The sequence below is a fragment of the Oncorhynchus masou genome, chromosome 5 (assembly GCF_036934945.1).
Source record: "Oncorhynchus masou masou isolate Uvic2021 chromosome 5, UVic_Omas_1.1, whole genome shotgun sequence".
NCBI lineage: Eukaryota > Metazoa > Chordata > Actinopteri > Salmoniformes > Salmonidae > Oncorhynchus > Oncorhynchus masou.
In genome coordinates, this window is record NC_088216.1 from 40,650,438 (window position 1) to 40,794,616 (window position 144,179).

Consider the following 144,179-nt stretch of genomic DNA (forward strand, 5'->3'; position numbering starts at 1 on the left):
CTAAGAGGGGTGCGTCACTTGAGTGGGTTGATGTGTCGGGGGGCTAGGGCCAGTCTGTTATATCTGGAATATTTCTCCTGTCTTATCCGGTCATGTGTGAATTTAAGAATGCTCTCTAACTCTCTCTCTCTTTCTTTCTTTCTCTCTCTCGGACCATGCCCTAGGACCATGCCTCAGGACTATCTGGCCTGATGACTCCTTGCTGTCCCCAGTCCACCTGGCCGTGCTGCTACTCCAGTTTCAACTGTTCTGCCTGCGGCTATGGAATCCTGACCTGTTCACTGGACGTGCTACCTGTCCCAGGTCTGCTGTTTTCAACTCTCTAGAAACAGCAGGAGCGGTAGAGATACTCTCAATGATCGGCTATGAAAGGCCAACTGACATTTACTCCTGAGGTGCTGACCTGTTGCACCCTTGACATCCACTGTGATTATTATTGCTTGACCCTACTGGTCACCTATGAACATTTGAACATATTGGCCATGTTATGTTAATCTCCACCCGGCACAGCCAGAAGAGGACTGGCCACCCCTCATAGCCTGGTTCCTCTCTAGGTGTCTTCCTAGGTTCTGGCCTTTCTAGGGAGTTTTTCCTAGCCACCGTGCTTCTACACCTGCATTGCTGGGTTTCTGTACAGCACTTTGAGATATCAGCTGATGTACACAGGGCTATATAAATACGATTGATTGATTGATAATGACAAAGCAAAAACAGGTTTTAGACATTTTTGCTAATTTACAAAAAATCTAAAACAGAAATACCTTATTTAAATAAGTATTCAGACCCTTTTCTATGAGACTCAAAATTGAACTCAGCTGCATCCTGTTTCCATTGTTCATCCTTGAGATATTTCTACAACTTAATTGGAATCCAACTGTGGTAAATTCAATTGATTGGACATGATTTGGAAAGGCACACACCTGTCTATATAAGGTCCCACAGTTGACAGTGCATGTCAGAGCAAAAACCAAGCCATGGGGTCAAAGGAATTGTCCATAGAGCTCTGAGACAGGATTGTGTCGAGCCACAGATTTGGGGATGGGTACCAAAAAATGTCTGCAGCATTGAAGGTCCCCAAGAACACAGTGGTGTGGCAGAATAATCAGAATTTGCTCAGTAACATAGATAATTAAGATATCTTATCTGCATAATATGCTTATATGATTGAACTGTTGAATTCTTGTTATTAGAATGTATCCATTTGGACTCTGTTGTTGGCAGTTGCACTTCCTCCCTCAGATGGGCTTCAGTCACCTGGGGCCCAGAAATGGGAGAAGTCAGGCTTCTCTATCACATGTCCCTGTTGCTATACATAATATCAGAAAGAGAAGAGGACAGAAGGATACATTGTCTTCATATGTGGATATGTATCTTTACCTATTACAAACCATGTAAAGGGATGGCGTGATTAATAGGGAACCAATTACTTGTCTCCACAATGTCTGTGCCCAGTCACTCCCTCCTTCGGCTTTGGGGGAGATACGTTCTGAGACAGGATGTGTGGGGTAGTGTCTGGAACCATTGTACATCATCTCTGATGTTGCACCTATCCTGGGATTGTGTATGACTTAGATGCTCACTCTCATCTGTGAGCTCATCTAGGCGTGTGGTCAAGGACATGGGTTTTACTTGAGATAGGGGTATCTGGAGTTGACAATTGATTTATGCCATATAATGAGTTGGTGTTTATGTACTATGAAGTACCAGGGATGTGATCTGAGCCTTGGGCCAAACTCTGTACAATAAGAACAGTCTTCATAGCAAATGCTTTCTGACTGGGGGATACTCCTTTCTCAATTATCAAGTCTCACCTTGTGACCCATTCCACACACCTGTTGTTTGCTATGTAGACTAAGGGGGTGTATCTTTGCTATAAAAAAGGTCTTTGTATCCTTTGTGTCGGGGCTCTCAACGAATCATCTGAGTGTGGTTCGTCGACCAGCCATCGCTATTGCAGAGCTCTCACTAATAAAGATTCAGTTTAAGTATAACTCTGACTTGTGTAATAAGTTTGTCTCTCCTCATTTGATAACACAGAAATTAACCACTGCAGTGGCCTCCATCATTCTTAAATGGAAGAAGTTTGGAACCACCAAGAGGCTTCCTAGAACTGGCCGCCTGGCCAAATTGAGCAATCGGGGCAGAAGTGACTTGGTCAGGGAGGTGACCAAGTGTCACGTTCTGACCTTTATTTCCTTTGTTTTGTCCTTATTTAGTATGGTCAGGGCGTGAGCTGGGGTGGGCAGTCTATGTTTGTTTTTCTATGATTTTGGGATTTCTATGTTTCGGCTTAGCATGGTTATCAATCAGAGGCAGGTGTCATTAGTTGTCTCTGAATGAGAATCATAGTTAGGTAGCCTGGGTTTCACTGTTTGTTTGTGGGTGTTTGTTTCCGTGTCTGTGTTTGTTCACCACACGGTTTCGGTTATTCACGTTACGTTTACTGTTTTTGTATTTTAGTGTTCAGTTTGTCTTTAAAATAAACATCATGAACACTTACCACGCCGCATCTTGGTCCTCCGATCCTTCTCGCTTCTCCTCCTCAGACGAAGAGGAGGAGGAAAACCGTTACACCAAGAACCTGATGGTCACTCTTACAGAGCTCCAGAGTTTGTCTGTGGAGATGGGAGAACATTCCAGAAGGACAACCATCTCTGCAGCACTCCACCAAGCGTGGTGGTGGCAGCATCATGCTGTGGGGATGTTTTTAAGCGGCAGGGACTGGGATACAGGATCGAGAGCAAGATGAATGGAACAAAGTACAGAGGGATCCTTGATGAAAACCTTCTCCAGAGCGCTCAGCTCAGACTGGCGCGAAGGTTCAGACAGCTAAGACAATGCAGGAGTGGCTTCAGGACAAGAGTCTGAATGTCCTTGACTAGCCCAGCCAGAGCCCGGACTTGAACCCGATCAAACATCGCTGGAGAGACCTGAAAATAGCTGTGCTGCGATGCTCCCCATCCAACCTGATAGAGATTGAGAGGATCCGTAGAGAAGAATGGGAGAAACTCCCCAAATACAGGTGTGCCAAGCTTGTAGCGTCATACCCAAGTAGATTTGTGCTGTAATCGCTGCCAAAGGTGCTTTAACAAAGTACTGAGTACTTACAGTACCAATCAAAAGTTTGGAAACACTTACTCATATTTTATACAATGTAAAATAATAGCGAAGACATCAAAACTATGAAATAACACATTTGGAATCATGTAGTAACCAAAAAAGTGTTAAAAAATATATAGATTTTAGATTTTAGATTCTTCAAAGTGGCCACCCATTGCCTTGATGACAGCTTTGCACACTCTATTTAGACCCCTTGGGCTCTGAATACTTTCCGAATGCATGAGCATAGGATGAAAAATATTTCTTATGTGGAATTTTCGACACAATTTGTTTACATAGTTCTGATGATTATGTTGAAATTTGACTGGCGTAACAACCTGTGAGTCAGGTTAAGTCGTTGTATTTAAGTTTAAGTTTTACTCTAATTTTAATGTTTACAATGCTGGTTGAAATAAAATGAAAATAGTACTTGGTTGATTACGTTTTACTAATCCAAATGTATTTTCTATGTAGAGTCCACGTCACAATAGGTTGACAAATGACATTGAAACAATGTTGATTCAACCAGTGTGTTCCCAGTGTGAATAGGCTATTAAGGCATGAATGTGAGAATTTAAATATTTAATTGATGATGTTTTAATTATTAACCATACCAATCTACAAGACAGTAATTCAGGTGTCTTTATCCTCATTGTAACGTAGCGTAATAACAATATTACTGAAAAAATAATTTGACTAATAACATAATACTTACAGTTCATAGAAATGATGACTGACAGCTAAGCTTTGCGCATGAAGGTAACTTGGAGTTGACACCAACCTACTTTTACTTACAGTAACTTCCTACTGTACATTCAGTTCCATATTTACTTTGAGGTAACCGAAACGGCCGCTATAGGCCTCCACCTCCATCCACCACCATGCATCACTCAATCAACTAGTCACTCATCCTCTCTCTCTCTCTCACTCTTTTTCTCTCTCTCGTTCTCTCTCTCTGTCTCTCTCTCTCACACACAGACACATTTTCTAAGAATCTTGATGATGGAGGTATTAATTTAAATTAAATGGCCCTAATCAATATTCAAAATCAAATAGAGGATGAAATTCAATCAAACCTGCACTGCGGAAATTGTTAACACTGTTATTACACATATTCTAAGCAATGCAAAGCAGTTGACTATATTTACTGGGTTAAACTAATGGTGCTTTTTCAACAGCGCAGGAACCATGTGTTTTTTCCCACAGTGCAAGTTTGATTGAATCCTACCCTACTCTTCGATTCCTATTCGTGTGTCATTGTCCAGTATCTTCACTGACAGGGCCTGCCCATCTCTGGCTATGGGGCTATTTCACTCTCCACGGTCCTATACTCTAAAGCCAGGGAATGGCTCTCCTGTAGGCTGTGAATGGGGACTGGGGACAATTGTAGTGGTGGCAGGAGCAGGACTCAATCATCATCACCTGCTGGTGGATCATCCTGCCCTGGGGGCAGCGGAAGGCCATGTTGACAGTCCTGGTGTGGTAGGGGCTGCAGCAGCGGCCTTCCAGACAATGCAGGCCACAGAACCGGAACCTGTAGGCCCACGTGCTCAAACAGCCCTGGTGCTCCAGATGAATGGGCACGGGAGACCTGAAGCTACTATCGCAGGCACCAGTTCCCTGCAATACACATAACAGTGGACTTCAATTTAAAACATTGAATGATTTTAAATGATCTCTTACTTCAACTTTTAGTTGATCAACATGGACTTTGAAATATTAGGACATTTTGACAACTCTCCATACAATTCTTCATGATGCAGTTCTTCTGATGGCACACATGTATGGTCAATTTATGGTCAATGCTGTATCTAAGTAAAGGTACAATGTAAATTATATCAGTAATTCATCCCATTTGCCAAAAAGTGAGGTACAACAATGAAAGCAAAACATTTCTAATGGCCAAACTGTCCACCCACCTCAAGTGGCAATCCATTCTACCTCATCTAACCACGAAAACAAAATGGCCAGACAGCAGTAAGAGTATTTGCAAAGTGTTTGAGAGTGTTTGAGGTGAAGAAAGGCGGAGACCGCTGCTCCCACTCACCACATGCGACCTGCTGCGAGGCACGGCAGTGGCCTGGCATGGCCTGACTTGGCACAGTCTGGTTTGGGTCTGCAGGCGGCAGGCCCGGTTCTTGTTTGAGCTGCGGGTGGAGACACCTGGGCCACAGCTGCTGGAGCAGGGGCTCCAGTCTGTGCTCTGCTCAATGCAGTTGGAGTTCAGGCCCTGGCCCTGAGACTGAGCCCCACCACCATCACCACGAAATCCGTGACGCACCCTCTCCCTCTCTGGTGGTTTCTCCACTGGGTAGTGTTGAAAGACAAGGGCAATGTGCTGCTGTTAGTCCATTTGTATACTCATTGGGTTTGTTATGTTAGGATATTGATATGGCTATGCTATTACACACAAAGGAAATGTTATGTGCAGTTCTTGTCCATTGAATATGAATATTGTGGTTTTAAATGCTTAAATATACGTGACTTCTGGATTCAATACAAACTGCCTATTTGTATGATGTAACTACTCCTTGCACACACATGTCTTCAGTTGAAGCATCAACCGGTTAGCTACAAAAAAGGGTAACACTTTACTTGAAGAGGGTATCCGTACATAAGGCATTCATAAAACATTAATGAAACCATTCATAACATGTGTTAAGAACGTTGTTATTAAGAACGTTTTTTAATGATACTGTAACATTCATAAAGCTGGTATTTCATGAAGGTATAATGAGTGTATCAATTAAAGGGTTACTCCAAAACGATAGTCTACCTGTTATTAATAGTATTAAAAACGATTCCATGATGTTATTTTGCCCTCTGAATTGACCTGTGTAAACACTGCCATGCAGGTTCAATTAAACTGCACCCTTTTGTCAAAAAGGCAATAGTGGAACAAATAAACTGCACACTGCTCTTGATAGTATCACTGGTCTTCGTCGTAGCTCTGACGAAGGCTGTGAGGCCGATACATAAAGCTTATTAAAGATCAGTGATACATCCAAATTCCTCTGTGTTGTGCCTTAAAGATGTTTTATCCTGGCAAACAAGCAGTAAATTGCACTGCAGCACCTAAGTTACTTCAAGACTTTAACGTCACACCAAATTGTTGCTACATATTTTCCACATTTTGACCAAGGGATCCAAGGGATTCTCTATTTTGTTACTGTGATGTGTAACTCAAAATTATCCATTTGTAGTTAAAGGAATTCTTTGGGACTTTGGCAATTATGCCATTTATCCACTTTCCCAGAGTCAGATGAATTTGTAGATACCATTTTTATGTGTCCAGTATGAAGGAAGTTAAAAGTAGTTTCAAGAGACAATGCTAACTAGCATTAGCGCAATGACTGGCATGCTAGCAGATACCAATAGACTTACAGTCATAGACTTCCAGCGCTAATGCTAGTTTGCATTGGATCGTGAAACTACCATACTGGACACATCAACTTAAAAATGGTATCCATGAGTTCATCTCTCTGGGGAAGTAGATAAAAGGCATCATTGCCAGAATCCCAAAGTAACCCTTTAAGTATTTAAAAGAAAAGTAAAAGAAAATGAAAGAAAAATACATCTTTATTTTGGGACCACTTTATTTTAAATGTCTCCTGCAGATTAGCTGTAGATGCAAAAAAACATTACACTTTGACAACCTGTAAAGTTTTTTAAAATATTGTTCTTGTAAACCAAATGGACAGACAATGGAAAGTTCAGCTTGATTGCCAACTTTAGTTCTCCTTTCAAAATGTTTGCACAAGGTAGTTACAGTATTCAGTTGGGAGGCGTTGTGGAATTTGTCCATGCGAGGCGAGCAGGGTTGAAGAAGAGTTGCTTGCAAGGGTGTGAGGCATTCCCGTGTGAGGCATTCAAAATGTTATGCCTCGACTTAACCCTCAAGGTTGTTGTGTACTAATTTTAAATGTAATTTAATTTAATTTAATTGTTGTGTCCTAATTTAACCGAATCATGATTTATAGGACACCACAATGTCAAGGGAATGTCGCAATTGTCACGAGTGAATGACCCCAGCATCTTGGAAATTGATTGCACATATTGGCAACCCAATCTCACAGTGTAAGACATTTCGCGTCTTTAGGACAAATTTCATATATACAGTGCCTTCAGAAAGTTTTCTGACCCCTTGACTTTTTACACATTTTGTTACGTTACAGTCTTGTTCTGAAATTGATCAAATCCTTTTTTCTCTCATCAACACACAATATCCCATAATGACAAAGCTAAAACAGGTTTTTAGAAATTTTTGCTAATTTATAAAAAAAAATAATAATGAAATATCACATTTACATAAGTATTCAGACCCTTTACTCTGTACTTTGTCAAAGTACCTTTGGCAGCGATTACAGCCTCGAGCCTTCTTGGGTATGGAGTTACAAGCCTGGCACTCCTGTATTTGGGGAGTTTTCTCATTCTTCTCTGTAGACCCTCTCAAGCTCCGTCAGGTTGGATGGGGAGCATTGCTGCACAGCAATTTTCAGGTCTCTCCAGAGATATTAGATCGGGTTCAAGTCAGGGCTCTGCCTGGGCCACTCAAGGACATTCAGAGACTTGTCCCGAAACCACTCCTGCATTGTCTTGGCTGTGTGCTAAGTCCCGTTGTCCTGTTGGAAGGGGAACCTTCACCCCAGTCTGAGGTCCTGAGCGCTCTGTATATTGCTCCATTCATCTTTCACTCAATCCTGATTAGTCTCCCAGTCCCTCCTGCTGAAAAACATCCCCACAGCATGATGCTGCCACCACCATGCTTCACCATAGGGATGGTGCCAGGTGTCCACCTGGGGTGAAGCTTGGCATTCAGGCCAAAGAGTTCCATCTTAGTTTCATCAGACCAGAGAATCTTGTTTCTCATGGTCTGATAGTCCTTTAGGTGCCTTTTGGCAAAATACAACCAGGCTGTCATGCTTTTTACTGAGGATTGGCTTCCATCTGGCCCCTCTACCATAAAGGCCAGATTGGTGGAGTGCTGCAGAGATGGTTGTCCTTCTGGAAGGTTCTCCCATCTCGAGGAACTCTGGAGCTCTGTCAGAGTGACCATTGGGTTCTTGGTCACCTCCCTGACCAAAAAGTGCTTCAACAATGTACTGAGTAAAGGGTCTGAATACTTACAGTGCCTTGCGAAAGTATTCGGCCCCCTTGAACTTTGCGACCTTTTGCCACATTTCAGGCTTCAAACATATGGAAGAGTGGCAAGAAGAAAGCCATTTCTTAAAGATATCCATAAAAAGTGTTGTTTAAAGTTTGCCACACGCCACCTGGGAGACACACCAAACATGTGGAAGAAGGTGCTTTGGTCAGATGAAACCAAAATTGAACTTTTTGGCAACAATGCAAAACGTTATGTTTGGCGTAAAAGCAACACAGCTCATCACCCTGAACACACCATCTCCACTGTCAAACATGATGGTGGCAGCATCATGGTTTGGGCCTGCTTTTCTTCAGCAGGGACAGGGAAGATGGTTAAAATTGATGGGAAGATGGATGGAGCCAAATACAGGACCATTCTGGAAGAAAATCTGATGGAGTCTGCAAAAGACCTGAGACTGGGACGGAGATTTGTCTTCCAACGAGACAATGATCCAAAACATAAAGCAAAATCTACAATGGAATGGTTCAAAAATAAACATATCCAGGTCTTAGAATGGCCAAGTCAAAGTCCAGACCTGAATCCAATCGAGAATCTGTGGAAAGAACTGAAAACTGCTGTTCACAAATGCTCTCCATTCAACCTCACTGAGCTCGAGCTGTTTTGCAAGGAGAAATGGGAAAAAAAATTCAGTTTCTCGATGTGCAAAACTGATAGAGACATACCCTAAGCGACTTACAGCTGTAATCACAGCAAAAGGTGGCGCTACAAAGTATTAATTTAAGGGGGCTGAATAAATTTGCACGCCCAATTTTTCAGTTTTTGATTTGTTAAAAAAGTTTGAAATATCCAATAAATGTCGTTCCACTTCATGATTGTGTCCCACTTGTTGTTGATTCTTCACAAAAAAATACAGTTTTATATCTTTATGTTTGAAGCCTGAAATGTGGCAAAAGGTCGCAAAGTTCAAGGGGGCCGAATACTTTCGCAAGGCACTGTATGTAAATGTGATATTTCCGGGGGATGTTTTTTGTTTGTTTTTGCTTTGTCATTATGGGGAATTGTGATTGAACTGATGAGGGGAAAAAAAGTAAAGGGGTCTGAATACTTTCCAAATGATATTATTTTTAGTTTTTTTTACTATTTCTCCATTTTATCTTTTTATTTTATTCACTTTGAGATTATTCTTGTAAAATGAAAAAAAATTTTTTTTACTATTAATCATTCCTAATCAGTATTTTTTCATATTTTTGCCTATCGAGTACTGTACCTGCAGCCATAGTGTCTGGGTAAATGTTGTTGTCCAGGCTTTCACAGACCCACTCCCTGCAGCACCTCCCAGGCTGGCGCACTAGCTGAGGGTTGGGGCAGTAGGCTGCGGCAGGAACCTGTAGGTCATCGCTGCACAGTGGCACACAGGTCACCCCGCCACCCAGGCAGTGGCACAGCTGTGCACACGACTGCTGGAATGTCTGGCCCTCCTCGAAGCGCATGCCGTTCAGTTCACATCCCAGCATGTTCTGGCCTGGTCACAGAGAGAGGAATAGATGGGTAGACAGATGGGGAAGTGAGAGAGTGAACTTTTTTAAAGTAAACTCAAAAAAAGAAACGTCCTCTCACTGTCTTGTCTCTCTGTAGCACTGTCTTAGGCATCTCACAGTACGGACATTACATTACATCTGCAGTCCTCATGCCTCCTTGCAGCATGCCTAAGGCACGTTCACGCAGATGAGCAGGGACCCTGGTCATCTTTCTTTTGATGTTTTTCAGAGTGAGTAGAAAGGCCTCTTTAGTGTCCTAAGTTTTCATAACTGTGACCTTAATTGCCTACCGTCTGAAAGCTGTTAGTGTCTCTAACGACCGTTCCACAGGTGCATGTTCATTCATTGTTTCTGGTTCATTGAACAAGCATGGGAAACAGTGTTTAAACCCTTAACAATGAAGATCTGTGAAGTTATTTGGATTTTTACAAATTATCTTAGAAAGACAGGGTCCTGAAAAAGGGATGTTTCTTTTTTTGCTGAGTTTTAGGTGAAGCGGATCAAAACAAAATCAAATCACATTGCATTACTCGTAATGCGCTGAATACAACAGGTTTAGACCTTACAGTGAAATGCTAATGTACAAGCCCCTAACCAACAATGCAGTTTAAAAAATATGAATAAGAATAAGAAATAAAAGTAACTAAAAGTAATAGTACTGAAAGATCAGCAGTAAAATAACAATAGCGAGACTATATACAAGGGGTACCGGTACCGAGACAATGTGCGGGGGAACCAGTTAGTCGAGGTTATTGAAGTAATATGTACTTATAGGTAGAGTTATTAAAGTGATTATACATAGATAATAACAGAGAGTAGCAGTGGCGTAAAATGGGGGGGATGCAAATAGTCTGGGTAGCCATTTGATTAGATGTTCAGGAGTCTTATGGCTTGGGGCAGAAGCTGTTTAGAAGCTTCTTGGACCTAGACTTGGCGCGCCGGTACCGCTTGCCGTGCGGTAGCAGAGAGAACAGTCTATGACTAGGGTGGCTGGAGAATATGACAATTTATTTGGGCCTTCCTCTGACACCGCCTGGTATAGAGGTCATGGATGGAAGGAAGCTTGTCCCCAGTGATGTATTGGGCGGTACGCACTACCCTCTGTAGTGCCATGCGGTCAGAGGCCGAGCAGTTGCCATATCAGGCAGTGATGCAACCCGTCAGGATGCTCTTGATGGTGCAGCTGTAGAACCTTTTGAGGACCGAGTACCCATGCCAAATTTTTCAGTCTCCTGAGGAGAATAGGTATAGGTTTTGTTGTGCCCTCTTCACAACTGTCTTGGTGTGCTTGGACCATGTTAGTTTGTTGGTGATGTGGACACCAAGGAACTTAAAGCTCTCAATCTTCGACCACTACAACCCCGTCGATGAGAACGGGGGCGTGCTTGGTCCTCCTGACTCAGGAGTCAGCTAACCCGGAGTCCAATCAATGAGACGGAGATTGGAGATGTTGGTTAGAGCTCCATTGCCCTATAAAAAATAATCACAACATTTGAGTTTGCTATTTCTAAGAAGCATTGCCTTATGTGAACCATGCCTCGAACAAAAGAGCTAAGATTAAGACTTGTTGACTTGCATTAAGCTGGAAAGGGTTAAAAAAGTATCTCTAAAGGCCTTGATGTTCATCAGTCCAATGTAAGACAAATTGTCTATAAATGGAGAAAGTTTAGCACTGTTGATACTCTCCCTAGGAGAAAGCTCAATGACGTTAAGAAGAATCCTAGAGTGTCAGCTAAAGACTTACAGAAATCTCTGGAACATGCTAACAACTCTGTTGACAAGTCTACGATACGTAAAACACTAAACAAGAATGGTATTCACGTTTCAGTCAGAGTCCTGATTTCAACCCGATTGTGATGCTGTGGCATGACCTCAAGAGAGCAGTTCACACCAGACATCCCGAGAATATTGCTGAACTGAAACCTTTTTGTAAATAGGAATGGTCCAAAATTCTTCCTGACTATTGTGCAGGTCTTATCCTCAACTCCAGAAAACGTTGAGGTTGAGGTTATTGCTGCCAATGGAGGCTCAACCAGTTATTAACTCCAAGGGTTCACATACTTTTCCCACCCTGCACTGTGAATGTTTACACAGTGTGTTCAATTTAGACATGAAAACGTATAATTGTTTGTGTGTTATTAATTTAAACACACTATGTTTGTCTGTTCTTGTGACCTGGATGAAGCTCAGATCAAATGTTATGACCAATTTATGCAGAAATCCGGGTATTTCCAAAGGGTCCACATACTTTTTCTTGCCACTGTATGTGGTGTCAAATCTAGGGTGAAGACATGTGTACTAAAATAACATTTGAGTCATTTAGCAGACACTTATCCAGAGTGCATATATTTTTTTACTTTTTGAACACTTCTAATGGCTTCCTTTAACATCAATGTTGCAATACTTGTTGTATCCAACTGGATGTTGTGGGATTATTACCCATGGCTGCCATTCCCAATCCTAAATAACTTAAGTTCTTGGCTATTTTCCTATTATTTATGGCCATGAAATAGAACATTCAACATACATCTTAGTCAAAGATTTGCTGTGCATGAAAACTGGGATACACTCTTACATCTCACTCCATTTGAGTTCTTATTATCATTACCATGATCACATAATGGAAATGTTTTGAGGCTTTGTACAGTATTTGTACCCTGCAAAGTTGTCGCCTGGTCCCAGATCTGTTTGCGCTGTCTTGCCAACCGTCTTGTAGTTGGATCTTACAGTTGGCAAGATACCACAAACAGATATATCTCACAGTTGGCAAGACAGCACAAACAGACCTGGGACCGGTTTAACAGGGTAGCGCTGTACTCACTGACACACTCTCCAGGACCACCGGGGTAGCTGGCGCTGTAGTCACACTGCAGGCCCTGCTGGCTGTCACACACAAACCTCTCCGTGCAGTCTTCGCCCTCCTGTCTGGCGCACACCTGGCAGCAGCGGCACCCATCCAGCACCGTGGACACCCCCAAAGGGCAGCGTGGTGCGGGCCAGGGGCAGTTGTGACACGGGCCCCCGCATAGCTGGCAGCACACCTAACACATGTGGGTTGACAGTAGGATGATTAACTGCAGTAGCGTTTGTGAATCAAATGTGTGTGAGACTGCAGTTTTCACCGGTAGCCTTTTGTTGACTCTAGGGGTTAAGGCTTTTTTGTCTATGACTGTACTATAAATGTTACTGTACTTTGTGTGTATTTGTTTGTGTAACCTGTAGGGTTCAAATCCTTACAGCTTCCCCAAATCTCAATTGGAGGTATTCCGGAATCAGCAGGGAATAAACTGCAAGGGAATCGTCTAACCTGGGATTTTTTAACCATGAACATCATACAGGATATATTGCACACATATAATGCACAAAATAACGTATGCCGGACATTCATAGCATCACTTAAATGTTTGTTGAATCTTAATTTGATCACTTTTTTTCACTGCAGGAAATGCAGATAAGCTTTGTGATTTAAATACACTCACTGAAACCCAGCACTATTAACAGTATTGCACTTTTTTCATGTAGCCTAATTGTTGTTCAGCTAATAGCCTAGCTAATAGCCTAACCACCAATCAAGCAACACTATGGACTAAACATTCACATCCTGTTGATGCAGGATTATTTTGCTGCGACAATTCTGGTAAAATACTGCCCTCTTGCAGTGCAAACGCATTGCACTCTTTACAGTGCAAACGCAAAGCCCTCCTGCATAAACTCCCGCCTTACCTTACCTTATTGTTGGCAAATCAACGTGCATCGATGTATTTATTGGTGTATAATTGATGTGTATCAGTGGTGTTAGGTGCCGTTTAAGATGAGGGAGAACACTTATTTTTTATGAGCATGGCCTTAATTCTATTACAGCATATTGGATGAATGTCATTCATATTCCATTCACCCAGCTCAATGTAACATCGACAGGTTTAGGCTACAAATGTACATGACACTTTACCCATCATGAGGTTGCTACAACTTAGCCTACGAATGAAAGTTTACAGCGCAGGTGCACATGTCTACAGAAATGTTTTTGTAATCAAGGTGACAGACAGTGACACATTCAATACCACCTTGTATACTCATTCCTGCATCTAATTTATCTGGGGTGTAATCATTAGTCCAACAGTTGCAAACAAGAGTTTCGATTGGACAAATTCAAGTATGTTTATCCCCGTTTCTTTCTATTTGCTTCCGTTTAAGAAACGTTTTTCAACTGAATAATAATGTATAATTCCTTCTCACATTTACGCGCTGTCTCTCACCTTTTCCATTCACTTGTGGACTTCAGGGCACAACACAACAGCTGTCTGTGACCAGGCAAAGAAACCTTTCCAAGCCAAACATTCATACCATAACCGCAAACCACTCCACACAGCCTACATCATTGTCACCATATTAGCTAACGTCATAGTCAACATAGCTACTAGAACTAAGGCATTAGTAAACCTGCTTCAATCATGCAGTACAGTGTATAGTCAGCAAGCAGTTTAGCAGTTACACCTTCGGGCCCTGGTGGCAATAAATTAATAAAACCAAAAGCTTACCTCGACTTGGAAGAGTTTCAACGTTGAATAGCCATAGCCAGCTAGCTAACATAGCATCCCTTTCTGTTGGAGCTGGATGTTTGAGTAGGCTAAACTAGCTAGCTGCATTCACTAGCTATGTAAGTGAAAGTGAAAAAAATACAACAAAATATAGCTAGCTTTCTATCTCTCTTTCTTGCTTCTGTCGTTCTCTCTCTATGAGTCAACTACTCACCACAATTTATGCACTGCAGTGCTAACTAGCTGTAGCTTATGCGTTCAGTGCTAAATTCATTATCTGATCTTTTGTTTGGGTGGACAACATGTTAGTTCATGCTGCAAGAGCTCTGATAGTTTGGAGGATGTCCTCCGGAAGTTGTCATAATTACTGTGCAAGTCTAAGGTATGGGGTGAGCACCATGTGCCTCCTCGTTTTTGTATTGAAGTCAATGTACCGAGAGGAGGACAGAAACTAGCTGTACCCCGGCAACACCATGGTGCTACCCCAGAGAGTGCTGTTGAGGCTACTGTAGAGCTTAATTGAAAAACTATGTGTTTTAATCAATTATTTGGTGACGTGAATATATTTGGTATAGTTTTATCTAAAAAGGATAACTTTTTAATTGTTTCACTATTTTTATTTTACTGAAATTCACTGAGGAGAATGGTCCTCCCCTTCTTCCTCTGATGAGCCTCCACTGATAGTGTATATGGATGTTTTTTATTAGTATTGATAACGTTTAGCATCAGTTTGTGAACCACCATATTCACTTACCAAAAACAAGTGCATACACTATGCTGCAAACAAGTTCATCATCCCATGACATCCCTCAAACATTAAATTCCATTTCTTATCCAAAATATCACAAGCTTACTTCGGCAAATAAAAGATGTTTGACAACTTGAATTCTTGAGGAAATTCTCGAGCTTGTCAACCCTCACCTGAGTGATGATACACAACAGCAGGGAACCAAGGAGTGTAGCATCTCTTCGGTCCATCTTCAAGGGTTAGCCAGTTCTCTCTCGCTCTCTCTTGTCTCCTCAAGAAAGCCGCAGTGCCATTAATGCTGTGTGTTAGCAAACTGCCTGCCTCTGTCCATTCATTTATAAAGTCTGCCTTCTGATGTCACAGACGGTGGACTGCAATGTAAATAGTTACTGGACAGGAATCAAAAATAGTTGTAATTCCACATTCCTGTTACCCATTTCCTTAGTCTCACGCTCTCTCTCTCTTTCTCTCCAAGCCAAGCACTTTTTCCAAAGACTTTCATGGCTTTTGGGGGCAGTTTAGACTGAAGTCCATATACTGTGTATTGACGTGGTGAATTGTGCTTGTGATTGGTCGTGGCTGAGTTAAATTGTCTGTATTTCTTACCGGGATGATGTTCCTGCTTTGACCTGGTGTTTTGTTGGCACTGTGGAATAGACAGAGGTTCACCAAGGTAACTTCTACTGTATGCCCAAACTTTGGTAAGAGTGACTTTTAGTCCCTTGTGACAGACTTTAACATTTAAATATGAGACGGCGAGATTCTGTTCTGGGTGTCGAGTTTAAGCGACTCTCAACCACTACAAGTACAGCTGAAGTGTTCAAGCATTTCGCTACACTCGCAATAACATCTGCTAACCATGTGTATGTGACCAATAAAATTTGATTTGATTGGAGCTATTTTCACTGTGATGAAACTTGTGGTTGTTCTAAGGCAACAGCTTAGCCCTCAGAAGCCTGTAGATATGTGTCAATAATTAGCACACGCTTGCCTATGTCTATGTATTGCATGTGAAAAATCTGCTATTGTTGTCTCAATGCACCACAGTGTAAAGGCAGGGCAGGTCATAATGAAACATATTTTCAATAAGGAATCAAATGGATTTGACAGATTTCTCTAAGCATACAATAAATTGCCACACAGCATTCCCACACAAGCAATAACAAGCTTGTCCATACATAACTATTTGACTTTAGATGGGCACACTCATATCAATTCAATGTAATCATACAAGACACCTGAAAGATAATGATCATGAATTGCGTTTACATTTTTCCTCCTCACTAGGTTGCAAAGTACTTTACATTGTAGGGGTACAATGCCCCACCAATGTAGCTAAAAATGTTTTATGACCAGTACTGTTCTACACTTACAACTTGTAACAGACTTTGCCACATCTGTCTACCAAAGACAGACCAAAGACTAGACTACTGTTTGCTTCCCTGCTTCCAAAAACAAGCCTTTTCCTCAAAGTTGGATGTAGTTTTGACCACCAATACAGTATGAAGGAACTATAAATGACGCTGTCTGCTGAAACATTCTCAAGCATCTGCCGTTACAATAACATAACGCCACAAAGCAGCTTCTACCCCATGACTTCACAGTTTCTCTCTGGGGGAGGTCATATGATGCATTTCTCTCTCTCTGTGTGTGTGTGTTTCACAGAGTGCGCAAAAACCTACAATTGTGAACACCGTCAATCTAGATTTGAACACCTGCAGGTATGTTGAATCCACACACATCCTTTGGCCCTTCTCTAGGTTTTGTGGTAAAGAAGTGATTTTTTTCTCAGAACTCATTGCAAGATTTGTGTGATTGACAGGGTTAAAGGGATAGTTCACCCAAATCACAAAATTAAATTTTTGTTTGTTTCCTTATGCTGCCAAGCAGTCTACAGACAAGGAGAGACCGCTAGATGGGGGGCTAGATTAAATCCGTATCACCAAAGTATTGCGGAAGAGCCATGTTAAAGTGTAAAGATAATTTCCGACTGAGCCGACATATGCAGCGTTTACCGTTTTTTATTTTTTTTATTTCACCTTTATTTAATCAGGTAGGCCAGTTGAGAACAAGTTCTCATTTACAACTGTAACCTGGCCAAGATAAAGCAAAGCAGTGCGACACAAACAACACAGAGTTACACATGGGAAAAACAAGCATTGAAACACTGGAGTGATAGATGTGCAGAAGATAAATGTGCAAGTAGAGATACTGGGGTGCACAGGAGCAACAACAAAAAACAATAACAATATGAGGATGAGGTAGTTGGGTAGGCTATTTACAGATGGGCTGTGTACAGGTGCAATGTTCTGTAAGCTGCTCTGACAGCTGATGCTTAAAGTTAGTGAGGGAGATAAAAGACTCCAGCTACAGGGATTTTTGCAATTCATTCCAGTCATTGGCAGCAGAGAACTGGAAGGAAAGGTGGTCAAAGGAGGAGTTGGCTTTGAGGATGACCAGTGAAATATACCTGCTGGAGTAGTAGTTGGTGAACCAGGCAAGGCAGTCATCTGAGAAACCAAGGCTGTTGAGTCTGCCGATAAGAATGCAGTGATTGACAGAGTCGAAAGCTTTAGCCAGGTCGATGAAGACGGCTGCACAGTATTGTCTTTTATTGATTGCGGTTATGATATAGTTTAGGACCTTGAGCGTGCCTGAGCTGCACTCATGTCTTGCTCAGAAACCAGATTGCATAGCGAGAAGGTACGGTGGAATTCGAAATGGTCGGTGATCTGTTTGTTAACTTGGCTTTCGAAGACTTTAGAAAGGCAGGGTAGGATAGATATAGGTCTGTGACAGTTTGGGTATAGAATGTCTTCCCCTTTGAAGAGGTGGATGACCGCAGCAGCTTTCCAATCTTTAGGGATCTCAGACGATATGAAAGAGAGGTTGAACAGGCTAGTAATGCAACAATTGCGGCAGATAATTTTAGAAAGAGAGGGTCCAGATTGTCTAGCCCAGCTGATTTGTAGGGGTCCAGATTTTGCAACTCTCAGAACATCAGCTATCTGGATTTGGGTGAAGGAGAAATGGGGGAGGCATGGGCAAGTTTCTGTGGGGGGTGCAGTGCTGTTCACCAGGGTAGGGTTAGCCAGGTAAAAAAAAATGGACAGCCATAGAAAAATTATTATTGAAATTATTGTAGATTTATCGGTGGTGACAGTGTTTCCTAGCCTCAGTGCAGTGGGCACCTGGGAAGAGGTGCTCTTATTTTCCATGGACTTTACAGTGTCCCGGAACTTTTTGCAGTTTTTGCTACAAGATGCAAATTTCTGTTTGAAAAAGCTAGCCTTTGCTTTCATATCTGCCTGTGTATACTGGTTCCTAACTTCCCTGAAAAGTTGCATATCGTGGAGGCTATTCGATGCTATTGCAGTACGCCACAGGATGTTTTTGTGCTGGTCAAGGGCAGTCAAGTCTGGAGTGAATCAAGGGCTATATCTGTTCTTAGTTCTAGATTTTTTTGAATGGGTCATGCTTCTTGAAGATGGTGAGGAAAGCACTTTTAAAGAATAACCAGGCATAACCAGGAATAACCGTGAATGTAGTCTCTGCGACAGCGGGAACATTGCCTTTAATCACGCTATGGAATTAATAGAGCCCTTGGTTTTGGTTACCTACCTAGCCATAGTAATAAAGTTGTCCTCCAAACAGAGGGGATGGAGGTGACTGAACAAATAAATTGCAGTCACTTCTCTTGAATATCTCTGCAAAAAAACAATTTCAATATATTAGCCCTTTCATGTGTGAGTTCCAAATACCTCTAACAGTCGCCCCCAGCGTGAGTTTTTTTTATGCACGTGTTGTTAGAACGTTCTCTCCAATCCAGAATGTGAGTGTTACGCAACAGTACATTTAATCCGTGCTGCCCTCAAACCAAGGCATGCTGCCTGTTTTTATTTATAGGTTGTTTTCAACTTGTCAATCTCAAATTATTTTCTAACAAGTTTTTTATTTTCTAAGAACAGTTTGAATTGAGGTGTGTTCCGCCTCATTCATTCACACGAAGGAGTCATTTTTACTTTTGCTGACCAATTAAATTAAATTTCTGCCGGTCAAAATTCCCCAAAAACTTCCCAATTGTTTGTGCAGTTCAAGTCTGCAGACATTTGCTTATCTCCCGTTCTGCACACACGGTTTCATAACCTTTATGGTGTTATATTAAATCGTGCTTATGTAGCTAGCTACATTCTTCTATTAGCTCTGTAAAACAATGCTAATTGCGTCAGAGAAGTATTGGCTTGTTGTATTTTTGAAGCTACCCTGGAAAAATGTGAAAATATCTTCTTATATCACTTGGTCATTATCCACTTTCCCCTATTTTATCCACTTTCCCCTATTTTGAAGTTATAGTCAAGCACGCAGTCTGGTGTGATTTCTCTCTCCCGTCAGGTGGTCCACCTTCCCTGTGGCCGACATGGTTGCTGTATGGACACTAGAGAGGACATGGACGTCTCGTTTGTCATGCAACTTTACTGCCAGCTATTGACTTTTCATATTTTGTATAACGGGTCATTCAGGATGGCAGTAGCATTGTTGATGAAATGCAGTCATCGCAGCAGAACTAGGAAGCGATCTTGGAAAAAGAGGGAGGCAAAGAAGGGGGTTGCAACCATAGGATCTGTGCAAACAGTAGGGCAAAGAGGGGTGAAATGGATGGCAGCCTTCCAGCTACCACATAACTCCTGTACTTCATCCTCTGTTGGTCTGCCTCCATCACCACCAGCATCTTCAAAGGGAACAGGGACTTTGTCAGTGGACAAGGGGTCCTTAGATTCAAGGTTCTCAATGGCTGGGGGGCAGCTCCTCACTGTCACTGTCAGGATCTGATTCCTGACTTTCAGACTCATTGTCAGAATTTTTTTTTAAATCTCCAGAATTTCCGCATTTGTGAGTTGTCTCCTTTTGATAGACATTGCTAATGCTACAGCTTAGCTCATTAGCTACATACTTAAACAACAACACCGAATGCCTCAGAGTGGGAGTGAGAGGTTACCATGATTGACTGCCTGCACGCGCCATTTGTATCAATAAATCACTATCAGAAAATGTTTTGTGTGGTAATTATTGATATATTTACTGTTTATTCACATGTTTTTCAAGTTCCAATTTTAAATCATGCATTCCGATATTATGTGTGTAAAATACTTTTTTGAAGGTTGTACTGATTATGACGAGCTAAGCTAATTCCAGCTATGTGTGGAGCCATGTTTGTTGGCATACAATGCATTCTGGTTTTCAAGTAATCGTCTGTCGGACTAAAGATGCTATAACAAAATGAGGTGAGTAAGGGTTGACAAATTTTTTGAGAACTTCAGGAAGTGAATGGTGGGATGTGAATGATGGTAGATGACACACCCCTTCAGCATGCATACTATAAACAGACCAAACTCATCTTGTCTTCTCTTTTTATCTTTGGTTTCTGTGAAGGAAAAAAGCATGAAACGAATCATCATCATATTCTAGAAACTGTTTTACTTTTAACTAATTCCTGGGATTTTCTCCTTTCATGTTTATTTTGATCCTGACGAACTCCCCAGTTCCTGCTGATGACAAGCATACCCATAACTTTCACAAACTGGTTACTGACCTCTGCCTGCCGTTGACCTGCCATTTTGCCAGCCCTCTGTTCAAGTAATAATCCTTTGTTACTTCGACACTGTCTGCATCTGGGTTTCTCCTGAAACGTGATAGTAAGAACTGGCCATGACTGACCCAGCAGACTTGGACCAGCTCCACAATACCATCTCCCCCCAAGGAGCTACCATTGGAAAGCACAAGGAGTTGCTTCATGGTCTTATGGAAGGGTTGCAGACCTTTGCTGAATGCCATGACTGAGCTTTGAACACATTGCTAGATCAATTTCATGGGTTGTCTGTTAGGCCTACCACAAAGGTAACTTCACAGCCTCCCTGGCCACCCCAATTTCCCGGGAACCCCACTTACCTCCCCCAGAACGCTTCGATGGAGAGTCGGGTACCTGTCGGACGTTTCTCGCTCAGTGTTTCCTCATCATCGATGAGCTAGTGGCAGACTCCACTAAGCTGGCAGGCTGGCAAACAGCCTGCTGCCTAGCCTGCACCCTATTTCATTGTGGAGCTAGAGGAGTTAGTGCCCTGTCTATGTTGGTAGATAAGATGAGAGCACCCCTCCAGCTAGGATGGAGTCCGTCACTCCTCAGCAGGCCAGGCTTGGTCCTGTTTGTGGGTGAGTCCCAGAAAGAGGGCCAATTATCTACAAATTCTATCTTTTGGGAGGGGCAGAAAACAGTTTTCAACCAGCGATTGAGTTGTGAGACTGCTGTAAAGCTCATCACTCCCCCTAACTGGGAGGGGGAGATGGTGCTGACACATCTTTCTAGCTGATTTACACGCTGAAGCTATGTTGCACTTGGTGACCTCTGACTGTTTCATCCTAACATCGTTGGTGCCGACGTGGATAACAATATCTCTATACACTCGCCAGTTTTAGCTTTAGCCAGCACCATCTTCAGATTAGCCTTAACGTCGGTAGTCCTGCCCCCTGGTAAACAGTGTATGATCGCTGGAGGATTCGTTTTAAGTCTAATACTGAGGGTAATGGAGTCGCCAATGACTAGGGTTTTCAATTTGTCAGAGCTAATGGTGGGAAGCTTCGGTGTCTCAGACCCCGTAACGGGAGGAGTAGAGACAAGAGAAGGCTTGGCCTTGGACTCCGACTCCCTGCTTAATGGGAAAAACCGGTTGAAAGTTTCTGTTGGCTGAATGAGCGACACCGGTTGAGCATTCCTACAGCATTTCCCTCCAGAAACCATGAGAAAGTTGTCTGGCTGCGGGGACCGTGCGAGGGGATTTATACTAACGTTACTATCTGTACTTACTGGTGGCACAGATGCTGTTTCATCCTTTCCTACACTGAAATTACCCTTGCCTAACGATTGTGTCTGAAGCTGGGCTTGCAACACAGCTATCTTCTCCGTAAGGCGATCGTTCTCCTGTATATTATGAGTACAGTGACTGAAATTAGAAGGCATCATGTTAATGTTACTTCTTAGCTTCGGCTGTTGGAGGTTCTGACGAACCACGTCCAGATAAAGCGTCTGGAGTGAAAAAGTTGAATGGAAAAAACAGAAATATAAACGGTAATTAAAAAGTAGAAACCGTAAAGTTGTCAGGTAGCAAAGTAAGGTTGGCAACAAAACGCACAAAACGCACAGAAACACGTAAACAAGTCTGCAAGTTGTGACCGGAAATGGCGTCAACAATGCAACAAGCAAAAATGCTTAGGGTATAGCCTGCAAATTGGTATACCACGTAGTTGTATACTATTGTTTGTTTCTGAACTGGCCAAATGGCATAGCTATCATTCAGCTGTCCTTCAGCACCACAAGTTGGTTCATCTTCTTTAACATCATTGCGTGATCCTGTCGCTGTCATTTCAGTACCACGAAGGGCTCCCATCGTTTAAAATAACACTCATCAAGATCTGTTGCCTACGCCTAATAGTCCTCCTCATCACTTATTATTGTTATTGCCAGTGGAAGAGTATCACTTCTCACAATGGTGGTTGTTTGGCAAAGTTAGATCGAAGCTGAGTCAATGCTTGATTCAATGCTTGCAAGATCACATAATGATTCATTCATATTTTACATAAGAGAACAAATATAATAGTATGGTAGAGTAGGGCCTAATAACGTTACTGTTACACCAAAAAACACCTCCTAATTTCTAACGAGATTTTAAGATGGTTAGCAGTTAGCCGAAGCTGAATAGTCTCAATTTTCTTCTCATGCGCCAAAACTCAGCAGAGCGTATGGTATTTCATTAAAACAAAATACAAGATCACTAAGAGTTTGTTAACACCATCTGCTCTAATTCGCTCACAAAGCAGTAATTCAAGATATAAATGCATATTCCCATGAAACTGATTGAGATCAATCAAATGATTGGCATGCCGATGCAGTTTCACCAGTAAAACGTGAAGAATTATTGTTCAGGATTGACAACTATATATACAGAAGTATGTGGACACCCTTTCAAATTAGCTTCCCCGGTCAACTGTAAGTGCTGTTATTGTGAAGTGGAAACGTCTAGGAGCAACAGCAGCTCAGCCACTGCAAGCTCACTGAACAGGACCGCCTAGTGCTGAAGCGTGTATCCTCGGTTGCAACATTCACTACAGAGTTCCAAACTGCCTCTGGAAGCAACATCAGCACAAAAACTGTTTGTCAGGAGCTTCATGGAATGGGTTTCCATGGCCGAGCAGCCGCACACAAGCGTGAGATCACCATGCACAATGTCAAGCGTCGGCTGTAGTGGTGTAAAGCTCACCGCCATTGGACTCTGGAGCTCTAGAAACGCGTTCTCGGGAGTGATGAATCACGCTTCACCATCTGGCAGCCCGATGGATACCAGAAGAACGCTACCTGCCCCAATGCTTAGTGCCACCTTTAAAGGTTGGAGTAGGAATAATAGGAGGAGGAATAATGGCCTGGAGCTGTTTTTCATGGTTTGTGCTATGCCCCTTAGTTTCAGTGAAGAGAAATCTTAACGCTACAGCATGCAATTACATTCTAGATGATTCTGTGCCTCCAACTTTGTGGCAACAGTTTGGGAAGGCCCTTTCCTGATTCAGCATGACAATGACCCCGTCCATACAGAAATAGTTGGTCAAGATCAGTGTGGAAGAAGTTGACTGGCTTGAAGATTGGAGGCTGTTATAGCAGCAAAGGGGGGGGGGGGCAACTCCATATTAATGCCCATGATTTTGGAAAGAGATGTTCGAGGAGCAGGTGTCCACATTTTTGTTATGTTGTGATCACCAGTTTTATCTTGTGATCTCAACAAAACAACCTTTGGTATGTAGTGATCATGAGATAAATCAGTCATGATCTCAACATAATGAGGAAACCATTTTTTAAAATTAATATATGTCCTCTATGGACTTTTAATGCATTTTCTCAAATAAATTATCTAAGGTACATTTTTGTAAATGTATCAATCATTGCCTTTGAATTATATATACACTAACAGTCAAAAGTTTGGACACACCTGCTCATTCAAGGGTTTTTCTTTATTTTTTTACTATTTTCTACACTGTAGAATAATTGTAGAATAATAGAGAAGACATCAAATCTATGAAATAACAACCAAAAAAGTGTTAAACAAATCAAAATATATTTGAGATTCTTCAAAGTAGCCACCCTTTGCCTTGATGACAGCTTTACATGCTCTTGGCATTCTCTCAACCAGGTTCATGAGGTAGTCACCTGGAATGCATTTCAATTAACAGGTGTGCTTTGTTAAAAGTTTATTTGTGGAATTTCTTTCCTTCTTAATGCGTTTGAGCCAATCAGTTGCGTTGTGACAAAATAGGGGTGGTATACGGAAGATAGCCCTATTTGGTAAATGACTGTCACATATACTCCCTCTCCGGCCTCTAGGTCATCAGGCTGCTGATTATCCCGCACACCTGTCACCATCGTCAAGAGCACCAGTGCCTCACTCACCTGGACTCCATCATATCCTTGATTATCTTCCCTATATCTGTCACTCCACTTGGACTCTGTTCTATGTCGGTGCGTTGTTTGTGTTTCGTGTTTATTGGTTTGTTTTGTTTATTCATTAAAAAACTCACTCCCTGTACTTGCTTCCCGACTCTCAGCGCACTCGTTACAAAGACAAAGTCCACACATTTGCAAGAACAGCTCAAATAAACAAAGAGAAATGACAGTCCATCATTACTTTAAAAGACATGAAGGTTAGTCAATCCAGAAAATGTCAAGAACTATGAAAGTTTCTTCAAGTGCTGTCGCAAAAACCATCAAGCACTATGATGAAACTGGCTCTCGTGGGGACCGCCACAGGAAAGGAAGACCTAGAGTTACTTCTGCTGCAGAGGATAAGTTCATTTGAGTTTTCTGCACCTCAGATATTGCATCACAAATAAATGCTTCACGGAGTTCAAGTAACAGACACATCTCAACATCAACTGTTCAGCGGAGATTGCATGAATCAGGCACACTTAACCAGCATGGCTACCACCGCATTCTGTAGTTTCATGACCTTGTGCTACACTTGTTCTTAGAGCTTACTTTCTTACAACAACAAAGGAAATTACAAAAAATGTATGGATGTAATATGTGGCACAAATTGAAATCAAATGAAACTCCCGCTGTTTGTTAGTGGAGAATCCTGAATTATCAAATAAAAACATCATAACCTTGAAGATGAGTTTATTTTTCAAATCTTTTCCATTTTAGAACTGGTCAATAACACTATATTATATTCCCTCTAGATGGCGCAATTGTAACACTTTTAATCAAGTTTCTCCTGATAATAATAATTCCTTTGGAATTTATTTAAAAAAATGTATATAGGCATATTCAATTTCTAAAACAAAATATAAACAAATCATATTCAAAACAGTTCAAAAAGAACTACAACCAAAAAGTAAGTGTACATTATATTCACTTTCATGGAATCACGTGACTTTAACCACTCAAGTAAGGCTCTGTTAACTGTAACTAGGCAGTTACACTTCAGATGGTGAGTTAGGCCCCAATTCCGACCCGAGTTAAACTCGCCTACAATGACAAGACAGCCTATGGGGAGGAAGTCAGGGCCCTGGGAGAGTGGTGCAGGAAAATAACCTCTCACTCAACGTCAACAAAACAAAGGAACTGATCGTGGACTTCAGGAAACAGCAGGGGGAGCACGCCCCTATCCACATCAATGGGACCGCAGTGGAGAAGGTGGGAAGCTTCAAGCTCCTCGGCTTACACATCACTGACAATCTGAAATGGTCCACCCACACAGACAGTTTGGTGAAGATGGTGAAACAGCGCCTCTTCATTTGGAGAATGACCGGACCAAGGTGCAGCGTGGTAGGCGTACATTACCTTTATTAATATTTCACCAAAAACCAATAAACAACACAACGAACGTATAACTTAGTAAACCTGCAACAAACAAATACAAAAAAAGAAAGCGCACAGTTCTGTAAGGCTAAGAAACTATACAGAAAACAAGATCCCACAAAACCCAAAAGGAAAATTACAACTTATATGTGATCCCCAATCAGAGACAATGATAGACAGCTGCTTCTGATTGGGAAACACACACATGGCCAAAAACAAAGAAATAGAAAACATAGACTTTCCCACCCGAGTCACACCCTGACCTAACCAAACATAGAAAATAATAAGGAACTCTAAGGTCAGAGCGTGACAACAGATGCACAATTGAGAGCATCCTGTCGGGCTGTATCACCGCCTGGTACTGCAACTGCACCGCCTGCAACCGCAGGGTTCTCCAGAGGGTGGTGCGGTCTGCCCAACGCATCACCGGGGACAAACTACCTGCCCTCCAGGACACCTACAGCATCCAATGTCACAGGAAGTCCAAAAAGATCATCAAGGACATCAACCACCCGAGCCAAACATGTTCACCCCGCTATCATCCAGAAGGCAAGGTCAGTACAGGTGCATCAAAGCTGAGACCGAGAGACTGAAAAACAACTTCTATTTTAAGACCATCAGACTGTTAAATAGCCATCACTAGGCGGACTCCACCTGGTTATGCAACCCTGCACTTTAGAGGCTGCTGCCCTATATACCTAGACTTGGAATCACTGGCTACTTTAATAATGGAACACTAGTCACTTTAATAATGTTTAAATAATGTTTCCATACTGCTTTAATCATCTCATATGTATATACTGTATTTTAGTCAATGCCACACCGACATTGCTCAATCTAATATTTATATATTTCTTCATTTCTTATACTTTTAGATTTGGGTGTATTGTTGTGAATCGTTTTTAGATACTACTGCTGTCATGTCTTGTTATGTCTGTTCCTGTCCTTTCTCTTCACTCTGTCTCTCTCTGCTGGTCTTTTTAGGTTACCTTCTCTGTCTCTCATTCTTCAGCTGTTCTACATCTCCCTTAACTAGCTTATTCACTCTTTCCCACCTGTTCTCTCTTCCCCCTCTGATTAGGTCTCTATTTCTCTCTCTGTTCCTGCTACTTTCAGTGTCTGATTCTTGTTTGTGTTTTGATGCCAGAAGCAAGCTGTCGTCCCGTTTGCTTCCACCTTGTCCTATCCTGTCGGAGTCTGCCTGGCAGGTGCATCCTGCATTATACTAACGTTCTTTTTGTTCCATTGACTACGTTGGAAGAGGATTTATGCCATTCCTGTTTTTCATTAAAGAACTCTGTTTTCTGTTAAAACCGCTTTTGGGTCTTCACTCAAGTACATAACAACTGCACTGTTAGATACTACTGCACTGTTGGAGCTAGGAACACAAGGATTTTGCTACACCCACAATAACATCTGCTGAAAATGTGTATGTGACAAATACAATTTGATCTGATTTGGTAAGGACTCACTCCATAGTGCTGAAAAGAAAGCTCTGCTGTTGGGACAGCTTTATGTAGGCCCTAGCAGTTTGTGGGCACCATTTGTCACAATATTAGTGCAATTAATGTATTGTTTAGAGTTGTGTAGTGGCTTTGGACCATTGCCACTGGACCAATGTAATGGTTGCCGACATTACTTTTCTTTCAGTAAAGGTGGCCGTTTTGGTAGGATGAGAAATAGGATGAGAAGTATCTGTTTTGTTAATGACTCTTCTCTCTTTAGGTTTTCAAGGATTGTGGTGCTCAGCTGGTCAAAGGTGTTGTGAATGTGGTCACACCAGGGAGCTGTTGACCAGGAGACTGAGCTGTCTGGCCCTATTACAGAGGCATCGCTGTTGATTCTGCAAAGGGGTAGAACCAGAACCAAAACCAAGCCATGAGTTTGAATGAACTGTCTGTAGAGCTCCGAGACGGCACAGATCTGGGGAAGGTTACCAAAATATTTCTGCAGCATTGAAGGTCCCCAAGAACACAGGGGCCTCATTCATTCTTAAATGGAAGAAGTTTGGTAACACTAGACTAGTCAGGATTGAGGGAAAGATGAATGGAGCAACGTACAGAGAGATCATTGATGAAAACCTGATCCAGAGTGCTCAGGACCTCAGACTGGGACGAATGTTCACCTTCCAACAGGACAATGACCCTAAGCACACAGCAAAGACAATGGCAGGAGTGGCTTTGGGACAAGTCTATGAATGTTCTTGAATGGCCCAGCCAGAGCCCGGACTTGAAGCCGATCAAACATCTCTGGAAATAGCTTTGCAGCGACGCTCCCCGTCGAACCTGACAGAGCTTGAGAGGATCTTCAGAGAAGAATAGGAGAAACTCCCCAAATACAGGTGTGCCCAGCTTGTAGCGTCATACCCAAGAAGTCTCGTGGCTGGAATCACTAAGAAATGTGCTACAACAAAATACTGAGTAAAGGGTCTGAATAGTTATTATGTAAATTGTGATATTTCCATTTTTATTTATACATTTGCAAAAATTTCTAAAAACCTGTTTTTGCTTTGTCATTATGGGGAATTTGATGTAGATTGATGAGGGGGAAAAACTATTTAATCAATTTTAGAATAAGGCTATAACGTCACAAAATGTGTAAAAAGTCAAGGGGTCTGAATAGGTTCCGAATGCACTGTAGCTATGAGTAACACTTTTTATGAACTTAACGTCATAACAGTGTCATAATATTGGCATAAAATTACTTAAGTGGGTAAGTAGTATTGTTTGGTCAACTTATGTAATTACTCCTGTTATAACGATTACAAAATGACACAGCCTTGTCACATAAGATGTCATGACAGGTTTTGACATTTGTTATGTAATGTTTATGACCATGTTATGACGTACAGTTCAAATGAACTGTTACCAATGTATGGTTCGGGTTCATGAAGGCTAACTAAAGGCATCCTAAAGTTGACAACATATGTTTTTTTATGTTGTTGTTGTTTTCTCATGGGATGTTGAATGGAAGCTTTATTAGGTCTACAATATATTTAATCAGGATCGTGTAAATTACATCTGACAATTAGCCTCCACAGAGGAAATCATTCATATTTACATTTAATTAATGACAGATTTGTGTTTGTGTAGGTTACTAATTAAAATGTCGACTGTAGCTTAAACTGTATGTTGAGATTGGAATTCAAACGTTTGATTTTACATCAATAAAAGACAGCATTACGGGATGATTCCGATTGCAACAAGGTTCCCTCTAAAGTAAAATTACATTTGAATCCACAGCCACAGCAACATCGACCTTGCATCGACAGTACTGATGTTAACGTAATGACATCATCCGGTGTTACGCATAGTAAAAAAATATTCACCGCAAAGAAAGCACGCACCTTGCTATGCGGTATCCTTTAGAGGTCCATACTCTGACGTCCCCCCACTGAAGTTGACATCTATAACGGTTAAAGTAAATGTTAAGGTTTGGGTTAGGTAAGGGTTGTTGTTCAGGTTAGGGTTAGGATAATGGTTAAGGTTAGGATTTAGGGTGTGGACGTCCCAAGTATCCCTGTTTGCAGTAACCAAGAAAGCATAGACGATTGCGCGAGTTGAAGAAGTAGGGCTCGCCTGTACGACACGACAACAAAATCGTTTAATTCAAATATTTACAATTTTCAAAAGTTGGTACTCTAATTGTAACTACATTTACAATTCAACCTGGAGGGACATAAACGTAACGGGTGCCGTTACTGGAAGAAAAACGCTATAGATTTAGCCGAAACTGGAATATTATGGGAGCTGTTTTGGCGGCCTTTTCTGTCGCAAGCTGGGTACGTTTCTACTCATATGATATCACGAACATATTTGTGCATAAGAACCAGGTTGACATATGTGACAAACATAAAGAATGGCATAGTATCAATCTTCGACTGAACTCATACAAGGTTGTCAGGATGATGTGACGTAAGCAACAGGTCAGAATCATGAGGAGGCGCAAGCGCCTGCCACTCAATCTTGAAACGAATTACCTGAACTAGCGGACTCGAATGGTGGTAGCCAATGTGATTGACTAGGACTTGGTTATGTATCTGCTTGTGTGAAAAACAAGGTTTTGATTTGCCTCTGCTTTTGCTCTGGCTTGCTCTGGTCTCCACAAATGTGTTCACAGTTATAGGTCTCAATATGTGTTCACAGTTATAGACTAGAATATACATTTTCATAGGGAAAAGGGAAACAAACTATTTTCCTCTCCCAAGTAGCCCACAATACACACATAGTATGGGGCTACTGTAAGTCCTAAAGGGTTAATCTTGCTACCAGTAGTCATCTGCTCTACTCATGATTAATTGGATTAACAGTGCTTGCTGCCTTGTCCTAGTCCAAAAACAAAGACCAAGGTATGCTTAAACTGTTGCCAAAATATGTATGTAGAGCAATATAACCTACATGTAATAATGTACATAATAGTCTATATGTAATAACGTACATATAATAGTCTACGTGGAATAACGTACATATAATAGTCTACATGGAATAACGAACATATAAAAGTCTACATGGAATAACAGACATATAATAGTCTACATGAAATAACGTACATATTATAGTCTACATGTAATAGCGTACATATAATAGTCTACATGGAATAACAAACATATAGTCTACATGGAATAACAGACATATAATAGTCTATGTAATAACGTACATATAATAGTCTACATGGAATAACAGACATATAATAGTCTACATGGAATAACTTACATATAATAGTCTACATGGAATAACATACATATAATATTCTACATGGAATAACGTACATATAATAGTCTACATGGAATAGCGTACATATAATAGTCTACATGTAAAAACAAACATATAATAGTCTACATGGAATAACTTACATATAATAGTCTACATGGAATAACATACATATAATAGTCTACATGTAATAACAAACATATAATAGTCTACATGGAATAACTTACATATAATAGTCTACATGGAATAACATACATATAATAGTCTACATGGAATAACGTACATATAATAGTCTACATGGAATAACGTACATATAATAGTCTACATGGAATAGCGTACATATAATAGTCTACATGTAATAACAAACATATAGTCTACATGGAATAACAGACATATAATAGTCTATGTAATAACGTACATATAATAGTCTACATGGAATAACAGACATATAATAGTCTACATGTAATAACGTACATATAATAGTCTACATGTAATAACAGACATATAATAGTCTACATGGAATAACGTACATATAATAGTCTACATGGAATAACGTACATATAATAGTCTACATGGGATAACGTACATATAATAGTCTACATGTAATAACGGACATATAATAGTCTACATGGAATAACGTACATATAATAGTCTACATGTAATAACAAACATATAGTCTACATGTAATAACGTACATATAATAGTCTACATGTAATAACGTACATATAATAGTCTACATGTAATAACATACATAATAGTCTACATGGAATAACGTCCATATTATAGTCTACATGTAATAACGGATATATAATAGTCTACATGGAATAACAGACATATAATAGTCTACATGTAATAACAAATATATAATAGTCTACATGGAATAACGTACATATAATAATCTACATGTAATAACAGACATATAATAGTATACATGTAATAACAGACATATAATAGTCAAGTCAAATTTATTTGTCACATACACATGGTTAGCAGATGTTAATGCGAGTGTAGCGAAATGTTTGTGCTTCTAGTTCCGACAATGCAGTAATAACCCACAAGTAATCTAGCTAACAATTCCAAAACTACTACCTTATAGACACAAGTGTAAGGGGATAAAGAATATGTACATAAAGATATATGAATGAGTGATGGTACAGAGCGGCATAGGCAAGATACAGTAGATGGTATCGAGTACAGTATATACATATAAGATGAGTATGTAAACAAAGTGGCATAGTTAAAGTGGCTAGTGAATACGCTGATTCGGTGTGCGAGTTCATTAGAACGTGCATTGAAGATGTCGTTCCCATAGCAACGATTAAAACATTCCCAAACCAGAAACTGTGGCTTGATGGCAGCATTCGCGTGAAACTGAAAGCGTGAACCACTGCTTTTAATCAGGGCAAGGTGACCGGAAACATGACCGAATACAAACAGTGTAGCTATTCCCTCCGCAAGGCAATCAAACAAGCTAAGCGTCAGTATAGAGACATAGTAGAATCTCAATTCAACGGCTCAGACACAAGAGGTATGTGGCAGGGTCTACAGTCAATCACGGATTACAAAAAGAAAACCAGCCCCGTCACGGACCAGGATGTCTTGCTCCAAGGCAGACTAAATAACTTTTTGCCCGCTTTGAGGACAATACAGTGCCACTGACACGGCCCGCAACCAAAACATGCGGACTCTCCTTCACTGCAGCCGACGTGAGGAAAACATTTAAACGTGTTAACCCTCGCAAGGCTGCAGGCCCAGACGGCATCCCCAGCCGCGCCCTCAGAGCATGCGCAGACCAGCTGGCTGGTGTGTTTACGGACATATTCAATCAATCCCTATCCCAGTCTGCTGTTCCCTCATGCTTCAAGAGGGCCACCATTGTTCCTGTACCCAAGAAAGCTAAGGTAACTGAGCTAAACGACTACCGCCCCATAGCACTCACTTCTGTCATCATGAAGTGCTTTGAGAGACTAGTCAAGGACCATATCATGGGTCCTGTGTGGCTCAGTCGGTAGAGCATGGCGCTTGCAACGCCAAGCGTCGTGGGTTCTTTTCCCACTGGGGCCACCCATATGCAAAAGTAGTGGCCCCAGCCGACTTGTAAGTCGCTTTGGACAAAAGCGTCTGCTAAATGGGATATATATATATATATATATATATATATATATATATATATATATATATATATATCACCTCCACCCTACCTGACACCCTAGACCCACTCCAATTTGCTTACCGCCCAAATAAGTCCACAGACGATGCAATCTCAACCACACTGCACACTGCACACTGCCCTAACCCATCTGGACAAGAGGAATACCTATGTGAGAATGCTGTTCATCGACTACAGCTCGGCATTTAACACCATAGTACCCTTTAAGATCGAGACCCTGGGTCTCGACCCCGCCCTGTGCAACTGGGTACTGGACTTCCTGACGGGCCGCCCCCAGGTGGTGAGGGTAGGCAACAACATCTCCACCCCGCTGATCCTCAACACTGGGGCCCCACAAGGGTGCGTTCTGAGCCCTTTCCTGTACTCCCAGTTCACCCACGACTGCGTGGCCACGCACGCCTCCAACTCAATCATCAAGTTTGCGGACGACACAACAGTGGTAGGCTTGATTACCAACAACAACAAGACGGCCTACAGGGAGGAGGTGAGGGCCCTCGGAGTGTGGTGTCAGGAAAATAACCTCACACTCAACGTCAACAAAACTAAGGAGATGATTGTGGACTTCAGAAAACAGCAGAGGGAGCACCCCCCTATCCACATCGATGGAATAGTAGTGGAGAGGGTAGTAAGTGTTAAGTTCCTTGGCGTACACATCACAGACAAACTGAATTGGTCCACCCACACAGACAGCATCGTGAAGAAGGCGCAGCAGCGCCTCTTCAACCTCAGGAGACTGAAGAAATTCGGCTTGTCACCAAAATCACTCACAAACTTCTACAGATGCACAATCGAGAGCATCCTGGCGGGCTGTATCACCGCCTGGTACGGCAACTGCTCCGCCCACAACCGTAAGGCTCTCCAGAGGGTAATGAGGTCTGCACAACGCATCACCGGGGGCAAACTACCTGCCCTCCAGGACACCTACACCACCCGATGTTACAGGAAGGCCATAAAGATCATCAAGGACAACAACCACCCGAGCCACTGCCTGTTCACCCCGCTATCATCCAGAAGGCGAGGTCAGTACAGGTGCATCAAAGCTGGGACCGAGAGACTGAAAAACAGCTTATATCTCAAGGCCATCAGACTGTTAAACAGCCACCACTAACATTGAGTGGCTGCTGCCAACACACTGACTCAACTCCAGCCACTTTAATAATGGGAATTGATGGGAAATTATGTAAAATATATCACTAGCCACTTTAAACAATGCTACCTAATATAATGTTTACATACCCTACATCATTCATCTCATATGTATACGTATATACTGTACTCTATCATCTACTGCATCTTTATGTAATACATGTATCACTAGCCACTTTAATAGTCTACATGTAATAACGTACATATAATAGTCTACATGTAATAACGTACATATAATAGTCAACATGGAATAACGTACATATAATAGTCAACATGGAATAACGTACATATAATAGTCTACATGGAATAATGTACATATAATAGTCTACATGGAATAACGTACATATAATAGTCTACATGGAATAAAGTACATATAATAGTCTCCATGGAATAACATACATATAATAGTCTACATGGAATACATGTATCTTTGTCAATCTCATACAGTGTTATCGTCATATTATAGCCTAGACTAGAGACGTCATATTATAGCCTAGACTAGAGACTAGAGCAAAATATGTTATGATGTAACAACAAGAGGACAAAGGGGCATTTGTCCTGCATTGGGCGCAGCTCAGAGATAAGTTATACAGTCGTACTTTATCTCAGACCCAACTAATAAGTGTCGGCCAAGCAACCAAATACACATCCACCACACAACGTTGCCATGAATAGTTTCAAAAACATTAATAGGCCAGGACGTTCAGTAGCTACTCTAGTACATGCCGCTAGACATATGAATTTAGGCTTTGCTGGGGAGTAGTATTGGGATTGAGACAAACGCATACAACAACAAGCCTAATCCAATGCCTTCCGACCTCCATTTTAACTGTCTAGCTATTAGACAGTCAACTTGTGATTCCTGGTTCTTCTCCACGTTGACCCAGCTAAAGCAGGTCAAGTTTATGTTAACCACAGGATGGCCTCATCAAATCCAATCAAATTTATTTATATAGCCCTTCTTACATCAGCTGATATCTCAAAGTGCTGTACAGAAACCCAGCCTAAAACCCAAACATCAAGCAATGCAGGTGTAGAAGCACGGTGGCTAGGAAAAACTCCCTAGAAAGGCCAAAACCTAGGAAGAAACCTAGAGAGGAACCAGGCTATGAGGGGTGGCCAGTCCTCTTCTGGCTGTGCCGGGTGGAGATTATAACAGAACATGGCCAAGATGTTCAAATGTTCATAAATGACCAGCATGGTCAAATAATAATAATCACAGTAGTTGTCGAGTGTGCAGCAAGTCAGCACCTCAGGAGTAAATGTCAGTTGGCTTTTCATAGCCGATCATTGAGTGTATCTCTACTGCTCCTGCTGTTTCTAGAGAGTTGAAAACAGCAGGTCTGGGACAGGTAGCACATCCGGTGAACAGGTAAGGGTTTTCATCAGTCATGTGTAAAAGATTTGTCTTGCCGGCATGCCCATATTCTGGCTACCCATGGCTAAGCTGACCTTGTGTCTGTCTACCTGGGGTATTACGTTGTTTACAAGCTAGTAGGCTACTTAGGGCTGACAGAGTCAGGTGTCTTAAAGGTACAATGCCGTGATGCCTTTGTAATGGTTACTGTAACACTGTTGTATCACTGTTGTGGTGGATTAGACATGTTTGTTGTTTCTCTGTCTTGGTTGAATAAGTAAGTAACAGCAATATCTCAAATTCTCCTAAGTACACTTGATTTTATCCCCACGGTCAAAAAGACAGTTGTTGACTTGTTTTTATTGCGTTTGGATTATGTTCAGGCCTACCACCACATTGCTGCAGTATGTAGTGTTTCAAGTGCCAAGACGAAGGTTAATCAGTCCATTCAGTGTCTGCACTGACTCTGGCTTGTCCCTAGCTGACCTACAATGTTAGGGGAACGTTTCGCAATGATTTTCCCCTCTATCTACAACCGCACAGGAACGTTTGACAATGGTTTTCCCTCCTCTATTTCCCTCTAGGTGCCGTGTCTGTGTAGCAGTGCGACATGCTTGTTGTGCAGATGTTGTCCCCAGAGCAAGAACTCCACGGTAACGCGAGTCATCTACGCCTTCATCCTGTTGCTAGGGACCATTATAGCCTGTATCATGCTGTCACCAGGAGTGGACGAGCAGCTAAAAAAGGTAGGAGACGGGCCAATCAATTGAATTCATACACACACTTCCTGAGTGAGACATGAAGTGTATGTGTGTGTGTGTGTGCGTGTGCGTGTGCGTGTGTGTGGAGGTGTTATGGAGACGATGAATCATGCTGTGTCAGTAGATGTTTGTGTATATGGTGAATGATCATTTGTTACTTTAATAATGCTTGAATACAACGGGAGGCTATTGGTGAAAAGAGTCAAGTCACACATTCCTAAAAAGGTGGGGGCCTACACACAGAGTTGCAACTTCCAATGGAACCTTACTGTATGTTAAGGTTGCATTAACATTGCAACTCTGTCTAAATTGAAACATTGACATATATTCATTCCAAATGGGGATGTTGAATGACTATGGTTGGTTACTTATAAATTGTGACAGTTTTGTGGTACAGTACTGATAGTAGCCAACTTGTTGATTTACAGTACCAAAGCAGAAATGTTATGTTATTGAATTGCAGACTCGCACAGCCAGACTATGGAAATGGACAGTAGATAAGACTTACCTGAATGGTTTGTGCCTATGTCCGTCTGTGCCTGTAGATTCCTGGGTTCTGTGAAGACGGAGCAGGCATCAATGGAAACATCAACTGTACGATCTTAGTGGGCTATAAAGCCGTGTACCGGGTGTGCTTCGGAATGAGCATGTGTTTCCTGGCGTTCGCTCTGATCATGATCAACGTGAAGAACAGTCGAGACCCGCGCTCCGCCATCCACAACGGGTAACCACCCCATAACGCAACGCACCCATCAGAAAAATAAAAAGGGCCCACATGCTACTTATTACCACATGTAATTAAACTTAAATGCCAACTTTGACTTTAAAGTCAGTATTTCGTTGAATACCTTTTATTAGTAACCTTTTACACTTGTGGGAATTGGTCTCTATGGATAGGGCTAAATTGACATGTTTCTTACAGAAGAAATATGGAAAGCCTATGCATAACCATGGTAGCAGTGGAAAGGGAAGAGTTTGAGATTATGGTAAAATTATTAGACCAAAGGTGAGGAGGACACAACAGTTCACCTGACACAAGACTGAATCCAAACATTACACTGTTGATTTTATGTTAAGTTGACATTTACTGTAATTTTCATCACCAGTAACATGTTAAGAATATTCCTGTAAAATGTGTGGTAGGTGCAACATAAGACAAAAAAACATGACAAGGGTTAGAGTGAGAGGACTAACCGGTGTCTCCAAGTAGCCACACACCTCTTCAAAGTGTGCACAGTTCCTAAGTCATTTCATGGCACTTTTATGACACAAAGAAGAATCTTCAACTATGCGTTTTTGTTGTTTTGCTTTCTCCTCCTCCTGCCGTTGAGGAACCAGAGAAAGCGCACTTGTAGTTGTTTTGTTTGTAACACGACCATGTGTCTCCGCTCTCACACAATTACTGATGTTGTTTACACAATCCAAAAAAACGGTCCATTATGAATCGCAATCTGGTTCAGATGGGTATCATTTGAAAGCCTGGTCTATTGCCAACGTGAGTAGCTAAGTTATAAAATATGCGAAATTACACCTTTAGGCTTTCACAGTGTAATTAATGGAAACAGATCTTCATTTTGGTGCCCATAGAAAGGAGTAATGAGTGCATTCAGGTGTGTGTGCCAAGACACACAAAAAATCACAATAGACAAACATAGGCTCATTCTGTTCAGAACAACCAATGGTATAACACCATGTCATCTTGCAACTGTACATCGAGCATAGTGATCATAAACGTTGACACTACAGCATATGACATGAGTTTCATGATACAGTGGGGCAAAAAAGTATTTAGTCAGCCACCAATTGTGCAAGTTCTCCAACTTAAAAAGATGAGAGAGGCCTGTAATTTTCATCATAGGTACACTTCAACTATGACAGACAAAATGAGAGAGAAAAATCAATCCAGAAAATCACATTGTAGGATTTTTAATGAATTTATTTGCAAATTATGGTGGAAAATAAGTATTTGGTGAATAACAAAAGTATATCTCAATACTGGTGTTCTTTGGATGTCAATAATGGTGTTCTTTGGATGCAACTCAGCATTCTTTGTCCTCCAAACACAGCGAGTTGAGTTTTTACCAAAAAGTTATATTTTGGTTTGATCTGACCATATGACATTCTCCCAGTCTTCTTCTGGATCATCCAAATGCTCTCCAGCAAACTTCAGACGGGCCTGGACATGTACTGGCTTAAGCAGGGGGACACGTCTGGCACTGCAGGATTTGAGTCCCTGGCGGCGTAGTGTGTTACTGATGGTAGGCTTTGTTACTTTGGTCCCAGCTCTCTGCAGGTCATTCACTAGGTCCCCCCGTGTGGTTCTGGGATTTTTGCTCACCGTTCTTGTGATCATTTTGACCCCACGGGGTGAGATCTTGCGTGGAGCCGCAGTTCGAGGGAGATTATCAGTGGTCTTGTATGTCTTCCATTTCCTAATAATTGCTCCCACAGTTGATTTCTTCAAACCAAGCTGCTTACCTATTGCAGATTCAGTCTTGCCAGCCCGGTGCAGGTCTACAATTTTGTTTCTGGTGTCATTTGACAGCTCTTTGGTCTTGGCCATAGTGGAGTTTGGAGTGTGTCTGTTTGAGGCTGTGGACATGTGTATTTTATACTGATAACAATTTCAAACAGGTGCCATTAATACAGGTAACGAGTGGAGGATAGAGGAGCCTCTTAAAGAAGAAGTTACAGGTCTGTGAGAGCCAGAAATGTTGCTTGTTTGTAGGTGACCAAATACTTATTTTCCACCATAATTTGCAAAAATCCTACAATGTGATTTTCTGGATTTATTTCCCTCATTTTGTCTGTCATAGTTGAAGTGTACCTATGATGAAAATTACAGGCCTCTCTCATCTTTTTAAGTGGGAGAACTTGCACAATTGGTGGCTGACTAAATACTTTTTTGCCCCACTGTATGTAAATGTGAAGTGCACATTTGGACTTACGGCTGTTTGGCTTGCTTTTATGACATCAAAGCGGTATTTATTATAATCCTCAAAGTCTCATCTTTCAAAATACATTGTCCTCCTTAATTTACAGAATTTCCCAGCATTTACAGACAATAAAGTATGTGCAAGTTTGCCAAACTAGCAGGAGGGATGGGGGCAACTTCTTGTCGCGTGAGATGCTCAAGTTCAGAATGTCTGTCAGTCAAAACCCACACAGCGCTGTGAAGCGCAGAGCCAGGGCTCTTACGTCATGTACAGCATGTTACTGTACAGCCACTGTGTTCCAATTAAGGTGTTTATGGGGCGGCAGGGTAGCCTAGTGGTTAGAGCATTGGCCTAGTAACTGAGATGTTGCAAGATCAAATCCCCGAGCTGACAAGGTAAAAATCTGTCGTTCTGCCCCTGAACAAGGCAGCAAACCCACTGTTCCTAGACCGTCATTGAAAATAAGAATTTGTTCTTAGTTAACTGACTTGCCTAGTTAAATAAAGGTTAAAACTTCTTAGGGGTCAAATCCTTTAAGCGGAAATGATTTGACAACATCCGGTGAAATGGCAGAGCGCCAAATTCAAATTAAATTACTATAAATAATTAACTTTCATGAAATCACAAGTGTAATACATAAAAAATAAAGATTAACTTCTTGTTAATCCAGCCATCATGTCAGATTTCAAAAAGGCTTTACGGCGAAAGCAAACCCTGCGATTATCTGGACAGCGCCCCATAATACAAATGCATGACAAACATTTTTCAACCAGGGAGGTGCGACACAAAAGTCAGAAATAACTATATAAGTCATGCCTTACCTTGAAAGATCTTCTTCTGTTGGCGTTCCAAAATGTCCCAGAAAAAATGTCCCAGAAATATCACAAATGGTCCTTTTGTTCGATAAATTGCTTCTTTATATCCCCAAAATGTCCATTTATTTGCGCGTTTGATTCAGAAAAGCACTGGTTCCAACTCGCCCAACATGACTACAAATTATCTAATAAATAACCTGTAAACTTGGCCCAAACATTTCAAACAACTTTCCTAATCCAACTTTAGGTATCCTAAAACGTAAATAATCGATAAAATTTAAGATGGAATATACTGTGTTCAATAGCGGATAAAATCAACGTGGAGCGCATGGCACCAAACTAAAGTACACTTGGCTTGACATTCAGTCTGAACAGCCGTACTTCTTCATTTCTCAAAGGAAAAACATCAACTAATTTCTAAAGACTGTTGACATCTCGTGGAAGCCAAAAGAACTGCAACCAGGTGCCTCATAAATCTAGTTTTCCATAGAAAACCAATAGAAAACACAGTCACCTCAACAACAACAAGATTTGTCCTCTGGGTTTCGCCTGCCAAATAAGTTACGTTATACTCACAGACATTATTTTAACAGTTTTAGACACTTTAGAGTGTTTTCTATCCAAATCTACCAATTATATGTGTATCCTAGCTTCTGGGCCTGAGTAGCAGGCAGTTTACTTTGGGCACGCTTTTCATCCGGACGTCAAAATACCGCCCCCTATCCCAAATAAGTTTAAAAAAGTGCCCAAATCTGCAATTTTCAACCCGTATACAGGTACGATTGTAATGTGCTACCTCAAAAAAGCATGTACACTGCTTGTAACTTAACGATTCTCATAATGAGGGACTGGTAAGACACCGACAACTTTCAGTCATATGATTATCGCACTGCCGCAACCAAGGGCAATATTAGTGAAATAATCTCATACACAACGGGTCACTCAGCTAACGTGCTTCAGGCCACCGTGCCGAGGAACCCGAGGAGGATAACTGAACTAGAGCTTTCCGTAGCAGCTAGACATCATAAGCCTATTCACGTATATATTTACTAGTTGATAAATTACCTCTCTCTCCCCCCCCCCCAGGTTTTGGTTCTTTAAGGTGGCTGCCATGGTTGCCGTGACAGTCGGTGCCTTTTACATTCCTGAAGGGCCTTTTACTCGCAGTAAGATTGACACAATTTAAATCCTTTCGGTCATAGATTATTTTGTGATAGTTGATATTTGTATATTATTATGATTTATCAATGCAGCCTTTGACCATGCATACCATGCACAATCAGCATACATGAGTGATATACAATTAGTCTTTGATATTAAAATGTAGTGTAATATTAATACTATTAATTATTGATATACACATAGATAATCATGTAATAGTAATATTTTTTGAAACTGCTTGTTGATACATGTAATATAATGATGAGGGCCTCCCGATTGGTATCACTACAGACCCGGGTTCTTTCCCAGGCTTTGTCACAACCGGCCATGACCGGGAGTCCCATAGGGTGGTGAACAATTGGCCAAGCGTTGTCCGGGTTAGGGGAGTGTTTGGCCGTGGGGGTTTTACTTGACTCATCGCGCTCTAGCGACTCCTTCTGGCAGGCCAGGCGCCTGCAGGCTGACTTCGGTCATCAGTTGAGTTGTGTTTCCTCCGAAACATTGGAGCGGCTGGATTCCGGTGGGTGTTAAGGAGCGTGGATTGGTGGGTCATGTTTCGGAGGACGCATGACTCGACCTTCGCCTCTCCCGAGCCCGTTGGGGAGCTGCAGCAATGAGACAAGATCGCATTTGGATTGCAATTGGATATCACGAAATTGGGGAGAAAAGGTGGTAAAAAAAGTATAATTAATTTCTTTCTTTTTTTAAGTGTCATTTGATGATGGTCTCTATGTGTGTGTGTGTGTGTGTGTGTGTGTGTGTGTGTGTGTGTGTGTGTGTGTGTGTGTGTGTGTGTGTGTGCGTGCGTGCGTGCGTGCGTGCGTGTGTGTGTGTGTGTGTGTGTTTGTGTGTGCGTGCGTGCGTGCGTGCGTGTGTGTGTGTGCGCGCGTGCGTGTGTGTAGCGTGGTTTGTGGTGGGTACCTGTGGGGCGTTCTGCTTCATCCTGATCCAGCTGGTTCTGCTGGTGGACTTTGCTCACTCCTGGAATGAATCCTGGGTGGACAACATGGAGAGAGGGAACTCCAGGGGCTGGTACGCAGGTGAGTCTTCCTGGCAAATCAAATCCACTTTTAAATCCACTTACGATCGCAACACACATAGTAAACAGTAATGCAATAAAATGAAAAAGGGGGTGAAAAGAACATAAACACACACACACTCAAACAGTCAGAATGATTAGCCAAATGAATGATGTTTTGGTGATTAGGAATGCTGATGGGAGGTTTAATTTGATGTTTTAGCAAGTATTCACCTTTTTCTAAAGTAAGTAATATCAATTCATTACAATTGGTAACTACCTGGTACCAAATAGCACATAACAGTAATTATTTGAATGATTCCAAAAGAGTAATTACTGTATTAAGTAAATACCAGCTAAATAAATTGTAACCTTAACATACAGTAAGTGCAGGTGTCAATAGTGCACACACTCTGTATAATGCTCTTAGACAGAATATGTTCTGCTTCATAATAACAACACAACTTGAATCTGATTCAGTCTATCCTCTCGTCTCTAGCCTTGCTCGCTGTAACTGGACTCAACTACGTCATGGCCTTTATCGTTATCATCCTGATGTACATGTTCTACACTCGGTCAGAGGGCTGTCTACTCAACAAGTTCTTCATCAGCTTCAACTTGCTCCTCTGTGCCGTAGCCTCTGTTGTGTCTGTCATGCCCAGAGTACAGGTGAGCCCTCATTCAACAGATAGTACTATTAGAGTGTAAAATAGGTACCTTGTAGCAGTCGCAAGGACAAAAAAAATCAGCACGAGGCAGGGAGGTAGAGGTGGAAATTAATGTTGTATTTATTTAGACAGAGCCGGGTGATGACAGTGATCAATTCACAAGTAGATATATTTACAAATATCTGACTTCAAAATGTCAGTATTGAAAAAGAAAAAGCCTCCTATCAGACATAACCTGTCCTAAGCATAAAGAAACAGGTGGGGTCTACTACACTCAGTTGCATCCTACCCAAACAAATTGTCAAACAGAACTGACCAGAACATATCCAAGCGGGCACTTACAGTGCCTTCAGAAAGTATTCACACCCCTTGACTTTTCCCACATTTTGTTGTGTTACAGCCTGAATTTAAAATGTATTAAATGTAGATTATTTTGTCACTGGCCTATACACAATACATCATAATGTCATTTGTAAAAAAAATGAAAAGCTGAAATAACTTGAGTCAAGTATTCAACCCATTGTTGTGGCAAGCCTAAATAAGTTCAAGAGTAAAAATGTGCTTAACAAGTCGCATAATAAGTTGCATGGACTCACTCTTTGTGCAATAATAGTGGTATATACCCTGATGAAGACAGCTTGTCTGTCGAAACTTTGGTTATTCAATTATTGCATCTGAGCTCCTAGAGTGTGCAGCTCTCCTTTAATTTTTCAATAATAGTGTTTACCATGATTTTTGAATGACTACCTCATCCCTGTAACCCACACAAATAATTATATGTAAGGTCCCTCAGTCGAGCAGTGAATTTCAAATACAGATTCAACCACAAACACCAGGGAGGTTTTCCAATGCCTCGCAAAGAAGGGTACCTTTTGGAAGAAAAAAAGCGAACATTGAGTGGAATATCCCTTTAAGCATGGGGAAGATATTAATTACACTTTGGATGGTGTATCAATACACCCAGCCACTACAAAGGCACATATCAGGCATGAAGGTAAGACCCAGATGCAGACCACCTCGAATAAATAATAGTTTAATATTCCAACAGGGGGAGGCAATAGACAGGTCAAGGCAGGCAGGGGTCAGTAAACCAGATGTGGGGCAATGGTACCGGACGGCAGGCAGGCTCAGGGTAAGGCAGAGGTCGGTAGTCGAGAGGGGGGTAAAGGTGCAGGTCGGCAGGCAGGCTCAGGGTCAGTGGCAAGCAGAGTGATCAGGCAGGCGGGCTCGGAGTCAGGACATGCAAGGGTCAAAAACCAGGAGGGCGAGAAAAGAGAGACTGGAAAAAACAGGAGCTGAGACACAAAACACTGGTTGACTTGAACAAACAAGACGAACTGGCAACAGACAAACAGAGAACGGGAGAAAAAGGGCTGTGAGACATGGGTTTGACTCTGGACACATGAAAGGTCTGATGTATACAAAGGGCACGAGCTGCACCCTGGACGTAGGCTGAAACCAACCCACCACCGCTTTCACCTTCTCGGGATCCATCATTGACACTCCCAGCAGAGATGATGTAGCCCAGAAAGGGAATGGTGGAGTGATGGAGCTCGCACTTTTCCGCCTTAACAAACAACTGGTTCTCCAGAAGGCGCTGGAGAAGACGAGGATGTCATCAATGTAGACAAAGGTAAACTGGTTCAGCATGTCGTGGAGAACATCATTCCTCAGAGCCTGGAACACAGCAGGGGCGTTGGTGAGGCCAAAGGGCATGACCAGATATTCGTAGTGGCCGCTGGCTGTGTTGAAGGCGGTCTTCCACTCATCCCACTCTCATATCCACATCACGTGGTCGCCATTACGTAGATCCAGCTTGGGGAACTCAGTGGCCCCCTGGAGCAGCTCGAAGGCAGAGGAAAGGAGTGGTAGCGGATAACGGTTCTTTACAGTGATGTCACTGAGCCCCGGTAGTCAATGCATGGACGCAGGGTTCTTCTTCGTGGAGATGAAGGACAAGACAGCGGGAGAGGAAGAGGGATGGATAATTCCAGTAGCTAGTGAGTGCGCAATGTAGTCCTCCATAGCCTCGGAGGCGAGTACAGATGGCCCTGGGGCGGCGTGGTGCTATGGAGAAGGTCAATCCCGAAGTCATAGGGGTGGCACGGCAGGTATAGCCTCACGGAGCTTCATGTTCGTTTTTGTTGTTTATTGTTTTGTTGGCAACATTTAAAGAAATAAAGAGAAAATATACGCTCACCACGCTGCACCTTGGTCCGGTCATTTTCAACACAGCGATCGTGACAGTCGCAGTGGTGGGTAGTATATGGGATGTCACTGTGATAGACTGCATCCAATTTGCTGAGTAGAGTGTTGGAGGCTATTTTGTAAATGACATCACCGAAGTCAAGGATCGGTAGGATAGTCAGTTTTACGAGGGTATGTTTGGCAGCATGAGTGAAGGATGCTTTGTTTTGCGAAATAGGTAGCCGATTCTAGATTTAATTTTGGATGCTTAATGTGAGTCTGGAAGGAGAGTTTACAGTCTAACCAGACACTTAGGTATTTGTAGTTGCCACATATTCTAAGTTAGAACCGTCTAGAGTAGTGATGCTGGACAGGTGGGGAGATGCGGGCAGCGATAGGTTGAAGAGCATGTATTTAGTTTCACTTGCATTTACGAGCAGATGGAGGCCACGGAAGGAGAGTTGTATGGCATTGAAGCTCGTCTGGAGGTTAGTTAACAAAGTGTCCAAAGAAGGCCAGAAGTATACAGAATGGTGTTGTCTGCATAGAGGTGGATCAGAGAATCACCAGCAGCAAGAGCGACATCATTGATGTATACAGAGAAAAGAGTCGGACCGAGATTTTAACCCTGTGGCACCCCCATAGAGAACTCTGTCTGATAAGTAGTTGGTGAGCCAGGAGAGGCAGTCATTTGAGAAACCAAGGCTGTTGAGTCTGACGATAAGAATGTGGTTATTGACAGAGTCGAAAGCCTTGGCCAGGTCAATGAATATGGCTGCACAGTATTGTCTTTTATCGATGGCAGTTATGATATCGTTTAGGACCTTGAGCGTGGCTGAGGTGCACCCATGACCAGCTCGGAAACCAGATTGCATTAGCGGAGAAGGTAATGTGGAATTCGAAATGGTCGGTGATCTGTTTGTTCACTTGGCTTTTGAAGACCTTAGAAAGGCAGGATAGGATAGATATAGGTCTGTAACAGTTTGGGTCTAGAGTGTCTCCCCCTTTGAAGAGGGGGATGACCGCGGCAGCTTTCCAGTCTTTGGGGATCTTAGATGATACAAAATAGAGGTTGAACAGGCTAGAAATAGGGGTTGCAACAATTGCGGCAGATAATTTTAGAAAGAGAGGATCCAGATTGTCTAGCCCGGCTGATTTGTAGGGGTCCAGATTTTGCAACTCTTTCAGAACATCAGCTATCTGGATTTTTGTGAAGGAGAAATGGGGAGGCTTGGGCAAGTTGCTGTGGGGGTGCAGGGCTGTTGACCAGGGTAGGGGTAGCCAGGTAGCCAGGTAGGGGTAGCCAGGTGGAAAGCATGGCCGTAGAGAAATGCTTATTGAAATTCTCAATTATCGTGGATTTATCGGTGGTGACAGTGTTTCCTAGCCTCAGTGCAGTGGGCAGCTGGGAGGAGGGGCTCTTATTCTCAACAGACTTTACAGTGTCCCAGAACTTTTTGGAATTTGTGATACAGGATGCAAATTTCTATTTGAAAAAGCTAGCCTTTGTTTTCCTAACTGCCTGTGTATATTGGGTCCTAACTTCCCTGAAAAGTTGCATATCTGGGGGGCTATTTGATGCTAAAGGAGTACACCACAGGATGTTTTTGTGCTGGTCAAGGGCAGTCAGGTCTGGAGTGAACCAAGGGCTATATCTGTTCCTGGTTCTACATTTTTTGAATGGGTCATGCTTATTTAAGATGGTGAGGAAAGCACTTTTAAAGAATAACCAGGCATCCTCTACTGACGGAATGAGGTCAATATCTTTCCAGGATACCCGGGCCAGGTCGATTAGAAAGGCCTGCTCGCTGAAGTGTTTTAGGGAGCGTTTGACAGTGATGAGGGGTGGTCGTTTGACCGCAGACCCATTACGGACGCAGGCAATGAGGCAGTGATCACTGAGATCTTGGTTGAAGACAGCAGAGTTGTATTTAGGGTGCAGGTTGGTCAGGAGGATATCTATGAGGGTGCCCGTGTTTACGGGGCGTGGCAGAACGGACTCCTGCCCATTATGTCACCCATAAACCAATTGAGTGGGTTGTGTCGCTGTAGCCAGTAGAATCCCAAAACCAAGGGGATTTTGGGGTACTTGATGAGCAGGAACTGAATTGTCTCACTGTGATTCCCTGACACATGTAGGTTGATGGGAGTGGTGTTATGTGTGACCCGACTAATATAGAGCGCCTGTCCAACGCGCTAACATCCACAGGAATGGAGAGGGGCTGAGTGGGGATGTTCAGCTCGGAAGCCAGAGTGGCGTCCAAAAAGCTCTCATCGTCCCCGGAGTCAATGAGGACCCGGTGAGATTTGGACTGGTTTCCCCACAGCAGAATGACATGAAAGGGGGTACGAGTCAGGGAAGCAAAAAGTTCCCCACATGGCCCACCAGAGTACTCGCTCCTACCTGTGAGCCTGGTCTTTTACCTGGCACGAAGACATAAAATGACCAAAAGTCCCGTAATACAGACAGCTCCTTGTGCTGATCTGGTGTTGCCGTTCCGCTGGTGACAGCCCAGCCCTGTCTAGTTGCATGGGCTCGGGACACAGTGTCTCAGCCCTCCCCGGTGACTCTCCAGGAAGGTCGGGAAATCTTGGAGGACCGTCGGGGACTTCCGGGATGACTCGGAGGTGTGGTGGAATCCCTGGACGTGCGAATGAAATCAAATTTCCTCTCCATCCGTCGTTCCCGCAATTGGCCATCAATGCGGATGGTCAAAGCGAAGAGGGAGTCAAAATCTGTGGGTAACAACCGAGCCGCAAGCTTGTCCTTAACCTCCTCCAAGACGACGTGGAGGAACATGTTGAACAATGCTTCCGGGTTCCACACACTCTCCGCTGCCAACGTACGGAAATCCACCGCATAGTCGGCCACAGTGCGGGCGTCCTGGTTTAGCTTCCGGGCAGCTTCTTTCCTGGAGAACGGGGCATCAACGACCATCCACAGCTCTTCTACGAACCCCTCAAGGCTCGAGTATATGACCGGCTGCTGTTCCCATACGGCGGTAGCCCAGGTGAGAGCCCTTACAGACAACCGCGTTATGAGGTAGGCTATTTTGGAGCGATCCGAGGGGAAGGAGGAGGGCTGAATCTCGAAAATGAGGGCACACTGAGCTAGAAATGCCCGACAAGTGCTCGGCTCTCCATTAAAGCGTTCTGGAGGAGGTAATTGGAAGGTGGAGTGGCCGGTGGGGCGGCGCTGCTGACCGCCAAGTTACTGAGAGGCGGTGGGGTTACCACTGTGGCAGGCTGCCCCCCAGACGACCCACGGAATTGCTCTAACAGCATGTCCAATGCCTGGGCATGGCGCTCAGCCAACGTTTGGACCCCCTCCATCAGCCAACGAAGCAATACCTCGTACCTACCAATGGAGGCTCTTTGGGAGGAGATGGCATTGCGCAGCTGGTCCGGGTGTGATGGGTCAGTCATGGCCAGTTCGTACTATCAGGGTTGAAGGTAAGACCGAGATGCAGACCACGTTGAATCAACAATAGATTAATATTCCAACAGGAGTAGGCAATAGACAGGTCAAGGCAGGCAGTGGTCAGTAAACCAGAGACAAATACAATACAACACATTGTTGAGTGCTGCTTTCTATATTTTCAAGCATAGCGGTGGCTGCATAATGTTATGGGTATGCTTGCAATCGTTAAGGACTGGGGCATTTTTCAGGATAAAAAAGAAACGTAGTGGAGTTAAGCACAGGCAAAATCCTAGAGGAAAAGCTGGTTCAGTCGGCTTTCCACATTTCCACAAAGAATTCACCTTTCTGCAGTAAAATAACCTAAAACACGAGGCCAAATCTACACAGGAGCTTACCAAGAAGACAATGAATGTTCCTGAGTGGCCAAGTTACAGTTTTGAAAATCTATGGCAAGACTTGAAAATGGTTGCCTAGCAATGATCAACAACCAATTTGACAGAGTTTGAAGAATGTTGAAAAGAATAATGGGCAAATATTGTACAATCCAGGTGTGCATAGCTCTTAGAGACTTACCCAAAAATAGTCAAAGCTGGAATCGCTCCCAATGGTGATTCTAGCATGTATTGACTCAGGGCTGTTAATACTTATGTAAATGAGATATTTCTGTATTTCTATTTCAATACATTTGCCAAAAATTCTAAAAAAATGTTTTCACTGTGTCATTATGGGATATTGTGTGTAGATGGGTGTGAAAAATAATAAATGTAATCCATTTAGAATTCAGTCTGTAACACAACAAAGTGTGGAAGAAGCCAAGGGTTATGAATACTTTCTAAAGGCACTGTAAATACCATAAGCCACACCTATCCTGGCACGTAGGCCAGGTACATCTATGCGCGCTTAAGCGCATGTGCTCACACAAGATTAAACAAAACAGGGAAACGTGTTCCAAACAAAGATAATTAAGAAATTGCCAGAAAACTGGTAAATAGAATGAAATTAACTTAAGCTTCTCCATCAAAAGTGTTGCACAGTTATTGAGCGCTCCAAACAGTGTGTCCACTACGAGAAGGAGAATGGTAAATGAATAATATTATATTCAATGAATTAGCAGAAGTCACCATAACCAAACATTCTAGATTACTGGGGAAATGCGGGGATTAACAGTAACGTCAATACTGAGTATATATTTAACAGGGAATTGATAAACATTGACAAACAAAGGGCACACCATTGACACAAAGAATGCTCACTGATTTGGTGGGTGCTTATATTTATCCTATTTCACACATGTACAAGGGTGTATTAATACACGTGTAAATTGGATATCCCAACTCTCCCTATTATCATCGGCAACCCTGGAGCAATTAGGCCTAAGTGCCTTGCTCAAGGGCACATCAACAGATTTTTCACCTTGCCAGCTTAGGGATTTTAACCTGCAACCTTTTAGGACCCAATGCTCAAACCACTGTGCTACCCTGCCACCCATTTGCAAGAGTCAGTGTGCATCTAGTGGAGAGACGTGCCTAAACTAAGTTTCAACTGATATTCAGTTGATTCTGAGTTGTGACCAACTTTGTGATGCAAGGCGCAGCCACAGCCTAATTTAAATTATCAAAAATGTCACAGTGGGCCTAGTACAGCTTAAAGTACATCCTAAAATGTCATGTGGTCAAGAACAAATCTAGACCCTAATTATAACACACGTCTGCCAGTAGCGGCTGATGATTTAAAAACTTGTGGCGGTTGACAGATGAAAAGTATTTTTTTAAATATTTATTACAAGGAGGATTTTTAAATATGTTTTTATTGTTGTTTTAAAACGGAGGTCCATCCTCCCTTTGCTACGTGGAGAAACCCCCACTGAGGCCTAGTCAGACAGCATTTCCATGTTTGGTATCCCTTTGTAAATCACAGTTACTTTGTTTGTTTTTTTAGGAATCCCAGCCCCGATCTGGTCTACTCCAGTCCTCCATCATGACCATGTACACCATGTATCTGACCTGGTCTGCCATGACCAACGAGCCTGGTCAGAGCCACTGTTATACAAGCTGCTGACCTAACAGCACTGCCTCCCTGACTTGTTCATCTATGTTCATTATTCATTAATACCAAATAAATTAACAGTTCATTGTTCATATATCTAACCATTTAAATGCAATCATATTCATAATTATTGGGAACAATCAAATAGCTTCTCAGTCAGACTGACATCCTTTGAAACATTTGCCCATGAATTGCAAACACATCGCCATTCTCCACGCTAAATGCAAATGTATTTGTTCAGCTCGAGTTAAACTTAAAAGTCACCACCCCCTCTTAAAAAAGTAATTATTAATATTAAAATATAAACGAAATAAATAATAATAAAAAAATATATATATTTTTAAATTCCCCTCTTAGACCGGACATGCAACCCCAGCCTGCTGAGCATCTTCCAGCAGACACTGGTGCCCACGCTGGCCCCTCTGGAGATTAAGAACCAGACGGCTGTGGTGATCATCGGCACCGAGGAACCCATCCTGTCCTCTCCCTATCTGCAGTGGTGGGACGCCCAGAGCATCGTGGGATTGGCCATCTTCGTTCTATGCATCCTCTACTCCAGGTATGACTGGTCAGCAAGGCAGACCTTGGTACAGCTATAGCACATAGTGGTCTGGGAAATATAAGTAATGTCAATTTGTTGTTGCTACCCCCCCCCCCCCCCCCCCCCATTGTGACTTTTTAATCTAATACCTTTGGTTATACTTCATTATATCTTTATTGGATAGTTATACATGCTTATACATATTTACAAATGCTTATAAATGCTTTCGAAGTTATTATAAATGTTAGAATTTCTCATGAATTATAATTCTTATAATGATTGTAAATGCTCACGTCCTTGTAGCATCCGCTCATCCAACACCAGCCAGGTGAACAAGTTGACCATGGCCTCCAACGACACGGTGACCCTGGAGGAGAGTAACGCGGGCACACCGGACGAAGAGGTGGGAGGGACGGGTACGGGGAGGAATGGACCCGGGCGTGTGGAGGACAACGAGAGGGACACGGTCCAGTACAGCTATTCCTTCTTCCACTTCATGCTCTTCCTGGCTTCGCTCTACATCATGATGACTCTCACCAACTGGTATAGGTCAGTAAGGCCAAACTACACAGATTACCAACGTCGTGAAGTGCTACGTCTGAAAACGTTACTGCTGTCAAGTCCTTGCTTCCTTCGCCCTTGTTTCCTACGTCCTTGTTTCCTTAATTCCCCCTTGAGGATTTGTTCTTGACAGACCTTGGAGAGGATCCAAGGTCGCTCCCTCACACATCCTTCTCCAATGAGCTTTAAAAGTAATTGAGGAAATAAGGACTGAGGAAGCAAGTATTTGACAGCTAGTAACATTTTCAGGCACAGCCATGGTGTCAAATTTGGTTATGCAGATTTGGATTGAAGTGAAGTTGACTTCCAAATAAAATTAAATAAAATGTTATTGGTCACATACAGGTCACATACAGGTGTTTAGCAGATGTTATTGCGGGTGTAGCGAAATGCAGTGTAGACATTGTTAATGTTGTAAATTACTATTGTAGCTGGAAATGGTTAATTTCTTATGGGATATCTGCATTGGCGTTCAGATGCCCATTATCAGCAACCATCACTCCTGTGTTCCAATGGCACGTTGTGTTAGCTTATCCGAGTTTATCATTTTAAAAGGCTAATTGATCGTTAAAAAACCCTTTAGCAATTATGTTAGCACAGCTGAAAACGGTTGTCCTGCTTAAAGAAGCAATAAAACTGGCCTTAAACTAGTTGAGTATCTGGAGCATCAGCATTTGTGGGTTCGATTACAGGCTCAAAATGGCCAGAAACAAAGACCTTTCTTCTGAAACTCGTCCTGTCTATTCTTGTTCTGAGAAATGAGGGCTATTCCATGCGAGAAATTGCCAAGAAACTGATCACGTACAACGCTGTGTACTACCACCTTCACAGAACAGAGCAAACTGTCTCTAACCAGAATAGAAAGAGGGGTGGGAGGCCCTGGTGCACATCTGAGCAAGAGGACAAGTACATTAGAGTGTTTAGTTTGAGAAACAGACGCCTCACAAGTCCTCAACTGGCAGCTTCATTAAATAATACCCGCAAAACACCCGTCTCAACGTCAACAGGTGAGTCCGGGATGCTGGCTTTCTATGCAGAGTTCCTCTGTCAAGTGTTTGTGTTCTTTTTCCCATCTTAATCTTTTCTTTTTATTGGCCAGTCTGAGATATGGGTTTTTCTTTGCAATCTGCCTAGAAGGCCAGCATCCCGGAGTCGCGTCTTCACATCTTTTATAGTTCAACATTTATATTTAAACTCTCTCACGCAACACAAGGCAGCTCTAGCTATCTAACATGAAAGTGACCGCAAAGCAACACAGCAATGCTGCAACGCAATACTTTAACCATAGATATTTCTCTTAAAGATCCACACCATTACATTTGTTCAGATATTAATATAGAAATCTTACTTTTTTTCCTATACAGTCCTGATGCAGAATACAATGCCATGACCAGCAAGTGGCCGGCGGTTTGGGTAAAGATCAGCTCCAGTTGGGTGTGTCTCACCCTCTATGTCTGGACCCTGGTCGCCCCCATGATACTCATCAACCGGGACTTTAGCTGAAAAGGTTTCCGCTAACGCAGTATTCTTCTTTCACTTTCCTTATCTTGATTCCTGATTTTGCTTCGTTTTTTTACGTTTTACATAAACATTGACCTTATTGCCTACTGTACATTTCACTTGATTTTCAGTCAAAATGGACTGTGTTGTTTTGTGTATTAGATGTTGATGGTTTTTCATAAAAATATCTCTTTAGTTAGCGTTTTAGATCTATTACAGTAGATAGATTCACACATGAACCTGGTGTTAAATCTCCAGCCTTGTGGTACATTTTACATTTTATGCAATTTGGGACCAAACGCCGGGATAATTGACCTTCATGTCAAAGGAACATCTTTCATTTAAAAAAAAAGTCCTTTATCTCTTGGCAAGAAAAGTATGTTAACCCTTTGGAATTACCTGGATTTCAGCATGAATTGGTCATCAAATTTGATCTGATCTTCATCTAAGTCACAACAATAGACAAACATAGTGTGCTTAAACTAATAACACACAAATTATTATATTTTTTGTCTATATTGAATACATCATTTAAACATTCACAGTATAGGTTGGGAAAAGTATGTGAACCCCTAGGCTAATGACTTCCCCAAAAGCTAATTGGAGGTAGCTAACCTGGAGTCCAATCAATGAGACGATATTGGAGATGTTGGTTAGAGCTGCCTTGCCCTATAAAAAACCCTCACAAAATGTGAGTTTGCTATTCACAAGAAGCATTGCCTGATGTGAACCATTGTTGACTTGCATAAAGCTGGAAAGGGTTACAAAAGTATCTCTAAAAGCCTTGATGTTCATCACTCCACAGTAAGACAAATTGTCTATAAATGGAGAAATTGTAGCACTGTTGCTACTCTCCCTAGGAGTGGCTGTCCTGCAAAGATGACTGCAAGAGCACAATGCAGAATGCTCAATGAGGTTAAGAAGAATCCTAGTGTCAGCTAAAGACTTACAGAAATCTCTGGAACATGTTAACATCTCTGTTGACGAATCTACGACATGTAAAACACTTAACAAGAATGGTGTTCATGGGAGGACACCACGGAAGAAGCCACTGCTGTCCAAAAAAACATTGCTGCACATCTGAAGTTTGCAAAAGTGCACCTGGATGTTCCAGGTATTATATTCTGTGGACAGATGATACTACAGTTGAGTTGTTTGGGCCTGGACAACTTGCTATAATCAATGGCCAAATTAATTCCCAAGTTTATCAAGACATTTTGCAGGAGAATGTTAGGCTATCTGTCCTCCAATTGAAGCTCAACAGAAGTTGGGTGATGCAACAGGACAATGACTCAAAACACAAGTAAATCAACAACAGAATGGCTTCAACAGAAGAAAATATGCCTTCTGGAGTGGCCCAGTCAGAGTCCTGACCTCAACCCGATTGAGATGCTGTGGCATGACCTCAAGAAAGCAATTCACACCAGACATCCCAAGAATATTGCTGAACCCAAACAGTTTTGTAAAGAGGTGGTCCAAAATTTCTCCTGACCGTTGTGCAAGTCTTATCCGCAACTACAGAAAACATTTGGTTGAGGTTAATGCTGCCAAAGGAGGGTCAACCAGTTATTAAATCCAAGTGTTCACATACTTTTTCCATCCTGCACTGTGAATGTTTATACGGTGTGTTCAATAAAGGCATGATAATGTAGAATTGTTTGTGTGTTATTAGTTTAAGCAGACTGTGTTTGTCTGTTGTGACCTAGATGAAGATCAGATAAAATGTTATGACAAATTTATGCAGAAATCCAGGTATTTCCAAAGGGTTCACATACTTTTTCTTTCCACTGTATGTCTATGGATGTTATATTCCTGCATTATGGGAAATGTTGGGTTAACAATAGACTCAAACTTTGAATCTGACCAGTCCTGACCCTCTCCAAGTACCATAAGTGGTGTAAGGAGAATGAAAAAAATATTGTTCAACCAATGTTATATTTGGCCCACAAATATTTAGCATTTATAATCACATCTATTGACTATGTCACAATTATTGCTTGATATCTGAGATCAATTCTCATTTTCAAAAGCATTGATTCCCTTTTCTTTTACATTTATCTTTGTGTTTGAAGAAGCTGCTTCGTATGACATTTGGTGACATGATTTCCGGTAACTGTTTTGTTTGCACTTATACCCTCAAAGTTTTCAGTCTTACAGATGCTTATTTAATTGTAGCCAACACTGTTCAGTCGTAATTGAATTTGCATAGGTTTATCCTTACATTATTTGATATTGTAGTAAGCTGCTATGCCTTCCAATGCCTTACATATCTGTAAATGTTTGTGTATTTTGAATTGAAATCATCACAAAATAAGAGAGCTTAGCAATCAGTGTTTGAAAAATGCGTTTTTGGAAAGCGATCCACAATCTACTTAAATGATTTATGCTTCTGCCAAATATTTGTGTTATCTTATCATGTTCGTGTCTTGGAGATTGAATGTAATTGACTGAATCAATAATGCTTACTGAAGGAATTTAAGCATATTTTGAAATGCATGTGCAGTATCTACAACAAAAACCCAGCGTAATTTGTTTTTAAATATAGGCCTCTACAAGCCATCTAGATATGTTTTTGCAATTTATGCTTTGCATTTAGGCCTAAGGTTCAGTTCCAAATGGACATACATTATGTCATATTCACATACCACAAAATGTTACCGGATATTTAGTAAATATGACATAATTAGAATGATATCCTCAAGCTCAGTTATGACCGCAAATACAAAGAAAAACAAATGTTGATGCACTTGATCGGAGCACGATGGTTTATAGATTAACACTGCCATTGTGATATTGATGAAAATGTATCATAAGTATTTAATTTCATTCTGAGACCAAAACCTTCTGTAAGCTGTAGTTGTGATGAGAGTCTGCTTATGGAACCTGCTTCAGTTCCCATTGAACCACAACTGTTTGGAAAGTCTTGTACAATAAATAAAAAATAAAGTTTATTACAAATGTTTGGTGCAACTGTGAGTTATATTTGAGGCGGCATGCAGCCTAGTGATTAGAGCGTTGGGCCAGTAACCGAAAGGTAGTTGGATCAAATCCCCGAGCTGACAAGGTAAAAAAAATCTGTTCTTCCCTGAGCAAGGCAGTTAACCCACTGTTCCCCAGTTGGCTGTCATTGCAAATAAGAATTTGTTCTTAACTGACTTGCCTAGTTAAATCAAGGTTAAATAAAAAATATATACTATATAATATATACTACATAATATGACTGTGTCACGCCCTGATCTGTTTCACTTGTCCTTGTGATTGTCTCCACCTCCTCCATGTGTCGCTGATTTTCCCCAGTGTATTTATTCCTGTGTTTCCTGTCTCTGTGCCAGTTCATCTTGTATGTTTTTCCAAGTCAACCAGCGTTTTTCTGTTCACCTGCTTTTTTCTATTCTCCTTTTTCTAGTCCTCCCAGTTTTGACCCTTGCCTGTTTCTGGACTCTGTACCCACCTGCCTTGATCACGAGCCTGTCTGCTACTCTGTAACTCCTGGACTATGATCTGGTTTTGACCTTTTGCCTGTCCACGACCATTCTCTTGCCTACTTTTGGATTAATAAACATTGTAAGACTCCAACCATCTGCCTCCTGTGTCTGCATCTAGGTCTCGCCTTGTGCCATAATAGATTGTCTTGCAACAAGAGAATTACGAGTAACTAACGCTGACTGTAATTCTCTATCAACAAAGCAGGACATCTTTTCAATGATCAGCGCCCGTATTCATTAAGTGCTAATCTAGGATCAGTTTAGCCTTTTAGATCATCTGATCATAGATCAGCACTCAGACTCACGTCAACATTTCCCATCTTTTGAGGATGAATAGAGCGAATGAAATAAACAAAAACAAGGTTAAAGACATCAAACGTACAAAAATGAACTCTACACAATGCTACAAACTTGAGCGGTAATATCCTTCTATACATCCTTTGACTATCCCTTAGCACTCTGGTTGTACAACTGATGTACAACCCATCCTCACAATGGCATGATACATCTGGTGTTTTTGCAGACATCACACAACTATTGTATCACAACCATTGTGTCAAATGCTTTGTACAACCTGCGTGTGTCAGTTGTACAACCATAGTGTCAGTTGTACAACTTGAGTATGCACTAGGCCTATGGGCTGTGACCACACTCTCTGAGGGTGTCATGGGGACAAAAAAACATTTCCTATTCACACATTGGTATAATACACACTTGTACATGCGTGAAATAGGACAAATATAAGCACCCACAAAAGTATTATTATTATGTGCCTATGATATCTGACAGTGTGAACACTCTCTCCACGGCACCTGAACTCTGAGACGTAGTCCTCCGTGGTGGGACTCAGTTTGAGGAAGCTCCACATAGAGAACAGGCCATTGACGTTCAGGCTGGGCGGTGAGTTGAAGACCTGGCCAGCAGGGACCCTCGGTCCGTCCTTAGACCAGCTGACCGACACTTGTTCAGGACACAGAGGTTGAGCGTGCACTCCTCATCCTGCAGAGGGCGTAGTGGCTCACACTTGATAAATATCACATTCATAGGGGTGCCTGTTGAAAAAGACACATGGGTCATATTCATTAGGCACAAAATGGAAGAGAATTTACAGAAACAGGGATGGAGTAGCTGGACTTTTTGTTTTGCTATGATAAGCCCTAGTGAACATAACATGATGAGGCACATTACGTTTACACTAAAAAGTTATAAGAAGACACTTGAATATATATCTTGAATATCAGCTCCATCAGATTCTGTCTCTGTTGATGCATTCTCCTGACCAACATTATGAAAACCAAACATGTAGAATTCAATTCAATTTCCAGGATGAAGACTTCCCCACTAACTTGTATTTCATCTACACTCAATCTTTATGACAATTAACACAATATAGCCAAGCTCTGATTGGCAGAATACATTTGTGAGATTATTGTAAACAGGTAACTAAAACAAGAGTCTCAAACTGGTGGCCTGTGTGCCAGAATGTGGGCCCAGGGCCGAACGGGTTTGTGACCCAGAGCTAAAATGGCCACCATGTCTCTGATGAGTTAGTTACCTTGTGTGTTGATATGATCAACAATGTCTTTTGTATACTGGCCCAGAGAAACTGGAGTGATACACGCGGCACGTGTAGACCGCCCTCTTGTCCTCCTGAGCCATGGTCATCTCGATTTTACACCACACGCTACACACCTGCTCCCAATTGTTTCTCGACCACTCGAGATGGACTTTGTCCGGGTAGAACTTCTCAACCCGACAGCATAGCACCAGCAAACCTCTCCACCTTTGGGATCTGAGGAATACTGAACATTTTTAAGAACGAGGGAAAGTGAAGAGTGAAAAGAGTGCGTTCATTCTAAGTCTAAGAATTCAGACCCTTTGACTTTTTCCACATTTTGTTACGTTACAGCCTTATTCTATAATGTATTAAATATTTATTTTTCTTCCTAAATCCACACACAATACCCCATAATGACAAAGCGAAAACAGGTTTTTAGACATTTTTGCAAATGAAGAACAAAAATATCTTATATACATAAGTATTCAGACACTTTGCTATGAGACTCAAAATTGAGCTCAGGTCCATCCTGTTTCCAATGATTATCCTTGAGATGTTTCTACAACTTGATTGGAGTCCATCTGCGGTAAATTCAATTGATTGGACATGACATCGATAAGAAACATTACTGTGCAGCCGTGTTCATTGATCTGGCCAAAGCTTTCGACTCTGTCAATCACCACATCCTCATCGGCAGACTCGACAGCCTTGGTTTCTCAAATGATTGCCTCGCCTGGTTCACCAACTACTTCTCTGATAGAGTTCAGTGTGTCAAATCGGAGGGTCTGCTGTCCGGACCTCTGGCAGTCTCTATGGGGGTGCCACAGGGTTCAATTCCTGGACCGACTCTCTTCTCTGTATACATCAATGAGGTCGCTCTTGCTGCTGGTGAGTCTCTGATCCACCTCTACGCAGACGACACCATTCTGTATACTTCTGGCCCTTCTTTGGACACTGTGTTAACAACCCTCCAGGCAAGCTTCAATGCCATACAACTCTCCTTCCGTGGCCTCCAATTGCTCTTAAATACAAGTAAAACTAAATGCATGCTCTTCAACCGATCGCTACCCGCACCTGCCCGCCTGTCCAACATCACTACTCTGGACGGCTCTGACTTAGAATACGTGGACAACTACAAATACTTAGGTGTCTGGTTAGACTGTAAACTCTCCTTCCAGACCCATATCAAACATCTCCAATCCAAAGTTAAATCTAGAATTGGCTTCCTATTTCACAACAAAGCATCCTTCACTCATGCTGCCAAACATACCCTTGTAAAACTGACCATCCTACCAATCCTCGACTTTGGCGATGTCATTTACAAAATAGCCTCCAATACCCTACTCAACAAATTGGATGCAGTCTATCACAGTGCAATCCGTTTTGTCACCAAAGCCCCATATACTACCCACCATTTCGACCTGTACGCTCTCGTTGGCTGGCCCTCGCTTCATACTCGTCGCCAAACCCACTGGCTCCATGTCATCTACAAGACCCTGCTAGGTAAAGTCCCTCCTTATCTCAGCTCGCTGGTCACCATAGCATCTCCAACCTGTAGCACACGCTCCAGCAGGTATATCTCTCTAGTCACCCCCAAAAACAATTCTTTCTTTGGCCGCCTCTCCTTCCAGTTCTCTGCTGCCAATGACTGGAACGAACTACAAAAATCTCTGAAACTGGAAACACTTATCTCCCTCACTAGCTTTAAGCACCAACTGTCAGAGCAGCTCACAGATTACTGCACCTGTACATAGCCCACCTATATTTTAGCCCAAACAACTACCCCTTTCCCTACTGTATTTAATTTATTTATTTATTTTGCTCCTTTGCACCCCATTATTTTTATTTCTACTTTGCACATTCTTCCATTGCAAATCTACCATTCCAGTGTTTTACCTGCTATATTGTATTTACTTTGCCACCATGGCCTTTTTTTGCCTTTACCTCCCTTATCTCACCTCATTTGCTCACATCGTATATAGACTTGTTTGTACTGTATTATTGACTGTATGTTTGTTTTACTCCATGTGTAACTCTGTGTCGTTGTATGTGTCGAACTGCTTTGCTTTATCCTGGCCAGGTCACAATTGTAAATGAGAACTTGTTCTCAACTTGCCTACCTGGTTAAATAAAGGTGAAATAAAAATGTTGGTGGCAGAATCATCATACTGTGGGGATGTTTTTCAGCTGCAGTGACTGGGAGACTAGTCAGTGATCGAGGGAAAGATGAACGGAGCAAAGTACAGAGAGATCCTTGCTGAGGACCTCAGACTGGGGCAAAGGTTTACCTTCCAACAGGACAACACAGGAGTGGCTTCGGGACAAGTCTCAGCCAGAGCCCAGACTTGAACCCATTCAAACATCTGCGGAGAGACCTGAAAAAGCTGTGCATCGACACTGCAACCTGACAGAGCTTGAGAGGATCTGTAGAGAAGAATGGGAGAAACTCCCCAAATACATGCCAAGCTTGTAGCATCATACCCAAGAAGACTCGAGTCTGTAATCGCTGCCAAAGGTGATTCCACAAAGTACTTACAGTGCCTTGCGAAAGTATTCGGCCCCTTGAACTTTGTGACCTTTTGCCACATTTCAGGCTTCAAACATAAAGATATAAAACTGTATTTTTGTGTGGAGAATCAACAACAAGTGGGACACAATCATGAAGTGGAACGACATTTATTGGATATTTCAAACTTTTTTAACAAATCAAAAACTGAAAAATTGGGCGTGCAAAATTATTCAGCCCCCTTAAGTTAATACTTTGTAGCGCCACCTTGGGGTATGTCTCTATCAGTTTTGCACATCGAGAGACTGACATTTTTTTCCATTCCTCCTTGCAAAACAGCTCGAGCTCAGTGAGGTTGGATGGAGAGCATTTGTGAACAGCAGGTTTCAAATCAAATCAAATTTATTTATATAGCCCTTCGTACATCAGCTGATATCTCAAAGTGCTGTACAGAAACCCAGCCTAAAACCCCAAACAGCAAGCAATGCAGGTGTAGAAGCACGGTGGCTAGGAAAAACTCCCTAGAAAAGCCAAAACCTAGGAAGAAACCTAGAGAGGAACCAGGCTATGTGGGGTGGCCAGTCCTCTTCTGGCTGTGCCGGGTAGAGATTATAACAGAACATGGCCAAGATGTTCAAATGTTCATAAATGACCAGCATGGTCGAATAATAATAAGGCAGAACAGTTGAAACTGGAGCAGCAGCACGGCCAGGTGGACTGGGGACAGCAAGGAGTCATCATGTCAAGTAGTCCTGGGGCATGGTCCTAGGGCCGCGGTTCAGTTGAAACTGGAGCAGCAGCACGGCCAGGTGGACTGGGGACAGCAAGGAGTCATCATGTCAGGTAGTCCTGGGGCATGGTCCTAGGGCTCAGGTCCTCCGAGAGAGAGAAGGAGAGAATTAGAGAACGCACACTTAGATTCACACAGGACACCGAATTGGACAGGAGAAGTACTCCAGATATAACAAACTGACCCCAGCCCCCCGACACATAAACTACTGCAGCATAAATACTGAAGGCTGAGACAGGAGGGGTCAGGAGACACTGTGGCCCCACCCGAGGACACCCCCGGACAGGGCCAAACAGGAAGGATAACAGGAAGGATATAAAGGAAGGATATAAGGATTCAGTTCTTTCCACAGATTCTCGATTGGATTCAGGTCTGGACTTTGACTTGGCCATTCTAACACCTGGATATGTTTATTTTTGAACCATTCCATTGTAGATTTTGCTTTATGTTTTGGATCATGGTCTCGTTGGAAGACAAATCTCCATCCCAGTCTCAGGTCTTTTGCAGACTCCATCCGGTTTTCTTCCAGAATGGTCCTGTATTTGGCTCCATCCATCTTCCCATCAATTTTAACCATCTTCCCTGTCCCTGCTGAAGAAAAGCAGGCCCAAACCATGATGCTGCCACCACCATGTTTGACAGTGGGGATGGTGTGTTCAGGGTTATGGGCTGTGTTGCTTTTACGCCAAACATAACGTTTTGCATTGTTGCCAAAAAAATCAATTTTGGTTTCATCTGACCAGAGCACCTTCTTCCACATGTTTGGTGTGTCTCCCAGGTAGCTTGTGGCAAACTTTAAATGACACATTTTATGGATATCTTTAAGAAATGGCTTTCTTCTTGCCACTCTTCCATAGAGGCCAGGTTTGTGCAATATACAACTGATTGTTGTCCTATGGACAGAGTCTCCCACCTCAGCTGTAGATCTCTGCAGTTCATCCAGAGTGATCATGGGCCTCTTGGCTGCATCTCTGATCAGTCTTCTCCTTGTATGAGCTGAAAGTGTAGAGGGACAGCCAGGTCTTGGTAGATTTGCAGTGGTCTGATACTCCTTCCATTTCAATATTATCGCTTGCACAGTGCTCCTTGGGATGTTTAAAGCTTGGGCAATATTTTTGTATCCAAATCCGGCTTTAAACTTCTTCACAACAGTATCTCGGACCTGCCTGGTGTGTTCCTTGTTCTTCATGATGCTCTCTGCGCTTTTAACGGACCTCTGAGACTATCACAGTGCAGGTGCATTTATACGGAGACTTGATTACACACAGGTGGATTGTATTTATCATCATTAGTCATTTAGGTCAACATTGGATCATTCAGAGATCCTCACTGAACTTCTGGAGAGAGTTTGTTGCACTGAAAGTAAAGGGGCTGAATAATTTTGAACGCCCAATTTTTCAGTTTTTGATTTGTTAAAAAAGTTTGAAATATCCAATAAATGTCGTTCCACTTCATGATTGTGTCCCACTTGTTGTTGATTCTTCACAAAAAAATACAGTTTTATATCTTTATGTTTGAAGCCTGAAATGTGGCAAAAGGTCGCAAAGATCAAGGGGGCCGAATACTTTCGCAAGGCACTGTAGTAAAGGGTCTGAATACTTATGTTAATGTGTTATTTATTTTAAATTTGTAATACATTTTCTAACATTTCTAAAAACCTGCTTAGAATAAGGCTGTAATGTAATGAAATGTGGAAAAAGTCAATGGGTCTGAATACTTTCCGAATGCAATGTCAATGGCTTCTCCACTCCCTGTGGCTATAGCCTGGACATTGATTCAACTGCTCAAACTGTAGGTGCCATCTGGATTGAACACAGCCATTCCAGTACACACGTATTGTGTGAGGGTCCTGCGGGCAAGATATCACCATAAAAAAACATGCATAGCATAAACAGCTACTCTAGGATGTATTCGCATACATTTATTAATACAACAATAATAAAAACTGAACTTGTTTCATAGCCAAGACAAATACGGTTGTTTGCTTGTAGGGCTGACTTTGACATTTGTCCCAATAACGTTACTTCTAAGAAAACCCAAGTGATATTGCCATGACAATCAAAATACTGAGCATTTTTCCCCATACCTTTACAATCCAAAAGGATGAGCATAATTGTGATGGCATTGTTACTATCCCAGCAGCTATTCATTGGGATTCACGTTTGGTTGGGATGTTTACCGTGACAGGACTGGAGAGCAATTCTGAAAGTAAACATTTACACGCCTATCTCAGTCATGTGATTTCCCAGCTGCAAATTGAAACAGGAAAGCTCATAAAATAATTTCCCAGCTCCAATTGAAACAGGAAAGATCATAAAAGATCCCAAGTAAGGCCTTCCTTACATAACAAGGGATATGATTGTGGGCCATCAGAAAGGCAACATAGAATTTGGATTGAGAAATCATTGCCTGCCTGCAAACCGTGTGGGGTAGAATGAAGAACCTCATTCTAGATTCTCATCACATTGAATTAACCAGTGAAAGAAGTGGTCCTCTGCAGCTCAGTTGGTAGAGCATAGTGCTTGCAACACCAGAATAGTGGGTTTGATTCCGGGAACCACCCATCCTTAGAATGCATGACTGTGAGTCACTTTGGATGAAAGCGTCTGCCAAATAGTGTATATTATTATGTCAAGAAAAAACACAAACAAATAAAGCCAAGGGTCTTTTATTTAAATAACAAATATTTGTAGTAACATAACATTGTCAGACCGACAGCTTCTCCACTGTCTATGCCTATATGCTACCATCTAAATATCAAATAGAACACTTAACAAATCAGTGCCAAACGGGCCATGTCCTTGTAAATGCATGGTACAAACGATCTCATAGGTTCCCTTTAACAGACCATCGACCTCTTTCTCCCACTCACCCGAACTTTATCAAGCGTATTGACAACGGCGTTGGGCTTCTTGGACGAAGCTGAAAAAGATACCACAGCAACATCTCTGCAGTGCGGTGCAGCTCTGCAACTTCAATTTATTTCATGATTTGAAACCATGTAGATCCCCAGCAGTCACTCAACAGCTTTTCAACAGCGAAGTATTGAGAGCACGTCTTGCATGGTTCTGCGATGTGTGCGTTTTTCATCCAGCACCGGGGACCTATACAATTTAGGAAACCTTTACTTTACAATGGTCGGCCTGCCCAAAAACGTCCCCGATATACACGAGCTTCTGCACCCTGTTTCATCAGTTCTATTTTCTTGAGAAACTGCAGGAGGGCCACACTGTTCGCCTCAACAGCCGTTTACAAATCACTGTTTTTTTCTGCTTGCAGACAAGTGGCACAATTGCATGTATTTAAAAGTTCTGCCACCCTTAGTTTCAGTGTAAAACTGACAGGGATATTTCAACAGTCGAAATGTAAAAAGACTGGAGATTCAGCCAGGTCACAGATGCTATCACTATCACATCTGTAGGAATAATTCACGAAGGCAAATGATGTTTTTCAATGTTTTCATAAAATAACTATCACACATTACGTTTTTCCATACGTGTTGTCGTTCATATGGGCTTAATCGATGTATGAGTCGAAATGAATGCTAGGCCTATGGTATGGGCCTACAATTTTCCAATGATAGTTTCACTAAGTGAAGCATGGGAAAAGTTTCATTAGGAGTTCGATTTCTTAAGGAATATTTTAAATGTTGTCGAGATGTCGGCCCCTGGTGTCAAAAGTTTGAAATGGAGTCTCTTGCAATTTGAGACTTGCAATTTGAGACGCTTGTCTCTGCCACGTAGCTTCAACTTCCTGATGTAAAGTCATACATTGTGTTGCTCCGAAGTTAACCAAATGCATCTTCATCAGAAACATTGTAAGAACATGGTAAGCAAATTTACTACAAAAAGGCTACAAAAAACAAAGCATCTTAGTCATTGCCGTACGTAAATGAGTGCACTCGAGCGCGTTCTCTGGAGTTTAACGGGATACTTGCCTTTGAGTTTATCCGCATGATGGGAAATCTTACATTTTGTTTTACCTCGTCGTTTCTTCTTTGATTTTAACTTTCAGCCAATTTTGGTAAGGGTAGTTAGTGTATGTAGTCTACTGTCTAGGCTATATCTGTGCTTTAGCTTATTAATATACGAACATTCAATAACGTTATTCCATGATAGCAATGATGCCTACCGTCCAAAGATGTACAATCAAGCAATAATTTATTTTACACTTCTGATATGATAAATATAAAACATACTGGTGTTTTACTGATAAGCGCATCAACAATGGCAACAGGTAAAATCGTGGTGAATATCGTATGTATTTTGCACCTTCAATGTATTTCTTATTTTCCATATAGCCATTAGTATGAACCATATAGGCCTGTTTGTTTTGAGCAAGCAATAAAACTGTGGTGTTTGGATGGTGACAGAATAGAATGGAATATAATATTATTATACTGTAAATTGAATAGAATAGATGGGATATAATAGATTAAAAGGCCTTGTAATCAATGTATTACCGTTATTCTAATTGAAACAACGCTGCTGCAGTATTTTTGAAAGGACATGTTAAATTCATCAATGCATTGTCATCTCCTCTCAGCAGCCTATTTGCAAGGAATATTACATTTTACTACCAGTGCATAAGGTGCTTATTCCAAACGGAGAAAAGGAGCAATGATCTGATTAACGGCCAGAGTACATTTTGTTGAGCCAATCTCAAGTGGTCTTGTCTAATGAAATCAGTGGCATAAACAGGGGAGTTGTCATGACTACAGAGCTGTGCCGCCTCTTGCACTCGCTGTTTTGTTCATGCGCCGCAGGACGTCTCCTTATTGGGCGCGCGAGGTCATAAGCGTTTTATTTCTCTATTTATAAACATCATTTTTTATGTTACATGGATTATTTTTGCCTCTGTTTTAGAGTCGAGAAATGCCAACATGGACTGAGCCTTGCTTGAACTGAAATGTGTTTTTAGTTGAAGGAATAGCAACTCAATATTATGGGTAAGTTATTTGGATTATTTCAACCTAATTATCTTACAACATCAAGACAAGCTGTTATGAAATGACACAAAATAACTTATGAGACCACTAATTGTAAAATCCAGGTGAAATATTTGCACATTGCCACTATGTTCTACTGTCCAGCTCCTGTTATTTCATTGGACGTGCATAAAACCCAATTATGTACATATACAGTACCTATATATATATATATATATATATATATATATATATATATATATATCATTGGTAAAACCCCTTTATTAAGTAAAACCATGTGGCATAGAAAACACATACTTTTTTTTTTGCCTGAATATACAACCACTAACAACTAAAATAATGTAGACGTACAGTAGGCCTAACAGTACATGTATGCAATACTTATCCAGTGCAATACTTATGCATATGCTGAACTGTAAAAAAAACAAAAAAAAACGTTATCATCATTGAAGACACCACTTTGTAGAGTTTACAACCATTATCCTGGAGTTTTGCTAGATTAATCCGAAATAGATATTGCATGTAAAACACGTATACCTGGACATGAAGAACATAATCAATTATTAATGTCCATTCTCCAAACATGAGCATACATTTGAATAGTTAATGTTTCTTCTATGGGACACAGAATATGTATGATAAGCACATTTTTTATCTGCTTTACTAAATGTCCTCTATATAGGCACACATACAGTAATATGAAAATAGACACAAATGATTACATTGTGTTGCACCTTAATATGTTTTACCTTCTGTGGAAACCATTATCAATTGTATCACATCATCCAAAGATCATTCAAATGTTAACGAAATGAATCCTATACTCACATAATGAATTGTATACTTATATACTCCAAACCTTTTTCTTCTTCCCTAGGTTGCTCCACCCTGGCCCTCTCCAGTGTGGTGTCCACGCTTGGTGGCCTGGTCTTTGGCTACGAGCTGGGGATTATCTCCGGGGCTCTCCTCCAGCTCCAGGCCGAGTTCCGACTCACTTGTGTCCAGCAGGAGGCTGTGGTCAGTGCCCTTCTGATCGGGGCCTTGCTGGCCTCCCTGGTTGGTGGTTGGCTGATTGATCGCTACGGCCGGAGGAACTCCATCCTCCACAGCAACGTCCTCATCCTGGCCGGGAGTTTGATTCTGGTCAGCAACTCTTACTTGGCACTGGTGGTGGGCAGAATCACGGTGGGCTTCGCCATGTGCATCTCCTCCATGTCCTGCTGTATCTTTGTATCGGAGATGGTCACCCCCAAGCACAGAGGTTTTTTGGTGACTCTGTACGAAGTTGGTATCACTGTGGGCATCCTGGGAGCTTACGCCATAAACTATATCCTGTCCGATGCCAGGCAGGGATGGAAGTATATGTTTGGGTTAGCCATCGTGCCTACTTTGGCTCAGTTTGTCTCCATTTGGTTTCTCCCGTCCAATGCCGGAACACCTGCAGCAGGCCAAAGGGCAGGTGCTCAAAGCCAAAGAGGTCTTATTCATTCCATTGAGAATCACAAAGTGGAGAATTCGGCACATGTTTCCAACATACTCGATAACCCACAGTACAGCTTTCTGCACCTCTTTCAACAGAAGGACAACATGAGGACCAGGACTACCATTGCACTAGGCTTGGTGATCTTTCAACAGTTCACAGGTCAGCCCAATGTGCTCTTCTACTCCTCAACCATCTTTCAATCAGTGGGCTTCAAGAGCAATGCCTCGGCAGTGCTGGCGTCCTTGGGCTTGGGGGTAGTCAAGGTGATCGCCACCTTGGTCTCCATGGTGTTTGCCGATAGGGTTGGCAGGAGGCCTCTGCTCATTGGTGGATGTATAGTAATGTCTGTGTGTTTGATGACCATAGGACTTTTGAGCGGGCGTTCAGTGGTCAACACCAACACACCCTGTAATGCTGGGGATTATGTCAATAACAGCACACCCCTATCGCAGCTAACGGTGGAAAATCAATCAAACTTTGACATTTCTGTCAGTCAACGCCTTGGACGTCACGATAGGACCGAAGTAAGGCATATCGCTTACGATGCTGAGAGATCCTTAGGTACTTTGATGCCAGTGGCTTCTCCAGCTGTCCACAATGGAGTGGTGAACTGGATCATTTTATTCTGTATGATGGCAGTCGTCAGTGCATACTCAGTTGGATTTGGACCAAGTAAGTACTTTCTCCTAGGATTATTCATAATTATCGTGTTTTCTGGCTAATTATCTAAATGTGGGGCCACAAGATTGTTGTTAAGCTTAGCTAGAACTTGCTTTTGACAATCATATGGCGTTGTCTTGTGAATGACTAGAGGTTAATGTTTGTGAATTTTCCGTTGCATAGTGACCTGGCTCATTTTGAGTGAAATATTTCCTGCTGCGGTCAGAGGGAGAGCGTTTGCCTTCACAAACTGCTTCAACTGGGCTGCCAACTTAATTGTCACATTCTCCTTCTTGAATGTCATCAGTAAGTGTCTACCTCTATGAATTCACATTCAAACAAGTCCAGTTTACTACCATGCATTCGGAAAGTATTCAGACCCCTTGACTTTTTCCACATTTTGTTACGTTAGAGCCATATTCTAAAATTGATTAAATATTTTTTCCCCTCATCAGTCTACACATAATACCCCATAATGACAAAGCAAAAACAGGTTTTTAGAATTGTTGCACATTTATTAAAAATAAAAAAATGAAATACCTTATTTACATAAATATTCAGACCCTTTGCTATGAGACTCGAAATTGAGCTCAGGTGCATCCTGTTTCCATTGATCATCCTTGAGATGTTTCTACAACTTGATTGGTGTCAAACTGTGGTAAATTCAATTGATTGGACATGATTTGGAAAGGCACACACCTGTCTATATAAGGTCCCACAGTTGACAGTGCATGTCAGAGCAAAAACCAAGCCATGAGATTCTCTGGTCTGATGAAACCAAGATTGATCTCTTTGGCCTGAAAGCCAAGCATCACGTCTGGAGGAAACCTGGCACCATCCCTACGGTGAAGCATGGTGGTTGCAGCATCATGCTGTGGGGATGTTTTTCAGCTGCAGGGACTGGGAGAACAGTCAGAATTGAGGGAAAGATTAACGGAACAAAGTACAGCGAGACACTTGATGAAAACCTGCTCCAGAGCGCTCAAAGCCTCAAACTGGGGTGACTTTTCACCTTCCAACAGGACAACGACCCTAAGTACACAGCCAAGACAACGCAGGAGTGGCTTCGGGTCTCTGAATGTCTCTGAATGTCCTTAAGTGGCCCAGCCGGAGCCTTGATGTGAACCCAATCTAACATCTCTGGAGAGACCTGAAAAAAGCTGTGCAGCAACGCTCTCCATCCAACCTGACAGCGCTTGAGAGGATCTGGAGAGAATAATGGGAGAAACTCCGCAAATACAGGTGTGCCAAGCTTGTAGCGTCATACCCAAGACTCGAGGCTGTAATCGCTGCAAAGGGTGCTTCAACAAAGTACTGAGTAAAGGGTCTGAATACTCATGTATTTTCTAAAAACCTATTTTTGCTTTTTCATTATGGGGTATTGTGTGTAGATTGATGAGAAATAAAACACAATTTAATCCATTTTAGAATAAGGCTGTAACATAACAAAATGTGGTAAAAGGCAAGGGGTATAAATACTTGCTGAATGTACTGTATATAGTGCCAGTCAAAAGTTTGGGCACATCTACTCATTCAAGGGTTAAATCTTCAAAGATTGAACTATATTCCTTGTATGGCGCTCAACCTAGAATGCAGTGCAGTATTTAGTTAAAAAGTATCTACCTGGCAATTAAGTTGATTATGTTTCGTCACCAGATGTGATTGGTTTGTCTGGGACATTCCTTTCTTATGGGCTGATTGGAGTGGGAGCGGTGGTGTTCTTTTACTTCATGTTACCAGAGACCAAAGGGAAATCACTGGAGCAAATAGACAGGGAGCTCTGTTTGAAAAGGTATAACTCAAACTTCAGTCTATCATTATGCAGTAAAAATAGAAATGCTATTTTCAATGTGATCTGAAATGCAGTTAGATCTAGGAACTTATCTGTTATTTCTTTTGTAGGGTACACAACAGTGAAGAATGCTGTAACATCCTTAGCAGGAGAATCACTTCCCACGGGTATCAAAGAGTGCACATTGTTAGCTCAGCAACCCAATGTTGAGTAAGTCTATACAAGTGTTACATTCTAAGTATATATATTTATTTTTTACACTCTTGCAACCTGACTGAAACAACGGACTGATGCTAATGGCGGTATTGAAAAGTTTAGCATAGTGATCCGTCCAGCTACCATAGCAGAGCTTACGACATGACTGAACAATGTTTTTATTGCACTGGTATTTCAAATGTATTTTTCGAATGCTTGTGAACAATTCTGTCACTTGTTTTCACAAATGAAAATGAAACACAATGTTTTTGCAAGTGACTCTGCTCTTTCTACTACTTTTCAAGTCTGCAAGAAAAATAACAGCAGTTTTCCATTTCCATCAAAAGTCAACCTATACGGAGGTCATCATCTGGCATCACCATCATCAGTTTAGGAGTCTGAGATCGCTGATCCACTGAGGGAGTCTTGCTCTAACCAATGACAATATTGTCCTATCCTTCACTTTGTTCTATGTACAACCCAAGTATGCCTAGCCTACAATGTTTATGTTTGTAAAAATGTTTAACCATTTAGAGAACCATAATGGAAATACGTTTTCAAACTTTTGTGTCATCCTCAAAGATTTTAAATGCATTATCCAAGTGTGGTTGTATTGTGTTTGAAATCAAATAAATCTATAACCTCGGCTCCATAGCCGCATGGGGCTCCTTAACCGGGCCTTTATGGCGCAATTGGTGATCTAATCTAATTAGTAATTCAAAGTCGTTAGTCTTTCAAGTTCACTAGAATTCATCAAATGGCACTCTGACAGATAATGAAGCTCTAAAACAGTAGTCTAACTAAACCTAGCAGTACAATAAAAATGTATCACAATTGTCACAATTCATTTTAAACATAGCAAAATGTATATACAGTGCATTCGGAAGTATTCAGACCCCTTGACTTTTCCACATGTTGTTACGTTGCAGCCTTATTCTACACCATGCTCCTCAATCTAAACACAATAACCCACAATGACAAAGTGAAAAAGTTGCATATTTAATCAAAATCAAAAACATCTTATTTACAGTTGAAGTCGGAAGTTTGCATACACCTTAGCCAAATACATTTAAACTCCGTTTTTCACAATTCCTGACATTTATTCCAAGTAAAAATGCCCCGTCTTAGGTCAGTTAGGATCACCATTTTATTTTACAAATCTGAAATGTCAGCATAACAGTAGAGAGAAGGATTTATTTCAGCTTTTATTTCTTTCATCACATTCCCAGTGGGTAAGAAGTTCACATACCCTTAATTTGTATTTGGTAGCATTGCCTTTAAATTGTTTAACTTGGGTCAAACATTTTGGGTAGCCTTCCACAAGCTTCCCACAATAAGTTGAGTGAATATTGGATATTGGCCCATTCCTCCTGCCAGAACTAGTGTAACTGAGTTAGGTTTTTAGGCCTCCTTGCCCCCACATGCTTTTTCAGTTCTGCATACAAATCTTCTATAGGATTGAGGTCAGGGCTTTGTGATGGCCACTCCAATACCTTGACTTTGACTGTTTATATAGATACTTTTGTACCCGTCTCCTCCAGCATCTTCACAATGTTCCTTTGCTGTTGTTCTGGGATTGATTTGCACTATTCGCACTAAAGTACGTTCATCTCTAGGAGACAGAACGCGTCTCCTTCCTGAGCGTTACGACGGCTGCGTTGTCCCATGGTGTTTATACTTGCGTACTATTGTTTGTACAGATGAATGTGGTACTTTCAGGCATTTGGAAATTGCTCCCAAGGATGAACCAGACTTGTGGAGGTCTACATTTTTTTTCTGAGGTCTTGGCTGATTTCTTTTGATTTTCCCATGATGTCAAGCATAGAGGCACTGAATATGAAGGTAGGCCTTGAAATACATCCACATGTACACCTCCAATTGACTCAAATGATGTCAAATGATGCCTATTAGAAGCTTCTAAAACCATGACATAATTTTCTGGAATTTCCCAAACTATTTAAAAGGCACAGTCAACTTAGTGAATGTAAACTTCTGACCCACTGGAATTCTGATACAGTGAATTATAAGGGAAATAATCTGTAAACAATTGTTGGAAAAATGACTTGTGTCATGCACAAAGTAGATGTCCTAACCGACTTGCCAAAACTATAGTTTGTGGAGTGGTTGAAAATGAGTTTTAATGACTCCAAACTAAATGTATGTAAACTTCCGACTTCAACTGTACATAAGTATTCAGACCCTTTGCCTATGAGATTCGAAATTGAGCTCAGGTGCCTCCTGTTTCCATTGATCATCCTTGAGATGTTTCTACAACTTGATTGGAGTCCACCTGTTGTAAATTCAATTGATTGGACATGATTTGGAAAGGCACACACACCGGTCTATATAAGCTCCCACAGTTGACAGTGCATGTCAGATCAAAAACCAAGCCACGAGGTCGAAGGAATTTCCGCCAAGCTCAGACAGGATTGTGTCGAGGCACAGATCTAGGCATGTATATCAACAAACTTCTGCAGCTTTGAAGGTTCCCAAGAACACAGCGGCCTCAATCATTCTTTAATGGAAGACATTTGGAACCACCAAGGCTCTTCCTAGAGCTGGCCACCGAGCCAAACTGAGAAAGTGGGGGAGAAGGGCCTTGGTCAGAGAGGTGACCAAGAACCCAATGGTCACTCTGACAGAGCTCTAGAGTCTCTCTGTGGAGATGGGAGAACCTACCAGAAGGACAACCATCTCTGCAGCACCCCACCAATCAGGCCTTTATGGTAGAGTGACCAGAAGGAAGCCACTCCTCCGTAAAAGGCACATGACAGCCCACTTGGAGTTTGATAAAAGGTATTTAAAGGACTCAGACCAAGAGAAACAAGATTCTCTGGTCTGATGAAACCAAGATCAAAATCTTCGGCCTGAATGCCAAGCGTCACATCTGGAGGAAACCTAGCACCATCCCTATGGTGAAGCATGATGGTGGCAGCATCATCATGCTGTGGGGATGTTTTTCCACCGGCAGGGACTGGGAGACTTGTCAAGATTGAGGGAAAGATGAACGGAGCAAAGTACAGAGAGATCCTTGATGAAAACCTGCTCTAGAGCGCTCAAGACCTGACTGGGGCTAAGGTTCACCTTCCAACAGGACAACACTAAAGCACACAGCCAAGACAACACCGGAGTGGCTTCTGTACAAGTCTCTGAATGTCCTTGAGTGGCCCAGCCAGAGCCCAGACTTTAAATGTATGTATTTCTGTCCTTGAGCTGTTCTCGTCTATATGTTCTGTATTATGTCATCCTGTATTGTTTGTTTTATTGTGGACCCCAGGAAGAGTAGCTGCTGCTTTTGCAACAGCTAATGGGGATCCTAATAAAACACCAAAATACTCAAACATCTCTGGAGACCTGAAAACAGAGGTATAGCGATACTCCCCATCCAACCTGACAGCGCTTGAGAGGATCTGGAGAGAAGAATGGGAGAAACTCCGCAAATACAGGTGTGCCAAGCTTGTAGCGTCATACCCAAGACGACCCGAGGCTGTAATCGCTGCCGAAGGTGCTTCAACAAAGTACTGAGTAAAAGGACGGATTACTTATGTAAATGTGAGATTTAAAAAAATATATATAAATGTGTAACTGTTTCTAAAAACCTGTTTATGCTTTGTCATTATGGAGTATTGTGTGTAGATTGATAAGAAAAACTATTTAATACCATTTAGAATAAGGTTGTAATAAAATGTGGGAAAAGGCAAGGAGTCTGAATACTTTCCAAATGCACTGTAAGTGACATCTCAAAAGAATACTAAGGAAAGTAATGTTAATAAAAACCTTACAAATCAGGAGACACTGAAAAAAACATCTATACAGTCAGATTTACTTGATAAATAAAACACGTGTTTATTTACACAAATATATACAGTGAAGTAAGGACTCAAATGTTGATGTATGCATGTATTTTTCATATATTGAGATTTCAAATTAAGAAAGAAAAGAATGCATATGTACAGCAGGGTCTATCCTTACACAAGATGAACATTTATGGCACTAAAACGCAGAGAAAATGTTACCTCTTCAAGCTCAATACATCTTCCAGTATCTACAGTGGCAAGAAAGTATGTGAACCCTTTGGAATTACCTGGATTTCTGCATAGATTGGTCTTCAAATTTGATCTGATCTTCATCTGAGTCACAACAATAGACAAACAGTGTGCTTAAACTAATAACACAAATTATTGTATTTTTCTTGTCTATATTGAATACATAATTTAAACAATCACAGTGTAGGTTGGAATGTGAACCACTAGGCCAATGACTCATCAAAAATAAATGAAGTCAGGAGTCAGCTAACCTAGAGTCCACTCAATGAGACGAGATTGGAGATGTTGGTTAGAGCGGCCTTGCCCTGTAAAAAAACAAAAACTCACACTCAAATTTGAGTTTGCTACTCACAAGAAGCATTGCCTGATGTGAACCATGCCCTGAACAAGAGAGATTTCAGAAGACCTAAGATTAAGAATTGTTGACTTGCATAAAGCTGGAAAGGGTTACAAAAGTATCTGTAAAAGCCTTGATGTTCATCACTCCACGGTAAGACAAATTGTCTATAAAAATGGAGAAAGTTCAGCACTGTTGCTACTCTCCATAGGAGTGGCCATCCTACAAAGATGACTGCAAGAGCACAGCGCAGAATGCTCAATGAGGTTAAGAAGAATCCTAGAGTGTCAGCTAAAGACTTACAGAAATCTCTGGAACATGCTAACATCTCTGTTGACGAGTCTGTGATACGTAAAACACTAAACAAGAATGGTGTTCATGGGAGGACACCACGGAAGAAGCCACTGCGGTCGAAAAAAAAACATTGCTGCACTTCAGAAGTTTGCAAAAGTGCACCTGGATTTTCTACAGCGCTACTAGAAAAATATTCTGTGGACAGAAGAAACTACAGTTGAGTTGTTTGGAAGGAACACACAACACTGTGTGGAGAAAAAAGGCACAGCCCACCAACATCAAAACCTCATCCCAACTGTAAAGTATGGTGGAGGGAGCATCATGGTTTGCGGCTGCTTTGCTGCCTCAGCACGCTGTCCAGGCCCCATCAGACGGAAAAATGAATTCCCAAGTTTAAGACATTTTGCAGGAGAATGTAAGGCTATCTGTCCGCCAATTGAAGCTCAACAGAAGTTGGGTGATGCAACAGGACAACAACCCAAAACACAGAATGGCTTCAACAGAAGAAAATACACCTTCTGGAGTGGCCCAGTCAGAGTCCTGACCTTAACCTGATTGATATGCTATGGCATGATCTCAAGAAAGCAATTCACACCAGACAGCCCAAGAATATTGCTAAACTGAAACAGTTTTGTAAAGAGGTGGTCCAAAATTCCTCCTGACCATTGTGCAAGTCTGATGCACAACTACAGAAAGCATTTGGTTGAGGTTAATGCTGCCAAAGGAGGATCAACCAGTTATTAAATCCAAGGGTTCACATACTTTTCCCACCCTGCACTGTGAATGTTCACACGGTGTGCTCAATAAAGACATGAAAACGTACAATTGTTTGTGTTATTAGTTTAAGCAGACTGTGTGTATTGTTGTGACCAAGAAGAAGATCAGATTTTATCACCAATTCATGCAGAAATCCAGCTATTTCCAAAGGGTTCACATAGTAATTATTGCCACCGTAAGTGTTAGCCAAACAGGTGATCAATCCAAGAAATGTATCCCCGAAACAAACTAAATACAAAAAGAAAACCACTCTCCTCATGTGCCAACAGCAGATAACTACAAACACATTTCAAGCCAACTTAACCAGGACTCTGGTGCCTTCATATTCAGTTGTGATCTTATATCTAACACCATCCATATTTTCTCCACATATAACTAACTCTCCAGAGAAAACAAATAGGTTTAGTCAGTCTCCTCTTTCTCAAGCGATTAGGTGAACATGATTTAATTCAAGTCGTGAAAAACTAAGGAACTGCAAAGCAGCACGTTTGAGAGAAACTTTTCAAAATAACAGAACGGATAGTTTTGCCTGGCTTTCGAAGGGATCGAATGACAATACTGCCATCAAACCATTGCCACAGTAAATTAAACCCATCCAGCACACCACAGCATTTCAGTAAAAAAAAAAAAAAAAAAAAGGAAAACTGTCAGGGAATCCTTACATCAAAAACTAGGTATCCAGTACAGTAGAAAGGCTGAAGTGTCATTAGGATACGTTGAGTGAGGCAGCTTCAGTGTTTCAACTCACCACTAGAGCACAGAACAGCACCAAACACTTCCAAATACTATCGGGAAGTCTTTCATAATGGTGGTATAGAGTAGTAGACTGGACTAAATATGGGAATTGCTTAAGGTGTGCTCGCCAGCGCTCGTTTGACAAGGTTGCATTAGTAAACTGCAGACTGCTCCTTTTGGTCTAAATGCTAATGTCTCTTTCCTGTTACCTTCCGATGAACTACTTGTCAGTAATGTACAAAAACAAAACGTGTTCGGGGGGAGAAACCCCCATCACCCTTGGATTCGTGACTCATTCTCAGATTGTGGACATAGCCACACACACAGCCACCAAGATTAAATAGATACCTGCATGTGTCGATTACACAGAACATTCATTTCATGTCTGGTTAACTCAAGTTCATTCAAGGAGAAACAAATAAACATTGTTCAAGGCGAGATAGCCTTCAGAGGTTGGCATTCCTGGATCTCAGGGCAGTCAGACTGACTGAGTAAGTACAGATGTTGGTGCGTGCCTGCATGAGTGGCACCCATAGGTTTGCTCTCCTGGGGGTGCCATCACTGGGGAGCACTGACGGAGGCGGGCACAGGGGTGCTCAGGGCGTTGGTGGCAGCAGAGAGGACGGGCGAGCCGGTGAGGGTGCCCAGGGCAGTAGCAGCTGGCAAGGCAGATATACCTTGAGAGGGAAAAAGGGGGAGGGGGGGTGCTTAGACAAACATTATGGATCACACACTGGTTCAGTTCTGTCCTTTAAAAAGGTATGTACAAAACATAAATAAAAGATTCATACTGACAAGTACAGAACAAAATAAATATAGGTTTTGTGTAATTAGCACAGACTGTATGTTTATTCTACTACCTGCAGTGTATAATGGAGTTAATTATCTATAACGTTTTTCTTAGCAAATGCCCCCAAGTTTAGTCTCTATAGTAGAGGAACGCTTGTCACCTCTCAAACAGGGCCAGCTCACAAGTATGGGCTTTTTAGACACGGTTCCTAATCAACACTAAAAGATAAATCATTTTGAAAAGATAAAAACAAATGATCGTGTCCACACAGACCACAAAATGGCTACCGCAAAGGGAATCTGCCCGCTGTTCGCTAGAAGAGCCCGGTGTTTCAGTCTACGTGAAGGTCCCTATTGTGTTTCTTTGCAGCGCATACATGATTTCAGATTTTCAAACTTGATCAAATTTAGTGCCAAGGTATTTTAGAAGCATTGCTTCTATAGCTAATACCGAACGCTCATTCATTCTTCACCGAGCAGTCTTCTAAACTCCCAACTCCCATTTAATGCCAAGAAGTTAGATTTATTATTGTATTATACTTTTGTAATACTTTTTGTGACGTGGATCATAATTACAGTTGCTGTCTGTCAGGTTGCGTGATCCTCGTAATGTCACGTGGAAAATACAACTAATGGGACGAAGAATTAAAATGTATATCACACTCGAACAAATGCGACCAGTTATTTTTCGCATATGCCCTTAATATATATATATATATTTATTTTTTTAAATCAGGCTGTATTTATTTCTGTGTACTTTTAACTCGGATCTCGTACATGGGCAGAGGATTGCGTAGTTGGTAAGCAAAATGCGTGCATGTTGGCAGGTCTGTATAACCAATGAGTTACATAAGAAAGATGACAAGGGATGCACTGGCATACAGTGAGTTTAGCTCTTATGAAATGTATTGGATTGAATTACAGTATGTCAATTATGACAATGTGGTAACCCTTGATAGAAGATTGTCCAATTTGTGTGGACCAATATAGCCGCTTAATTCAATCTTAACACAGACCAAGTCGGCTGCTTGATTTGATTTAATTTCCAAACTTGGCCTCCTGCAGACAAAACATCCTCCTTAACACTGAGTGATGGGAGTCTCGGGGAGTTCAGATGAGGATGCATGGGTGGGAGGGTTAGGATGGTTAGGATGTGTGTGTGTGTTTGCACTCACCAGTGACCGTGTTGGCTGTGCTTACAGCTGTATTTCCGCCGGGCGGGTTAGCCGACCCCGGCATGCGACCCTGGTCTTTGACAATGGTATCTTTGTAGACAAAAGAACTCATATTAAAAACACTGAACAACCTCTAGTCTCGAGTCCCTGCAAGTAGATGGTCATAAGGAACTGCAGATAACCAGTGAACAGGGTCGTGTTCATTACACACAAAATGAAGGAAAGCAGAGTAAACCGAGCCGGCGCTACCTGAACGTTTTCAACAAGACACGCTTGTTTTTGTTTGCCGTTGTAAAACGTTTTGCTAGTGTGCCTTAATGAACAAGACCCTGATTAGAACAAACAAAATAATCTTCTTATAGCATGACATACAGCCTACGAATGACAAACTTCCTGCTCCTTCATTACATGAAAATAACATACCTTTTAGCTGCGAGTTGCATTCAATAGAGACATTTGGTTGAGATGCCAAGTAACCACCCCAGTCATAACAAGCCTTTGATTTGTGTCAAAATACATTTGCGGGGCAGAAAAACAGCAGTTAATATTCAGGTAACTGACTAAATCAAAGAAACACCAACAAAGTGTCTTAGAGTGTGGGGCCACCACGAGCCAGAACAGCTTCAATGCTCCTTGGGGTAGATTCTACAAGTGTCTGGAACTCTATTGGTGGGATGTGACACCACTCCTCCACGGAGAAATTCAATCATTTGGTGTTTTGTTGATGGAAAAAGCTGTCTCAGGCGCCGCTCTAGAATCTCCCATAAGTGTTCAATTGGGTTGAGATCTGATGACAGACAGCATATGGTTTACATCGTTTTCATGTTCATCAAACCATTCAGTGACCACTCGTGCCCTGTGGAAGGGGGCATGGCCATGGTAGCCAAAATAATGGCCTGTCCAGCATTTTCACACATGACCCAAAGCATGATAGGATGTTAATTGCTTAATTAACTCAGGAACCACACCCACTTTCAATATACTTTGTAACCCTCATTTACTTAAGTGTTTCCATTATTTTGTCAGTTACCTGTAGGTCCATTGTTAATTTTACATCATTTTCTATTGAGTTTTAGGCATTCAATTGTGCCCTGGAGTTTTCTAAACCAAAATAAAACATTTCCACCCTACCCAGAAAACTAAATCCACTGAGGGCCCAAAAAAATTAAGAAAAAATTTAACATTTGCAGTATTTTGCCCACCCCTGCAATAAACCACAGGTCCCTTCCAATCTCATCAATATGGGTCCATGGTCTAATTAACCATACCCCTAACCTTACATTTTCTTTTCACGATATAGACAATTTTGACTTTGCAGTTCAGCTAAATGTACTGGCAACTGGATGCCTCCTCACACTTACAGTAGTAAGGGTGAGCCATGGCCTCGTGGGCGGTCAGCCGGGCCTGATGGTCATAGCGCAGCAGCTTGTCCAGGAAGTCCAGGGCCTCGGGGCTGACCAGGTGCTGGTTCTCACTGTGGACGAAGCGCTCCCACCGCTTACGAGAGTGTCTGGAAGGGGAGAGCAGGTTAGCAGCAGTGCAAAAAAAACACACAAAAAAACCTATGCACAGCAGGGTCTAGATTCAGGTGTTTTTTAAGGCAGGAATAACTAATATCCCTTTCAAACTAAGACGAAACCCTTTAGCGAGGGGGGGGGGGCTATTTAGAACAAAGCCTGTTCTTTTATTTTTCTCGCCAACCGACCTAGTCATGATTGCTGCAATGTGTTTAAAAGCCTCACCAATCCCTTGGTATAAAAGTCTCCTTTCATCTTACCGTCTTTGGCATGCTTTAAATCATGAACATTCTATTGTTGTTGTCCGACATCAGGCTTGTTCTTGCCATTATGAAAAATGTTAAACACAAAAATGGCAGTAATGCTGAAGCGGCATTGGCGCGCACTACACTGACAGGCATGTATCCCATTGTTGCGCACCGAAACTCCAAGTTATCCAATCGTTATAATACATTTGAAGCGATACCTGCGTGTGGTCAACTATATGATCATTTCAGCACTGTTTTGACTGGGACAGCGTCAATGTCAGGTGTTTGTTTTCGCTGAATCTGTTTGGATATTTGGTTACAATTAGGCTGGAGAAATGTTAGCTAGGTTAAGGTGAGTGCTGCTCGTGATCATTTTTAGTCTAGTTGGCTGTATTAGCACTAATCAGAACATGTTGCTAGCAAGTTATGTAGCTTAACACGTTTATTATTTTGCTATTCACTTACACAGTAGCCTACTCCCAACCAAAAGCTTGTGACTTGCCTGATGATCAAGCAATGTGATTTTGATTCACATAATATTTTTGTAAATTTGGATAATTGGTCCCTGGCTGGGCAAATAAATACGTGGAGGTGGTAGCTCATCTAGTCATCCATCACTGATCAGAAACATTTAGCATGCAACAATGAAGCCTAAAATCAAGTGTAGGCCGATTGTGTCGCTCGGTCGGGTACAGGCAATTCAAAAAAGCCTGCAGAGGTTGTGAAATATGAACACGAGACTGGCATGCTTTTCAAAATATAGATTGCTATTTTTTTTTTAATCCCTCCCTAACAACACAGAGTGAGGATAGGAAAAAATGAAACCTGGATCAAAAGTGACTTTCAAATTACACAGAGGTTCATTCAGGACCGATTTCGATTTTAGTTACATGATCGGAAAGAGCAGATTAAGGTTTCTCAAGCACATACAAATTCTCAAAAAGGTGTTGGCTTGGGCTCCTTTTAAAAATATCACTCTTTTTTTTTTTTACATGACCACGGTTCAACACGATCCCGTATTTTATTGTTATATTCCATTCTATTCTTACTATAAAATATATGAGTGTTGACTTATCAGGGCAGGGGAATGTGAGTGTGTATTGTCTGCTTTAATCAACAAAATAAACTGGTGACTTCATTTGCATGGTGCTGCCATGTAGCCTATCGGCAGCACAGACCAGTAACAATTGAAATCCAAATATACTATTCTTTTAAAAACACATTTTATTCGTCTTAACTAATGAATAATGACCTGCCTAAACTAATGAATTTCTTTGTGATGGTGTATATTCATTAGACTTATTAAAATAGACTCCACCCACATCTGCATACTCGTCACCAGCATGCGCACAACGGGTATAAAAAGGTGTATTCAGGCGAGTATATGGAATAAAATAAAATAAATGGGCCTGCTTGCATTTTTTTTTTTATAGGCAACATACCGTAAACCCTATGAGAAAGAAGTATAAGTTTACAAACCCAGTGTAAAAAAAACACACACTCGTGAAGACAGACAACGTACCTCCCCAGAATGTCATTGAACCGAGGCTCCAGCTCAATGTTGTACTTGTCGATGTAGTCATACAGGTCTTCCGTTCCCAACACCTTGGCTATTCTTACCAACTACAAAGTCAGAAACAACATCAGGTAATTAATCTCACCTGGGGCGTATCCAGTGACGTGAAACGCTCTGAACGTTGTAGATAGAAATGGAATGAATAGAGCCGACAGGATCCAACAGAATCATATCTGTTCTACACAGTCTATTTCTATCTGTCTGTTCTGTAACCTTACACCCTCCTAAACAGGCCCACGGTTATGTTCTTCACTGGTAATGAGTGTGACCTTTGAGACATGGTGGACAAAGTATCGGAGAGTGTGTGTTTACCTGGTCGTAGTTGTCGTGGCCGTGGAAGAAAGGCTCCTTCCTGAAGATCATGCTGGCCAACATGCAGCCCAAGCTCCACATGTCCAGACTGTAGTCATACAGCTGGACGAAGACAGTGGGAAAAAAAGTGAAGATATTTTGTTTAGACATTGCCCTGTAACTATGGTGGATGAGTAACCAGCACAGCTCAGTATTGTGAAAAGGTTATCTATATGCATATATATGGGATGTACACAACAGCAAATAATATAGACTGAGCTGGTCACACAATTCATAACAGTAGCAGGAAAACATACCTGATAGTCGACCAGAAGCTCGGGTCCTTTGAAGTAGCGAGAAGCCACTCGGACGTTGTACTCCTGTCCCGGGTGGTAGAACTCAGCCAGACCCCAGTCAATAAGGCGCAACTGGAAGAATACACAAAACAGAGGCAAGTCAACACTGAGAGAAATACAACAGGGTTGTGCTCATTAGGGCACCAAACAGAGTGAAACTGGGAGAGACTACTTGGACTTTGGGGTATTGTATTGTACTGAGGATTGTCGTGGTACAATATCCAATTTCTATTTCAACTAACCTACATATTGTAGTCACATTCAATGGATGACAAAGGTCTTAAAAAGGGCGAATCATGCAGTTATTGTGTCTCCGCCGCATTGGTTGTAAACACTCACCTTTCGGTGTTCGTGATCAATCATCACGTTGTGGGGTTTCACATCCCTGTGCATGATTCCCATGCTGTGGCAGTAGTCCAGGGCCTGCGCACAGAGCCAAGAGCCAAAATGGCCGCTGGTTAGCAACGATGAGGCTGGGGATTTACTCAACACGGTAATGCAATAAAGGCAGAAATTACAAAACAGATGTTGTCGACCCGTCTTGGTGCACAAACATGTTGATGGGAAAGAGCTGGTATGTAAACATTGGACAAAGACAAACAAGGGGCCTATACTCTAAGCACCTGAATGTTCTTGTTTTGAGAGGGAGAAATGCTGACTCATGTCTGGCAAAGCCTCTGGGCTTCTTACACAAATTAATGGGATAGTTCACCCAAATTACAACATTACGAGACTAACCTTGAGGATTTCGAACATGTAGAACCGGATGTCATAGTCTGTCAGGGTCTGGTATAATTGCTGCAAGTAAAAACAGATGCAGTGAATCAACAGTGATTTAACTACACCATGAACATTACATGCAGGTAGATAATGGACCTAGTGGGCCAGTAACTGAAAGGTTGCTAGATCGAATCCCCGAGCTGACAAGGTAAAAATCTGTCGTTTTGCCCCTGAACAAGGCAGTTAACCCACCGTTCCTAGGCTGTCATTGGAAATAAGAATTTGTTCTAAACTGGCTTGCCTAGTAAAATAAAATTTTGAAATAACACGCGTATAGGTCTTTGCAACCTGAACACATTATCCAATACAAAGAATTCACATATTCAAATCAAAAGCTATCAACTTGGGCATCTGACTGGTAACATTTAAGTCTATTATTAAGTAATTCAACACCAAAGTTGCTCATAGTGTACCAGCGACTGAGAATAGAACCAGAAGACAAGAAACATCCTGGCACTGAAGACATAGCACTGCACCTTTTTGTGCCTCAACACACACACACAGGAGACTGGGGAAACAGCATGCATGCCAAGAACGAAGGTTTCACAGGGCTTTGTTTCAGAATAGAGATGTTGTACACGGTTAAGAATCAGGGTGGTATTCATTAAGTACCAAACGGAAGAAAACAGACTAAAACAGAGAGGGACTACCTGGGGTGTAATCATTAGTCCAAACAGTTGAAAATTAGAGTTTACTGGATAAATTCAGGTAGTTCCCTCCCCGTTTAGTTTGCTTCCATTTGGATCCTAGTGAATACACCCCAGAACTTGTCCAATAAGAATTTTCCGTTGCAAAACATTTTGCTGCAATGTGCATAAGACTCAGGTGTAAAAAAACAGATGCTCTGGCTTACCTTGAAGTCAGTGTTGTTGACATGTTCAAAGACCAAGGCGGGTGTCCGAGACTGAAAGAAGAGAAAGGGTTGTTGCATCAAAGTCATGGCAAGCTCTAAAAGAACAACAGCGTTTTCACACCTTTCCCGCCATTCCTACTCACCACTGGGTCTTTGACAATGTCTTTGAGGGAGATGATGTTAGTGCCCCCGCGGAGGTTCTCCAGGATCTTAATTTCACGCTTGATTTTCTTCTTCTTCACGGGCTATGAACACAAATAAAGACCAACTGTATTGATCGTCTGGGTGATTTTAATTCAATATGAATCCAATGCGAGTCTGCATCGAATGGCAATCTATGAATCTATGATCTGAATGATGTTGATTTCTCATCGTGGCCCTTACCTTGAGTATTTTTACCACAACCTTCTCGTTGTTGGTGATGTTGATTGCTTCAAACACTTCACTGTACTTCCCGCGTCCAAGCTTCCGCACCAACTGGAAGTCATCTTGATTTCTGCGGGAATAATTGTTTTGTGAATTACACCATTCAAGGTAATTAAAATTAAACTGCAAATGACAGAAAGGCAGCAGACCTTGATCTGGCCTTGAGATTTAACATGGAATGAAGAGAAATAGTAATTTCAGACTCCTCATAATAGTTTAGCAAGCACCAATGTCACTGTGACTTGAGAGATTGGTATGTACCCCCATTCCACCACATGGGACTCGTAGTCCCAGTACTCCCTGGGCCGGTGTGTGTTGACATCTGTGTACACACGGGCCCGACTCTGCACGGGTCCTGGCATGTCCAACAGCTTGGCAGAGGAGGGGGAGGGGCCACTTACTGCAGAGAAGGACGAGGAGGGGAGAGGAGGGAAGGTGGGGTGGGGCCTCTTCGTGACAGGGCAGGGGGTAAGGGGGGTGGGGGGCTTTGGCTGTAAGCAAGGGAAGCCACCAGGGGAACCTCTGGACAGCTGAGACAACAGGGGGGGGGGGGGGTGAGAGGGGACAAAATAAACAATGTCAGTTATATTCGTGGACCTCTATAGCTCAGTTGGTAGCGCATGGCTCTTGCCAGGATAGTGGGTTTGATTCCTGGGACCACCCATGCGTAAAATGTATGCAAGCATGAATGTAAGTGCCTTTGGATAAAAGCATCTGCTAAATGGCATATATTATTATTATTTATATTATTTGAGACCATCACCAAGGCCAGATCAAATAAGCATGATTTACATGTGCGGGGGAAAAACAAACTTCCCGAAGAACTGATGGCCAGTGCAGACAATCAAAGTTTCGACAGGTGTGTGTAAAATCTATTTGATGCACAGTTACATTTACAACACTGCATTTGTTGACCATAAGTCTAAAAAAAGTGAAGAAGAAGCTATGGATTGTTGCATACAAAATTCCAGGCCTGACTACCAGTAGGTTGTTTTTAAAGTGGGTCACTGCACCACCTCCAAAGTATTGACACAATGTTTAATTACTAAGGCTGGCGGGGATAAGCTATATGACTACTGACTTAGAGGCGCAACGGTCTAAGGCACTGCATCTCAGTGCTAGAGGCCTCACTACAGACTCTGGTTCGATTCCAGGCTGTATCACAACTGGCTGTGAATGGAAGTCCCATAGGGCGGCGCACAATTGGCCTAGCGTCGTCCCAGTTAGGGTTTGGCTGGGGTAGGCCATCATTGTAAATAAGAACTTGTTCTTAACTGACTTGCCTAGTTAAATTTAGAATGGATTTAGCATGAATTAATTTAACTAGGCAAATCAGTTAAGAACAAGTTCTTATTTACAATGACGGCCTACCCCATGCCTATGTCCAAACAGTTGAATAAAAAAATATGGTAAAAGATAATTTATTTTACTAGGCAAGTCAGTTAAGAACAAATTCTTATTTTCAATGACGGCCTAGGAACAGTGGGTTAACTGCCTTGTTCAGGGGCAGAACATCAGATTTTTATCTTGTCAGCTTGGGGATTCGAACTTGCAACCTTTCAGTTACTAGTCCAACACTCTAACCACTAGGCTACCTGCCACCCTGCAGGATATTGGACCTATATATTTTTTAGTAAGAGCATCTTTGAGAACAAACAATCAACAAAGGAAATGCTGCACAGGAAGAATTAAAAAGTCCAAGAATGATGCATTCAGGAGTAATTTTGTCATGGCATGAATTTGTTATAATGTTTGATCAATTCAGATTGCAAAAGTCATAGCAAAATGTGTAGAATTGCAGGAAATTTGCTTTACAACTGAAAAATGTTGTCACTGCGGCCAACACGAGACCTCAAATGTTTGGTCGCCCGACCGCACCAATGGCCATGCCATGCCCAACACCGATGCCCCATTTTTGTCCAGAAAAAAACTCTGCATCTCTTACATCCATGATCATGAATATGTTTGATGGAATTCCTCATTAACGCTGCAACTTCTTTTTTAAGACAAATAATATAGCATTTGGCTTTTTATTCTATTTTTAACTGAAAAAAATTCCTTTTGTTGAGCAAAACGTTCATAATACTCATACAGGCATGTATTGCTAAATTAAGATATCCATCCATATTTCTTGCCGATAGACCAATTTCATCTGCAATATTGTCAGTCAAGCCTTCGCTTATCTTTGCCAGCAATGGACAAACGGTCATAACTGTGGTGCCGGTCATAGATCGTGGTTCCTGTCATAGATATCCTCACTTGAGCCAACTTAACAAAGCAGTCAATGCATTTGTGGTTCAACGGTTTTAGCCAGAGGCTCCTTTTACCTAGCTTTGAGATATGTGCCTGTTACATGAGCCTACACCTAGCTCTAACACCTCAGATTAGACTAGGTTTAAAGAACTGAAGTACCATCTTCTGGGATAGGCAAGAATATAAGATCTGCAACATTCATTGCACAATACTCTCACTGACTAGTGTGCATAATGTTACAACTTGTCAGCTATGTAGGACAATGATCTCAGCTAGCTGCAGTAACTTCAATTTGTCCTCATGTCATTACAACAGAGCACATTTTGTTCTGCCAGGAGCTGGATGTGAACCACCAAACTTCTGCACCACCAACACATGGATCTTAAAGGCAACCGTCATAGCCAACAGAGTAACGCGGGCGTCCACTACTAAGCACTTGACACAGTACCTCACCTAGCCCTGCTAGCTTCACCCAGAGTGTCTCCTTATGTGGGTGCTAGCAAGCCAACAACATGCTAGGGAGTGCTAGGGATCAAAAGTCAATCCAGTAGGGTCTGGAAGCCATAAATGAGCTTTGATTGGTCAATCGCCCCCTGATATGGCAGAGTATTTGCACAACGTTCAGCTTTCCAACTTTAGTCCCGGCCTGTTCAACGCTCCAGTGACAAATCAAATTTGATATTCCATTTAAAAAACTGAATGGCTTCTGTTGTTTCATCGCCTCCAACAGGATAGTCAGTCACTCCATGAGCGACAGTTGGCTTTAGATCGCAGGGAAGGTGTGATATCACCAATGTACTCCAGCAACTAGTCGCATTTCACACCCATCCCATTTGACCCCTTCCTACACCTCCGAACACCAGCAGCCGAGCAGAGCCCAACTGTAGATCCGGGTCACCGCACCATTTGGGTGTGAATGTGAAAAATCGCCTGGAGTACATCACACCTTCCCTGAGGTCTAAAATCAACTGTTGCTCAATAAGTGATGGGGAGAGAACCATTTACCACTATGTGAGCAACAGTTGCCTTTAGAATTCAGGGACGGTGTGATATTAATAGAGTGTATTCATTTCGCGGATTACGTAGCAAAACGTTAAACGAAAACCTGAGTTTCTATTGGACAAATTCTGTTTGGTTCAGAGTAAACATGCCACATGCGAGTTTCACATCCACTACATATCATAATATTATGAAGTTACACTATCAAGTTTTAATTGAAAAAATGTGCCTATTAATAGTTCCCTTCTGTAATGGATGCAATCTCTTGGGGGAAAGTGGTGTTGCTGCCCTCTGGCTAAGATAGTTAACTAATGCCATGTTTGATAAGAAACGCGTCTCGTTGTATTGAGGAATAACAAAAGTGTGTTAGCCCAGTGCCCCAGATTTCAAGTAGAGCTACAAAAGTTCGCTAACGTTAATTGGCAAAAGTTTGCGAAATCAACGTGTCAGCTGTAAATTGTTATCCAATTGGATAGATACCGGTAGTCTCCCTACCACACCATCTCGCCCAAACTTACATGCGTAACGTTAGTAGGTAGCTAACTAGTCACCGGGTCCCACTGCTGGCTTGGCTAGCTAAATCGGTTAGCATGTCTAACTGACTGCTTATTTCATAAAATTATTTAAACCAGAGGACAAACTTCCATTGTATATAGCTACCTCTTTGATCAAATATGGGATCCAAGTGAAGGCAGGTTCGCTTTCTTTCCTCTCGCCGGTGTACTTCTGTATGATTTCTGCTGTCTCAGACACAATATGGCGGACTACCGCGAAGGGTGTAATTGCAGACACTATTTCGGGGCGTTTTCTGATAGGGGCGTTTCTTGATATCAAGTTCTACCCATTAATGGGTATAAGGCCTTTTCTTTTAAGTGCTTTAAAAAAAATCTACGAATAAATCTGGACAAGGCTAGCCAGTGTGAGAGAGGGCTTGACAATGCGTTCGGGATGGAAATGGAGAAAACGTTGGAGAAGCAACAGCTGTGCTGGAATGCAAACTATATATGGCCCTCAGTTCTAAAGCCATGGAGGTGGAGGATGAGGGTAGAGGACCTGAATGGTCTGTAGTGGAACTATTGTACATAGGGAGAAGAGAGCTCATTATACTGAAAGCAGTGGCACGTCTTGTAAAGAAAGCATAAAGAGGGCCGAGGTATGAAGCAAGAGTAATAATGTGTTGGGGTGGAAAATGGTGATGGTGTTTGATGAGGAGTGGAAAGTGGTGATGGTGTTTGATGAGACCACAGGGTGTAAATGAGGCCCTATCTGACTAACCAATGGCTTAGAGAATGATAGTTGAAGTCAAACTATGTGCGCTGTGTTAAGAAGGTTGGATGTGCGCTGTGTTAAGAAGCAGTGCGGCTGGTTGGGTTGTGTATCAGAGGACGTATTACTTTCAACCTTTGTCTCTCCCGAGCCCGTACGGGAGTTGTAGCAATGAGACAAGATAGTAGCTACTACAACAATTGGACACCACAAAAAAGGGGTAAAAATTTAAAAAACCAACAAAAAAACAAATTGGATGCAGTCTATCACAGTGCCATCCGTTTTGTCACCAAAGTCTCATATACTACCCACCACTGCAACCTGTACGCTCTAGTTGGCTGGCCTTCGCTACATAATCATCGCCAAACCCACTGGCTCCAGGTCATCTACAAGTCTCTGCTAGGTAAACCCCCGCCTTATCTAAGCTCACTGGTCACCAAAGCAGCACCCACCCATAGCACGCACTCCAGCAGGTATATCTCACTGATCACCCCCAAAGCCAATTCTTCCTTTTGCCGCCTTTCCTTCCAGTTCTCTGCTGCCAAGTACGTCTCTCTGTTTTTAAGGTTTATAACTGTTTGTATGTATTACATTCCTCAGATTCTATTGTTGCACTTTGATTAGATAAACTTAAGAGACACCATACTGCAGGTAATAGCGTCATCATTGGAAAAAGGAACAACATTGATAGACTATTTGTCTCTCATGCTCTCTTCCCCTACTTCTCTTTCATAGACTTCCTCTCTCTGTGAGGAGAGGATAATACTGATACAGGCACACACTGAAGTGTCTGTGTCAACTGAAAGATTGAAATACAGTTTGACTGAAGCAATAAAGTTGGCTGAGACTGTGGGTGTCCTGAACAGCGTATTATGTATGATTTATTATTATGAATGTGTTTGCTGTTTGTTTCTGATGACACTGGAGGTCTGTGTGCATGAGTGCTAATAATGTATCGTGCCAGGTAGGTGAGTGTGTTTTCCTGCTTCCTGTCCCCCCACGAATCTCAGTACTAACTATCCATAACTAGTGCTTATAACTAGTGTTTTATATACAGTAGAAATTTGTGGTGCTGTGGAGGGTAAATGTAGCTCACGCAACTTTTTATTTAGCAATTTTGTTTTAAAAATGCATTGAAATTATAGGGAGAGTTACTTTATTCACAAAGTCCTACGGGGTGACGCCAATAAATTAAAGGAAAAAAGGTGTTGTCTTGGACAGTATGAGACAGGTAACATTATAATAATACACAAGTAAGATAATTGCTTTTTGTCTAGGTTTCGTGAAAATACTGTGAATCTTATCCAAAATGTAATAGACACTTGGTTATCATCATTAAACAAGGAAATGTGAATATGATTATTGATTTAAAGACAGAAGTAAGACAGAAGTATCTAAATAACAAATAAAAATGTTCTTGTCTATTTTGGCATAATTAAACCTTTCTATATATATATATAAATATATATATAAATATATATATATATAACATTAATTGTAATGTCATACCAGAGGCCAAATGCAAGGTACTAATGCATTATATGGTTCATTTAAATAGGATATGAACAAAAAATGTAAGATGGCCACATAACATTTTTAATTGTTTAGACATAGTTTATTGTAACTATGTTTTGACTATAATTTCGGAGGAAGTTATTTTTTCACTTTTGTTTTGGCCACATGGCAACTACCCAGATACAGTTGAAGTCGGAAGTTTAAATACACTTAGGTTGGAGTCATTAAAACTCGGTTTTAACCATTCCACAAATTTCTTGTTAACAAACTATAGTTTTGGCAAGTCTGTTAGGACATCTACTTTGTGCATGACACAAGTCATTTTTCCAACAACTGTTTACAGACAGATTATTTCACTTATAATTCACTGTATCACAATTCCAGTAGGTCAGAAGTTTACATACACTAAGTTGACTCTGGCTTTAAACAGCTTGGAAAATTCCAGAAAATGATGTCATGGCTTTAGAAGCTTCTGATAGGCTAATTGACATCAGTTGAGTCAATTGGAGGTGTACCTGTGGATGTATTTCAAGACCTACCTTCATACTCAGTGCCTCTTTGCTTGACATCATGGGAAAATCAAAAGAAATCAGCCAAGACATCAGAAAGAAAATTGAAGACCTCCACAAGTCTCGCAAATGGGCCTCCCAAATGGACAATGACCCCAAGAATACTTCCAAAGTTGTGGCAAAATGGCTTAAGGACAACAAAGTCAAGGTATTGGAGTGGCCATCACAAAGCCCTGACCTCAATCCTATAGAACATTTGTATGCAGATCTGAAAAAGCGTGTGCGAGCAAGGAGGCCTACAAATCTGACTCAGTTACACCAGCTCTGTCAGGAGAAATGGGCCAAAATTCACCCAACTTATTGTAGGAAGCTTGTGGAGGGCTACTCAAAACGTTTGACCCAAGTTAAACAGTTCAAAGGCAATGCTACCAAATACTAATTGAGTGTATGTAAACTTCTGACCCACTGGGAATGTGATGAAAGAAATAAAAGATGAAATAAGTCACTCTCTCTACTATTATTCTGACATTTCACATTCTTAAAATAAAGTGCTGATCCTAACGGACCTAAAACAGGCAATATTTGACTAGGATTAAATGTCAGGAATTGTGAAAAACTGAGTTTAAATGTATTTGGCTAAGGTGTATGTAAACTTCCGACTTCAACTGTATTTTAAGAGGCATCTGGACATCTAACAGACAAAAGTCAAATGTTAATTAATTTAAAGAGAAATTAATAAATGAATAAAAGCATAAAACAAATACACCCCACTCCATATATATTTTTCAACCCAAGGGGGCGATATGTAACTTGCATCTGTGAAAATTCTCACTGTGAGTTACAGAAAGGCTATAGTACGCCTACTGAACCTGTGTTCGCACACAGTTGTAAATGCGGGTTGTGTTGCTGTCTACTTTCGGTCTTGCTTGCCACTTCCCACTTCAAAATGGTTAGGCTAGACTGGATCCATATGAAATGTCACCCAAGCCTTGCAGATGTTTCAGATATGCATCTAGGGGTTTGACTGGATACGGTAAAATGACCGTTTTTACAAACAACAAACAGAAAGTATCCCAGATTTTGTGTTTTTTTTTATTTTAGGGAGGGGCTCCTCTCTTTCCAATGTAGGTAGCCTAACGTTTACATGTCGGTCCCAGAGGTTATGGGTCAGTGTGCTTCTGTTAGTGAGGCTATTCATTGCGCTCTGTGGGTCCTTGATTGAGGATATCCTCCTAACAATTGCTCCTGGTTTCAAAATGAAATATGGGCCACATTTTAAGTTTCAGACATCTAGTCGTCTACACTCAGTTCGCCAGAAGAGTTTCCAATCTACTGTAAAAACAGAAATAAAATGCACACACTCACAGACATTGGAGAAAGGTGTGAAAGTGTCAGCCGTCTTGAGTGAAAACAAAATAGACTTAGACCGCAACTTACATATTGAGAACTCATTCCTTTAAGTCATTTAGATCATCTCATGTCGAGGTTAGGATATCCAGAAAATAGTTGGTCATTGAGGGTATGGCAAGTAGTTTAATACATTTCTAGAGTGGGTGATTTACATACTGTAAGCTTTTGCCTCAACAAGCACAGAGTTACACATTTGTGGTGATGAAACCATTAGATAGGTACAAGTAATGTTTACAAGAGAGAGAGAGAGCGAGAGAATGCTAAACAAGACAAGCATTCCATGCCCTGAGTTATTCATTTAACTTACAGAGGACTCATAGGATTGTGTTTATGGTAGATGGACGTCAAGGCCGTATCCATAAAGCTCCTAAAAGTGCTGATCTAGGATATATATATATATTATATATCATAATGAATAAGATGACATGGACAGAGAGGACCTGATCCTAGATCTGCAGTGCTACTCTGAGAGTGTTTTGTGCATACAGTTTCTGATATTATACAAGCACTTGACCCCCAGTGACCCCATGCTCCTGCTCAAAACAATAATGAACTATTACGCCCTGATGGATGGTTACTAAGGATGGAAGCCTCTTTCCTCCTGAAGGGCTGCTTGCGCACTCATATTGTTTTATTATTTTGATGGGAGAAATCGGGCTCGGAATTAGCCGCCTTTTCACCTCAGCATTAAGGACCCCGCCCAGCGGCAGGAGCGGGAGCCAGGGAAACACAGCAATCAAGGCCCGGCCCTGGCCCCAGCAGACTGACATTGTCTCTAGGCTAATGTCTCAGGGCATTCTTTCACTTCCTCCCTTTGCGTACTGTAGGGAAACAATAGCCCCCAGTGTGTCCACCGGGTGGAGAGTGTGTCAACAGTATTGCTCCTACAGTACACGCACACCCACGCTGGCGCACACACACACCCACCCATGCAGACACACACACACACACACACACACACACACACACACACACACACACACACACACACACACACACACTGTTTCCCTCCCTCTGTCTGGCTCTGGTTAGGCCCGCTTGGCTGGATTCAGTTGCTCCCCACACTCCCATCCCTCTTCCACGGAAAAAAAGGATCATGACATCATAAAAAATCAGAAGCATTGTATCCAAGGCCCTGTCTCATGAAAGGGCTGCAGTGCGTGTCTGAAGGCGATTAGCTCTTCTGACATGCAGGTTGGACAGGAAGCTTTAGGTTGAACGGGGGGATTGTGGATTGTGTGAGATAAGGCACAAAAAGGGTTTGTTTTGGTCGAAGCATGGTGGAGGGAACTGTATCACAATATTAGCCCTATTTGTCCCATGGTTCCCTCAGCAAATGTCTAGCATGTGGCTGGACAGGAATTGAGTAAGTGCTGCATGGGGACTCCTTTGACAAGACAATTTACTTTAAAGTGTATATCTTCCTTTTATTCCATCTCAACTCAATGGCAGTCAAATGTTCTGTTCTCAACAACATACTTACAGGCTGTTGCTGTAAATGTCAACTTAATAATAAAGGTAAGTAACAACAGCATCCTCCATACCAGGCGGTGTTACAGTAGCCTGCAGGTTGTTGTACTGTAACAGTGTAACACATTTTCTCTCATAACCTTACCAGCTGTTAGGGACTTTGTGAAACAGTACATTCCTCTGGAATATAATACATGATGGAATGCCAGGCTTTCCCACCCATTAATTAAAATTAGAAGCTGGACATCTGGACCCCAGCTCTGCAGGCTGATGTCAGGACTGGCACTGACCCAGGACCTGCTGGCCCCACAGGGAGGGCCTTTGCCGGGTCGGCTGTTCCTGCTTTTCCTTCCTGTTCCTCCGTGACATCTTCCTGCCTCGGGGGCCTCTGGGAGCCATTTGAAGGGGCCCCAGTGGGCCCCAAGACCCAGAGTTACAGAATAAGCTCAGTCAAACAGCAGTTTCTAATTAGTCCCGTTTTGACAGTGTTTTGAAATGTTTAATATTCTCTAAAGCATTTGCTTTAGTCTGCCTGGAGTGCCAGGTGGATGGGGTTTGCACCTTTGCGACTATTCTATTGATTCAATTGAGCCAGGCAAGCTCAATCAAGCCCAGTTAAAGTATGTCAAATGATTTTGAATAGTTTTTGAACCCAGGTCTGTTGGACAGCAGGTGGAGAAGGGACTGGGGGTGCTTTTTATGCAAGTGCACAATTAATTGTACATTATTGATGGGTTGTGGCTGTAACTACAACAATGCCACTTTGTAACACTTGACATTTACAGTAACGTAGTAATTGTGGAGACATGACAACATTCCAAATCTGGTAATGGGAACTGTGATATTGTAGCCTGATTGCCAGTCTGTTTAGCTAACATTCCACTCCACGGCACATAACATGGAGTACAAGGAGTGGAATGTTAGCTTAACAGACAGACAACCAGGCTACTGATATTCTTTTATTTGCCTTATATTATCAGAGTTGAGGTAACCAACCACTCAAACAATGTCACAGCATGTGTGTTATGAGGAAAATACATCATATAAGTCTATTTGAAATTACAAGTTGGCTTTATGACAGAGGACTTAAAGAAATGACTAAATCTCATTTTACACAGGTTTAGAGGTGCTTTACAAAACAATAACTCACCTCTTATAAACTCTCTTTCTCTCCCTCTCACTGACACACTCAGACATACAAAGGCATGCACACACACGCGCATCCACACACACACACACACACACACACACACAGCTCTCTGACCCCTCCATACCTCTCCAGCTCCGGAGAGTTGTGATTTACGCCATTAACATATCAGCAGCTGTGTTTTGCTCAACACAGGCTGCTAGGTGATATTAGGTGTGACTAATTAATAGCACATGTGCATTAAAACCAGCAAGATTTACTCAAACACACCAGTGTTAAAGCCCTGCAGCTTACTGCTTACTGGGATCCTCTGCAGCTGTTGAAATACAGCTTCAATAAGCCAAAACCATTGAATGGTTCATACTCTAAGTGCACTTTACTGCAGACTTGCGAATTGCTAGACATGGATCTGAAACTCAAACACTGAATTTGTTCAATTGGTAACACTTTACTTTAAGCCAACAGAGAAAATGCATTATGTGATAATCATTGTAAACCTTGTCTTGAAAATGCATGACTGACCCATTTATAATGTCTTTTAATCATCTCATAATGAGTTTGAGTCCGTGGAAATGTTGATACATATATAGTAGTGCTGAGCAATTAAACCAACATATTTTTTGGTTTTTAAACAAACAATTGACTGATGTTGGTTCAATTTAAACTTGTGTGACGCAGACACGGAGACAGAAGAGAGATCGAGAGGGAAGCAGTTGCTTCATGAGCCTGAAAATGAATGATCTAAGCGATTGATAATTATTCAGCAGTCGTAAAAGTATGCCTTATTTACTTTGAAGAACTACTGAAATCGTGATTTTGTCAGATTGCAGAGGCAGCTGCTCTATAGAGATAAGATGATGACTGAAATAATAAAGGCATCAAATAAAACAATTATTTTATGAAATTCATCTGAATAAATGATGGTCAATTAAGTGATAAGCAGTAATGGGCAGTCACAACCATCCATTGACTTGTATTAATTGTGTTATTCTGTGTTACAGCATTCAACCCACATAATGCATAGTGCATTTAATGTAACACTTATATTAGAAACTGAAATCGAAAACCATGATTAAAAAACGTGTTATAATCGATCTGAAACTGAACCAACCTCAAAAACAACTCATAGATAGAGACATGACATTTTTAAGCCTTATTATAAGACATTAATAGAGGCTCCTATATGTGTTTACAGAAACAGGTTATAAAGCATTTACCTAAAGTGCAGGATTTAACTAAAGTGTTACCAATTGTTCAACTCATTACCTTTGGCTTTTACCATCTTTTCCTGATATTGGGGATCGGTCCAGCAATGTGCCATACGTTTTGATAGTTTCCATGAGTAATCATTAGTCTTGACAAAAGATCTACCGACACTATTCATGTTGCCTTTCCTGTTTTCCCTTGAACTTTTTAGAGCAAATTCAGAGCGTGATGTTTCAGAGTGATTAATGCTTTTCCTCACACACTGGCATGTCCTATCCTTATTAGGCTCAAAAGGCCTTTGGTTGGCCAATCTCAGAAATTTTGGAAAGGCCCTATCTCGCGCACTTCCTTAGCAAAGATTCCTTAGCATTGCCGAAGGATAAGGTCAACTGTATCGGACATTCCCAGACATACTTTATCTTTAGAAAAATCTGTTTGTTGGTAGACATTTTGTAAGTTATATCAAAATAACACCACAATATTGTTGGTATTGAGGAGCTGAAATAAAGACTAGGGACAACTATGTAAAAATAGAATTTTAAAGCAAAATTCAAAATGATGTTGAAAAGGCAACTAAATAAAGTGTCATTTATGACAATGTTCCTCCAAAATCACATTTTCCATAACCAGCATTGTGGCAGAGAGGAGTAGCCTTTTCTCACACAAACAAATTCCTGAAACGCGTCTTTTTGACAGTCTTTTCCCAAAGTTGGAGGGCATTCTGGTCTATGTGTCGGTATATGTACAGTGGGTGTGTTAGCTAGAGTTTTTTCCCTGAGGTGCTGACTTGAATTCAACAATCCTTGAAGTCTGAGAGCCGTCTATTTTCGGCTCATTCGTAGTGCACTGGCTCCACGCATTTTCAGACAACCCCGACCATCTTTCCCCTGCAAAAACAAATATCATGTTAGGCCAAAAAGTTGCAATAACATCAGAATTGATTTCTGTCCTGAAAATTCTGTGGTTGGAAACATCTGCGACCAAAACATAAATACTACATGCATATTTGTCTTTGGCTTAAGAAGAGCCTATAAAAAAATATTTGATGAAACATTGAATTTGGCCTTACTGCTATTAGCCCATAGAAATGCATTGAATAACATGGAAAAACAGATATTCAAAAAACAATTCTAAAGGAAGTTTGTTTTGAAGTGTTTGGACTTTATCTGAGCAATACAGAATAAGAAAGATGAGGAAACTCCCCCCCCAAAAATGTTACACATATTTAACCACTTTTTTTAGACAAAAAATGACTTCCATGACATAGACTGACCAGGTGAATCCAGGTGAAAGCTATGATCCCTTATTGATGTCACTTGATAAATCCACTTCAATCAGGGTAGATAAAGGGGAGGAGACAGGTTAAAGAAGGATATTTAAGCACTGAGACTGTGTATGTGTAATTGATATCAACAACCCCTCGGCCCCTCCTCAGTTTTTCATTTAAAGGATATCTTAGCAAACTGAAAATGAAATGAATAAATACATGACGTCCCAAACGGGATAATTTGCCATTCGGTTGTTTTCTCTCAAGAAGATGTTTGACAGATTGAAGCTGAACTGATGGATACCTATTATGAAGAATCTTCATGTGACCTGGCAAGAAAGTATTTTGTTATCGTCCTAGTAATGTTTTTATGCCATATTATCATTGTGACATTAACTATGTTTGACATTTATTTCTTTGGATATACTGGAATAACTAGACTACAAACCTAATACTAATTTTAAGTGGCCAATCAAAACAAGTCTAGGGTTTATTAAACATGATACTATTAGTAGAGGATATTGAATGCAACAAAAGTAGACTATAATTAAGCAATAATTCCTGAGGGGGTGTGGTATATTGCCAATATACCATGTCTTTGAGCTGTTCTTAGGCACGACGCAACAAGGAGTGCTAGGAAACAGCCCTTAGCCGTGGTATATTGGCCTTAAATCACAAACTTCTAAGGTGCCTTATTGCTATTATAAACTGGTTACCAATGTAATTATAACAGTAAAAAATACATGTTTTGTCATACGCATGGTATACGGTCTGATATACCACGGCTTTCAGCCAATCAAAATTCAAACAACCCAGTTTATAATAACATATATATATATATATTTAAAGGAGATCCCTTTGACCATGTTGAAGTTATGAATTACACTTTGGATGGTGTATCATTACACCTAGTCACTACAAAGATATAGCTGTCCTTCCTAACTCAGTTGCCGGTCAGGATGGAAACCCCTCTGGGATTTTACCATGAGGCCAATGGTGACTTTAAAACAGTTACAGAGTTTAATGGCTGTGATAGGAGAAAACTGAGGATACAACAACATTGTAGTTACTCCACAATACTAACATAAATGTCAGAGTCAAAAGAAGGAGGCCTGTACAGAATAAAATATTCAAAAACATGCACCCTGTTTGCAATAAGGTCACTAAAGTAAAACTGCAAAAATGTGGCAAAGAAATCAACTTTATGTCCTGAATACAAAGTACTATGTCTGGGGCAAATTTCAACACAACACATCACTGAGTACCACTCTTCATATTTTCAAGCATGTTGGTGGCTGTATCATGTTATGTATGCTTGTCATTGGCAAGGACTTGGGAGTTGTTTAGGATAAAAATAAATGGAATAGAGCTAAGCACAGGCAAAATCCTAGAGGAAAATCTGGTTCAGTCTGCTTTCCAATAGACACTGGAAGACAAATTAATATTTCAGCAGGACAATAACCTAAAACACATTCACTGGAGTTGCTTACCAAGACTAAATTGAATGTTCATGAGTGGCCTAGTTACAGTTTTTACTTAAATTGGCATGAAAAATCTATGGCAAGACTTGAAAATGGCTGTCTAGCAATGATCGACAGCCAACTTGACAGATCATGAATCATTTTAAAAAGAATAATGTGCAAATATTGTACAATCCAGGTGTGCAAAGCGCTAAGATACTTACCCAGAAGACAGCTATAATCGCTGCCAAATGTGATTCTAACATTGACTCAGGGGTGTGAATACTTATATAAATGAGATATTTTTGTATTTTATTTTCAATAAGATTGTAAACATTTCGAAAAACATGTTTTCACTTTGTCATTATGGGGTATTGTATGTAGATGGGTGAGAATAGTTTGTTTGTGTAATCCATTTTGAATTCAGGCTGTAATACAACAAACTGGAATACGTTAAGGGGTATGAAGACTTTCTGAAGGCACTGTACACTACTAGGCTGTCAAGGGTGCCATGCTGCCTGTCTAGTCTACTATGTAAAATAGTATAAATATCTTTGGAATTCATACTTGACATAGCACTGTCATGCACGCTTACCCCTTTTCGCTGGTTGCTCAAGCAAAAGGTACAGATAGTTCTGGGTTGCTTCCTCTCTCCATGTCCTTGCGCGCGGTACACTGCACTCAGGCACGGCTGCCCATCCTCACGCCCGTCACCAAGGACCAGAACGTTGGCCAAGTGTGAGATGTAGCTGGACGCCAACCGGAGCGTTTCAATTTTGGAGAGCTTTCTGTCCACCGGCTCGGTAGGTATGAGTGTCCGGAGCGCGGTGAATGCGGTGTTGACGCTCTGGGTCCGGTCTCGCTCCCTGGCGTTGGCTGTGTTGCGCTGTTTGACCACAACAACCCCACCGACTCCCACCATGCGGGAAAGCTGCCGACAAGTCTTATCTGAAGAGGCACAGCATTCATAGCTCTGGTCAGAGCTGCCGTCGCTCTCGCTGCGGTTCTCCTCGTCGTCCGAGATCATGTTGAGATCAGGAGGGTAGGAGGAGAAGGGGTGAGTTGCCACCGGCCGAAGCATTGTAAAAGCCATTATAAACTAAAGTATAACCCAATTACAATGAATTTAGTATTCCTTAGATAATAAGCCTACAGTTTAATATGTGCTCATGGACAGCCGTTGAGGTCAGAACTTGCATCGGAATACCCCCTCGAATAGGAAAAAAGTGTTTTGACATATCCTCATAGTATGGTGTTGCCGGATGGTTAACAGTGAGTGCTTGAGTAAGCTCTTATAGCCAGCCCACTGTAGCTCAGCAGAAGGGGATGGGTTGTTTGGGACATGCAAACCAATCTGTCCAAAAGGACCAATTAAACTACAGTCCAACAGGGACCATAGCCCTCCAAAATTATATTATAGACTATAAACAACTTGTATTATTTTAATAGGTCAGTATCATTTTAATAAATTGAAGCATTATTTGCATGATATGGTGAAGCCAAGTACCTTAACTCCTCCATGGAGTTGAGCGCAGACTAGAGTTTTTTAAATTAACCTCAGACTCCTTGGAGTCGATATGCTTTGACTCTTCAAACATGTAAGTTCTTAAACCCTTACCGTGTACATATGTTTGTCCTCTGTTGTTGTGTGCCTGTCTTTGTTTGCTGAAATCCATACTTTTTAATAAAACAACCACCGACTGTTTCCTTGTTGAGATTCAATTGGCACATGCACCTTCTTTGCTGAGCTGCCATCTTGATCAGCAGCAATGAGGAAACAGTCGGTGTCTGTATTTGTTTCACGTTTTATTAAAAAGGTTTAAAAATGAACATGTTTAAGTATTGACTCCTAGTGACTCAAAGGAGTCAGAGGTTCATAAAAAAAACTCTAGTCTGTGATAAACTCTGTGGAAGAGTTGAAGAACTTGGCTAGATAATAATTTATTTAATCCCCATTTGTATTTGTATTTATTAGGGATCCCCTGGCAGCAGCTACTCTTCCTGGGATCCAAACACATTAAGGCACTTACATTACACATAAAACAAAATATAAAACAGTACATCATATAACATTGTTACGCCACCATATATCTGCAACACAAAATGTATGATATCACCATACAACAATATTACAATGTACGTGTGTAGAGTGCGTGTGCTAGTGCATGTGTGCGTATGCGTGTGCCTGCACCTGTGTGTCTCTTCACAGTCCCTGCTGTTCCTTAAGGTGTATTTTGATCTGTTTTCTTTCCCCAATCAGATTCTACTGCTTGCATCGGTTACCTGATGTGGAATAGAGTTCCAAGTAGTTGTGGCTCTATGTAGTACTATGCGCGTCCCATAGTCTGTTCTTGATTTGGGGATTATGAAGAGATCTCTGGTGTCATGACTTGTGGGGTATGCATGAGTGTCCGAGCTGTGTGCTGGTAGGTTAAACAGACAGCTCAGTGCATTCAGCTTGTCAACACTTCTTACAAAAACAAGTAATGATGAAGTCAATCTCTCCTCCACTTTGAGCCATGAGAGATTGACATGCATATCATTAATGTTAGCTCTCCGTGTACATTTAAGGGCCAGCCGTGCTGCCCTGTTCTGAGCCAATTGTAATTTTCCAAAAGGCAGAGTAGCGCTTTACTATGGGCAGACTTCTCCCCATCTTAGCTACTATCAACATGTTTTGACCATGACAGTTTACAGTCCAGGGTTACTTCAAGCAGTTTAGTCACCTCAACTTACTCAATTTCCACATTGTTCATTACAAGATTTAGTTGAGGTTAAGGTTTTAGTGAATGATTTGTTCCAAATACAATGCTTTTAGTTTTCAAAATATTTAAGACTTACTTATTCCTTGCCACCCATTCTGAAACTTACTGCAGCTCTTTGTTAAGTGTTGCAGTCATTTCAGTCGCTGTAGTAGCTGACATGTAAAGTGTTGAGTCATCCGCATACATAGACACACTGGCTTAACTCGTTAGTAAAGATTGAAAAAAACATTGAAAAAAACAAGGGGCCTAGACAGTTGCCCTGGGAAAATCCTGATTCTACCTGGATTATGTTGGAGAGGCTTCCATTAAACAGTGTTAAATACTGGAGGCTGCTATTGCCAATTTATTATGTACTACAATTACAACACATATCTTTACCAGCATTGTACTTATTTAAATAGGCCTATTGCCATTTTTGTATATACAAAAGATTACATTAGTGTGATTATGCATAGGAATGTGAGCCGTGAAACTCTCACCACATACTATAAAGTGAGATTAAAAACGTAATGATGTTCTGTTGTTTGTGCAGCACATGAAAAGCTGCTGCAATGCTCTGACGGCCTATTAGAGTTCCTTATCATGTAATCCAATTAAAGTACACCTACAGAGAAACATTTTATAGGTGTTGTCTATGCTCCTCTTAGAGATAATAACTTTTGACTTAAACCATCAAAGTATGATGCTTTATAACTTGTTGAAAGATTTCTAACCTTAATAATATCTTACAACAAGGCTTATGATATGTTACGTCTTTTTATGTTTGGTCTTTTCAACTGTTACAGTCTAAAGCTCCTGTGACAGATCCTGTCCTCAGAGGCCAATCTAACAGTGGCGCAACGGTGAGCCCTGGTTAGTTTGTCTAATGGGTTAAGTGAGCTGGGTAAATAAACAGGCAGCAGATGCTGGAGGGGATCAAGCCCTCCACTTTCTCTAAATACGTCCCAAATGGCACCCTATTCCCTATATAGTGCACTACTTGTGATGGGCCTTGGTCATTTGGGATGCAATCACTGACTGTGGAAAAGCAAATGGCTTCCAGATTTGCTGGTATGTGACATCAAAGGGCCTCTTTGGCCTGTTTTTACAATCAAAACCTCTGACACATCAAGCCACCAGCAGGCCCTGCTGGCTCTGGTCCTAACTCAGCTGCACCAACAATGGCGACCTGCAGAAGACCCGGTCCCCGCTTGTAAACCGTGACACAGCAAGATTATTTTTACTGCTCCTCAGCCGCGACCAACTCGACCCCTTGCTCACTTTCCCCAACCTCACAGTTTGGAACCGTAAATACTTTGGCCCCCTGCACCAAGGAATGCCTTTAAAAACCTGTTGAGGCGATTAACTAAGTGATATTGAGTTTGCAGTCACAGTGTGTCGCACTCTATGGCAAGACACATCATTCACCCGAGTTTCGTCAGAATCAGGGGAATGGTGTCTGACATATCGGGTGTGACTAATGTACGTACAGTTGATGACTATAGCCCCCCCTTGGACCAATCAGTGTAATTTTGTAATCTCAATCACTCAAGTTTCATAACAAATGTGCCAGTGGTGTCTGAGATATCATGTGGGTTAGCTAGACTCATGTCCCTGAGCATGTGTGCCAAATTTCATCACTCTGAGTCAAACAGATCAAGAGATATAAACATGTGCCCGTTATAGTGCCACCATGTGGTCAATATGAATGTTCTTGCATATGTTAAGTCTTCAGTGTTTGCAACATGTGTATGAAATTTCATTACAATATGAATACCCTTGACTGATTTCTATGCATTTGTGTGCCAGACCACTCCCATGTGAATGTTTATTGGTCAATAATGGCCATGTTCTTTTAGGTACTAGTCTGGAAAGTATTGCGTTGCGCGACCTTCGTCCATAGATGTCACATATCAAGTTTCGTGCAGATCGGTAGCATTTTTAAAATGCTTTTCACAAAATTCTAAATGGTGAAAAGTCCATCATGTTGGACCTTATGTGACCTGAGACAAATGTGTTACTTGTGATGAGAGGAACCTATGTACCAAATCTTATGACTTTTGATCAAACGGGGTTAAGTGCGTGACCTCTCAAAATGTAAATGTTCAATCGCTTGCCACCATCTGGCCAATCAGTTTTGTAAATGATGAATCTCTATGGCAGGACGCATCATTCACCCAAGTTTCACCAAATCGTCCCAGTGCTGTCTGAGGTATCATCTGAGATATCACGTGTGACGAACTAACGTACTAACGGACAGAGACAGATCCACAGTCCCCTCCCCGATTTCATCGTGGGGGACAATGAAAAAATTAGAGACATGTTTTAAGTAATGTCTGCTGCATAAGCAGGCAGCTGAACAGTGTATCACAACAGGCCTGATTAACTTCCCTTTTAGGACAATTCACCATCGCCTCCCCCACACCTCCAGTCCATTTTCTCTCTTGGACAACTCCTGCACTGTTTTGAGTGATGACACGGTGACCACATTGCGAGTCAGCCCCAATATTGTGTTAATGCCAGCAGTGCGGCCATGATGGCCTGCTGGGTTAGATACTCTCTGTGGTCAGACGTGTTGACTCATGGACGCAGCTGCACAGGGGAGTGCAGAGGCCCAGACTCAGACCCAGAGCAGTTTTAGCCTGGTCCCGGATCTGTTTGTGCTATCTTGTCAACTCCTATGGTTATGAAACCAAAGGAGTTATCAAGACAGCACAAACCATTCTGGAACTAGGCTAGAGTAGCTACTCCACAGAGCACCCAGCCAGCTGCATAAAATTGATTTTAACATTGACAATACATTCAACATGGGGTTTTTGTGTGGAAAAATGTATGCATATGTTAGGATATGAGAAGTCGGGAATAACATTTCAAGTGCCCGTATTGCTGATTTAAAGTGACTGCCTTAAGAAGTGGGTAATGCTACAAACATCCCTTCGATTTTGGGGAGGAAAAGCATGATTAAGGCATTTCATCCTGAAACACATCCGTTGTCATTATTGTTATATAACTTGTTAATTATAAGAACGAAACATATTTTATTCTACTTCAATTTCCCTTTTCCTTTTGTACAGTATATCCAGTTTGTTTCTCAATTCATGCAACTTGGTAGGACTGTGAAGTAGCAACAGAAGCCTATACTTTTTTTACCCTCAAATGTGAGCCTAGGCCTCAGATCTAACTCTCCCTCCTCTCTTTTTCCTTCCCTCCTTCCTTCCTTCCTTCCTTCCTTCCTTCCTTCCTTCCTTCCTTCCTTCCTTCCTTCCTTCCTTCCTTCCTTCCTTCCTTCCTTCCCTCCCTGCCAAAGATACTGGTCGGCTTACACAGCTTTCTACATGTTGAGTTATCAGGTGGGACTGCTAGTTAAATTCAGCATTAAATACTATACTTCAGTAGTTTTTGGGGGTCTGTAGAGCCACAAATAACCCATATGTCAGCATAAATTACATGTTACTACAATGGTATATGTCAACATTCTGACATACTTCTAATGAGATCTGGTCTGGTTTGTGATAAGACTTACACTGAGTGTACAAAACATTAGGAACACGTTCCTACTGTTGAGTTGCAACCCCATTTGCTCTCAGAACAGCCTTAAATCATGAAATATAGCGTTTCACAGGGATGCTGGCCCATGTTGACTCCAATGCTTCCCACAGTTGGATGTCCTTTGGGTGGTGCACCATTCTTGATACACACAGGAAACTGTTGAGCGTGAAAAACCCAGCAGCGTTGCAGTTTTTAACGCTCAAACCAGTGCACCTAGCACCTACTACCATATACCATTCAAAGGCACTTAAACATTTTATCCAAACCAATGTATCAATTGTCTAAAGACTTAAAAATCCTTCTTTAACCGGTCTCCTCCCCTTCATCGACACTGATTGAAGTGGATTTAACAGGTGACATCAATCACCTCGATTCATCTGGTCAGTCTATGTCATGGAAAGAGCAGGTGTTCCTCATGTTTTGTACACTTACTATATAATAATAACAATGTACTGTATTTTGTTACATTCTTAGTTTAAATAAAATGTAAATAAATGTTTCAAATGCTTCGTAAATAACAGGTGTAGAATAACAGTGACCTTTTTCAACAATGCAGAGTTAAAGATAAAACAGACAAAATAAATAAATAGTGACACGAGGAATAAATACACAATGAATAACGAATAACAATGATGAGTAAAAAATAACATGGCTATATACAGGGAGTACCAATACAGAGTCGATGTGCATGGGTACGAGATAATTGAGGTAGCTAAGTACATATAGGTAAGGTGATTAGGCAAATGGATAGATATTAGACTGTAGCTGCAGCAGGTAGACATTTGATTAGCTATTTAGCAGCTGCAGCCTTGTTTAGCTGTCTTATGGCTTGTGGGTAGAAGCTGTTCAGGGTCCTATATTTAACAGACTTAGTGCACTGGTACCGCTTGCTGTGCGGTAGCAGAGAGAACAGTATGGCTTGGGTGGCTGGAGTCTTTGACCATTGTTTGGAACTTGGATAGCATGGAGGTCCTGGATGACAGGGAGCTTGTCTCCAGTGATGTACTGGGCCATACTCACCAGCCTCCGTAGCACCTTGTGGTTGGTTGCCTGCAGTTGCCATACCAAGAGGTGATGCACCCAGTCAAGATGCTCTCAATGGTACAGCTGTAGAACTTTTGGAGGATCTGAGGGCCCATGCCAAGTCTTTTCAGCCTCTTGAAGGTGAAGAGGCGCTGTCGTGCCCTCTTAATAATTGTGTGGGTGTGTGTGGACCATGTTAATTCCTTAGTGATGGGGACACTGAAGAACTTGAAGATCTCGACCCGCTCCACTACAGCCCCATTGATGTGGATGGGGCTGTAGTGGAGTGGGTCGAGAGCTTCAAGTTAAAAGCATTTAATTGTTATAGATGTGAGTACTAAGGGGCTATAGTCATTTAGGAAAGTTACAGTACCTTGGCGTTCTTGGGCACGGGGACTATGGTTGTCTACTTGAAACAAGTTGGTATTATAGACCAGATCAGGGATAGGTTTAAAATGTCAGCGAATACACTTGTCAGCTCTTGCTCTGAATACACACCCTGGTATTCCGTCTGGCCCGCGGTCTTGCAAATGTTAACCTGTTTAAAGGTCTCACTCACATTGACTATGGAGAGCGAGATCAGCTGGTGCTCTCATGCATGGCTCAGGGATGCTTGCCTCGAAGCATGGTTGGTGTATGGTCACTATGGGGACGATGTTGTCGATGCACTTATTAATGAAGCCGGTGACTGATGTGGTAAACTCCTCAATGTTATCGGATGAATCCCGGGACATATCTTTTTAAAATACTTTTTTCCAAGATGGCGTAGCAGTGCAGACGTGGTTTGTCGTCCTCTTGTTTACTTTTTGTATTTTTAGTCTTTTTTTGTATATATTCCAATTTATTTTTCAATCTCTTTTTCCCTTTTTTAAATTAAATATACCTTCTGGTAACCTGCCTCACCTAAATGTGACACGGATCTGCTATTTATTTTAGATTTTATAGCCAAAACTTTCATCAGAACCGAGCCAGCTAATTAGCTACTAGCTATTTAGTCATTGTTAGCCACTGCTAGCGGTGTCACGCCCTGACCTTAGAGAGACATTTTATTTCTCTATTTGGTTAAGTCAGGGTGTGATGTGGGGTGGGCATTCTATGTTCTATGTTTTGTATTTCTTTGTTTTGGCCAGATTCCTACCGTAAACCCTGGACCATTGATCATCACAGCTAGCTATCTGCCACTGAGTGACCCAGCCCCGAAGCTAGCCCTGAGCCAGGCGCATCTCCCGGCTAGCAAACTAAATTACCACAACTATAATACCTCTTTTGCCATCTGGCATGGTCCCTACTACCACGACTGGTCCGCAGACGTAATTCCATCAGCTGTGCCTTCAACCGGCCGTTGCCGGATGTCAGAGCAGACACTTCTACTTACCCCGGCCTGCTAACTTTAAATGCCGTGTCTCCCACGTGCTAACGTAGCAATGACTACCCCGCGGTGTCCCTGTTCCATCTATTGCTGTACACTGGACCCTATGATCACTTAGCTACATAGCTGATGCCTGCTGGACTGTTCATTTATCACGGTACTCCACTTTGTTTACCTTTTGTTTATCTGTCGGCCCTAGCCCCGAACTCAGGCCCTGTGTGTTGTTAACCAACCCTCTCTACCCATTCATCGCAATTTTACCTGTTGCTGTTGTTGTCTTAGCTGATTAGCTGTTGTTGTCTTACCCAATGTTGTCTTAGCTAGCTCTCCCAATCAACACCTGTGATTGCTTTATGCCTCGCTTTATGTCTCTTTCAAATGTTAATATGCCTTGTATGCTGTTGTTTAGGATAGTTATCATTGTTTTAGTTTACTGCGGAGCCCCTAGTCCCACTGTACATGCCTCAGATACCTCCTCTATCCCACCGCCCACACATGCGGTGACCTCACCCAGTATAACCAGCTTGCCCAGAGATGCAACCTCCCTTATCATCACTCAGTGCCTGGGCTTACCTCCACTGTACTCGCACCCCACCATACCCCTGTCTGCACAATATACCCTGAATCTATTCTACCATGCCCAGAAATCTGCTCCTTTTATTCTCTGTCCCCAACGCACTAGACGACCAGTTTTGCTAGCCTTTAGCCGTACCCTCATCCTACTCCTTCTCTGTTCCTCGGTTGATGTGGAGGGTAACCCAGGCCCTGCGTGTCCCCAGGCACTCTCATTAGTTGACTTATGTAATCGAAAAGCCTTGGTTTCATGCATGTTAACATCAGAAGCCTCCTTCCTAAGTTTGTTTTACTAACTGCTTTAGCACACTCTACCAACCCTGATGTCCTTGCTGTGTCTGAATCCTGGCTTAGGAAGGCCACCAAAAATTCAGAGATTTCCATACCCAACTACATGATTTTCCGTCAAGATAGAACTGCCAAAGGGGGAGGAGTTGCAATCTACTGCAGAGATAGCTTGCAAAGTTCTGTCATACTTTCCAGGTCTATGCCCAAACAGTTCTAGCTTCTAATTTAAAACATCTCAAAATAAGTCTCTCACTGTTATGGACCCCCCTCAGCCCCCAGCTGTGCCCTGGACACCATATGTGAATTGATTGCCCCCATCTATCTTCAGAGTTTGTTCTGTTAGGTGACCTAAACTGGGATATGCTTAACACCCCATCAGTCCTACATTCTAAGCTAGCTAGATGCCCTCAATCTCACACTAATTATCAAGGCACCCTCTTAGATTTTATCCTGACCAACTTGCCCTCCAAATACAGCTCTGCTGTTTTCGATCAGGATCTCAGCGATCACTGCCTCATTGCCTGCATCCGCTATGGGTACACTGTAAAAAGCTCCCTAAAACACTTCTGCGAGCAGGCCTTTCTAATCGACCTGGCCCAGGTATCCTGGAAGGATATTGACCTCATCCCGTCAGTCAAGGGTGCCTGGTTGTTCTTTAAAAGTAATTTCCTCACCACCTTAAATAAGCATGCCCCTTTCAAAAAAATGTAGAACTAAGAACAGATATAGCCCTTGGTTCACTCCAGACCTGACTGCCCTTGACCAGCACAAAAACATCCTGTGGCGAACTGCAATAGCATCGAATAGTCCCCACGATATGCAACTGTTTAGGGAAGTCAGTATACACAGTCAGTCAGGAAAGCTAAGGCTAGCTTTTTCAAACAGAAATTTGCATCCTGTAGCTCTAACTCCAAAAAGTTTTGGAACACTATAAAGTCCATGAAGAACAAGAGCACCTCCTCCCGGCTGCCCACTGCACTGAGGCTAGGTAACACGGGCACCACCGATAATTCCATGATAATCGAACATTTCAATAAGCATTTCTCTACGGCTGGCCATGCTTTCCTCCTGGCTACCCCAACCCCGCCCAGCTTCTCCTTCACCCAAATCCAGATGGCAGATGTTCTGCATGAGCTGAAAAACCTGGACCCATACAAATTAGCTGGGCTAAACAATCTGGACCCTCTCTTTCTAAAACTATCCGCCGCCATTGTTGCAACGCCTATTGCCAGTCTGTTCAACCTCTCTTTTGTATCATCTGAGATCCCTTAAGATTGGAAAGATGCCGCGGTTATCCCCCTCTTCAAAGCGGGTGACACTCTAGACCCAAACTGTTGAAGACCTATATCCATCCTGCCCTGCCTTTCTAAAGTCTTTGAAAGCCAAGTTAATAAACAGAGCACTGACCATTTCAAATCCCACCATACCTTCTCCACTGTGCAATCCAGTTTCCGAGCTGGTCGTGGGTGCACCTCCGCCACGCTCAAGGTACTAAACGATATCATAACCGCCATCGATAAAAGACAGTACTGTGCAGCCATCTTCATCGACCTGGCCAAAGCTTTTGACTCTGTCAATCACCATATTCTTATCGGCATACTCAATTGCCTTGGTTTCTCAAATGACTGCCTCGCCTGGTTCACCAACTACTTATCAGACAGAGTTCAGTGTTTCAAATCGGAGGACCTGTTGTCCGGACCTCTGGCAGTCTCTATGGGTTCAATTATCGGGCCGACTCTTTTCTCTGTATATATCAACGATGACGCTCTTGCTGCTGGTTATTCCCTGATCCACCCCTACGCAGACGACACCATTCTGTATACATCTGGCCCTTCTTTGGACACTGTGTTAACTAACCTCCAGACGAGCTTCAATGCCATACAACACTCCTTATGTGGCCTCCAACTGCTCTTAACCTCTTGAAACTCCCCATCCCGGATCCGGGATTGTGACTAAGCCTCAGGCTCATTAGCATAACGCAACGTTAACGATTTCTGAAAATCGCAAATAAAATTAAAATAATGCGTTTGCTCTCAAGCTTAGCCTTTTCTTAACAACACTGTCATCTCAGATTTTCAAAATATGCTTTTGAACCATAGAAATGGACTAATTTGTGTAAGAGTATGCAAAGCTAGCATAGCATTTTGTGTAGCATGTAGCACGCAACATTTTCACAAAAGCCAGATAACCAAATAAATAAAATCATTTACCTTTGAAGAGCTTCTGATGTTTTCAATGAGGAGACTCCCAGCCACATACCAAATGCGCAGTGTTTCCTGAAAGCGTCTGTGTGTAGGAGAAATCGTTCCGTTTTCTACATTGCGCCTGGCTACCGAAACGGAAAATGCAGTCACCTACAACGTGAAACTTTTCCGGATTAACTACATAATATCGACCGAAACATGGCAAACGTTGTTTGGAATCAATCCTCAAGGTGTTTTTTCACATATCTCTTCATTGACATGCAGTTCGTGGAAGCTTGCTTCTCTCTCTGTGCCCCATGGAAAAATACTGGCAGGTGACTTTTGCGCACCAATTTCGGCGCAGGACACCGGGCGGACACGTGGTAAATGTGGTCTCTTATGGTCAATCTTCCAACGATCTGCCTACAAATACGTCACAATGCTGCAGACACCTTGGGGAAACGACAGAAAGGGCAGACTCATTCCTCTTGCGTTCACAGCCATATAAGGAGATCATGAAAGACAGAGCCTCAAAAATCCTTGTCATTTCCTGGATGCCAAGTCATCTTGGTTTTGCCTGAAGCTCACGTTAAAGGGCACGCACAGAGAAGATATTTGTATTTCTGGACACGTCAGTGTTTTCTTTCGAACAGTAGCAATTGTATGCATAGTCGAGCATCTTTTTGTGACAAAATATCTTGTTTAAAACGGGAACGTTTTTCTTCCAAAAATGAAATAGCGCCACCATAAGTGTAAGAGGTTAAACGCTAGTAAAACCAAATGCATGCTTTTCAACTGTTCGCTGCCCGCACCCGCCCGACTAGCATCACTACTCTGGACGGTTCTGACCTAGAATACGTGTACAACTACAAATACCCAGGAGTCTGGCTAGACTGTAAACTCTCATTCCAGTCTCATATCTCCAATCCAAAATCATATCTAGAATCGGCTTTCTATTTTGCAACAAAGCCTCCTTCACTCACGCCGCCAAACTTACCCTAGTAAAACTGACTATCCTACCGATCCCCGACTTCGGCGATGTCATCCACAAAATAGCTTCCAATACTCTACTCAGCAAACTGGATGCAGTATATCACAGTGCCATCCGTTTTGTTACCAAAGCGCCTTATAACACCCACCACTGCAACCTGTATGCTCTTGTCGGCTGGCCCTCGCTACATATTCGTCGCCAGACCCTCTGGCTCCAGGTCATCTATAAGTCTATGCAAGGTAAAGCTCCACCTTATCTCAGCTCACTGGTCACGATAACAAAACCCACCCGTAGCATGCGCTTCAGAAGGTATATCTCACTGGTCATCCCCAAAGCCAACACCTTCTTTGGCCGCCTTTCCTTCCAGTTCTCTGCTGCCATTGACTGGAACAAATTGCAAAAATTGCTGAAGCTGGAGACTTACATTTCCCTCACTGACTTTAAACATCAGCTATCTGAGTAGCTAACTGATCGTCTCAGCTGTATATAGTCCATCTGTAAATAGCCCACCCAATCTACCTACCGCATCCTCATATTGTTTTTATTTACTTTATTTACTCTGCTCTTTTGCACACCAGTATCACTACTTACACACCATCATCTGCTCATCATCATCTGCTCATCTATCACTCCACTGTTAATCTGCTACATTGTAATTACTTTGCTACTATGGCCTATTTATTTCCTTACCTCTTCATGCCATTTGCACACACTGTATATAGACATAATTTCCCCCCCTATTGTGTTATTGACTGTACGCTTGTTTATTCCATGTGTAACTCTGTGTTGTTGTTTCTGTCGCACTGCTTTGCTTTATCTTGGCCAGGTCGCAGTTGTAAATGAGAACTTGTTCTCAACTAGCTTACCTGGTTAAATAAAAAATAAAAAATTCCAATCTGTGCTTGCGGAACAGTCCTGTAGCTTAGCATCCGCTTCAACTGACTTTTTCATATTGAGCACGCCATTCGTACTTCCTGTTTGAGTTTTTGCTTGTAAGCTAGTGCTGAGTGATTATTTCTTATATTTATTTGTTTTTTAAACAACTGACAACTGATCAACTGACCAATGTCGTTTCATTTATTTGAATTCCATTTCGTTCAGTTTTTTTTCTGTGGGCTCAATGTTCATAATTGCACAGTTTCTCTACAGATAAATCAGATCCAGCTTGAACTGTGCGATGTAGTAGGGAGTTGTGGTTTCCAACTGGCCAATAGTCTACATAATGTAGCACATAAAATTGCAATGACCTTAATCCATCTACTTGTCCGGTCTGTGTTTATTTTATGGCTGCTCCAGAAGAGACAGAAGATAACACAATCATGAGGTGATATACTGTAGAGCAGCTGTTGCTTTGCGAGGTATCTCTACCTGAAAATATATGATATAAGTGATTGATAGTTGGTATTCAGCAGTCATAAATGCCTTATTTACTTTGAAGAAATACAAAACAGTGATTTTGTTAGACAACATAGGCAGCAGCTCTATAGAGATGAGATGATGACTTGGTATTAAATAATAAAGTATTCAAATAAAACAAATGTAATTTACACAACAACTGAAATATTTTATTAAAGTAAAATAATGTGAACAAATTATGGTTAATAAGTGATAAGCAGTAATGGGCAGTCACTACCATCATGGGAGTTTATTAATTGTTTTATTCTGTGTTGTTACAGCATTCAACCCACATACTGCATAGTGCATTTAATGTTAAAAAAATGTATCAAACCCCCCCCCAAAAAAAATAACGCATTATTTTTTAATAACCGATGTGTAACTCTCAAAACCAACCTCAAAAAACACTAATCACTTAGCACTAATAGGAAGCAGGAGGATAGAGTTATGCTCTGATTTGTCAAAGGCAGGGCGATGGAGGGCTTTGTATGTTTGTATGTTTCTGTGTGTGGAATAAAGGTGATCTAGAGTTTTGTCACCTCTAGTTGCACATGCTTGTAAAAATTACAGGCCACGAAAAACGCCACCTCTGAATGTGCATTTTCTTGTTTGCTTATGGCCTTATACAGTTAGTTGAATACGTTCTTAGTGCCAGCATCAGTTTGTGGTGGTAAATAGACAGCTGCGAAAGATACAGATGAAAACTCTCTTGGTAGATTGTATGGTTTGCAGCTTATCATGAGGTATTCTAACTCAGACGTGCAAAACCGAGAGACTTAGACATTAGAGATTTTGCATCAGCTGTTGTTAACAAAGAGACACACCCTCCTCCCTTCATCTTATCCGAGTCCGCCATCCGGTCTTGACGATGCATAGAAAAACCAACAAGATATATCTAGTTCCTCGTTCAGCCACAACTCTTGAGAAATGAAGGATATCAGCTCCCATTTATAGGATTGTTTCGAATGGAGCTCATCCAGTTTGTTCTTAAGTGATTGCACGTTTGTCCAATAGAACAGAGGGCATTGTCGGTCTATTTGCTTGCTGACTTAGTCTCGTCATGGTGCCGGGTCGCCTGCCTCTCTTTTGTCACCACTTCCTCTTTCTAGTCCCGGGGATTAGGGCCTGGTCCAGAGTAAGCTGAACGTCCAGAGATGACGACTCGTTGAAATAGAAATTGTTGTCCAAATCGAAGTTCTAAATGGCAAACGTTATCTATACTTTTAATTTATTTTACCTTTATTTGTGTATTGTTTTATAGGTGACAGTTTCTGAGGTTACACTTTCATGGCCACATAATGACATGGGGACATTTTGGTGGTATTTTTGCTGGGACTGACGGATATCCAAACAGAGGAGCCTTGTCTCTTTCAGACAGTTAGAATGTCAACCTCTTGATCACAACAGGAAGTCTTCTCACACGCGACAATTCTTTGGAGAAGCCAACTAACAGGCCTTAATGGTCGCCCGGCCGTTCCTGCGGTTCCTCTGAGCAGCAATATACAGCTTCCTCTCGGGTCGCTTGGGACCCTTGTCTCAACTCTAACGTGTTCACGGGCCAGCGAGTTTATCAGGCCAGAGAATCTACAAGAACCTCCTCTTTTATGATCCTATGATTTGATAAGATTTGATAAAGGTAGGCTATATCCCTCTGCTTTATCCCTCTGATGACCCTACATGCTCTTGATTTGGGGGTGGTTAAATCCTCCGTCGTGATTGGCTGAGGAAAGACCTGGAGTGGGGATACCACGGATTGACTTTTTTGTTCACTGTGTTCATGTTTTTTTTATGTATAGTGTGTGGGGTTCGGCTGTTTTTAATGGCTACATCCTTTTCACGGACTGTGGTTCAGACAAGCGTGTGTGTGTGTATGTGTTTGTGTGTGTGTACGGACCACATTGTGTCTCAAAATAGTCAGCTGGAGTGCACTGAGAGTCTGAAACAGATAGCTGGACTTTCCCATGGGGGGGCCAGTGGCTGGGGGCCGAGAAGGGAGGTCTCAGGGCCCCGTCTGGGACAGAGTGGGGGAAAGGGGCCTGGTTCTCACGACACCTGACCCAGTCCACATCCTGTCCTCAGCCCCACAGCGTGGTGTGGTCAGGGAGCCGAGCTGGGCCGGTGGAGAGCCTCTGACCCAAAGGAGATCTGGGTGGCTCTCTGGCTGGACCTAAGGGCTGGACCTAAAGACAGCATGCACAAGCATAGAGGGGGGAAACACATTGATCTCACACCCTATTCAAGAGCAGCATTGGGGGGTTTCCCTTTCATGTTTGTGTTCTTATTTCTTTGGATAGACACATCTACTTCGAGCACTGCTCCTTATAATGTACTGTATCCTTTTGTATTATACTAAGTACTGAATGGTTGTACAAACCTTGTGTTTAGTTGATGGATCCTGTTTCATAAAAGTTGTAGCCCCCTCTACTGGCCAGGGGAAGAGTACTGTTAGAGGAAATAATTTTGATGGTTGTCTGCTATTAGTGTCCCCCCAGGATGAAATTGGATACAGTGGCAAGAAAAAGTATGCGAACACTTTTGAATTACCTGGATTTCTGCATAAATTGGTCATAACATTTCATCTGATCTTCATCTAACTCACAACAATACACAAACACAGTGTGCTTACACTAATAACACACAAATTATTGTATTTTGCTAAATTGAATAGATCATTTAAACATTCACAGTGTAGGTTGGAAAAAGTATGTGAACCCCTAGGCTAATGACTTCTCCAAAAGCTAATTAGAGTCAGGAGTCAGCTAACCTGGAGTCCAATCAATGAGACGAGATTGGAGATGTTGGTTAGAGCTGCCCTGCCCTAATTGGAGTTTGCTATTCACAAGAAGCATTGCCTGATGTGAACCATGCCTCGAACAAAAGAGATCTCAGAAGACCTAAGATTAAGAATTGTTCACTTGCAGGTTACAAGGTTACAAAAGTATCTCTAAAAGCCTTGATGTTCATCAGTCCACGGTAAGACAATTTGTCCATTAATGGGGAAAGTTCAGCACTGTTGCTATTCTCCTTACTAGTGGTCAGCCTACAAAGATGACTGCAAGAGCACAGCGTAGAATGCTCAATGTTAAGAAGAATGTCAGCTAAAGAGTTAGAAAAATCTCTGGAACATGCTAACATCTCTTTTGACGAGGCTACGATACATAAAACACTAAACAAGAATGGTGTTCATGGGAGGACACCACGGAAGAAGCCACAACCAGACATTGCTGCATGTCTTTAGTTTACAAAAGAGCACCTGGATGTTCCACAGCGCTACTTTCAAAATATTCTGTGGACAGATAAAACTAAAGTTGAGTTGTTTGGAAGGAACACACACAACACTATGTGTGGAGAACAAAAGGCACAGCACACCAACATCAAAACCTCATCCCAACTGTAAAGTACGGTGGAGGGAGCATCATGGTTTGGGGCTGCTTTTTTATTTTATCCTTTATTTAACTAGACAAGTCAGTTAAGAACAAATTCGTATTTACAATGACGGCCGACCCCGGGCCAATTGTGCGCCGCCTATGTATGGGACTCTCAATCACGATCAGATGTGATGCAGCCTGGATTTGAATTAGGGCCTGCAGTGACCCCTTTGCACTGAGATGCAGTGCCTTAGACTGCTGTGCCACTCAAGAGCTAACATTTGCTGCCTTAGGGCCTGGACAGCTTGCTATCATCGACGGAAAAAAGAATTCCCAAGTTTATCAAGACATTTTGCCGAGAAATGTACGGATATCTGTCCGCCAATTGAAGCTCAACAGAAGTTGGGTGATGCAACACAACAACAACCCAAAACACGGAAGTAAATCAACCACAGAATGGCTTCAACAGAAGAAAATATGCCTTCTTGAGTGGCACAGTCAGAGTCCTGACTTCAACCTGATTGAGATGCTGTGGCATGACCTCGAGAGCGGTTCACACCAGACAGCCCAAGAATATTGCTGAACTGAAACAGTTGTGTATAAAGAAATGGTCCAAGATTCCTCCTGACCGTTGTAAAGGTCTGATCCGCAACTACAGAAAACATTTGGTTGAGGTTATTGCTGCCAAAGGAGGGTCAACCAGTTATTAAATCCAAGGGTTCACATACTTTTCCCACCCTGCATTGTGAATGTTTATATGGTGTGTTCAATAAAGACATATAACTTATAATTGTTTGTGTATAATTAGTTTAAGCAGAAAGTGTTTGTCCATTGCCGTGACTTAGATGATCAGATCAAATTTGATGACCAGTTTATGGATCCGTCTCTGTCCGTTCGTATATCTAAGACACCAATGGCCCAATTTTGAAAAACCTTAGATGTATGATGCATCTTACTATAGATACATATTTATAAAATTACATTGATTGGCCCAAGAGGGGCCCTATAGTTATCGACTGAAATTCGAAACTTTGAACAAACATGTCTCCTGTCCCCTTTGAGCTTGAATTGTTGTTACTAATTGGCCTGGGAGACGACATGTTTACTGTTGCCTTATTTGTTAGTTTATTTAACACAAAGTTGTTAGGTAAAGCAACTATGATTCAAGTAAGATATATTCTGAATTTATTCATACTCTTTGTTTCCTTGATGGTTTATGTGTCGAATAATGTTACCTCAAGTGTAGTGGAGGCTCCTCAGAGGAGGGAGGTGTGAACCATCCTCCTAAGTGAATTTCATAAAAATAATGAAAACATAGAAAAAAGTATCCTTTTTAGATAAAACTATACAAAATATATGTCACCAAATAATGGATTAAAACACACTGTTTTGCAATGCAGGTCCACAGTAGCCTCAACAGCACTCTGTAGAGTAGTGTCCTCCTCTGTCTACATTGACTTCAATACAAAACCTAGGAGGCTCATGGTTCTCACCCCCTTCCATAGACTTACACAGAAATTATGGCAACTTCTGGAGGATGTCCTCCAACCGATCAGAGCTCTTGCAGCATGAACTGACATGTTGTCCACCCAATGAAAGGATCAGAGAATGAATCTAGTACTAAAGCATAAGCTACAGCTACCTACGGTAGCACTGCAGTGCATAACGTGATGAGTAGTTGACTCAAAGAGTGAGAAAGATAATAGTTCAACAGTTTTGAACAAAATCATTCCTTTAAAATGAAGGAGAAGTAAGAGAAAAGTTGAGAGAGTTAGCTATATATATTCTTTTTAAACTTTAATTTAGCTAGCAAATGCAGCTAGCTAGTTTAGCCTACTGAAACACCCGGCTCAAACAGAGAGGGATGCTATGTTAGCTAGCTGGATATGCAACACTGGAACTCTTCCAAGTCCAGGTAAACTTTTGGTTTGATGAATTTATTGCCACTGGTGTCCCCCCAGGTTTAACTGCTAAATTGCTTGCTGACTGTACACTGTACTGCATGATTATAGCGGGTTTACTAACCTCTAGTAGCTATGTTGACTATGGCGTTAGCTAATGTGGTGACAACGATGTAGGCTATGTGTAGCAGTTAGCGGTTATGATATGAAGGTTTGGCTTGTTTTTTTTCTTCTGATCACAGACAGCTGATGTGCTGGTGAGAGGAAGAGAGTTTGGACACATACACATTCAAGTTTTTGAAATATATTTTTTAACTATTTTCTACATTGTAGAATAGTAGTGAAGACATTAAAACTATGAAATAACACATGGAATCATGTCGTAACCAAAAGTGTTAAACAAATCATAATAGATTTTAGATTATTGATGACAACTTTGCATACTCTTCGCGTTCACTCAACAAGCTTCTCCTGGAATGCTTTTCCAACGGTCTTAAAGGAGTTCCCACATATTTCCACCGCTTGTTGGCTGCTTTTCCTTCACTCTGTAATCCAACTCATCCCAAACTATTTCAATTGGGTTGAGGCCAGGTCATCTGATGCAGCACTCCATCACTCTCCTTCTTGGTCTAATAGCCCTTACACAGTCTGGAGGTGTGGGGTCATTGTCCTGTTGAAAAAAAAAATTATAGTCCCACTAGCCATGCCGGTTACGTGTGCCTTGAATTCTAAATAAATTACAACAGTGTCACCAGCAAAGCACCCCCACACCATCACACCTCCACCTCCATGCTTCACGGTGGGAACCACACAAAGATCATCCGTTTACCTACTCTGCATCTCACAAAGACACAGCAGTTGTAACCAAAAATCTCTCATTTGGACTCATCAGACCAAAGGACAGATTTTCACCGGTGTAATGTCCATTGCTCGTGTTTCTTAGCCCAAGCGAGTCTCTTCTTATTATTGGTGCCCTTTAGTAGTTATTTCTTTGCAGCAATTCGACCATGAAGGCCTGATTCACACAGTCTCCTCTGAACAGTTGATGTTGTGATGTCTCTGTTACTTGAACTCTGTGAAGCATTTATTTGGGCTGCAATTTCTGAGGCTGGTAACTCTAATGAACTTATACTCTGTAGCAGAGGTAACTCTGTGACTTCCTTTCCTGTGGCGGTCTTCATGAGAGCCAGGTTCATCATAGCGCTTGATGGTTTTTGCGACTGCACTTGAAGAAACTTGAAATTGTCTGCATTGACTGACCTTCATGTTTTAATGTAATGATTGCCTGTTGTTTCTCTTTGCTTATTTGAGCTGTTCTTGCCATAATATGGACTTGGTCTTTTATCAAATAGGGCTATCATCTGTATACTACCCCTACCTTGTCACAACACAACTGATTGGCTGAAACGCATTCAGAAGGAAAGAAATTCTACAAATTAACATTTCACAAGGCACACCTGTTAATTGAAATGCATTCCAGGTGACTAGCTCATGAAGCTGGTTAAGAGAATGGCAAGAGTGTGCAAAGCTGTCATCAAGGCAAAGGGTGGCTACTTTGAAGAATCTCAAATCTAAAATATATTTTGTTTTGATGTCTTCACTATTATTCTACAATGTAGAAAATAGTACAAATTAAGAAAAACTCTGGAATGAGTAGGTGTATATAAACTTTTGACTGGTACTGTATACAATGAGCAAATGATCATACTGTTTGTATGTTATTGGTATGAAAGCGAACTGTGTTTGCATTTGATCAGGGGCGTATTCATTCCCCCGATTCTGTTCAAAAATGTTTCTTAAACGGATGCAAACGTAACGAAATGGGAATAAACATTCCTGAATTTGTCCAACTCTCATTTGCAACTGTTGGAGTTATGATTACGCCCTAAATCAGCTAGATGCTGGCAAGAGTGTGCAAGGCGGTATTGAATATGTCACTGTCTGTCACCTTGATTACTCAAATTTCTCTCGACCTGCGTTGTAAACTTTCATTCATAGGCTAGGTTGTACCAACATCATGATGGGTATAGGGAAATTTTGAGTATCGTGTAGTAGCCCAAAACAATCAATGTTACATTGAGCTGGGTGAATGGAATATGAATGACAGTCATCCAGTATGCTGTAATAGAAACAAAGCCCTGCTCATAAAAAAAATATCATCCTCCCTCATCTTAAATGGCACCGGCCACCACTGCTCGAGTGATCATGTGTTGAGTTGATGATAGTTGACGCCTTGAAAATGGCACAGGGCACAGAAAGCAACTTAGTGAAAATATCATCTTTTAATTATTGATATGACTTGGTAATTGAAAAGTTCATAGCTTTTCCGATTACATACAAAGTTTAGTACAATTCAAATTCAACAGCTTTACATAGGGCAAATAATTAATGGGACAAATCCTTCATAATAATGGTGTAACAAATTAACTGGATTCTCATGTCTAAGTATTACAATGGAGCTTACACTTATAGACTGTGCATAGATTCAAAAACAAAAGGGCATATTGAGCATTTCCTATGTAGAACATGAATACATCAACAATTGTTGTGAATGAGACCAGATATAGGGCTACTTTATCTCAGAAATATATTACAGCATTTTATAAGATGTTCAATTCATAAATCAAATCAAATAAATACATTTAGAATGAATTAACAACCTAGTTAACCAATACATTTATCATTTGATAAATAAATACATAAATACATAAAATTAATAAATACACAAATGTTTATCGTGGAAGACATGTTGCAGGGAAATTAAGAGCTAGTTGGCATATTCAAATTTAATGGAATGTAAATTATTGCAAATAAATGAATACGAATCCATAAAACAATTATAGAATAAAAAATATTAACATTTTAATGTTATTCAGTCATCACCGTCAGTTATCTTCTATGTTCTTGAACAACCCTCATTGTCATTATTATTGCTCTCTATCAAAAAGCAGGAAGAGAAAGACGAGTGGTGAGGAGTGCAGTCTTTGACCAGGGTTGTGTTCATTAGGCACCAAATGGAAGAAAACAGACTGAAACAAGGCAAGGGACTATCTGGATAAGTCCAATAAAAAAACAAGTTTAACCTCCATTTTAGTTTTCAGTTGCGATGTGTTTTAAAACATTTCTGTTACATGCCCTAATGTTTCCCAACTCCAGTCCTCGAGTACTCCCAACAGATTCAACTTGTCAACTAATCATCAAGCCCTTGATGAGTTGAATGAGGTGTATTTTTCTGGGAATACAATAAAAATGTGTACTGTTGGGGGTACTCAAGGACTGGATTAGGGAAACACTGCCCGAATGAACACAACATTGGTCTCTCTTGTAAAGGAGATATTATCTCAGTGAAACAGACCTGGGTAAATAAGCTGATATCGTGTAAATCTCTGATCAGTCCTCGGGACAGCAGTCCTCTTCGTCTCCGGAGCCCTTGAAGCAGGCCGACTCGTAATGCTTGATCAGGTAGGACTTCAGTGCAAAGCTCTTGCCGCAGCGCTTGCAATCATAGTGCTTGAAGGCCGAGTGCGTCTGCATGTGGGCACGTAGGTTGGAGCGGTCCGCAAACGCTTTGCCGCAGTGGGCACAGGCGAATGGCTTCTCGCCCGTGTGCGAGCGCATGTGACCCTGCAGCAGCCACGGTCGGCTAAACGCCTTGCCGCACACTCCACACTCATGCCGCAGGTCGTGGGTGAGCATGTGCATGGCCAGCGCCGGCATGGACACGTAGGCCTTATGGCACGTGGGGCACTTCCTGGCCTGCTGGCCTTCCAGGCTGCGGTGTGTCTGCTTGTGACGGCTCAGGTTGGACGAGGTGGCGTAGGTCTTGCTGCATTCACTGCACGTGTGGCGCCCCGGTCCCTTAGACTTTCCGGGCTTTCCTTTGGCAGCCTTGGACCCTGTGGAGCCCACTTCTGCAATGCTGTTTCTCTCCTCACCTTTAGTTTTTGTTTTCCCGTGGTTGGCCCTTCTCCGAGAGCGGCCGTCAGAGATGAGGAAGGCGTCCACTGTGTAGCTGCTGCTGTCCGACTCAGTGGTCATGCCTGAGCAGGGGCTGTCGGGCTGCTCCATGTCATGGTCAGAGTAGTCCTCCCCCCCGCTGCCCCCTGTGCTCCCTGGGGAGTACAGGGGCCCCGCGGAGAGCCCGGTCTGCCTCCTCAAGCCAGGGTCCTTTGTGCTCTGGCATATTGAGGGGATGACGTAATCCTGGATGTAGCCTGTAGCAGGTTTGGAAGAGGAAGATTTGGAATAAATAAGTGAATTTTTGGCAACAATTGTGGCATTTTAAATGTATAGCCTTTATACAGATTTCACAAGATATGTTTTTTTGGTCTAAGATTCTATGGTTATATGATTCCAGCACTCTTTCTGATTCCAGTTGAAAGCATTTTTTATTTTTAGTGTTGAGCCATTGAGTGAAAGACAGCTGATCTGAGTCTTCCATGCATTGCGGATCAATATGAAACTGTATACAGGAAACCATTTGCAAGTGCTTGGTTCAGCAAGCTTTGCAAATTAAATATGAATGACTCTACAGTGCACAGTCTTGCACCGATCAATACTCATCCGGCTCAAAACAAGTATGCACCCCAAATGGCACCCTATTCCCTATATAGTGCACTGCTTTTAAACAGGGCCCATAGTGCTCTGGTCAAAACTAGTGCACTATGTAGGTAATAGGGTGCCATTTGGGACACATACAAGGACTATCATTACTAGCTATCAAAAAGACCCTCACAGACTAAATGCAAGTTCTATGCACTAACATGGACACAACAGTCATAAAATTAAACACACTTCTCCACAACTGATACACCTGTCGCCATCCCATCCCATGCCACCATATCTAAATCTGTTATCGTAGCGGGGGCCAAAACAAAAATGAATGTCTCAGTAGAGAAATCCCACAAAGCGCTAAATCATTTTAATCAGATCATTCTCCATCTGTGGTGTGTTGAAAGTGCCTGTGAGTATGGTAATGGGTAGATTGAATGACAGGTGCAGTGTGATTTGGGGATGGGAATGGAGAGGGGAAGGCAAAGGGGGGTTATAGGCTGATCTTTACAGCAGTGCACAATATATTATGCTCCCCCTTGCAACACAAAGGGAACCAGACAGCTGGCATCCTAATTCTGGGAACAAATGATCCGGCGAGCCAAAGCTCTGTGGTTATGATGGACATTCCACTAACAACACACCACACATTTCTATGGAAGTGTTTTTCCCTGAAATCATAGCATCAATTGACAAAACCTCATATACTGGTACATCTAAGGTTGATTGCACTCCCTTCTAATTTTTTGTATCAATGATAAACTAAGGATGTTACAAAGAATGTTGCCCTTTTCCATTTAAGTTTATATTTTCTAATGAATACATTTTTTTTTACCCATTTAACATTGAGTTTTGTCGGTTTATCAGAAAAGAAACTGTATTTTGTCAATGGATTTTGAAGAAAGAAAGAGAGGGGTTTGAATTGCTACAATTTGACCTCCCTGTGGGTATCTCACATCCTGTAAGATCAGATGAGATGAAGGGATGAAGAGCTAGAGGACTGGAGGGGGTGGGGGTGATAACAGGTAAAGCCTCAAGGGCAACAGCACCAGCTAATGACAAACCAGTCGCATGTTGATATCTGCTTTCTGGTGGTGGTGGAGAGGTTATAGACCTCACAAAGGCTTGGATGGGATTTCGAGCCTAATACGCGCATCCATGTGTACCATTATGCATGTACACAATAGTATTAAAGCCAAAGCCTGTTGTGTGATCTGCTCTGTATTAAACTGATTGGTCCAGAGTGACCTGAATACTTTTTAGCGTCACTGGAGGCATGGGGCGGACTGGGGTGGGGAGGGTTGGCCGGTGGAGGGATTAAATAGCAACATCACAGGCTTAAGGAAAAACATGTATCAAGGGGTTGGTCTATTTATAAAACAAATTTAACAAGTATGTTTTTCATTCCATTTCTGAACAAATACACTATTGAATTTTTCTTGAAACCTACAACTCTAAACTATATACAACAAGCACATTAACAATAAGCACATCAACAATAAAAATGTGTTTTTTACTACATGTTTGCAATGTGTAGACAGAAAACTTAAGTCATCTCAACTCACCATTTTCACTCAAACGGACCGCCAAGTTGGTGGCGGACTCGGTGATGGCACGTGTGAGCGTGTACGATCCGTCCGAGTGATGCTGATGATTGGAGGAGGAGTAATCGTGGACCTTCAGTTGCTTCACCAAAAAGGAACGTGGCATTTTCTTGACGGGCTGATCCTAATGCCACATATGAATAAAAAAACAACGCAGGAAAAAGCCAAAGACCTGCACGCTACTTCAGGACAGCCCTTTAGAAAAGGCCCCAAGTCAAAGAAAGCCAAAATGGAGGTGAATGACGCAAACGGATGCTCTGAGATTTCCCTCACTACTAAAACTCCCAGGCCTGAATAGTCTGAATAGCGTCAGTCTGAATTGCCAGAAAGAATGGAAACCGGAAGAACGGAAGAGAAAGTGCTAGGAAAAAGTGAAAGCCAAAGGAGAAAGTAAAGACAGAGGAAGAAAGACAGTGGAGATAGAAAGATAGAGACTGTGTGAGAGAGAGGAGATGGCTAGACTAGCTGAGCTCAGCACTAGCGCAGGCTTTTATATGGGGCACGAACCCCCAAAGATCAGGTGGTGCCTTTGGAAAAGGGAGCCTACTTAGCATTAATCCATCAAACATCCCCGGGGACACACATCAAATTACCACGAGCCGTCTGTGCATCCCCGCACGAGCACCTACACACACGCACACGCACATACACACGAGCGCACTCACTGCAGCCAACCCCAGTCAACTCCCCCTCCTCTCACCCCGTCTCTTTCACCCCTTCATCGCTCCACACACAGAGAGAGAGCAGACAATAGCACCGCTGAAGCATGTGGGTGACACTACACACAACATCTTGTCCCCTATTGTCTTCCAATGAAGTAGCGAACAGTTTATTGCTGACTGCCCCCCCAAAAAACTGTTATGTGCCCCTTCCTCCCCACCTTCTGATATTTTAATCTTCAAAGGCTAAATGCTGATTTAAAATAATTTAATTTCATAATTATAATCTTCTTTGATAATGTATTTATCATTTATTTATCATGATTATATAAGTGGGGATATGGATTTTAACAAATGGCAATATCCAGTGCCTTCAGAAAGTATTCACACCCTTTGACTTTTTCCACATGTTGTTGTGTTGCAGCTTGAATTTATATGGATTAAGATTAGATTTTTTTGTCACTGGCCTACACACAATACCCCATCATGTCAAAGTAGAATTATATTTTTTCGAAATTTTTACAAATGAATTAAAAATGAAAAGCTGAAATGTCTTGAGTCAATAAGTATTCAATCTTTTTGTTATGGCAAGCCTAAATAAGTCCAGGAGTAAACATTTGCTTAACAAGTCGCATAATAAATTGCATGGACTCACTCTGTGTGCAATAAAATAACATTCGGAGCAAGGCGCAGTGTGATATGGGTTCCACATATTTTATATTGTGAAACGCACAAAACAATAAAATAGAATAGAAACGTGAAGCTAAGTAGTGCTCACAGGCAACTACTCATAAACAAGATCCCTCAAAAAAAACAGTGGTGAAATAGCTGCCTAAATATCATCCCCAATCAGAGACAACGCTAAACAGCTGCTGATTGGGAACCATACCAAGCCAACATAGAAATAAAACAACCTAGATTACCCACCCTAGCCACACCCTGACCTAACCAAAATAGAGAATAAAAAGGCTCTCTATAGTCAGGGCGTGACAAATAGTGTTTAACATGATTTATGAATGACTACCTCATCTCTGTACCCCACACATACAATTATCTGGAAGGTCCCACAGTCGAGCAGTGAATTTCAAACACAGATTCAACCACAAGGAAGGGCACCTATTGGTAGATGGGTAAAAAAACTAAACAAACATTGAATATCCCTTTGAGCATGATGAAGTTATTAATTACACTTTGGATGGTGTATCAATACCTCAAGTCACTACAAAGATACAGGCGTCCTTCCTAACAGTTGCCGGCGAGGAAGGAAACCGCTCAGGGATTTCACCATGAGGCCAATGGTGACTTTCAAACAGTTACAAAGTTTAATGGCTGTGATAGGAGAAAACTGAGGATGGATCAACAACATTGTAGTTTCTCCACAATACTAACCTAATTGACAGGGAGAAAAGAAGGAAGATGGTACAGAGTCAAAATATGCATCCTGTTTGCAACAAGGCACTAGTAAATCTGTAAGTAAATCAAGTAAATCCGTAAATCACAAGTAAATCTGCTAAAAAAATGTGGCAAAGCAATTCACTTTATGTCCTGTATACAAAGTGTTATGTTTGAGGCAAATCCAATACAACACATTACTAAGTACCACTCTCCATATGTTCAAGCATAGTGGTGGCTGCATCATGTTATCGGTACGCTTGTAATCATTAAATCAGTTTTTCAGGATAAAAAAGAAAAGCAATGGCAAAATCCTAGAGGATAACCTGGTTCAGTCTGCTTTCCACCAGACAATGGGAGATGAATTCACCTTTCAGCAGGACAATAACCTAAAACACAATCCCAAATCTACATGGGAGTTGCTTACCACGAAGACAGTGAATATTCCTGAGATGCCGAGTTACAGTTTTGACTTAAATCTTCTTAAAAATCTATGGCAAAAGCTGAAAATGGTTGTCTAGAATTTATGAGCAACCAATTTGACAAAACTTGAAGAATTTTGAAAAGAATAATGGGCAAATGTTGCACAATCCAGTTGTGGGAAGCATTTACAGACTTACCCAGAAAGACACTGCTGTTATCACTGCCAATGGTGATTCCACAAAGTATTGACTCAGGGTTGAGAATACTTATGTAAATTACATTTCTGTATTTAATTTTCAATAAATGTGCAAACATTTCTAAAACATCTTTTCACTTTGTCATTATGAGGTATTGTGTGTAGATCGGTGGGGGGAAAAATCTATTTCATCCATTTTGAATTCAGGCTGTAACACAACAAAATGTGGAATAAGTCAAGGGGTATAAATACTTTCTGAAGACAGATGCTTTAAAATGTGATTGTAGCTTTCACCCATACAGATTGATTTAGATGTAAAGAATGGAGGGTGTCATATTACAATGTGTATCCTTTGAGCATAAACCACCTCTGAATATTCTACATTGGTAATGCTTTTGATATGTTGTTTACATACATTTTACATTCACATACTTGACAGAGATACTGCCATCAGTGCCGCCACAACAGCTGCTATTTTTCACTCTCATTTCTTATTGTAGGTTTCTGGCGGCTGTGACCGGTTGACTCCTGTGTGAACGGAGGGGTGACGGGGAATTATGGATACGTGGCTTGAAATGTCTCTGGATGGATTTTTGAAAATACACAAACAGTGTACAAAAAAAGGAAAAATATGCATTTTATATACAGTACCAGTCAAAGGTTTGGGCACACCTACTCATTCAAGAGTTTTTCTTTGTTTGTACTATTTTCTACATTGTAGAATAATAGTGAAGACATCAAAACTATGAAATAATACCTTTTGAATCATGTACTAACCAAAGAAAGTGTTAAACAAATCAAAATATATTTTCTATTTGAGATTCTTCAAAGTAGCCACCTTAAGTAGCCTTGATGACAGCTTTGCACACTCTTTGCATTCTCTCAACCAGCTTCATGAGCTAGCCACCTGGAATATATTTCAATTAACAGGTATACCTTGTTAAAAGTTAATTTGTGGAATTTCTTTCCTTTTTAATGCATTTGATCCAATCAATTGTGTTGTGACAAGGTAGGGATGGTATACAGAAGACAGCCCTATTTGGTAAAAGTCCATATTATGGCAAGAACAGCTCAAATAAGCAAAGAGAAAAATAGTACAAATAAAGAAAAACCCTTGAATGAGTAGGTGTGTCCACTTTTGACTGGTACTGTATATATATATGTATATATAGCCAATATGCCTTATTTTGTTTTATTTTCCTTAGGGGAAAAACAAGACTCTTTTCATAGAAGGCACAAGTTAATTGTAGAAAATGTGCAACCCTGCGAATCGGTGAAGATATACACAAAATACAACATTGCACATGTTTGGTTTTCACATTTGTGTGTTTTTCCTCTATACACATAATTGATTAATCTTGTGTGCGACTGTGCACAATTTGACTAGCTTACTGCATAGTAAATAGGGCCATAGAGTGTGTAACGGGAGAGTGGCTATTGGGGTCTGTTTTAGTAGCGATAAGTGAGATAATTTGTGCTAATCGCATCCAGTCATTAGTGGAGGACCCTCTGCAAAACAAATCCTGGTCCTTTTCACTAAGAATGTCTTTTCAGCACTTCGCTAAAGTCGCTTTCTTCACCACCTGACAATGAGACAGCTGCAAGCCAATGAATGAGCCTGATTGTCTTTTCCATTTAATCAGCAGTTACCAGTGAGTGAATCGGAGAAAAGAGAAGAATGAACTTGCTTTCACTTTCACTACACTTGTTCCCTTAACTCACTCATTTCTGAGTATGTGCTGACTTGAAAATGAAGAATAAAAAAATATATTTTAGTTTGGTCATACACTTAACGTAACGCATACAAACATTGTGTTGACTTCAGCTCTATGGCTGCTGGGAGAGACAATTCTAGGGGATTCTGTACAGGACAAACACATGGCGCAAAACCTCTACTTTTTTATTTTACCTTTATTTATCTAGGCAAGTCAGTTGAGAACAAATTATTATTTTCAATCACAGCCTAGGAACAGTGGGTTAACTGCCTGTTCAGGGGCAGAACGACAGATTTGTACCTTGTCAGCTCGGGGATTTGAACTTGCAACCTTCCGGTTACTAGTACAACGCTCTAATCACTAGGCTACCATGCCGCTCCAAACTTTAGTTAGAATTTCTGTTTGGAGAAACAATACTACAATGTCCACAGGGATTCTGCATAGGACAAGCACATGACAAAACCCATGCTTGAAAAGTAACTTGAAAAGGCATTCCACCCTCATCCCACCCAAAGATATTAAAGCAAGTAGGTCTGATGAGAAGTTACGGAAGAGGATGAGAAAAACTTCTATTCATCGAGTGTTATGATGGGGGGGGGGGGCCGGGGCCAAAAGGGGGTTGTACAACTACATTTTAATCTAGTCAAGCCTCAATCCTGCCTGATAAAAAAAGATTCTGTCCTTCTCTCTCCTCTCCGTTTCGGGGGTCATCAATCAAACCTGTCATTCCCTCTGTCCCACCAGTCTCTCTCCGAGGCATCCGCCCGTTGTCGTGGCGTGAGGAAAACCGGCTCTCCGGGGAACTGGGAGGCCCACGCTACTGATGCTGCCGAAAATGAAAAGTGCAGAAGAAGAGAGAATGAGGTGCATTATAATGAGAAAGCTGTGACATGATGCCAGATCTGGATGGATGGTAGAGCAGTACAGACAGACAATAGGAGAAACACAGGAGTACTGTAATACATGAGACATTCATTTCAATAGTACTTGTGATTTTTTTCTTTCTTATTGAACAATAATGATACAAAACAGGTACAAAATACAGGGTATTCAAAACATTTTCCCTCATCAATCTACTCACACTTCCCCATAATGACAAAGCAAAACTGTTTTCTATAATTTTTTACAAATGTATATATTATCAGTTGAAGTCGGAAGTTTACATACTCCTTAGCCAAATACATTTAAACTCAGTTTTTCACAATTCCTGACATTTAATCCAAGTAAAAATTCCCTGTCTTAGATCAGCTAGGATCACCACTTTATTTTAAGAATGTGAAATGCCAGAACACTCCCAGTGGGTCATAAGTTTACATACACTCAGTTATTATTCGGTAGCATTGCCTTTAAATTGTTTAACTTGGGTCAAATGTTTAGGGTAGCCTTCCACAAGCTTCCCACAATAAGTTGGGTGAATTTTGGCCCATTCCTCCTGACAGAGCTGGTGGAACTGAGTCAGGTTTGTAGGCCTCCTTGCTCGCACATGCTTATTCAGTTCTGCCCACAAATATTCTATAGGATTGAGTTCAGGGCTTTGTGATGGCCACTCCAATACCTTGACTTTGTTGTCCTTAAGCCATTTTGCCACAACTTTGGAAGTTTGCTTGGGGTCATTGTCCATTTGGAAGACCCATTTGCGACCAAAATTCCTGACTGATGTCTTGAGATGTTGCTTCAATATATCCACATACTTTTCCCGCCTCATGATGCCATCTATTTTGTGAAGTGACCCAGTCCCTCCTGCAGCAAAGCACCCCCATGTTTGATGCTGCCACCCCCGTGCTTCACGGTTGGGATGATGTTCTTCGTCTTGCAAGTCTCCCCCTTTTTCTCCAAACATAACAATGGTCATTATGGCCAAATAATTATATTTTTGTTTCATCAGACCAGAGGACATTTCTCCAAAAAGTATGATCTGTGCCCCCATGTTCAGTTGCAAACCGTAGTCTGGCTTTTTGGAACAGTGGTTTCTTCCTTGCTGAGCGGCATTTCAGTTATTGTCGAAATAAGACTTGTTTTACTGTGGATATAGATACTTTTGTACCTGTTTCCCCCAGAAACTTCACAAGGTACTTTGCTGTTGTTCTGGTATTGATTTGTACTTTCCTCACCAAAGTACATTCATCTCAAGGAGACAGAACGCGTCTACTTCCTGAACTGTTTGACAGCTGCGTGGTCCCATGGTGTTTATACTTGCGTACTATTGTTTGTGCAGATGAACGTGGTACTGAGGCACTGCGTTTGAAGGTAGGCCTTGAAATACAGCCACAGGTATACCTCCAATTGACTTAAATTATGTCAATTTCAGAAGCTTCTAAAGTCATGACATCATTTTCTGGAATTTTCCAAGTTGTTTAAAGGCACAGTCAACTTACCTTATGTAAACTTCTGACCCACTGGAATTGTGATACAGTGAAATATAAGTGAAATAATCTGTCTGTAAACAATTGTTGGAAAAATTACTTGTGTTATGCACAAAGTAGATGTCCTAACCGACTTCCAAAATTATAGTTTGTTAACAAGAAATTTGTGGAGTGGTTGACAAGTTTTAATGACTCCAACCTAAGTGTATGTAAACTTCTGACTTCAACTGTATATACAGTACCAGTCAAAAGTTTGGACACACCTACTCATTCCATAATTTTTATTTTATTTTTTTCTACATTGTAGAACAATAGCGAAGACATCAAAACTATGAAATAACACATATGGAATGTGTGAAAGAAATCAAAATATATTATATATTTGAGATTCTTCAAAGTAGCTACCCTTTGCCTGTATGACAGCTGTGCACAATCTTGGCATTCTCTCAACCAGCTTCTCATGAGGTATTTGGTTGCAACAGAGCGTATTTAGGGGCTTCATAGCAAAGGGGGTGAATACAAATGCAGGCACCACTTTTTTTCTCTTTTCATTTCACTTCACCAATTTGGACTATTTTGTGTGTGTCCATTTGATGAAATCCAAATAAAAATCCATTTAAATTACAAGTTGTAATGCAACAAAATAGGAAAAATGCCAAGGGGGGTGATTACATCTGCAAGGCACTGTACATACCCTAACCAGAAGCCATGGTTTACAGGCAACATTTGCACTGAGCTAAAGGGTAGAGCAGCCTCTTTCAAGGTGTAGGACTCTAACCCGGAAGTTTATTAGAAATCCTGCTATGCCCTCCGACGAACCATCAACCAGGCAAAGCGCCAATACAGGACTGAGATTGAATTGTACTACACCGACTCCGACGCTTGTCGGATGTGGCAGGGCCTGCAAACTATTACAGACTACAAAGGGAAGCACAGCCGCGAGCTAAATCACTTCTATGCTCGCTTCGAGGGCAAGCAACACTGAGGCATGCATGAGAGCATCAGCTGTTCTGAACAACTGTGTGATCACTCTCTACACAGTTGATGTGAGCAAGACCTTTAAACATGTCAACATTCCCAAGGCCGCTGGGCCAGACAGATTACCAGGACGTGTGCTCCGGGCATGTGCTGACCAACTGGCAGGTGTCTTCACTGACATTGTCCCTGATTGACATTGTCCCTGTCCCTGATTGAGTCTTTAATACCAACAAGCTTCAAGCAGACCACCATAGTTCCTGTGCCCAAGAGCACTAAGGTAACCTGTCTAAATGACCACAGACATGTAGCACTCATGTCCGTAGCCATGAAGTGCTTTGAAAGGCTGGTAATGGCTCACATTAACACCATTATCCCAGAAGCCCTAGACCTACTCCAATTTGCATACCGATCAAACAGATCAGGCCATCTCTATTGCACTCCACACTGCCCTTTCCAACCTGGACAAAATAAACACCTACGTGGGAATGCTATTCATTGACTACAGCTCAGCGTTCAACATCATAGTGCCCTCAAAGCTCATCACTAAGCTACTTAATATCCTGGGCCTAAACACCTCGCTCTGCAACTGCATCCTGGACTTCCTGACAGGCCGCCCCCCAGGTGGTGAGGGTAGGTAGCAACACATCTGCCACGCTGATCCTCAACACTGGAACCCCTCAGGGGTACGTGCACAGTCCCCTCCTGCACTCCTGTTCACCCACGACTGCATGACCAGGCATGACTCCAACACCATCATCAAGTTTGCAGACAATACAACATTGGTAGGCCCGATCACCGACAACGATGATGCAGCCTATAGGGAGGAGGTCAGAGACCTGGCCGGGTGGTGCCAGAATAACAACCTATCCCTCAACGTAATCAAGACAAAATAGATGATTGTGGACTACAGGAAAAAGAGGACTGAGCACGCACCCATTCTCATCGACGGGGCTGTAGTGGAGCAGGTTGAGAGCTTCAAGTTCCTAGTTGTCCAAATCACCAACAAACTAGAATGGTCCAAACACACCAAGACCGTCGTGAAGAGGGCACAACAAAACCTATTCTCCCTCAGGAGACTGAAAATATTTGGCATGGGTCCTCAGATCCTCAAAAGGTTCTACAGCTTTGCATCACAGTGCTAGCTGTGCCACAAGAGACTCTGGGTTCGGGCCCAGGCTCTGTCGCAACCGGCCATGCCATGGGGCGACGCACAATTGGCCTAGCTTCGTCCGGGTTAGGGAAGGTTTGGTTTGGCCAGTAGGGATATCCTTGTCTCATCGCGCACTAGCGACTCCTGTGGCGGGCCGGGCGCAGTGCACGCTGACCAGGTCGCTAGGTGTTTCCTCCAACACATTGGTGCGGCTGGCTTCCGGGTTGGATGCGAGCTGTGTTAAGAAGCAGTGCGGCTTGGTTGGGTTGTATTTCGGAGGACACATGGCTCTCAACCTTCGTCTCTCCTGAGCCCGTACGGGAGTTGTAGCGATGAGACAAGAAGTAACTACTAACAATTGGATACCATGAAATTGGGGAGAAAAAGGGGGTACATTTATTTTTTGAAAGGCTCTACAGCTGCAACGTTGAGAGCATCCTGACAGGTTGCATCACTGTCGGGTACGCCAACTGCTCGGCCTCTGACCGCAAGGCATTACAGAGGGCAGTGTGTACGGCCCAGTACATCACTGGGGCTAAGCTGCCTGCCATCCAAGACCTCTACACCAGGCGGTGTCAGAGGAAGGCCCTACAAATTGTCAAAGACCCCAGCCACTCCAGTCGTAGACTGTTCTCTCTGCTACCGCACGGCAAGCACCAAGTCTAGGACCAAAAGGATTCTCAACAGCTTTTACCTCCAAGACATAAGACTCCTGAACAGGTAATCAAATGGCTAGCGGTGCCCCCGCACATTGACTCTATACCGGTACCACCTGTATATAGCCTCGCTACTGTTATTTTCACTGTAATTTTACAGTTTTTTATTTTATTTCTTTACTTATCTATTGTTTACCTAATACCTATGCTTTACTTTAAAATTGCACTGGTGGTTAGGGCGTGTAAGTAAGCATTTCAATGAAAGGTCTACACCTGTTGTGTTCGGCGCACATGACAAATAAACGTTGATTTGATTTGGGCATGTTCCCAGGGAAGCAGTATATCATTCACTTCGGGATCGTCGGACTCGTTAAAGGAAAAAAAGGATTCTGCCAGTCCATGGTGAGCAATGGCAGTCCTGATATCCAGAAGTTATTTTCGGTCAAAAGAGACGGCAGCAGCAAGATTATGTACAAAATAAGTAAAAAAATAAGTTACAAACAACACAAAGAATCAAACAAAAAAACACAATTGGTTAGGAATACGAAAAACGTCAGCCTTGTTCTCCGGCACCATCTTTCAACTATGTAGTGATGTTTAACATACAATTTGAATCTATCTAATTGAATAGAATCCACAGATGTGAGTTGAAGATAACTACTTTTACTAAGAGTATTAGTATATCAGTAATTGACTGACCCGCTCTCTCCAGATCTCCCAACAATACTATTTCAAGGGTAAATATGAGATAAATGTTATGCATTTTCAGCTATTTCTGAACCTGAGACTAGAAACAGGCTACCTGAGGGCAATACCAAAACAAATGGTCTATTGATTCTGTTATCCTCACAACAAAATCTGCATAGCTGTGATGATTCTATGCCACCAATATTCAACATTTTGTTGGTGGCAAGAATTCTGTACAATAATTGTAGCTGAAAAGCACGAAGTCTTGTATCTTGTGTCGTTTTATATATCAACTCGTACACCCTGTGCCATGGAATCTATACATCAAAAATCTCTTCCCAACTATTTTGCAACCTGTATGGCAGAGCTGTCAACATCATGGTCCTCTAATGAAACTGGTATACTTTCCTATCTATGCTACTTTTATTCCTCCACCAGTTTTGAGGCCTCCTGCCTCCTCCATATTTGGGGTAATACTTTAATCACTTGGTTGTAATCTTTGATTGAGCAGACCTTCTGATAACTCCATGAAAGACATAACTCTACAATTCCCATTTACAATATCAATTAAATACAAAATACCCTTTTCAAACATATTTTCCATGAATACAGGTATTTTATCAACAAGCACATTTGAGTTCAGCCATAATATTTGTTGTAATATTTGTTCTATCTTTTCAGGGGAATGAAATTGATAATGTAGCCAGCTCTGCAATGCTTGTTTGAAAAAGAGAGATACAGTTGAAGTCGGAAGTTTACATACACTTAGGTTGGAGTCATTAAAACTTGTTTTTCAACCACTCCACACATTTCTTGTTAACAAACTATAGTTTTGGCAAGTTGGTTAGGACATCTACTTTGTGCATGACACAAGTAATTTTTTCCAACAATTGTTTACAGACAGATTATTTCACCTATAATTCCCTGTATCACAATTACAGTGGGTCAGAAGTTTACATACAGTAAGTTGACTGTGCCTTTAAACAGCTTGGAAAATTCCAGAAAATGATGTAATGTCTTTAGAAGCTTCTGATAGGCAAATTGACGTAATTTAAGTCAATTGGAGGTGTACCTGTGGATGTATTTCAAGGCCTACCTTCAAACGCAGTGCCTCTTTGCTTGACATCATGGGAAAATCAAAGGAAATCAGCCAAGACCTCAGGAAAAAAATTGTAGACCTCCACAAGTCTGGTTCATCCCTGGGAACAAATTCCAAACACCTGAAGGTACCACGTACCAAGTACAAACGCAGCCGTCATACCGCTCAGGAAGGAAACGCGTTCTTTGGTGCGAAAAGTGAAAATCAATCCCAGAACAGCAAAGGACCTTGTAAAGGTGTTGGAGGAAACAGGTACAAAAGTATCAATATCCACAGTAAATCGAGTCCTATATCGACATAACCTGAAATGACACTCAGCAGGGAAGAAGCCACTGCTCAAAAACCTCCATAAAAGTCTAGACTACGGTTTGTAACTGCACATAGGAACAAAGATCGTACTTTTTGGAGAAATGTCCTCTGGTCTGATGAAACAAAAATATAACTGTTTGGCCATAATGACAATCGTTATGTTTGGAGGAAAAAGAAAGATGCTTGCAGGCCAAAGAATACCATCCCAACCATGAAGCACAGGGGGTGGCAGGATAATGTTGTGGGGGTGCTTTGCTGCAGGAGGGACTGTTGCACTTCACAAAATATATGGTATCATGAGGCAGGAAAATTATGTGGATATATTGAAGCAACATCTCAAGACATCAGTCAAGAAGTTTGGTCGCAAATGGGTCTTCCAAATGGACAATGACCCCAAGCATACTTCCAAAGTTGTGGCAAAATGGCTTAAGGACAACAAAGTCAAGGTATTGGAGTGGCCATCACAAAGCCCTGAACTCAATCCTATAGAATATTTGTGGGCAGAACTGAATAAGCATGTGCGAGCAAGGAGGCCTACAAACCTGACTCAGTTACACCAGCTCTGTCAGGAGGAATGGGCCAAAATTCACCCAACTTATTGTGGGAAGCTTGTGGAAGGCTACCCTAAATGTTTGACCCAAGTTAAACAATTTAAAGGCAATACTACCAAATATTAATTGGGTTTATGTAAACGTATGACCCACTGGGAATGTGATGAAAGAAATAAAAGCTGAAATAAATCATTCTCTCTACTATTATTCTGACATTTCACATTCTTAAAATAAAGTGGTGATCCTAACTGACCTAAAACAGGAAATTGTTACTGGGATTAAATGTCAAGTATAGTGAAAAAATGAGTTCAAATGTATTTGGCAAAGGTGAGCTTTTCTTAGTAATCTACTTGAGAACCATTTAGGGTTCAAGTAAAACTTTTGGATAAGTGAAGCTTTTCAAGAGAGGTTTAGTGCTTTTAGATTTAATAATCTCAAACCATCTAATTCATATTCATTATATAGATAGGCATGCTTTATCTTGTCTAGTTTAGCATCCCAGATAAATGGAAATATTTTTTGCTCATATGATTTGAAAAACGAATCATCAGGAGTAGGCAGTGCCATAAGTAAGTGAGTAAACTGAGAGTTAATCAGGGCAATTTTTCCATAAATAGACAGGTATTTACCTCTCCATGGTTGTAGGATTTTGTCTATTTTTACAAGGTTTCTATTGAAATTCATTGTGGAGATCTTATTTATATTTTGTGATATGAATACCAAGTATGTCTACTTCACCATCAGCCCATTTTAAACTGCAGGGTAATGTAAAAGTAGTACTTTTTTAAAGATCCAATACTTAATATTGTACTCTTAACATAATTCATTTTTAGTCCAGAGAATCCAGAAAAGTAATCAGCATACATGGATCCGATTGTTTTTAAGTATTGGATTTTTAATCCTCTAATGTTGCTATTTGATCTGATTTTAATAGCTAGCATTTCGATGGCCATAACAAATAGATATGGTGACAGCGGACACCCTTGTCTAACTCCTCTTGACAATTCAAAACTTTCTGAGGACAACCCGCTATTTACTATTTACACCTGGGGTTGCTATACACTACTTTTAGCCATTTTATAAAAGATTCACCGAAATTGAAAAAATCCAGGCATTTATAAATAAAATCCAGTCTTACTTTATCATAGGCATTTTCAAAATCCGCCATAAATACCAGGCCTGGCTTCTTAGATGTTTCCTGTGGTTCTATTATTTCTAGTAGTTTATCGTATATTATCTCCAATGTATAGTCCATGTAAAAAACATGTCTGATCAGGATGAACAATACCTGGTAAAACCTTTTAAATTCTGAGTGCTATCCGCTAGTATATTTTTACATCACAACATTAAAGTGTACGAGGCCTCCAGTTTTTTAGACTGGATATTCATATTTGCCATCTGGGTCTTGTTTTAATAATAGTGAAATCAGACCATCCTGCTGAGTACCTGACAGACTACCATTTCTATAGGAGTAGTTAAAACAAGCTAACAATAGAGCCTTGAGTATATCAAAAAAGGCTTGATATACCTCTACCGGTATGCCATCAAGCCCTGGGGGTTTTTCCAGACTGAAATGATTTTTGTTGCGATCCTGTATTGGAGATTCGGGAAGAATTTGGTGCATTTTTCTCCATATTCCATGAGGTTTGCTTATTTTTGTAATAGAGTACATTAGATTGTTCTTGAACAAGTTCCTACAGTTCTTTTTGTTTTTCCTGTAACTTATTTAGTATCTCTGTAGAATTGTTTTTATTGCTATCTACCTGTACTATTAGTTCATGTATTTCCCTTGTTAGTCTTGTCTCTTTAGACAGAAACTGTATATTGAATTGCATTGAATTTAATGACCTCTGAAGGTACCTCTGAGGGTTCAGTTAAAAAAAAAAAATCAGATGTTTTTTTGTTGCATTTTCCAATTAAGAACATTCAAAACAAACGTGAAAAGATATTAGACAACGATAGGACAAAGTGACAGTAACAGACGAGCGTAACAAAAAAAATATATATAATTATATATACAAACATACAATAAGAAAAAAATTATAACGAGACATTGAATTACATATTATACATTAAGTGTGAAACATTATGTGAGGATTATATATAGATTCAATCAATGAGATGTGGGGGGAGATTCTCCATAGAGTCAATAAAAGGTTGCCAAATTCTGTAAAATGTCTTTAACTTATTCCTCAAGCAGTAAGTGATTTTCTCCAAAGGGATACAACTATTAACTTCCGATAGCCACATTGCAACTGGCAGGGAGGAATCCAATTTCCATTTCAAGGCAATACATTTCCTGGCAATCGCTAGCAATATTTCTGTTAGCTTTATAGTATGGCTTTGCCTAAGATTGGTGTTAGTAAAGTTATCCAGTAGACAGACCTTCGGGTCTAAAGGGAATGCATCCCCGTGAATTGACGATATGGTATCGCATACCCCCTGCCATAAACCGTATAGTTTTGAACACTGCCAAGTGGAATGGAGGACTGTTCCTTCATCTGAGCCACATCGAAAACATAGGGAGGAGATATCTGGGTTGTACTTGTGCAGTCTAGATGGGGTGATATAGAGCTGATGGAGGAAATGAAACTGGATCAGTCTGTATCTGGAGTTAAATGTGGATGTAACACCATCCCTGCATAGGTCACTCCATAGATCCTCATCAAGATCAATACCCAGATCTTTTCCCCATCTAAGTCGGGGTTTATCTAGCCCAGGCAGTGTTAGTCCTGACATAAGAGCATCGTATACACAGGAAATGGTCTTGAACAGTGGTTGGTTGCGTGGCAGAGTTGTTCAATAGGTGACATCTTAGGTAGGTTCCATTGTCCCTTGAGAGTCACCCTAATAAAGTTTTGTAGTTGTAGGTAGCTAAAGAAGTCCCTGTTAAGCAAGTGGTATTTCTGTTTCAGCTGATCAAAAGACATAAGAACTCCCTCCTCGTAACGATGTTCCAGAAGAGTGATCCCCTTATCAGACCATGATCTAAAGTTACTTTCCTGGAAAAATATAGGGATCAATCTATTGTTCCATAAAGGGGTTTTAGGGGAAAGGAATCCCTCTCGTCCGAACAGCTCATGCAGTTTGCACCATGCCAGGACAGAATGTATGATTAAAGGGTTGTCTGTGATGGTTTTTATAGATTTTCTGTCCCATTTGTAAAACAATGGCCATTCAACCCTATCAAAGGCCTTTTCAGAGTTGAGGGAGACTGTGACACTAGGTATTTTGTTTTTGTTAGCAAGGTGAATTATATCAAAGAACCTTCTGAGATTATCGGAGGACAATCTATTAATTATGAAGCCAGTCTGATCTGGGTTGACCAACAAGGGAAGACCTGACTCCAGTCTCTTAGATAGCATCTTGGTGACCAGTTTACAATCTGTGTTAAGGAGCGAGATTGGTCTATAGGAGGCGCACTTTAGCGGGTTTTTCCCTTTCTTGTGGATTACAGTAATCACCGCTTGAGAGAAGGACTCTGGAAAGCAGTTGTCTTCTCTGGCTATTTTAAGTACCTCCATAAGGTAGGGAACCAACAGCTCCCTAAATTCTTTATAGAACTCTGGAGGGAAGCCATCCTCCCCAGGAGATTTATTAGAAGGTAAGGATTTAATGGCCTCCCAACAATTCAGGAGCTGAGAAGTGTTCACTCAGGCGCTCGCTGTCTTCCCCTGACAGGCATGGGAGGTTGAGAGAGGAGAGAAAGGAGTCGATCTCTGATAGATCGTCACTTGATTGGGAAGTGTAAGAGGTCTTCATAGTATTTCTTAAAAGTATTATAAATTTCAGTAGGGTCGAAAGATATCTCATTAGTAAGAGTTTCTATGGCATTAATTGTCCTCTTACTTTCCTCTGCTTACAGTTGCCATGCCAATACTTTGTGAGCTTTCTCTCCAAGCTCGTAATAATGCTGTTTTGATTTAGTGATGGCCCTCTCAGCTTGATATGTGTTCAGAATGTTATATTTAAGTTTTTTATTTATCAAACACCTGTATTGATCTTTGGTCGGGCCTCTTTGGTAGGTTTTCTCTAGCTCTGAGATTTCAGATTCAAGGGCACTCAGTTCCGCACCATGTTTTCTCTTCAGCCCTTTAGTATAGGACATAATCTGTCCCTCAGATAGGCCTTCAATGTGTCCCAAAGAATGAAGCTGTCAGGAGCAGAGGGTTTGTTTGTCAAAGTAAAAAATATTGATCTGCTCTTTGAAGAATGCAGAAAATTCAGGTTGCTTTAGGAGTGTAGAATTTAGTCTCCATCTATATGCTCCATTTACCTTGGTAGGAATGGAGATTGATAATACCAGAGGAGAATGGTCACTAAGCAATCTGGGGAGATACTCGACATCTAACACTCTATGAAACAGTTGTGTCGAAAGTAAAAAATGATCTATGCGTGTGTGTGTCTTGGTGGGTGTGAATAAAAAGAGTAGTCCCTATCCTGTGGGTGCAACTGTCTCCAGATGTCTAGTAAATTGAGATCTTTCATGAATGACATGGTGAGCTTGCCGGCTTTGGTACGAAGTGAGGGTTTATCATAAACATATGGTCATCGAAGTTAGGAGCATAAATATTCAATAGGGTCCAAGACTCTGAAAACATATGCCCCTGCACCAAAACAAACCTGCCAGAGGGATCCGAGATGGTGTTGTTGACACAGAAGGGGATGTGTCTACTTATCAAAATTGCAGTTCCTCTTGCTTTGGAGTTAAAAGAGGATGCAAAAACTTGTCCTACCCATTCCCTCTTCAATTTCTTGTGTTCACAGGCTGTAAGATGTGTTTCTTGTAAAAACACAATGTCAGCCTTTAATTTCTTAAGGTATGTATAGACTATTTTCCTTTTAATCGGGCTGTTAAGACCTTTTACGTTGAATGTGACATATTTTAGTGGATTAAGCATAGGTTGGGTTTCAAATATGTAATTGAATAGAAATCTCTCATATGCAGATAATTAGGAAATGTTTCAACTTTGGTTTGAGCACGAAAGTGACCTATGTGTCTCTTTAGGAAGGAAACAATAAACAGAAAAAAGGAAGAAAAAAATAATAAAAATCCCACCCACCCCGATTGTCAGACTAAAACAACAATCCCAACAATCAAACATGAATACACTTGTAGAGATACGTTGCTGCTCACTTTCCATCTTGCTCTTACTAGCTAAACCTTGGCGTAAACTAAAACCTGCGAGCTCTCTAACTTGAAAACAAACGTTGTGAATAGATATTTATGGCTGAATATTTACTGCCCACGGTAAGGGCTGCTTGAGTCTCTTTTCGAAAGATTAACATAAATGAGGGGGAAAGCAGTGGGCCTAAGCCCACTTATTGCTTCGCCCAGTGGATATGGACTAAACCAAAATATACTCTCCTGTAAATGTAATAGAACTCACCCTGGAAAGATACGGTTAGTTGAAAATGTACAAATCAATTATAGTGACCGGGAGATACCAGCAGTTCAGAGAAAACAAGCGAACTGCATTTTATCCCCCAGAGAGACCATCCTGGCTCAGATGTTGCTCAGTTCTTTGAGAAAAGTGTGCACTTCTCCCGGTGTGTTGAAGAGATGGCTTCGGCCTTTGTACTGAACTTTCATCCGCGCAGGGTGGATGAGGTAGCCGGTGATGTTCTTCTCCTTCAGTGCTTTGGCGGCAGGTCTGAACTGCTTGCGACATCTGGCGAGATCCGCGCTCATATCTGGGAAAAGGCTGACACACTTTCCATCGATGCTGATGTCCCCTTTGGCTCTTGCGAGTTGCAGTATCTTCTCTCTGTCTTGGAAACGGAGGAACCTGATCAGGACGGCTCGTGGGGGCTCATCTGGCTGGGGTTTCGGCACTGATGTTCTGTGGGCGCGTTCGATTTCCAGCGGCTTGGTGAAGTGGATTATGCCTAGGACCTCCGGGATCCATTGAGTGAAGAAAGGGACCGGGTCTCGGCCCTCGCTGTCTTCTTTCAATCCCACCACACGGATATTACTACGTCTACTCTGGTTCTCCATCTGATCTTCCTTGTTTTTGAGGTAGGCATTGTCCTTTTGCAGTTGTATCAAGACCTGGTCATGTCGAGCGATGGTATCTTCAACTGTGCTAATGCGCAACTCTGCCTCAGTCGTTCTCAAAAGGAGATCATTCATGGAGTATTTCAGGTCGTTAATGGAAGAATGGAGTTCAGCCGATTTCTTATCAATTTTCATAGAAAGACCTCTGTTACCATCCTGAATTTCCCGGGGGAGAGTAGCCAGCATGTCGGCAGGCTCGCAAGAGGCTGCTGAGGGCAACAGTCTGGAACTGTCGTCTGAGTTGTGAGGGCTAATGCTACTCTTGCTAGCTGTAGCGTTATCGTTATCTTGGGAATCAACAACGTTTTGGTCGTCCTTCTTGCCTCTCGGTCGGAGGTCCATGGCTCTTTGGGAAGGTAAGTACTTCACAAATTATCAGCCGATGTTAGAATATTGTTTCAACGTTGTTATTTAGGTAAAAATAAGAGCTCGGTTTGTCAACGTCTGCTCAGCTCCGCGGCATCATGTGCTCCCAGGGTTCAGTTTTTTAAATATAAATTTGCATACATTTCTAAAAACCTGTTTTCACTTTGTTATTATGGTTTATTGTGTGTAGATTCATGAGGCTGTAACGTAACAAAATGTGGAAAAATACCCCATATTCCACATTTTGTTACAGCTTGAATTCAAAATGGATTAAATAGATGTTTCTCTCTCACCCATCTACACACAATACCCCATAAGGAAAAAGTGAAAGAAAAAGTGAAAACATGTTTTTAGACATTTTTGCAAGTTTATTGAAAATGAAATATCAAATTTACATAGGTATTCACACCCCTGAGTCAATACATGTTAGAATCACCTTCGGCAACGAAGCAAGCAGATGTGAGTCTTTCTGGGTAAGTATCAAAGAGCTTTGTACACCTGGATTGTACAATATTTGCACAATATTATGACAAAAATTCTCCAAGCTCTGTCAAATTGGTTGCTGATCGTTGCTAGACAGCCATTTTCAAGTCTTGCAATAGATTTTCAAACTAATTTAAGTCAGAACACTAACTAAGCCAACTACAGTGTATAATTGGCCTTGTGTTTTAGATTATTGTCCTGCTGAAAGGTTAATTTGTCTCCCAGTGTCTATTGGAAAGCAGACTGAACCAGGTTTTCATCTAGTATTTTGCCTGGGCTTCCGTTTCATTTTATTCTAAAAAAATCCCTAGTCCTTGCCGATGACAAGCATACCCATAACATGATGCAGCCACCACCATGCTTGAAAATATGTAGAGTCGTACTCAGTGATGTATTGTGTAGAGTCGTACTCAGTGATGTATTGTGTTGGATTTGCCCCAAACATAACACTTTGTATTCAGGAGATAATGTTAATTTCTTTGCCAGATTTTTTACAGATTTACTTTAGTGCA

The 144,179-nt window shown here is 41.6% G+C and overlaps 6 protein-coding genes and 1 non-coding gene across 9 annotated transcripts; 2 read left to right on the forward strand and 5 right to left on the reverse strand.

Annotated features, from left to right (window-relative positions):
• Window positions 1-4,431: 4,431 nt before the first annotated feature.
• On the reverse strand, window positions 4,432-15,260 carry LOC135526757 (CCN family member 5-like). Its single transcript, XM_064955393.1, has 5 exons — window positions 15,204-15,260; window positions 12,566-12,785; window positions 9,471-9,728; window positions 5,147-5,412; window positions 4,432-4,719 (listed from the first exon to the last, which is right to left on the reverse strand). Exons 1-5 carry the CDS (start codon window positions 15,258-15,260, stop codon window positions 4,432-4,434), a joined length of 1,089 nt encoding a protein of 362 aa, XP_064811465.1.
• A 14,007-nt stretch (window positions 15,261-29,267) lies between these two features.
• On the forward strand, window positions 29,268-55,884 carry LOC135539581 (serine incorporator 1-like). The gene is made up of 10 exons (XM_064965542.1): window positions 29,268-29,708; window positions 35,894-36,055; window positions 36,616-36,794; window positions 40,908-40,987; window positions 41,885-42,022; window positions 42,500-42,669; window positions 50,215-50,305; window positions 50,680-50,881; window positions 51,167-51,412; window positions 52,789-55,884. The coding sequence occupies exons 1-10, from the start codon at window positions 29,670-29,672 to the stop codon at window positions 52,925-52,927; spliced, it is 1,446 nt and encodes a 481-aa protein (XP_064821614.1). The 5' UTR covers window positions 29,268-29,669; the 3' UTR covers window positions 52,928-55,884.
• Window positions 55,885-64,980: 9,096 nt separating this feature from the next.
• LOC135539582 (solute carrier family 2, facilitated glucose transporter member 10-like) lies at window positions 64,981-70,988 on the forward strand. 2 transcript variants are annotated; one of them, XM_064965543.1, is made up of 7 exons: window positions 64,981-65,091; window positions 66,129-66,211; window positions 67,089-68,366; window positions 68,538-68,660; window positions 70,011-70,146; window positions 70,257-70,356; window positions 70,647-70,988. In XM_064965543.1, exons 2-6 carry the CDS (start codon window positions 66,208-66,210, stop codon window positions 70,354-70,356), a joined length of 1,641 nt encoding a protein of 546 aa, XP_064821615.1. In that variant the 5' UTR covers window positions 64,981-65,091; window positions 66,129-66,207; the 3' UTR covers window positions 70,647-70,988. The 2 variants fall into 2 exon arrangements, with proteins under 2 accessions (XP_064821615.1, XP_064821616.1); XM_064965544.1 differs by having other exon boundaries at window positions 70,689-70,988.
• Window positions 70,989-74,162: 3,174 nt separating this feature from the next.
• LOC135539584 (casein kinase II subunit alpha) lies at window positions 74,163-88,557 on the reverse strand. 2 transcript variants are annotated; one of them, XM_064965545.1, is made up of 13 exons: window positions 88,454-88,557; window positions 84,803-85,071; window positions 84,500-84,611; window positions 84,259-84,360; window positions 84,116-84,166; window positions 83,221-83,280; window positions 82,822-82,905; window positions 82,444-82,554; window positions 82,148-82,249; window positions 81,782-81,882; window positions 79,856-80,004; window positions 78,495-78,584; window positions 74,163-77,207 (listed from the first exon to the last, which is right to left on the reverse strand). In XM_064965545.1, exons 2-13 carry the CDS (start codon window positions 84,901-84,903, stop codon window positions 77,089-77,091), a joined length of 1,182 nt encoding a protein of 393 aa, XP_064821617.1. In that variant the 5' UTR covers window positions 84,904-85,071; window positions 88,454-88,557; the 3' UTR covers window positions 74,163-77,088. The 2 variants fall into 2 exon arrangements, with proteins under 2 accessions (XP_064821617.1, XP_064821618.1); XM_064965546.1 differs by lacking the exons at window positions 74,163-77,207; window positions 78,495-78,584 and adding an exon at window positions 78,620-78,990.
• Window positions 83,668-83,802, reverse strand: LOC135540539 (small nucleolar RNA SNORA57). The gene has a single exon (XR_010455830.1). It is a non-coding gene; the product is annotated as a small nucleolar RNA SNORA57 (small nucleolar RNA).
• Window positions 88,558-94,800: 6,243 nt separating the features above from the next.
• Window positions 94,801-100,447, reverse strand: LOC135526763 (transcription factor 15-like). The gene is made up of 2 exons (XM_064955407.1): window positions 99,639-100,447; window positions 94,801-97,203 (listed from the first exon to the last, which is right to left on the reverse strand). The coding sequence occupies exons 1-2, from the start codon at window positions 100,134-100,136 to the stop codon at window positions 97,138-97,140; spliced, it is 564 nt and encodes a 187-aa protein (XP_064811479.1). The 5' UTR covers window positions 100,137-100,447; the 3' UTR covers window positions 94,801-97,137.
• A 21,292-nt stretch (window positions 100,448-121,739) lies between these two features.
• On the reverse strand, window positions 121,740-124,688 carry LOC135526768 (transcriptional repressor scratch 2-like). Its single transcript, XM_064955420.1, has 2 exons — window positions 124,544-124,688; window positions 121,740-122,641 (listed from the first exon to the last, which is right to left on the reverse strand). Exons 1-2 carry the CDS (start codon window positions 124,686-124,688, stop codon window positions 121,818-121,820), a joined length of 969 nt encoding a protein of 322 aa, XP_064811492.1. The 3' UTR covers window positions 121,740-121,817.
• Window positions 124,689-144,179: the final 19,491 nt, after the last annotated feature.

Coding starts and splice junctions, on each gene's coding strand:
- LOC135539584 (XM_064965545.1), bottom strand. CDS start 84,903: ATGCCAGGACCCGTGCAGAGTCGGGCCCGTGTGTACACAGATGTCAAC. Junction 84,167..84,258: donor ACATTGTCAAAGACCCAGTG/GTGAGTAGGAAT, acceptor CTCTTCTTTCAG/TCTCGGACACCCGCCTTGGT. Junction 78,585..79,855: donor CATGGCTCACCCTTACTACT/GTAAGTGTGAGG, acceptor TTGTCTACAAAG/ATACCATTGTCAAAGACCAG.
- LOC135539582 (XM_064965543.1), top strand. Junction 68,367..68,537: donor CTCAGTTGGATTTGGACCAA/GTAAGTACTTTC, acceptor TCCGTTGCATAG/TGACCTGGCTCATTTTGAGT. Junction 70,147..70,256: donor AGGGAGCTCTGTTTGAAAAG/GTATAACTCAAA, acceptor TTTCTTTTGTAG/GGTACACAACAGTGAAGAAT.
- LOC135526757 (XM_064955393.1), bottom strand. CDS start 15,260: ATGGACCGAAGAGATGCTACACTCCTTGGTTCCCTGCTGTTGTGTATC. Junction 12,786..15,203: donor TGTTGTGTATCATCACTCAG/GTGAGGGTTGAC, acceptor CACATGTGTTAG/GTGTGCTGCCAGCTATGCGG. Junction 9,729..12,565: donor TGGTCCTGGAGAGTGTGTCA/GTGAGTACAGCG, acceptor CTCTGTGACCAG/GCCAGAACATGCTGGGATGT.
- LOC135526763 (XM_064955407.1), bottom strand. CDS start 100,136: ATGGCTTTTACAATGCTTCGGCCGGTGGCAACTCACCCCTTCTCCTCC. Junction 97,204..99,638: donor TGAGCAACCAGCGAAAAGGG/GTAAGCGTGCAT, acceptor TTGTTTTTGCAG/GGGAAAGATGGTCGGGGTTG.
- LOC135526768 (XM_064955420.1), bottom strand. CDS start 124,688: ATGCCACGTTCCTTTTTGGTGAAGCAACTGAAGGTCCACGATTACTCC. Junction 122,642..124,543: donor GGTCCGTTTGAGTGAAAATG/GTGAGTTGAGAT, acceptor AACCTGCTACAG/GCTACATCCAGGATTACGTC.
- LOC135539581 (XM_064965542.1), top strand. CDS start 29,670: ATGGGAGCTGTTTTGGCGGCCTTTTCTGTCGCAAGCTGG. Junction 42,023..42,499: donor CTCCAGGGGCTGGTACGCAG/GTGAGTCTTCCT, acceptor TCTCGTCTCTAG/CCTTGCTCGCTGTAACTGGA. Junction 50,882..51,166: donor CTATGCATCCTCTACTCCAG/GTATGACTGGTC, acceptor ACGTCCTTGTAG/CATCCGCTCATCCAACACCA.